The sequence below is a fragment of the Diadema antillarum genome, unplaced genomic scaffold (genome assembly GCF_040938485.1).
Source record: "Diadema antillarum isolate AM-2024a unplaced genomic scaffold, OU_Dant_1.0 seq00000764_RagTag, whole genome shotgun sequence".
Taxonomy (NCBI): Eukaryota; Metazoa; Echinodermata; class Echinoidea; order Diadematoida; family Diadematidae; genus Diadema; species Diadema antillarum.
The window spans coordinates 938,085-1,082,263 of NW_027271654.1; the positions used below are offsets into that span (position 1 = coordinate 938,085).

General features: G+C 37.6%; 5 protein-coding genes across 5 annotated transcripts; 3 read left to right on the forward strand and 2 right to left on the reverse strand.

Annotated features, from left to right (window-relative positions):
- Positions 1-9,322: 9,322 nt before the first annotated feature.
- LOC139738676 (dnaJ homolog subfamily B member 12-like) lies at positions 9,323-28,443 on the reverse strand. The gene is made up of 9 exons (XM_071649299.1): positions 28,309-28,443; positions 19,318-19,537; positions 17,993-18,138; positions 17,097-17,258; positions 14,768-14,883; positions 13,225-13,334; positions 12,271-12,322; positions 11,481-11,589; positions 9,323-10,235 (listed from the first exon to the last, which is right to left on the reverse strand). Exons 1-9 carry the CDS (start codon positions 28,439-28,441, stop codon positions 10,111-10,113), a joined length of 1,173 nt encoding a protein of 390 aa, XP_071505400.1. The 5' UTR covers positions 28,442-28,443; the 3' UTR covers positions 9,323-10,110.
- Positions 28,444-36,521: 8,078 nt separating this feature from the next.
- LOC139738691 (eukaryotic translation initiation factor 4E-1A-like) lies at positions 36,522-41,730 on the reverse strand. Its single transcript, XM_071649323.1, has 6 exons — positions 41,392-41,730; positions 40,794-40,857; positions 40,243-40,356; positions 39,236-39,375; positions 38,170-38,224; positions 36,522-37,402 (listed from the first exon to the last, which is right to left on the reverse strand). The coding sequence occupies exons 1-6, from the start codon at positions 41,478-41,480 to the stop codon at positions 37,343-37,345; spliced, it is 522 nt and encodes a 173-aa protein (XP_071505424.1). The 5' UTR covers positions 41,481-41,730; the 3' UTR covers positions 36,522-37,342.
- A 7,338-nt stretch (positions 41,731-49,068) lies between these two features.
- LOC139738692 (phenazine biosynthesis-like domain-containing protein) lies at positions 49,069-72,426 on the forward strand. The gene is made up of 9 exons (XM_071649324.1): positions 49,069-49,236; positions 52,898-52,997; positions 55,463-55,561; positions 56,396-56,505; positions 58,486-58,515; positions 61,668-61,759; positions 63,402-63,586; positions 63,892-63,954; positions 72,314-72,426. The coding sequence occupies exons 1-9, from the start codon at positions 49,135-49,137 to the stop codon at positions 72,424-72,426; spliced, it is 894 nt and encodes a 297-aa protein (XP_071505425.1). The 5' UTR covers positions 49,069-49,134.
- An 8,771-nt stretch (positions 72,427-81,197) lies between these two features.
- LOC139738666 (bifunctional 3'-5' exonuclease/ATP-dependent helicase WRN-like) lies at positions 81,198-113,113 on the forward strand. Its single transcript, XM_071649280.1, has 28 exons — positions 81,198-81,668; positions 82,089-82,215; positions 83,102-83,177; positions 84,102-84,169; positions 85,098-85,206; positions 85,764-85,838; positions 86,977-87,059; positions 90,350-90,456; positions 91,769-91,875; positions 92,643-92,723; positions 93,422-93,504; positions 94,041-94,132; positions 94,661-94,733; positions 95,857-95,965; positions 97,963-98,064; positions 99,255-99,335; positions 99,799-99,943; positions 101,494-101,549; positions 102,101-102,132; positions 104,374-104,522; positions 105,610-105,801; positions 106,766-106,878; positions 107,338-107,503; positions 108,435-108,554; positions 109,274-109,370; positions 110,099-110,164; positions 111,965-112,136; positions 112,647-113,113. The coding sequence occupies exons 1-28, from the start codon at positions 81,198-81,200 to the stop codon at positions 113,017-113,019; spliced, it is 3,525 nt and encodes a 1,174-aa protein (XP_071505381.1). The 3' UTR covers positions 113,020-113,113.
- A 6,754-nt stretch (positions 113,114-119,867) lies between these two features.
- On the forward strand, positions 119,868-133,064 carry LOC139738677 (PDZ and LIM domain protein 3-like). The gene is made up of 6 exons (XM_071649300.1): positions 119,868-120,187; positions 123,661-123,812; positions 125,973-126,048; positions 127,396-127,556; positions 128,311-128,597; positions 132,065-133,064. Exons 1-6 carry the CDS (start codon positions 120,089-120,091, stop codon positions 132,229-132,231), a joined length of 942 nt encoding a protein of 313 aa, XP_071505401.1. The 5' UTR covers positions 119,868-120,088; the 3' UTR covers positions 132,232-133,064.
- Positions 133,065-144,179: the final 11,115 nt, after the last annotated feature.

Below are 144,179 nucleotides of genomic sequence, written 5' to 3' on the forward strand. Positions count from 1 at the left end.
TCAAATAAACTTTGAATACTTATCAGTTATATGCTCTTTAATATTTCACAAAAAGCAGCTTCTAATTACCTCACAAAAAGTTAAACCTGAATCCCCCATCTCAACCAAAACTATATCATCCCTTTAAAGTGCTGTTTTCAAGGAGCAAGACAAATTTAACTCTTCAACCACTTCCTGCTACTCTTCCTCCTTTCATCTTTATTAACATACTCTAAAGCCAATATTCTTAAGTCATCATGCCAGCAATTACACAGCCATAGGATTATATACTTTGTGACGGCCCAGCTCAGAACCCACAAAAAGTCATAGATTATGATCCTTTGTAATAGAACAAAATATGTCATTTGGGTTGACCGACTCAAATACAGTACCTGTACTTCAAGCTTGTCTTATCTGAAAAAAGTAATCTTTTCTCTACCAACTGTCAAAATTTCAGTTTAAAACAGGCAGCATGGAAATCAAGACACAGTCAACCTTGCCTATAAAGTCGAATCTGTTTGGACTGAAAAAATAGCTTCGACTTAGAGAAAGTTCTACTTAGATGAGGGATTAACACCAATAGCATATAAAGAGAAGAGGACTTGAAAAGACCTTTGACTTAGACAATAATTCTACTTATGTGAGGTCGACTAAGCAAAGTTGACTGTATTAGAGTTCTTTCTGGACCATTTGTCATCGACACTTCTGCACAGCATGCCTGATTGACCTTTACCTTTAAATCTTTTTTTATCCCCTTTCTATGAACTGCACCTTGTAACTCTCTCTTATTTCAACCACTTTTTTGAATACATGTACTAGTAGTTTAAGATGGGCCAATTTTGACAAGTTATATATAATTTTAAAGCTAAGAGCTTACTCTTACTTACTATAAAGAAAAGTGGAAATTAATTCTGGCCTTCTTTAGTGGATTTTGAGGTGGGCAGTCACATTTATACTGTACATGCTCTCTTCGAATAAAACCACAAGGATACATGTATGGTCAAGATTCATCATAACCTGTGACAAAAGTCTTTTATTTGCAATATCGTGTATCATATTCACAAATATATATAACATATTTACACTAATCTTTACTCATATCCACTGAATCATAAATATCATCGTTGATGGTACAGGAGAACTATCTATGAGAGAAAGCATATATCACTGATTCACTCTTTAAAACATGAACATTCCACTCGCTCTCACATTTTCTTGATGTGAAAATTTGTAGGAAATAAGCTCCTACACACACATACACACACACTGGTAATTATATATTTGTCCCCAGCAAGAGTTGACATCACTTTTAATTGTGATCTACATCTATAGATGCAACATGGTAATCAAATACAGTACACAGGCTTACATTATTTTGGGGACAGTGTGCATTAACTTGCCCTTAATACCAACTCACGCAATGAACATTCAATGAATATGATATTCATTACAGTGGCAAAGAAACAAAAACACACCGAGTATCAAACTGCTGTGATACAACAGACATAGTTCAAAGAAAGTTTGAGCAGAATCAGACAAATATCAGGAGAATACAAGTGTCAGTATGCCATTTCATGTGTCACCGTGACAACTAAATAAAAAGCGGTCGCAGTCACACAACTGCGTGATGTACCCTTATTTCCTTCGGGCACAAAATATCAGTACAGTGTAGTGCCAAGTGGAAGTGTCATAGTTCCAGCAAATTATGCTCTTTTGTAAAACCAGAAATTTTCGCGTGCATGAAACTTTTCCGAATTTTGCAAGGTGCCAAGATTCACGAAAGTTTATGTCTACACAATGCATTGAATGCTAGCAAATGTAGTATACTTGTAATTTTTTCATGGTCAGCAATTTCTGAAAGTTTAATGCTGCAAAAAAGGACATCGGCTCCAATTTGCAAAAGTTTCATGATGCAAATATTTCTGGTTTTGCAGTACACTTCAGACAATGAGGTCCGAGTCTGAAGCCCTGCTGCGGCTCTTGCATCCTTGAGCAAAGGCACATACCACCCACTCAGGGTACTAAGAGGTAACCACAAGAAAAATGAACATTGATGGGATTGAATTTAGCATGTCAGAAGCCTGGATTGAAGACTCCCAAAGGAGTGGAGTGGCTTGTACTGTGAGGAAAGGTATAATTCCAGTGACCATGGTCATAACATGTTGAAAAAAAAGAGTTATGGGCACGACAACATGGTGGGAAAGTGCCATTGATATGCAAAACAGCTATTACCACTTTTACAATACTGTCCCCAGTGGAATATCTTATTGAACCAATGTTAGGCGACATTTGATTCTTGAAAGTCATCTGTGAGAGGATAGGACAGAAACTTCATCTAAATTCTTTAAAAAAAAAGGTGAGAACTTCACAATAAATTGATACAAAGGCATTATAGCCTGGCTATGACAACTGTGCCCTGATAAAGTATGTTCATCCTTGTGCTAGTATCACATCACACAAAATGCACAAAAATCTACACACCATGAAATACTTCACAGTTTCAGCAATTGTATGTACCATTTGACACTGTAAGATGGTTAACTATCAATACATCCAATCGATTATAACTTCTCCTATCTAAAATATCTTGCTAAGATGTTGGCTTCAAGTGTGATTGCTCTTATTTAAACATCTCACTTTATGTGGTAAACATCGGTACTGTACTCCTTTAATAAGTTCTAGTTCTAGTCCAATGGACCAGATTTGCTACTTGACAGACACAATATCACTACATGGTTCATCAGGTCAGGACAGCAAGATCAGGCACTGCAGAAACATGTAGGACTCTCAGGCGATGAACGAAAAATACTCATTAATTCATTTAAATTTTCAATGACCACATAATATTCAAAATAATATACATGTATGTGAGTGTGCACGCCCCCATTTCAGCTTATAGTACATATACACGTCCATCATTTCAAAACAGTGTAAAGAACCATTCATGAAAGTTTGTGAGGAAGGAGAGCCCAGTTCTAGGACTAACAATTGACTGCATGTACAGTTCATTTAAAAAAAAAAAAAAAAACTACAATGTACCACTAAATCCTGAAGTATACTTTTTGTCTTCTTCAGCAGTCACAGGTCCTTTGCTCTGACCAAGGTAAGTCATGTGCAAGTTCATCCAAATATTATTTTGACTATCCATTCTGTTTACATGGTAGGAAATCACAGATTTTGTGGCCCAGAATAATCATTCAATGGAAAACTGACCCCCAAAAAGGACAGATAATATGAATAGAAGTAGTGAAATGGGGCAATAAAAAAATGACAATAAAAAATTTGTAGGATACCAAACTAGTCCAATGACATTTTGAATACTCCTACTTTTTTAAGCATGTAACGGAGAGTCCTGTCTACACAGTTGTGTATCTAAAAATAGGCTTCTTAATCACAATAATGTCCTTTTGCACAGATATTTTCTACAGCATACACACAGATCAAATCCTGGCATTTTATGCAGGAATTTACTTGATCTGTCTTGGAGGGGTTTTCATGGTGGTGGTGGTGGGGGTGGGGGGAGGACAAGCTCATAGACTTTTCATGCAAAGTACATGAGCAGTATCAAAGTCACTTGACTAAACTGATTAGTTCGAGGATATGTCAGAAAGGCAGCCATGATCACTGCCATCATAATGATTAAAGACTGATAGCATTCTCAGTACACATATAGGTCTACATCCACTCAAACTTTCTTTGATCTGTAGCATATCGTCGCTGGGGTGACAAGACCTCGTATCTACAAAATGTCAAATGTTCAGGAGAGCCAAAAAACATGGCAGCCAAAGCACTATATCAAATGGGAGAGCCTTCCCTTTGACATGCCATTGTGGTTTCATTTTTGGGGTAAGATGGCTAGGATTTGGACAGGACATCCCTTAACTGATTATCCGACCATTAATCCAAAGTCATTTTCACCAAAATTGCAGATACAAGGTCTTGTCGCCCCAGCGACGATATGTAAATTCTCTCCTTCTAACATAATTCAACAGGAAAGCAATCCTTTTCTTAATAGGGTGATTCCATCCTCCACTTCCTCACACAAAATTTGGATTCAAGTATTCTCTCTTTGTGTGCAGTCTCCAGGCAAGCAGGAAACCTTGGTCACATTACTGCACATGAGGATTTCCCACACAGCAACGTGTTGCCATGGTAATTCTAATTGTCCTACAAAGCCTTTCATGGACCACTCTCACAGAGTGCACAGTTACATTTCCAGCCACACTCTTTTTTCCCTCCTGCAAGTTTTGATTGTCATAGCCACACCCTTCCCCCCCCCATCTTGATTCTTTTGTTTCCAGTACACCCTGCTCTCCCTACCGAAGTCTTTATTATTCTGTAGCAAAAAAAAAAAAAAAGCTGCTGAAAACTGCTTAACCAATAATAGCAAGCCAATGGAGTAAAATGGAGTCAAAAGGGGCCTTTACTATTCTGATACAACCCTGTTCCCCTCCCCATTCCCCATCTTCACTATTCTGGTATACCATGCTCTCCCTCCCCAAGCCCAAGAAGTCTTGATTCTTCTAGCCAAACGTTACTCCACCCCCCCCCCCCCCCCCCCTTGATTTTCTTCTCTTCATTTTGGTAAACCTCTTGCCAATAATCAACAAGGTGTTTTAATTCTCTCCACATACATACACTGTAGGTACACACACATATTTTCTGCAATATGAACAAACATTCTGATGTCTTGTGCATATCTTACTGTAATGCACATATTTTTGCAAAGACATAACCACAACTAGCATTGACATTTTACTTAGTACCTCTTCCCAAAACCCGACCCTTCCAACACTAACAAAATATATATATCATAAAGCAATCTTGTCATTTAACTCAATTCAAACTGAATATGAAACTATTTTCTCACCAGAATATGCATACAAACACTTAACCAATTGAGGATGGGCTGATTTTGCTACAACACGCATTTCCAATACACACTTGCCCAAGTATACTCGCCACTCGATCTCAACAGGTTACTGAAACACATTTCACCATGGGTCAACTGTAACTTGATTTGTTATCTGCTACTCGAGCACAATTTATATTGACAATATAGGTTCAGTTACTATTAGTTTGTGAGAGTATTGAAAAATAAAAGAACAATTTGAAGTTTCACAAGCCACAGCACAAAGGTTGTCAGGAGAAATTGAAAATTCTATTGCACAAAATTTTCACTTTCTGTACAAATCTTGTGATATGTGCTCCATTATGGAGTCCTACATACCTCCCTAGCGATACTAAGTATCATTTGATCTTATTAATATAATGTTAATCCTCGCATAACTGCAATTCGTAAAGGCAGACAAGATAAATAAGTTGAAACAAGTCATAAACAATGCCTAAAACAGCCGGCTGTTGTTGTTGTTTTTTTTTCATATCTTTTGCAGTCCGTCGTTCAAAATGTGCTTTATGGAGGGTATTGTCATATGCATTCTTTTTAAATCAGAACATGAATTTCAGAAAGAAAAAAATAATATAAAAAATTCATATTGTCAGACAAACTACACCATTAAGGTTGAAAAATCAGAATAAAAAGTGTGAAAATACACTTTTATTGAAAGATAATTTGTGCATGTCAGTGGCTATACCTTTCCATCCCTATGACATTTCAACATCGTGAACACATACAGTATATATATTTCTGCACATACATTCCCACATACAAATATCTATCATTGCACTTTCTTTGAAGAACCAAAATTCATATACACTACTTAAGAATTCTACCTTCAAATGTGTTATTGATGTACATATCTGTACTGCTCACATCAAATCATTTTTAATCTCCCTAATACCAAGAGTTTTCACTCACAAATAAATGGTGACTGTATCAGAACATCTTTTTCACCTTGATATTTAACAATGCATGTTCAATATGAAATCTAAAAGATGAGGTAACTCAACAAGACAAAAAAGGTATATCTTTGAATCTAACACACTCATACCAGAATATGTTACAATTGCAACCCCCCCCCCAAAAAAAAAAAAAAAAACTAGAAATGTCGCTACGGCGACTGATGCCTCCGCCATAATGCATGATTCTCCCAATAGGTGTATAGTACAATGTCTTCACAATGTGTGATGACAATTTCACATAACTGGCAAAATATCGAAATAACGGGTTTGTCAGAAATATCTTGAATGTTCACTTTCCACGAACTGCGTTTGCTATAATTGTCTATTAAAGAGTGCAGGTACACATATTTGGGGAATTGAATATTTTTACTTGACTTCTGACTGACCTTATTATAAGTTGTATGCATTGAGTATAATTTTCAAGGTATGAAGAAAGAGTGTAATTACAGTACAAAATATATCTTTTTTTTAAATTTAAATCTAACCTTTGACCCTTAACCTTTGACCTTTGACCTTCTGGCTGGAAATTTCCAAGACAATATCCATTAAGTAATACATGTACATATATCAAATTTTAAAACTAATAATGCAATCATTGCATATACTAGTATATGAGGGAAATAGTAACATTTTGAGGAGTTGACCTTGATCTTTGACCCCCTGACTATTGACCCATGACCCCTAAATTCCCTAGATAATCCCTGCCAGTCAATACATGCATATGTACCAAGTTCCATGAAGATACATTGAACCATTTGCGAGAAAAGTGATATTGCAACATTTTCACCTAACCTTTGACCTTTTGACCTTTGACCTTATGACATGAAACTCTCTCTGGAGAATCTTTATACAGTAGTACATGTCTACACTAAGTTTCAAGAAAATAACTGCGGGCATTGCATAGATATGGGGGAAATAGCAACATTTTTTGCATTTGACCTTGACCTTTTGACCTTTGACCTCTTGTCAATGTCACTAAAATCTACTCAACTAATTGTCCCATCATACATCATCCTTGGACCAAGTTTGGAGAAAGCTGCTTCATCCAGTTTTGAGTTATCACGTAAACAGATAAATTTTAGGATTTGACCTTGATCTTTGACCTTTGACCTCTGTCCGATTTCACTGAAAAACTAATCAAGTAATTGTCCCATCATACATCATCCTCCAACAAAGTTTGGTGAAATTTGCTCCATACAGTCTTGAGTTATCGCGTAAACGGATAAATTTCATGATTTGACCTTGACCTTTGACCTTTAGCCAATTTCACCTAAAATCTAATCAAATCATTGCCCCATCATACTTCATACTTGGACCAAGTTTGGTAAAATTCCAGTAAATATTACTCAAGTTATCGCGTAAACGAAAGCGGACAGACGTACGGACGGACGTACGGACGGACAACCCGAAAACATAATGCCTCCGGCACCACTACGTGGCGGAGGCATAAAAAAAAAGAGAAAACAAAAATAAGACAAGCCCAACATTCATATCATTATTTCATACAGTATGTCAAAAGAGCAAAGTGATCTTATTTTGCCTCAAGTGAATGGAAAACGCATACTTGAGTTACACTTTTTTAGCTGCTCTGCGACCTCACAAAATCAGCTGGTGCAATATGGATAAAAGATCCTCTATCTGTCAGTAATATTAGCTATAACAATGTAAATTTCCTAGAGCTAATGTAAAAACATGAATAGCTTTTTTTTTCTTTTCAGTGCATAGAGTCAGAGTGGTAATTGTAACAATTCTGCTATTACATGATCAAAATCTGGACTGAGAAATCTTTGTCACATCTTGCAATAGTACTACCAATGACACCCACTTTAGAAAATAAGTGGAAAGATATACATTGTATTGGGAATCTAGCACATCTATCTAGCATATCACAGGTAGATGCGCTACATCAATACACCAATGAATTATGTAACACTTCATGTCACACTGTTGGTGATTCAAACCAGGGCATCAATGAACATACAAAAATTAAGTCCAAGACCAAAGGCCTGAGGGAATGAGAGTTAAATTGTACAATCCCTTCCAATATATGTGCTCTGGCAACAAAATGACATAGACGGGTATTGACAGAATTAATTCTAGATAATTTGGTACCATGGTAGGTTCAACTGAAAGAAAAAAAAAATCTTTGCTTGAAGTTTGAGTAAGTGCAAGACATAACCAATGACTGACCAAGATCGACAGACAGAATTCTCAAGTTGTTGACAGTCGTTTAAATTCAGTGAAGTTAGCAAATGTTGCTTAGACAAGTCATGCAAAGACAGGATTGTACAGGCAAACTGCCTTGTTATCAACATTTCCGTAAATTTCCAAAGATGAGAAAATCTCTCTTTGGTTCCAAACCTTTCGTAGGATATTACCTACGTCAATCTAGTGGATTCAAGGATCTCTACACACTGTTGTTGTCTTTCACATCAGCATACATAGTTGGTGATTTACCTTGGAAAGTTGAGGAAATCACGAAGTTATGTTTCAGAGGAATAAGTCATAATGTCAAAATAAAAAGGCAGAGTAAACTAAATCAATAAATTACTCAGATGGTCCTACCATTTTTGTGAAGTAAAGCATGTAAGATGTTCAGTCCAACAATGTGAGAGTAATAACTATCAGATTTTTTCGAGATAATTCAACCTAAAATGCATCAAGTAATTTGGCCCTAATGTGCACTAACACTGCACCAACCGCGACTCTACGGAATTGTGGATTGATGGAATGGAACACAATGAATCTGAACAGGGAACATTTACTTCTATCACTCTCTCCCACAAAGTGTGTCCAATTCTAACTCAAAACTAGAGATGATAATATGAATCATAATAAGCCCCATATCTGATACAACTTAAAAGAGCCATTAAACACAGAATTGTAAAAGTAACTGCAAACTTGAGCACAAAAACTAGAAGTTATTTGTTTAAACTTCATGCCATGGAAAGGCAAAAAACAAAAAAGAGACCTCATGCTGTATTTTAAAGTCATGCATCGAGACACATATAATTTCAGAATACCAGGGATGGACTAACAGCGAGGCCAAAAAGCATTTAAATAGAACTGCTGTGAATTCTTTCATGCACTTTACAGATTTTCTCATTTGGTAAAAAACCATGGTCATTCTAAAGGGGAAAAAAATAATATTCTTTGTTAAATGAAGTGAAGATTGCCAATAATGATCACAAGTAGACAAAACAAAATATTGCAGATCATTCTCCATCAGGATCTACCTCTCATCATGAAAAGAATATCCATCTCAAAAGCAATAATGAATTTAGAAGTAAAGGGGAACCTCATTACAATGAGGATCTAAAAACCATGACATTTACCCTGTTATATCAGATTATTCATTATATCACTATCAGGGTATAAAATCAAAGAAACAAAATTGGGACATGCAAAATCACCTTGTCATGAAAGGGTTTTGTTATATCAGATCTCTGTGAGTTGCATTGTATGCAACGTGTGGCTACAGAATATTACTCTACAGATAGGCATTGTGTTCGAACAGATACGCATTGCAAAAGGTCTGCAACGGAAGTTACAACAAAATTTACAACAGAGTTAAGAGGGTGTTCAAAACACCACCCCTGGTTAAGTACCTCATCAATCAAACATAAGGGTAATAATCATAGTAAACCCTACTCACAAACAACCAAAGCTCCTACGATACGTGCATGAAAGTAAAGTAAGGTGAGGAAACCTGCCATCACCCTTGACAATATAGCTCATGATGCCTATAGTGATCAATGGAGTGGCACGGCCGTGAAGGTACTTCAATAAACCATAGAGAGTCGGTAGTCGGTCGACGACAGAGAATTTGTTGCTCCAGAAGTGGTTCTCATTAAGCCACAGAAACAACAGTGGTGTTGCTGACATTATTCAGAGTAGCAGATGAAGCAGTAACAAAGAGCAGACAATTTCATAAGCCCTTTGGAGTTTGGCAACATAAGTTTATATGGCAGTAATTGCCATTGGTAACAGGAGTAGAATTAATGGTATTGATAGAGTCACACTGGTAGTAGTCTAAATGATATGCAATAACTTCCAACACCAACTGCATTGTCAATTGTAACAGCCACGTAAGGTACCTTGAATTAAGATGTACAGATGTGAGCATCAATAAATTCCATTGATATGGCACACAGACTGGCACATGGCTCTCCATGTGTCGAAATAGGATTCGGTAATCAAGGGCCAATTCATTATGTAGTCATAACTGTTAGAAACACGTAGGCTCAGTCCATCAGAGTTAACCCACTATCAACCACCTGCGATCTTATCGTACATGGTATTGTACTTGTCACACGATGGCGTCTTCATTTTCTTTCCAGACTCGAACATCTTCCTGTCACCGAAGTACCTTGCTTGCTGAATCACTCTTTCCCCTATGAAACACAAAGTATAAAAGTGAGAGAGAGAGAGGGGGAAAAAGAATGATGATCTATTCTGCCAGTATTTGAAGACACTAGATTGATTCCTGTATTTCATTGACATTTTCATGACATCTTACAATCATTTTCGAAGAGCTGTGTGTAGGGAAGAGAAATGGAGCGGACACTCTGAGCAAACAGAATGGATAGACTGCACTAATCAAGAAGAGTGGGGAAGCTGCAGCACTTCAGCACAGAACTGAGGCGTGCTTGCTTAAAAATATCCTCCACTTCTTCACTGTCTTTAATCTGCTCTTGTGTACAAGTTGTCCACTTTAAGCTAAGTTTCCTAATTAATCAGTATAATTTGTCCATGATTTTTATTCCTGGGTTAAATAGCTACATGTATTGAAGAGATTCATCTTACGCTTGCAAAAGCCACAGGAAACTGCCCTTCATACAAGGAAATTTACCGATTTTAGGACAAATCGGTGAAGAACTGACTAACAGCTGTGGGAAAAACTTTAAAACTAATTTGACTGTTGCAAGTTTGCATATGCCTTTTATCAGTCAAAAGCCAGATAAGTCTAATAATAGGACTTTGCATCAATTCTCTGGGATGTGGTGTTTACTTATTTCAATTTTCATTTGTTTTTAATGCAAAGGGTATGTACAATCAAAGGATAAAAGCTCATAACAATATCCAGCTATTTATCAAGTATTTACATGATGAAATTTGGCAACAAACCATTATTGCAGAGCTACCAACTTTTGTAAAAGCCTTTCAGTACTTTGATGGCTGAGAATCAGTAATTTGCACCTTTTTTGAGTGAAAATCAGTAATCCTTAACAGTGCAATAGAATACATCACAGACAATGATTTCTAAAATCAGTAATTTGCTTGTAACCTTCAGTATTCTTTCCCAATTTCAGTAGAAATTACTGAAAATCAGTACTAGTTGGCAGCTCTGTTATTGTATGATTCCATTGAAATACATTTTGCATGGTCAAACATCCAAAAAGCGATGAGTACAAGTAGGTACCAGTGTGAGTAGGTATACAAGTATAACACTATAATACGATATCAATTATGTGAAATACTTTGTTACATTCCATTCAGTAAGTAAAATGTAGGGTCCATTTCTGACACAACCCTCAGTTTGGGAAAGATGGTTACTCACACAAGGGCTATTGTCAACACCAAGGGGTGAAGAAAGAGACTCATGGTATCTCTGCCTTCTGAGAGGTTCCCGTACTCACTTTTGTATTTTTCGTCGTAACAATTTCTCCTCAGCATCATGATGTATTCCTCGTCCACTTCTTTCTCCACCAAGTGTATTCTGCCGGAGTATTCTTTCTCAAATCCTCTCTGCAAGTGATTTAATAGACAGTGTTTACATGCAGAACGTCTTTTTCTTCAGTAGCACAATACTGCGAGCAGCAAGATTAAATGCTGCCACTACGTGATTATGCAAGATGACAAAATCTTTCTCAAGTTTACTCCATGGCTTTAGAAAAAAAGAGGATACGCCTAAACATCTGAAAATTAATACTAATGTTTTTAATCAGTCATGTTTCTGTGAAATATCCACACGAAAAAGGCATATAAGCAATCTGATTTTATTTTGTCACTTTAACTGCTTTCAAAGCCAAATGTTTTGAATAATCTTCATCACTTTCTTTAATCCTTCCTTCTTTTCCATCAATATCAACAGAAATTGGGGCACTGACACGCAAACTCAATTTGTATACCAGGTAATCAAGTTGTTCATATATACAGGACAATTCCCAACCAGTTAAGAAGTTAGTCTGAAAAGAAAAAGTAAAGTTTTATAAGCACAACAGTGAAAATTTGATGAAAAAATTGTTTAAGACACTGGCTTATGCTTTCAACATTCGGGCATGATCACAACCAATCAAAGTTGGACAAACGCACAAAGCTTCGCAACACCTCAGTAAGATTAATCAATGCACAACTTTCTCAAGTCTGTCCAAAACAAAAAAACCACAAAAATGTAAATGTGTACAGATTAATGAAAGATATACTGACCTTTACATAATACATGACATCATTGGGTGTTCTCCTCTCCTCCTTATATGCCCTAACCATTGCAAGGGAAGAAAGAAACAAAGACATAAATATAATGACTAGTATAAAGACTAGAATCAGGAGGTTCCTATCACCTCCCTCTGTTTCTTACTCTTTCCATCCCTATTTCCTCGTCCCTCTATTCCATGAGCATCATGTTGGACCCCCTTGTTTTATTGCATTAATGTCATGGTTCGTCAGTTACCAAATAGTCAACCTTTTAGCTTATTGTTGGCAACCGTTCTGTATGGTAATTTACAACACATGTAATTATGTCACAGATGTATGTGTAACGAAATTTGTTGAAACTGTAGGAAATAGCCATAGCACGTAGAACCATGCATACATATGTATATATTATATTTGATGATATTGCTCAAGAAAAAAAAAAAAAAGGAATTGTAAAGTGATGTGCCATACTGTACAGAGAATAAATCAAATCAAATCAAATCAAATGACATGACATGATTGGGATGAAAAAAACAATCTGACACACTTCACAGCGGCAAAAAAATCTGATAAAACACATAGTACATTTACTTTCTTTAATATTTACTTGTGATGATGCAAGAATACCTAGTTGCCCATTTCCTGGATTCATATTTCAGTCAGGACACATCAGTCTGTAAGGGCCAGGTAGAATTTTCTTTCTCATCATTACATCATATCCCATAGAGGATTAAGAACAGCAATCATTTAAGTTGCAGCATCACATCATTTTTAAGTGGGCGGGGGAGGGCAAAGAGACATGTAGATCACACTTTGTAGACAGAATACGATTGGATTATGTGTGTGAGAGAAAGAAATGCACAGGTACTGTTCATGCAGCTGACACATTTTAAAACTTGAGAAACCATTAAACAGTGCCTTCCTTAATCAAGATATCTCACACCTTGACAAAATAGCTTTTCTTACCCTTGTCTAGATAATCTGAAGATGGGGTCACCCACAAACATGCTGGAGAATAATGACATGACGACTAGCAAGAGAATCGGCAGCACCTGGATCAAGAATGTGTAGTTTGTCTGCAAAGATGAGAAAAATAATAAATAATAAATAAAATATATATATATATATATATATATATATATATATATATATATATATATATATATATATATATATTTATTATATATATAATTTATATATTTATATATTATATATAATATATATATATATATATATATATATATATATATACTCCTAGATGGGTCATTTGGAAGACATTTCCATTTGTTTTATATGCAAATTTTAAAATACATGTTCAATGGCAATTTACGCAATGGAGACACGAAAATTGTCTCCTTAATGACCAGTTGTCTCCCTAATGAAGACACTTCCCCCCAATATGTCTCCCTAAGGTGCCAACTAGGGATATATATATATATATATATATATATATATATATATATATATATAAACAAAAAAGTTCAAACAATAAAAGCTCTGGTTTCAGTACTGCAAAGTCACTTTTCATCAATATAAAAAAATTTATAGCAAATTCTTATTAAAGAAATTACATGCCATTGATCACCACCATAAGGCTCTATTCCTGTTGGTGTAAAAAGTCTTTGATTTTTATTTTTCTACAGTGTGCATTAGGGGCAGCACATTATATTACTCCTGTGTCTAGAATGCGATCCAAAACTATCTGTGATCAGAATGGTGCCTCATGAAATATTCGATTGATGTAAAGGTTTAAAGGGATCTTATACTTTTGGTTGAGACCTAATTTCAGATTTCTAACATTTTTTGGTAAGATAATGAGAAACATCCCATGAAATATGAAAGAGCATGTAATTCTATGAGGAATTCAACGTTTATTTGATGAAAATTGGTTTCGAAATGGCTGAGATATCCAAAACAGAGTGATTCTAATAAGTGTGGGACCCACACTTTATTACGATCGCTTTGTTTTACTTTGTTTTTGGATGTTTCAGTCACTCGAAACCCGATTTTCATCAAATAAACTTTGAATCCCTCTGAAAATGGTATGCTCTGTACTATTTCATAAGTGTTTTCTTGGCATCTCGCAAAGAGGTAAAAGCCTATTTCTCATCTCCACCAATACTGTACTATCCCTTTAAACCTGGCTGACCACAATAACAGGTTTTGTTGAATGATCTGCAGTAGCTGCATAACATAGATAATTCTCCATCTAGCTGTGTATCATTTGTACAGTAAGACTGTGTTGGGTATCATTCATTGTAAGTAATGTGCAATTGCTATTCAGACACTCTATTATTTCTTAAGTAGAAAAAAACACAACAACAGAAGGTTTATGAAAATGTGTACTCATGCGAAGCTCAAACAGAGAATTGATTGAATTCTACTGCTGTGACAACATACAACAAATCTTCCTTAAAACCTAGGTATGTTGTTAGCAATAACTGTGTATGCATCAAAGCAAACCACATATAAATGTAGTCCATGAGAGAGAAGAGACTATTTTGCATACCTCTCCTGCCCTTCTCTCACTGTGGGCATGATGAAAGGCTTGTCTCCTTCTGACATGACTCGAGGGAAATCCACCATTGAAGAACATGTTGAAAATATCTTCTGGGCTTATGTCATCTGCAACAGAAAAATACAAATGGGAGCATACTCAATATGATCCCTTTTCACCTAACAGTAAAAAAAAACTAGAAATGTCGCTATGGCGACTGGTATGCCTCCGCCATAATGCATCATGATTCTCCTAATAGGTCTAGATAGTACATGTGGACAATGTGTGATTACATTTTCACAAAATTTGCAAAATATTAAAATGACAAGTTTGTCACAAATGTGTTGAATGTTCACCTTCCTTGACCTAGATTTAATTAGATGAATAGAAGAGCATGTACACGTATTTGGGGATTTAAGGCCTTTAACTTGACTTTGACCCATTCATACGTTTATGCATTGAGTAATTTTCAAGGTATGGAGAAAAAGTTCAATTTCTGTATTGAATAGTAAATTGTTACCATTTTCATCTGGCCTTTGACCCTAAAATTCATAAGATAATCACTGTCAGGCAGAAGATGCATAAATATGTAGTACGTTTCAAGATAACTTGAGCCACTTCCGAGATATGGAGGAAAAACTTAGTTCAGCACTTTCACTTGATCTTTGACCTTTTGACCTTTGAGGCAAAAACAAAAGAAAAAAAAAACTTTCCAGAGAATCTCTATTGAGTATTAGGTTATACATGCATACACCAAGTGCAAAAAAAAAATCCTGCTGGCATTGCACAAACATGATGGAAATGGTAAAATTTTGAAGTGTTGCCCTTGACCTTTGACCCCTGACCTTTGACCCCATGAACCCTAAATTCTCTAGATAATCACTGCCAGTCAGTACATGTACATATATACTATGTTCCATGAAGATACCTTGAACAATTTCCAAGGTACAGAGAAAAAAGGTGAAGTTTTAGTATCTTTACTTGACCTTTTGACCTTTGACCTTTGACCTTTGACCTCATGACCCCAAACTTTCACCAGAGAATCTTAATTGGGTAATACATGTATACACTAAGTTTCAAGAAAATATCTTCAGGCATTGCATAGATATGGTGGAAATAGTGAAATTTTATGTATTCGACCTTGACCTTTTGACCTTTGACCTTGAGCATGTGCACCCAAAAGTTGATAGGCACAACTTAATCCCCTAATACACATACATGCCAAGTTTCATTAGGATACCTCAAAAGGTTTTGATAGTTACCCTGTCCACAAAAATTCATTACAGACGGACGGAAGGACGGACGGAAGGACGGACGGACAGACAACCCGAAAACATAAAGTGGACCACTTTCCGATGTGCTCCAAAAGCGTACCAAAGCGTACCAAAGGTTCGCTGTAAAGCATGCGCGTATCATGCGCATACGTCACAATGCAAAGACATCATTCTCTTTGTTCGGGACAGCTGTAAGTAGGTCAAGCGCAAGGTCAATGACATTCTTGCTGTAAACAAGCGTGACCTTTTCTAAAAATAACTCGTTGGGTACGCTTTCTCAACAGAGCGCTCGAACGCTCCAAAACTGGCACAGTTCGGTACGGTACGCTTTGGTTCAGTTTGCTTTGGTTCGCTTTAGAGCGCTCGAACGCACCCTAAGTGTGGTGTCAACAAGCAGTTACTGGCATAAGCATGATGTTTTTACTCTGAACACTTTTCTACATTCAGTTTGACAGCACTAACTACTATCAACCCTGTAATCAATATGTTTTGTTCCCCAATTGGCGTAGATGTCTGGCAACTATTTGCTCACAGAGATTACCTAATCCACCTAATCCCTATTGTGTTTACCATGGCCTCTTGCTGGACTTTGGTGCATTGCTTCATCTGAATGGGCTTGCTAACTGAGGTCAAGTTCGGAGGGATCACCAATGTAAGTGAATACTGATGACAGCTCATGGCAAGTTGCAGCTACATGTAAAGGCCTTGGCACATAAAGAGTTACCATTATTACTGAGGATAAAATGACACTACATGGCCGGTGGTCTCTTTGTCACTGACATTCAAAATATTGATGGAGTCATGCAGCAGCTTTGGAAACAAGACTGGCATATTCAGCATCTGCACAGGTAAAATCTTTGCATATTGTTTCACTGATAATATGAAAGAGATGAATTTACTGGACAGCTCTTTAATGCTTACCATACTGTTCACCTCTGCTTCAAATGCAGTCATTAACATTTATTGTGCATTGCACAGAGAAATAACTCCGGTGTATGATAGGTGATCTCAAAATGATGCCTTAACCAGTCAGAGAGTCAAAAGTCCTTTTTTTTTTTTTTACTCACCATCATCAAATCCCCTTGTCTCATAGTACCATCCATTGTTGTAGTAATGGTGCCTATGGGAATGTCTGTTCATCTGTCTTTCATTCTGGGACTCGTCTCCATACATGTCATATTTTTTCCTCTTCTCCTTGTCACTGAGTACAGCGAAGGCTTTTCCTATTGCTGTTTGCAGCAAAATATATCAGAGAAGGCGATCACAAAACACACGTTACACAAACCTTGGCTACATTGAAAACAGAAAGGCATTTGCTACAATTGTAAACAATTTGACTGACAGAGAAGCTTCAAACAAAAAAAGTTAGCTACGTAATAGCAAAACATCACATCTCACATATATGCAATAGAATACTCTTCAGCAAAAACCAGTCAAAACATGAAGTTTGCCTTGAACTAATCTTTTATTTGATACCATCATATTGTTATTATTAATTCAGTTGTAAAGAAAAGAATGTCAATATTACCAGGCTGCAGCATTAATTATGGAAATTATTTTCCTTTGAAAAAAAGTGTTTGAAAACTATGGTTTAATGCATAACAAAACTATAAGTTACAAAAATTGGTAATGACTATGATTATTGTATAAGATGAAATCCTGGTGACTTCTGATGAAGAACTTGATCCATTTATTCTTTAAGACTTCTGATGAAGAACTTGATCCATATTCTTTAACGATTTTATACAAATGGTGAGTTGAGGAAAAATGCTGAATCATCAGCTATGCTCTAATGAATAGTACTGTAAACATGTACCTTTCATAAAATGCTAACCTGAACTATACACATGCATGTACAGAATGTTAACCAAGGCATGAATAAAGAACAAACATAATTTTGCTACTCAGGATTACTCTTAAGATACACATGCTTGACAAGGAGCAAATGATTAGCTAAACTTGCCTTTGAATGCTTCTTCTGAGCCAGGGGCTTTGTTCTTATCGGGATGGAACTGCAGGGCAAGCTTCTTGTAGGCTTTCTTGACATCTGCCTCACTGCAATCCTTAGTGACCCCAAGAATTTCATAGAAATTCTTGCATTGCTGGATTCTGGAAGAAAGATCAAACAAATATAAAAACCTTTAAAAAAAAAACTTTGCACATGGAAATTACAAGAACTCGCTAAAAGATTATTGGCAACTAGAAATGACACTATGGCAACTAGTATGCCTCCACTGTATCACAATAGTCTCCCAATACTTGAGGGTCTACAGTACATCTCGACAATGTGAGACGACAGTTTCAAATGATTGGCAAGAAACTGAAATGGCATGTTTGAAAGTCTGAAAATGTGTGTAGTTGTTGCTGTAAATATAGTGTACATTCCTTGCACCAAATTTCATTTGAATGGCAAAACTGTTTCAAAGAGCTATTATTTGTGAATTGTAACAAGTATTGTGATTGAACTTGTTGTGCACTGCAAAGGCACAGTATTGTTGATATTTGACCTCATGACCATGTGACAATTTTCAGCAGAGAATTCTCAGCTGATCAAACTTGTGCTACACCTGCAAAAGCTTGTGCAATTTCACAGATACAATGTGGAAAAAAGCAAAATTGTAGCACTTTAATAGTCTTCACCCTTGACCTTTAATCTCATGTCCTCAAACATAATAAACTTTGTGACACTTTGTGGCGGATGCATAAAAACATTACCAGTTATTTTCATAACTGAAAAAAAACAACAACTATAGATCCATTTCGTATTCCCAATAAACTAGAAAAGAACTCAGAGAGTGCAGACCATCACCAAGCAGCTTATTTCCACCCTAGATGCATGCTGAAAATTGTCCTTATTTTCCAATGACAAAGAGGACTTTATCTGGGATGTGTCTCAGTCTACCTCATATGCAGGTTACTGCACGCTGCACCTTGAGCACGTGCTCAATACATATATGCACATCTTAATTATGTGCAACTTGAACTCCCTCATTTGTTGGCCCTATTTGCCATGATAATCCTTCAAAAAATAAAAAAATAAAAAATAAGTATCTCGGATCCAGACAGGTATCTGCATCACTTCCAAAATTTGATAATCTCTATCTTATGCCATTATCAACTTTTTCTATAAGTTTCATCCAAAGCAGTTCACAACTCTTTAGATTTTAGAGTGCCACAAACTTTACATGGTCTGTCTTCTTATCACAACCTCTACCACGATGAAGAAAGCTGAATTTGTATGTTACGCATCATTATATTAATCACTTTATGAGGCTGTACTGTACTTACTTTCTGACAGCGGCTTGCTGCTCTGGGGTGTAATCTTTATGGGCATCCCCATTTGAGCTGGTGCCTCTGGATGCTGCCTGCTGCCTTGAGGCAGAGTTTCTGCGCTGCCTCAGTGGGGAAGAATCAGCTGGTCTACTCTGCTCATTTGATGAACTGTGCTGAGATCCACTGTCACTGCTTTCACTGCTGTCACTGACATTTTGCATTCTTTCAATCAATTCTGCAACAGGGCCAAAAAAAAGAAAAAGAAAATTAGATTTTATCAATAGCAATAAAATAGTAGTAATTGGAAAGCATAGGCCAAAGCCAAAGCTATAGGGTCACCAATGCCACAGTACCCATGTGTACCGTACCTAATTTTAAAAAGGCTTATCTGGTACATCCTGGTAATGGTCCAGAATAAGCCACAATCTACCAGTAATCAAATGTTTCTTTTGCCACAACCTATTCTGAAAATCCATCAAAATCCATTACTGTAAAAGTGGAAATTTTTGCAGTGTTGAAATTTTCGTGCATTTTGCGCAATCAGAAATTAGCGTGAAAATAAAAGCATGCGAATATTTTTGCTTGCCATATGTTCCTGAAGTTGATGTCTTGATACCGCGGAATTAAAAACACGTGAAACTCTTCTTATCCGGCCGAGCGCGAAAAATTAGTCGCGTGAAAACATCCACTTTTACAGTACTTACTTTTGCAGTAATTTTGCTATAATATATGAGACAAATAAACAAAAACATAACCCATTTGCAAGCAGTAATGACATTGAATCAATCTGCCTTCAGAAGAGAGGACAGAGTGGTTTTACATGAACATGACTTTTGCAGACGGGTGGTCTTTGTAATAGGTTCAATTACATGCAAACTGCAACATAAGAAATTTAGGGTACACTGCATTACTTGATTGATCCTCATGTATTATTCAAAAGTGGTCTTACTTGTACATGCAAGTTTCACTGAATCAAAGAGTATGTATAGGTATGTGATAAATATGAATGAGGCTAAGTTTCTTCATGATCAGTCTACTAAAGGTCTCTCCATGCATTCATGTTCAATTCAAAAGAGTAACCAAGCAATACAGTCTCAACTCTCATCAAAATTCAATCTTGATTGTCTGCACGGCCAAGATTAAAGTCAAAAGGAACAGCCACAGTGCAATCTAAAAAGGTATTCCTATGGGATTCAAAGGGATACATCATAACACAAATTAAATGCATCACTCACAAGATAACATTCATGTATGTACATAAATTTTTTTTAAATTGATTATTATTTTTCCCTCTGGATTCTCTGAAGGATGTCACTGGGTAAAATTACCCATCAAAAAAAGTACAAATTCTGAAGTACAATGTAGCCGCTTTCTTTTTCTTTTCCTTCACCTCTCTTATTTGCTGTATTTACTAGGTTGGTATACCAGTGACACACTATGTACAATAGCTGAACATGAGCAGGAAAATTGTAAATTTCCTTGTATTTACAAATTTTGGTGTCACATTTTGGAAATTTTCCCCCATAGAACCACTACAACGCTTAGTAAGATAAGTCTGCAAAGTCCCACGCATATTGACTGAATGTCATTATTACGCAGAGATATACACGTCCGGTATTACCATGCTGTCCAGTGATTATAAACAAGTGCATATAGAAACAGCTGAAGTGCATGCATATTCTCTGAGAGGTGTACATGTACTACGAGGCCCTCGTATAGTACGTTCAGTAGCCAGCGGTGGCGCTTGCTTGTGACTCTGTGAGTTGTAATGTGTACTCACTGTACAGTCACAGACAGGACAGGATACAATGCGTATGGTAAAATGGTAATAGTACCGGGTAGCGCTGATGGTATTGCGCTGCCACCTCCATGCGCATGCTCAAGCAACTGCTGGCCGTCGATCATGAAATTAGAACAGACCAAACCATGGGGCCTAAGCAGAACATGGCAAGAAGTAAGCTCTTCTTCAAGAAAACTTACATGGTCCATGGAAACAGACAAAAGTTTGTGACAAGATTGAAAAAGCATGGATAAAAAACGAAAATGAAGTGGAAACCATTTTAAAAATAATGTTAAACAAAACAAAGGAACAATTTTCTGGGTTTTTTTTTTAATCTGGTCTAACAAGATAATTTACAAATTTAAGTAAAAAAGAAGATACAGATGAAGTAGAGCCTAGATTCCTTTGTAATTAGTTTTACGTAAGGTCAATTACCGCTTAGTCGCCACTTGCGTGTATTTCCTATGCACTCCCAGGTTGGTGAACTAATGATAGCCACTGTATTAGTTCGCCGCCCACAGCGCGCCAATGATTATTAGCGCATGTGTTATACACACACTTCAATGTCGGATGCATTGTGCATCATCGCGTTTGAAAAACTTGCTAATCTGCCACCTGAAATCCATTCGAAATCAAAAACATTCTCACATTAAAAATGGTTTTGTCACCTGTTACATATGGTAAAATACATTTGGATTACAATTATTTGTGTTTTTATGGAGGAAAAAGGTGGATTAGGAATGTCTTTTGAGAGCGATGAAAATTTGTTGCCCCAGTCCCAGCTGATCTCTGATCGCGGTGCGCGTTACATGCCATGTGAATGTCTGGTGACATGTAGAGCTCATGGGGGGAATGTTATTGCAGTCTGAGGCTGACGGCAATGACATTCCCCCCATGAGTTCTACCTGTGAATTCGCAGGTTTTGGGAGTCACATGCTCGTGGTCACATGACTGTGCCTGCATTACAATGACGTCATTTTCGATCGATTACGCATTTTTCACATATCGGCAATTTAAAAGAAACAACACCAGAATTTTCTATAAATTTCGGATCTAAGGCAACATTAGGCGCTCCTTCCGATACTGCCAATTTTGGAAACCTCTGATGACACGCCTGGCCGCAAGAGGCTGCAATCTGAACGCAACCTGCGAATTCGCAGGTTTTTAGAGCACAAAACCTCTAAAATAGCCTGCATATATGCAGGTAGGGCCTACCTACAATACACAGGAACCTGCGATTTTGTCTCTGCTCCCCTACTGTCCTGACTAGCTGCCATTGCTACCTGCTGGCTGGCTGGACTCACATGGGCAGAGACTAGACTCCAACTCTCCTGCTTTCGACAGATCTCCCGCCGAAAGCCCATTTTTGCACAATCTCCCGTTCTCCCGCTTGAGATTTAATTTCTCCCGCTTGAAATGATTTCTTACCTAATTTCATTGTATGCTGAAAAATTGAAAAAGCCTTAACGAGTTAGAATTAGATAGCGCGAGAGAGCATTTAACCGTTAGATTGTTAGTAGACCGTGAGAGACTTTGCGATGTGCGCTTCACGCGCACATCTACCACAACCAGTTGGAGTGGCCCGTTCGCTAGGGCTAGGGGTTTCAGGCGGGAGAATCTCCAGATCAGAAGGTGCTTGGCAAGTTGGGGTTGGAGTCTCTGCATTGGCATTGCATTGCTGCATCACATGCCCTACCGAGTAGTTTAGGGCCTACTAACCGCAGCAGCGACCCCATACGGACAAATACGTACCGTAAAGGGGTCGCACAGCAAACCTATCCTGTCACGGAAGCACCTGATATGGCTAAGCATTTACGTGACCAGAGACCAAAATAGAGGGTTTTATACCGAAATTAGTGGCCTTACTCTTAGATAAGATACTTACAATCACGGCAGGCGAAGTCGATTTACAATATGATCTGTTTTGAGAGCCCTGTGAAAGAGTTTATCCGAGGTTTTTATAGTCCTACCGCACTTCGTATTGTAGTATGACTTACACAGCGCATGCGCTAATATGGATAAAACGTAGCACATACTGTAATACGCAATGTATGCGTGTGGAAAAAAACCGGACGGCTCGCTGAGAACTGAAATGAATATTCATGAGACGTAACAAATAGAATGCATGCTGGGCGATGATTTACTATCGGGCCTACCGGCACTTATTTATTTCGTTTTTAAAGCGCATTTCGAATGTGTGGTTCATTATTTATTTGCAATAAAGGAAGTGCACACATAATGAACATCTGGAGATGTGAAGGATTAAGAAAATAATAGGTGATTTTCATGATAGAGGGTATGTTTTGTTTTGTTTTTTATTTTTTTTCCCCAGTCTGCAGAGGAAATGCCCCAGATGTCTCATCTATGTAGATCAAGTTTCCTTTCACACTGTACATTATAGTTTTATTAAATGTTGTACATTCACAATGGGCTCCACTCACAAGCTCTGCTTCTTGGGGACTCATATTCATTTTTGCTTCATGTTCATTTTCTACTGTGATTTGAATTGAATACACTTCTGTTACATACATGTTTTGTTTATTTCCAATAGTTGAGAATTGTTTGATTATTTATTGAGAGACCTTCCCCCCCCCCCCCCAAGACTTCTATCGCATGAGAGGAGATCCTTCCTGTCTTTCTTTTTCTGTCAGGCTTGTCACTTTCTGTTTGATTGTGTGTATGTGTGTGTGTGTGTCCGCGTGCGTGTGTGTTTCATAATTATTGTGTGTAACAAGTTGGAAGAATTGGAAGCTAAATTTCTATGTACTGTGACATACAGATAAATAAAATTGACTCTTGAGTATTCATTCATTTTCATTCATTCATTCATTCATTCATAGCAATGGGACAAGAAGTGTCTTCTGAAAATTTTTGAAATTTCAAATGTCATAACTTCCTTATTTTTTATCCGATTTTTATCATTCTTGCACTGTTCTGCTGGATTTTTTTTTATCATTGTGAAATTGATAAAATTTTAGATTGGCTTTCATCTTAAAGGCATAATGGATTGGTTAATGAAAAACTAGAAATTAACCCTTTCAGATCCATCCACATGGTCATTGGGATTGTATTCCATTGCTCCCCATGGCTTTTTTTTTTAAATGTTGTCTTGCTTGATCAATACTCTTTTAAGCCTTATACATACGTGTATGTACAATACTGCTGAAATGCATGCCGGTATTCCCCAACGCGTTTACATCGTTCGTTTGCTTGCGATCGGCGGTCATGCCATCAGACAAGGAGTATGTATTCGTAGAGGCGCACGCATTTCTGTGGTCATTTCACTCATGCCTTTTTTTAACCCATGATCCGATCCCGGCTTTGCAGCAGCCTGGCAGATGACATGATAGAACGAGTTTACTTGTGCAGATTTTTAGAAAAATTGAAAAAATTACAGCAGTATAAAGATCTGATTGCGTTTGTTTTCATTTCATTCCTTCAGAATGGTCTCATAATGAAGATAGGCACAAAAGGGATAACGAAATTTGTCCTGTTGTTTACCTTTCAAGAACGCATGCACAAAATGTGACGAGAAAAAAATAAAAAAAAAATCATAAAATCATCGCAGTCCCGTTGAAATTTGCGGAAACAGTAGGCGCGAAAAGGATCTTGAATTCGGTCCTGCATGCCATGTTGGTTATCAAAAACGCATGCACAAATGCGAAGAAATTATCGGGAAAAAAAACTATGTACTTTCAATCCTTCTTGTGCGTGCATCACAACAGATTACAGCCGAAAGAATTCACGAAATCATCGGAATCCTGCTGATATCTGAGGTATAGAAATAGGCGCAAAAAATCGTGATATTCGAATAGTGCGAAGAGATTATTGGGGGGAAAATAAAAGACACATTTTCAACCCCTTCTGGTGGTGCATCATAAAGATACAGCCGAATATCAAATGGCAATCCCGTTGAAATTTGAGGAAACGATAGGCGCAAGAAGGATATCGAATTCGGCCCTGAATACTGTCTTTCAAAAAACGCATGAATAATTCCGAAGAGATTTTCGGGAGAAAAATAAAGAATGTTTTTTCAACCCTTCTGGTGTGTGCATCACAAAAGATTAGAGCCGAAATAATTCATAAAATCACCGCGATGCCGTTAAAGTTTGAGGAGACAATATAGGCGCAAAACGAAACATAAATTCGGCCGTGAATACCTTCTAATCCGAGAGGACGCGCATTTACGAAATGTGGGAGAGAATATCGGTAAAAAGTATAAAAGGACACATTTTCAACCCCTTTTAGTGTGTGCAAAGTAAAAGATTACAGCCGTAGGAATTCATGAAATCGTCACAATCCCGCTGATATTAAATTGATAGGCGCAAACAGGATCATGAATTCGGCCGTGTTATGATCTTTCAAGAACGCATTTACGAAATTCGAAGATTTTATCGGGGAAAAATAAAGAACACATTTTCAACCCCTCTTGGCACGTGAATCATTAAGATTATAGCCGAATAATAATCCATGAAATCATGGCAATCCCGTTGAAATTTGAGGAAACAATAGGCGCAAAAAGGATCGTGAATTTGGCCCTGCATGCTGTGTATCTTTCAAAAACGCATACCGCATGCACAAATTCGGGAGAAAAATAAGACACATTTTAAACCTCTTTTGGCGCGTGCATTATAAAAATTACAGCCGAAATGATTCATGAAATCATCACAATCCCGTTGAAGTTTGAGGAGAACAAGAGGTGCAAAAAGAATCATGAATTCGGCCGTATCATTTCTTCTAATCCGAGAGGACGCATTTACGAAATGCGAAAAGATTACAGGAGCAAAATAAAGGGTGCATTGTCAACAATTCTGGTGTGTTCATCACAACAGATTACATCCGAACAGTGATCCGAAGTAAAGTTCATGAAATCGTCACAATCCCGCTGATATTTGAGTTAGAAATAAGCGCAAAAAGAATCGTGAATTTGACCCTGATGCCGTATGCTGCCGTATATACCTTTCAAGAGCGCATGCACAAATGCGAAAAGATTATCGGGAGAAAAATAAAGAACCCCTTCTGGCACGTGCATCAGAAAATACTATACAGCAAAAATAATTCATATAATCATTACAATCCAGCTGAGCACCAAAAATGTGAAAAGCGCAGAACTTAAGTAACGCGTGTTACTCTACGTGCGCCGATGTTGACAAAAAGTCACAAACGCATTTGATACAATCTGATTTTGTTCATAATCATTTAACACTTTGATTCACAAATATTCAATTCTTTTAAAATGGTTCTATACACGAAGAAGAGATAGGAGTACAAAGCATTACAAATTCGACCCTGCAGTGTACTTTCAAGAACGCCAAGATACGGGAAGAAATTTTCGGGGGAAAGTTAAAAACCGCATTTCAGTCCCTTCTTTTTTTCTTTTTTTTTACTTCCTTTTCGTATCAACAAATCAATTCACAAATGATTCCTTTTTGTTCCTTCTCAAGAAAATGATCCGTAAACAAGGCACTTGAGTTTACAAAATGTTTATTTGCAAAATGTATTTTTTTTGGGGGGAGGGGGGAGGTAATATTATTGTCGACAAAAACATGAAAATAAATTTGCAAGCCAGTTAATGCTTTTTCAGGTTGTTGTTGACCAGTAAATTTTCTGTTCCGACCAGTACAAAAATGGGGAGGAAAAATGGATATTTACTGATCCGACAGAGACAGGTTGGACCGGCAGAAAAAAAAAAAAAAAATGGGTTAGTGTGCAGCCCTGCTTTATCCAACTTCCAAGATTTGGTGATGAAACCAAAGCAAGCATGCACTCTTGCCAACTCAGTTGGCAACATTAGGAAGGTGTCATTCTGTTTCACTGCGTTCTTGATAATTTCTATTTGCTCCACTTTGAACTTAATTCTTTTTGCATCCTCCTCTACTTCACTTAGAGCATCTTTGAACTCCATGTAACCCCGGGACGCTCCGTATACAGTTACACACTGTGGGAGCGTCCTGAGTCAATAGAGTGCTATATCGGTAAGCTTGAAAAACATACACAGTCTGTCACAGATTTTCGCACCTCCGTAAGTTTCGAATATCACGAGGAAAAAACGTACTTTTATAGTATACATAAGATTCTTATCTAATTAATACCCTTCGTTCACCTTGTTCTTGTTCACACTGGTCCAATGATCTTGAAAAAACGTTTTTTTCACGGCCATATACGGGTCCGTAGTCCTAGCTCCCCGTCCCATTCACCATTTTCGAAATCAGTATGCAGTACACTGCGCACGTAAATATTCATGTGCTGGCGGAGTCGCAATGCGTTTAGCCTTCTGACAAGGCCTGCGCGCGCGCACCCACCCAGAAAGCAACGCAATATACAGCGAGAGGGTTTGCCAACAGTATGATAAGGCCTTGCCACAAAGCTACGCGACTTGACGGCCAGCGCATGCGCACAAATCTCAAATCCATTGACTGTATAAGATGTAGTTCTCCCGAGTTCCTCTCGACCGAGTCGCATTTAACTCATCAAACCGAGCAGAAAGGGACTATTGCCAGAACCAAAAGTTGAACGCAGTCAGTCTTCAACATTACATCTTCACCTGTAAGTCTTCATATTGCAGAATTTTTGCGATTGCATATTGATTTTTAGGCGCTATACTTCGCCTGTCATGATCATGTCTGCTACAATGCGCAGCCCCAACACTGCGTGTTGGGGCTGGTCGCAGTTAAACTCCATGATACCTATCGTATTGGTACGAACAAGTGTCCTTTATTAAATGAGACCGAGAACCAAATACGAGCAACATTGTACATATGGCAGATGACGTAAAATATGAATATTCATTTGCGCATGCGCAGATCAGTATATTTGCGTGATACGTTCAAAACGGCGAACGGACAGTATCTCGACTAGACGGTCTCAAAGATGACTATTTATCTTGTTTTCGGAGGTAATGGTGAGAAATACATAGTCGTTTCTATTGTTCAACAATAATGGTTTTATATCATGTGGCTTTTCGTTGCGAATCCAAGTGTCCTTTTGAGCGGTGAGTTGTTTACGTGTTGCAGTGCATTTGAGTGCTTCCTAAAAATTGCATGGGTTGCTTCGGGGCGCTGTTACTGTGTTACAGCGCCCCGCGACGGGGTTAAGGGCCTACTAAAAAAAGACGCAGTAACGTTACGTTAGATATCTATGTAAACGCAACGTTAGACTATGACATGGATTGGTAATGGTAGTTTAACGTTAGAAAGCTACTCACTGAGTATTCTGATGAAACTCACCTTCCACTTTCCGAGACGGATACAACTTATGAGCTTTCTGCAAGAATTTAATAGCCTTCTCTCGATCACCAGCAGCTGAGGCCTTCAGAGCTATTCTTACGCATTTCTCACTTTCATCTCTGTTTCCTTCCATTTTGGTGGGTCATCCAGCGATTTCTGCCTTTCTAGTTCGGCCACCGGGTTCACCTTTGACACACACGTAAATTATATATCGGCGAGATCGCTAGAGGGCGTCATTGTAATCATCGCGATCGCGACTGCATGCATGCGAGATGCATCGCTATTCATTTATTTTTTTTAATGATAATAACGATTAAAAAAAGAATACTACTAGTACTCGCAGTGGCGAATAAAGAGGGGGGCGCAACCGGCGCACGCCCCCCCCCTTATCTTTTGTTAAAAACAAAAGAAAGAAAAAGAAAAAAATGAAATGAAACCCGGAAGTGGCACCAGAAATATTAGTTGCGCCCCTCCCCCCCCCCCCCCTTTACAGAATTCCTGGATCCGCTCCCAACTCAGTACAGTAACTATGGGCAGCTGACTAAAAAATAGTGCTATTCATTGAGGGTCGCAGCCCAGAAGTGAATTTTACTTTTTGAGGCGTTGAGGCCCAAATTTTTTACCAGAAATTCAAAATCAGCAGAGTATATTTCTTTTATATTTTGGATCAAAAATTCAAATAAAAGAAGGGGTAAAATGAGCTAGGTGAAAAGTCATATGGTAGATGCGAGGTTGTGGGCAGTTTCTCCACTGACCGCAAGAGTAGGGCGTGATGTCACAATCAGCTTTAGTCAATGTTTCACAAACTAAGTGACCCTACAAAGTGGCATGTGATGTCAGAATTGCTTTATGACATCATTTCACAAAATAGTGTACTATTTGGCAAATGTCATTAAAAGTGACCTATTTTCCAATTAGTATACAGAGCTGCTAAGTCTCCCTGATTCTGCAGGAGTCTCCCTAAAAATGTCAAAATCTGTTCATGTCTGAATAAGAGAACATACAAATCTCCCTGATTTGGGAATTATATTTGCTCATTGAAATGCATGTAACACACAGATATCTTCCCGATTGCTGTGAGGAATCTCCCCGATTTGGATGTGGGAATGTTGGCAGACCTGAGTATACCATGGAGTGTCAAGCAGGCCAACATTCTGAAATGGTCAGGGGAAAAAAAAATACACAATCCTGTGAAACTCTTTGAACCATCGCTAGAGGATAAATTCTTGATCCCAAATATAAAATGTTATTTTCTGTATATGACGTGACTCTAATTTATGGCAAAAAAGTACATAATTTTATGTCACAAAAACTGTATGTCAGGATCAGAGTTGATACTTTTGCTTGCTGTTAAAGTTGCTAATAGTGCCCTACTTGCAAATCTGTCAAAAATGAAAAACTGCAAAATATATGGCATAAAATATGTGACTGAATTTTGCACCTATATGCATGTATGTGTACGAGTGGGTGTTTTTCTTTTCTTTCTTTCTTTTTTTTTTTTTTGGCTTACCAAACAGTATGAAGGTATTCACTTTTATTGACAGAATCATTTACATGGTCTCAAAACAATTGACCAAATTAAGTCACTATAATACTCTGTTCATAAAACATTAAAGAAAACTGAAAGATGAGATGATTGATACATAGATATATTCAAAGTGACCAATACACCCTAAAATTATGCATCTCAAATGTAAAGAATGTAGAATATTTCTGTGCATGAGCTTGGGTGTCTCGGTAATTGGTGCATAACAATTTGTGGCAATGATAGCTGCACCATGACAGTCAACAAACTGAGGCACGCCAAACACATCACTGAGGAAAACTGAGCTGCCATCAATTTTCAATAAACACTGACATTTGAAAAAGGAGCGAAATCAAGATCAAACAACAGACAATCATACAGTCGATATCACATCACTACATTTCCATCCCAGTAATAAAGCACATATTCACATGTACATATGTATATTCATTTTCCGCAAGTGGAAACATCTTACATTTAATATACTTAATTTTTTTTTTGCTCGTTTCCTGTTTAAAATATAAAATACAATAACATTCACTAATGGCTCAAAGTCGTGCCAATGTGAAATACAAGTTGATGTAATCCAAGCCTACATAATCATTTGTACATTATGTACATATTGTCATCTATTAGTTCTTCCCCTAATAGGTAGAAAGGTGAAATCGCAGAACTAAGCCGCTAACTAAAATCAATCAGAGCATATAGATAGTATGTATTAAATCTTACTAAACATGGGAGAAATATATCACAATTCTGCTCAAACTGCTGTGATGAAAAGCAAAAAAAAAAAAAACCTACCATGTTATTCTCATGCAATCATGTATTTGCAGATTGAATCTTGTATCATTTCTTTGAATGCATGCAAACTCAAGAAATCATCTTGCAGACTATAAATGCTAATTGGTACCAAAACACCAAAAAACACAGTGAAGATCTAAAAGAAGTGTAACACTATAACAAACTCTCCTGGCTCCATTCAAAATGGAAGCTTAATCTCATCAGATCTCACTAAGATCTGGATATCCCATTTTCAAAAGGTACAATGTCAAGTCTACTTACACACAAAATGTCACTTTAGATGGAACAAATCACTTTGTACATACTTTACAGAAGGTTTTCCAAATAAATGAAACATAAAATTTCAAAGGAAATATACTCAATCTGTAAAAGCATGCAGTGAATCGCATAGACAAAATAACAAAATAGGTACATCATATTCATATTCGACACAACAGCAAAACAGGAACACTGTATTCATCTCCTATTTTGGACAAGTCAATTCTGTTTTGTTTGTTTTATCTTTTTAACTTCACTTGTCCTTCACACATAACCATTGTTGCCCATCTCACACAACTCAAAATACACTGAAATGTGTGGCGTTACACGTGAGGAAGAAAAAAAGAGACTTCATGCTCAGCACGTAAATATCTAGCTGCTTTCTACCATTTTTTTGAAACCACAGCAATGCGACTGCAGCATGCAGTTGGCTGGGACACCTCCAGCTCTCTCTTCAAACACTATTACATGAAATAAAGTTCATGGATCTTCATTTCCACTTCAATGACATTCATTTGTCGTCTTGACACCTGACTGCAAGGATTAATCTCTAAACCCTCTCTGCACAAAGGAATATCTTCCCATATATTACCATTCACTACACTAAATAATATCACTGGACTTTTCTTAATGAAAGTTGTGTCTGGAAAAGCAAATTTTCAGCTAAATTTGATTATACTCACCGATCAACCCATTACTTTAGACAACTGTTCATTCTTTTGTCCTTTCTGCCATGTAATATTACTAATGACCATTCATTGCTAATATCATGACTGGAAATTATTATTTATTTACTTTTTCTTCTTTAGTGTACCCAAGAGCACGGATATTTGACCTACCATCTCATTACATCTATACATTAATACTTATTTCTCACCTTCCCGCACTAGTATATCACTGCTGAACATTTCTAGCTGTAACAGTACAGTGACTATTAACCTAGAGCTTTGACCTGTTATGACAAAATATATATCTTTTACTTCCACCCTGTCCACCAAATCATATAACCACTGGACATTTCTAGATGTAGTTCTGGCTGGAAATCACTCTTCTTTTTTGATTAGCAAAATTACAATCTCGTTTGATCTTGACATTTCATCACAATTACTTTCAGAGAATAATTGTCTAGTTCTTCTCCTCCAACTGAATACTACTAATACTACTACTACTACTGAAAATGTCAATGTAGCTAAAGTATGGTGACCTTTGACCTCATGTAGCAAGGGCCAGGTATCAAGAAAATCTATTGAACTTTTTTCCTTTGAATAATAATAACATGCACTTAGAAAGAAAGAGAGCTGAAATAAATTTCTCTGTGATGACTAGAAAAAAAAAAATTAAGAAGCAGACAAAGATATGCCATTATCTTTGTTCTAATCTATTTAGACAGTTTGACTGTAAGAGCACAGCACTGATAAATAACATGGCAATCATTTCTCTGCAAATATACTATGAACACTGAGACAATGTACATATCCAACGCATGTTCTTGGAGACAGAAAACACTACAAAGACATACTGGTACAGAGTCTTGACTCTGATAACAATCAGTGCAGCATGTCATACCTCCAGCTCGAAAAAGTGAATTATGCATACACAGGGAGTACAGCTAGAACTGGCAGGAAAAATGACACTTTCAGCGCTATGTAGGCATGTAATTCAATCAATACATAACAACTTTTGGAGGGGATGTTGGTAGTAACCCCTTGAAATCAAAATACTTTACACTTCACATGCCCTATCTTTTCAAAATCTTATCACTGCTACGGGATCAATACGGCAAGGAAAACAAAAGCAGATATGTAATGAGATACACAGCGTACATAACCTCCCAATTTATCCATTCCATTTAACTGGCATGCACAACAGGAACAGCTATTGAAGATGAATTCAGCTGTTAAAAAAACAAACAGACAAACAAACAAAATCAGGCTGCATGAAACAGTATTCCAAGCCTTTAAGAAGAGAACCATTAACAAGGTCAATGAATGATTCTGTGACAGAAAGCAGCAGCAACAAGTAAATCATAGAGAACATAGTTGCATTGAACAGGAACCCCTCGCTATAGCTGATATCTTGTTATATAAGTTGGCATTTAAAAAATGACATAAAGACACTAATTTGTACATGTGGGACTGAAGATCATGTTTCAATTAATACTGGTAACCTGACAATATGTGTGAGAGAATTACTCACCAATATGTGTAAAAAATGTTTTTCGCCCATGAAATATGATTTAAAAAGTGTGTTTCTTCATGAATGTTCAAATTTGTAAATGTACAGTTTAAATGCAGTCATTATCGAGATGATCATCTCATGATCGTCTGAGAATTGGTATGTAAAGTGATGGTTCTGTCAAGCATGTGTTGTGTGTGGAAGATTCAAACATGTTATACATAATGCTGTGTGACACATTTTGTTTTTATGTACATTATGAGTGTATGTGTGGAGATTGTGAATTCTCTAGCAGAAAGCCAATCACAACATCAGATTGCAAATGTTTCCTCGTAATATACAATATCTTGTCATAGCAGTGTTTGTTAAATCAGGTTTCCCCTGTATTGATCTCAGGCCTTCATGTTCCTCTTCACACACAAATTGCTGCGACACAATCTTTCAACTAGAAATGACCGCCATCTCCCACTTTTGTCCCATAGGTCTGTCGTACATTTCGTGTCGGGGGGCAAAAACATCAAATTAGAGAATTTTAACACAGAACTGCAAATGAGAGAATTTCTAAAATGTACCAAAAATCTGAAGTATATAATTTTAAAGAATTCGCTGACAGAGATATTACATAAGCAAATCCTTTCTTCTTGGTACACCAGGACCCCGTTTTCAGTGCAGGGCTGGGCCAAGCCAGGGCCGAGCCCAGGCTGAGCCCGGCCTCAATTTCGGTACTCCGCCTCGCAGTTCTGTCTGTTTACACTGGAGGGCTCAGCCCGGGCTTTTAATTCAAACCTTCAATACTTTGTCGTAGTGGCGCTCTGTTTGTAAACAAACGACTATTATTGGGAGCGCGCCGGTCGCAGTTTGGTACGCATTTGGCCCAGTTTGTGTTTACAGTGAGAAAAGGCCGGGCCGAGCCTGGGCCAAGCCATGGCTGAGACTACCTCCAGAGCTTGGCCAAATGCGCTGCCGATTTGGTACCGCATTTGGCCTTATGTGCGTTTACAGTTAAATGAAGGCCAGGCTCGGCGGCGGCCGAGTCCGGCCCTTTCACTCACTGTTAACGGGGTCTTAGCTGAATATTAATTTTACATTAGAAGTCCTGTAGGTACATCCAACTAGCCCTAGACTTATCAGGTTCAAAGCAACATAACGCATTGGGAACAGGACACGCAAATCACAGAAAACCACAATTTTGTGGTCGATAAATTGTTGGCAAAAGTTATTCCACTGATAAAGGCTTGGATAAACTTCCAGATATATTAATCAGTAAAGGATTTTTAGAAAGATAAGACTTAAAAACAAAATTACATTAAAATTTGTGTATACAAACCATCTGAAGCTTTGGATAATGGGATCAAACAACAAACAATTTCATCAGCTTGCTCAACTCTGCTGCAGTCATCACATACTGACGTTACATCTCAGAAATATATTTTCAAGTTGAAACTGTAAATACAAATACAGAGACTCCAACTCTCCCGTTTTCGACGGGAGATCTCCCTCCGAAAACCCATTTTTGCAAAATCTCCCGTTCTCCCGTTTGAGATTTAATTTCTCCCGCCTTGGCTCGATGTCTCCCGTTGGAAAGGATTTCTCACTTGTATTGCTATCGTATGTTGCAAAAATAAGCCTTAGATAGCACCAGAGAGCATCTGTAACCCTAGGAACTTCGCGCTTCGCACACATAAACTTGGAGTCTCCCGTTTGCTAGGGGTTTCAGGTGGGAGAATCTCCAGATCAGAAGGTTGGAGTCTCTGCAAATAATGTGGATGGATGTTAAACGAACTATTCAATGCAAATGCATGTTGACTCATATCGATATGATATCAATTCATAATACCCTGATCATCATGTGGCCAAAAGAATATCTGAATATGTGTCGTACATTTTATATTACTATTCCTACTATTTTTCTTAAGATAACCTGGATATTCCCACAAAAACCTTCAAAACCAATATTCTGCCAGTGACATCATTTGTCAATCATTGCCAAAGTACTAACATAGTTAATAAAAGGCATTGGAATGCACCGTCCCCTAGATCAACATAACTTAATACACGTTTCCCTGCAATATCTTTTGTTAATCTGTACGTTATGCTCGGTCTGGGGAAGGGTGCATTCCAATGTCCTTTGTCTTGTGATAATCAGTGTATATCATAATCACCATTACTGTATCTATCAATAACAGGCTACTTCATTCTTTATGAAATGAACTGCAAGAAATTACAATATGAATTCTACATTACAAAGAAATCGCTTTTACTGTAATTATTCTTAATTATATCGTTATCAGCATCAATGTACCAATTATTAAAGTATATACTTTCATGAAAAGGTCTATAATAAAGATGTGTCCTTAACAAGGAATTTCATACTTGCTGGCAGACCAGAAAAAAAAGTGTAACAGATCAGTTAAGATATTTTTCACACTGGGCAAACATTAGGAAATGATATCAACGATGTGAGCATGTTATTACATAAGGGAGTATCTGATGACCTAAAAAGTGCAAATTTGGCGACAATGCATCTTATGTTGCATATACTTTGCAACACTCATCCTTTCCTCTGTTATATGAAATGCCAAAATTTCCCCCTTTTAGTTTGCTGGGGGAAAAAAGATACTTTGGAGAATCCTCTGAAGACTGATCCAGGATGTTCAATCATTACACATGCTTTTTTTGTTTTTTGACACAGAAAATCAAATCCATCACACATTATTAAAAAAAAAAAAAATAAAAAATAGGTTGTTTGTGCGTATGCTTACAAATGTGGACTTCTCACTGCAATGTTATGGTTATGAAACCAGTAGAATACAATGTCCTGTAATGCACATTATTGCATAACTTTCTGGATTCTTAACCTGTTACAACATTTCTTCAAACTTGTCAAAATTCCATATAAGTGTTTCTTTGATCTTCAAATCAAGGTTGGTGATGAAAGGTATGATTTGATGTGTGTGCTGCACAAAGGTGTGATTTGAAATGTGTGCTGCACAATGCCTTATCAAGAGCATGAAAATTATCATAAGAACAGGAAAACCACTTTTTAAACTAGATTCAGTGGAGGTTGTGGTTTCTGAAACTAAACATTCTTTGGAAATGCTTGCCAATTTATTTTGTGACTGAAAAGCTCCTGCACAGCAGCCCTAGTTTTGCATCTTTTTCTAACATCTTCAGATAAATTCCTGGATTAACGCATTAACATTCATACCAAAGAGTTATTATGATAAAGTGTACAGGGTGTGTATTTATCCAAAACTGTAAAGGAATACACAAATTCACAAAACTGAAGTAAAACTTGAAAGTTCATTGATTTCACAAATGTTGCATAATTTTCAACATTCGTGGGTATCTTTCATCCCGAAACCAATGATGATAAAGTAGCAATTCCTTGCTATTTCCATAATAAAGTAAAGAGGGAAACTAAACACATGAGCTAATACATTATGTACAGACACAAAATAATCAATCTTGCCACTTGAAGCACATAAAGATATGTTTACAGTACAACACTTGTGATGTATAAAGACATGAACAAGTTGTCCTATGTGAAGATGGCCAATAGACTTGGGAATATGCACTGATTTTAAATACAATGCACATTTGGTAAAATAAAGTGAACATGGGAGTATCAAAAGGAAATCCTATCACTCTCCTCCCCTCCCCCTAAAAATACACAAAAGCATATTTTTCTGACAAATGTCTTGCCAAAATTTTATTGAACTTGTTCTTATTTAGAATGTGGGACTGGGATTTCTTCTTTGGAATCATAATGATATAATTTACTCTACAATACTGTCATCGTAAGAAACATGCTGTCCTTACTAAACACACTTAAATTTTCATCCTTATGAATCACTGTATCATTTATACTCTAATGATGAGAGTCCACTCTCGAGTTGTTGACAACACAGTTGATACCCAATCTCTAACAGGCAACAAGCATGTCTCAGCAACCACTTCATTTGCATGTGAATGCATACACAAAATACATCCTTTCCCCTGCCCATTTGGGGACGGCCTATGTGTGTTACTTGCCACTTTTTAAGATCACTTCACTGATCAAACGGCTGCATCCCGGCACTCAAAATAAGAGACTGCACTCCACGGTCGCTCCAGCCAGATCGTGTTCTCAAGGAATTCATGGTAATCTAGCAGGAGCGCTTTGGCAAATCTGCTGAGAGCACTGGAGAGAAAGTGGAGTCCAAGATGACTGGAAGGAAGAGAGAGAAGGGAGAAAGGGACAGACGCCTTGGCCCACAGGGATGGGGGCAAGTATCATACGGTGTGGAGGCTCTTTGCCATGGACCCCGTCTTTGTCATTGTGTCCTTGTGTGCCTGGGAGAGGGAATGCGGACAGTGAACAGAATAAAAGATATGTAATGATAATCAACAATAATAGAGATCATTCACATAATTTTTTTATCCAGCGGAAGAAAAGAATGAAAGAAGTTGTCATGAAGATTACTATTAAACATTCAGGAACAAAATTCATTCCACTTCACACCTTTCTTATTGCTATTATTATTATCACTATTATCATTAAATGAATGTAAGCTTCAACACAGAGAAAATACATATTCGGATAAACCAGTAGTTTTCTTGCAATGTGCATTTGGCATTACATGGCATGTTGTGAATCAGCAATAAAAAAATTAAAAAAATCTAGTCATTAGGGATGTCCAACCTTCCTTACCTCTGGGTGGCACAGACAACAGCTGAATTTAGGTGACACAAGATATGCAGAATGCATGTAGGAATTTCTGTCTCTGTCCTTGTAAAAATATTGACAGCTCTTTTTTTTAAGCATCTTGTTTCACAATGAGAGTAGAACAGGGTGCTCTTAAACAAAACAAAAAATCCTGTTTACAATGAACTGCTCTCTCTTCAATCTTTTGAGATAGTGCAGATATTTCCCACTGCTATCATTACATGGCAGAGAGGACTTAACCTTTACTCGTAATAGGTCAGATGTGGCTCAAAATGCTGTTCAAAGCAGCACTTCAAGCATTTCGAGTCTCCATGGAAACAGGGCAGGGGATCAAGAACAGCCTAAAAATATTATTTACTCTTTTACTTTACCATTGTGTACACCCTAAACTTACCTCAAAGACCACTGGGTACTTGGGCGGTAGACCTAATCGTTCTTTGAACTTGCGACTGGCAAAGAAAATTGGAATATAACACAGGAAACCATGTGTAAATCATGTGTTACAATGTCTTTAGGAAGTTTTCAAAAATAGGCAATTATCATATCCAAAAAAAAAACCAGGCAACTCCCTAGAAGTCCCATTATAACACTATACATGGAAACAGCAGTTTTCTTTCATTATATCGAAATTTTGTTATAACCAAAGGGAATTTTGCCCCACAGACTTTAATGATGATGATTTTTGGACCTCAATTTTTGCTTCGCTGTAAGGAAATTTCTTTATAACCATGTTCGTTGTAACAGAAGCGTCCTGTAGATCCTTCACACTGAATGCTGAATAGTGGTCATTCTTCTCTTCTTTCCAGGCCTTGTTCTCAGCACAACAATCTATTTAGCAAAATCTAATGGAGGAGTCATTGTTGCTGTCTTCTCAAAACGACATGGTCACACTACATTCCCTTTCCTCTACAAGATAAACATGGTAATCCAGCTGCATTTTGACAAAAGTACCCAGTAAAGGTTTGGTTTTCATGCACAACATGGAAATAATAACAACAGTTTCAATATTCACTTTATTCCCAGGGGTACTGATGCCAGCACAGTGAGAAACTGTGATCTCAGATTTTTGAAACACTACAAAGAAAGATGGATATTGACCATTTAGTGCATCAATTTTCCTTGAAATATGATTATGAAGCAGCAGCCAGAAAGAGAGTGAAAAATATAGGGATCCTGTTTTCTCCCTGCAAACCTCAAAGAAACAGAAGCACTGAGCCATTTTATTTAAGGCATCATGGTTTCCATTGCGTTGACATTTATCTAGACAATACAAAGAATATCCTAGGGACACCAGCTGTTCTTATCATAAGTATTCATCAATAGAGCCAACTAGGGTAGTTCACACAGTGGATAGTCAGCCAAAAGTGACCAGTGTTTCTCTGAACATAACCCATGTTTACAGAGGAAGCTTTCACGAGGAAATATTCCTGACTACTGCTGCATTGCATTGAATTACTCACCCTATATTTAATATCGAGTCCTCTTTCCTCCTGTCGCCTGTCCACATTGCAATCTTGTTCCCCTTATTCCTGATGTTGACCACAGCACCATTGACCAAGTCGGAGTCATCATCAAAACTCTCTCCAACCATCAGAAGCATCTACAGAAGGTAATGTCATGTGACACTGTCAAGTTGACGTCTGATTCATTTGACATATCAGGAATCACCAACACGTCTTTTGACGAGTACTTCCGACAGCAAAGGAACAAAAGCATTGCCACCTTGTGGTATTGTAAAAGTGGAAATTTTCGCGCATTTCACGCAATCAGAAGCAGGCATGAAAAGTAAAAGCATGTGAGTATATTTGCATGCCATATGTTCCAGTAGTTAATGTCCTGATTCCGTGGAATAAAAAAAAAAAACATGCAAATTTCATCTTACCCAGCCGAGCAAGAAAAATTACTCCCGCGAAAATATCCACTTTTACAGTACTTGGCAGCAAAGACTCACTGGAGCTCTGAACACAATGATAAGTCCTAAGTGCATTATGCCCACAGTCAACCTACACATTGATTTCTACATTTATAGGAACATTGCCATGCTGATAAACACAAGAATGATGCAAGTAAGCCTAGTTATTTCTGGTTCTGAACTTGGAATATTTTCAGCAACATATTCTACATTCTTGTGTTTTGCAGTTAAGAACCAAAATGATTTAACGACCGTATGAAGTCTGCAGTTAACCTAAACGATTGATTCATCATTCCCTTGAAGAGTTCTACCATCTACTCTATAGCTATACACAAAGAAATGCTATTCCTACCTGTACACCTCAATGCTCTGACTGCATTTCGGGGGGAGGGGGGGGGGGTTGCTCTTTTCATTACACTTTTAAATATCCAGCAAAACACTGCTCAGCTTTATACACATTTGTGTTACATTCTGCTTTTTGCACATTGTTGCACAATCAGTGATGCCATAATTGAGGGGGTCCTAAAGCAAATTAGAATGAAACTGCACACTCACTGTTTCTAGCCAACATCTGTCAATGTCTTGAGGTTTTGAACGCTTGTCAAATCCAATCAGCCACCTGCCACCATCTATATTCTTGTCATCTTCCCACATTGGCTTCACACCATCCTGCGCAGGGAAACAAGCGAAGAAATGTCGGTTCAGCACCATCTCACAAAAGAAATGGCAGCAAGCACATGTTTCATACCTGACCTTCAGACAAGCAATGGAAACATGTTTGCATAAATAATAATATGTATTCATCCTCACTGAAATGTCATGTGTTTCTCTTGCCGCACAAGATCAAACATTCTTTCATTCGTAGATCGCCGAGGCTCATCAACAGATCACTGAATACATATCAGAAGCCATTAAAATCATTACATAATTGAGGCTCAAACTGTCCAGTGTTCTCCACAGTCTACTCAAACTGGAAGACTCCTCACTTCTTTTGTGTTCAGGTGCTCTGGTGCTCTGGTGCTCAGAATGGACAGTGTTTTTTTTTTTTTTTTTTTTTTTTTTTTGTCTAAACAGTAACAGGACCATGACAACAAAATGGACATTACCTTGAATAATGAGTAATCACACCCTGATGCCAGTCTGCTTGCTACTTGTATGTGATTATATAATCTGTTGGTTGAGAGAGAGAGAAAGGGGTGCAAAAAAAGACATAAGTGGAAGAGGTAACAGAAATTGCTTCAAATCAGATAGCCCAGATGGAATGCATATTTTTTTTCAATGTTTAATTTGCTATCATTATCTTTGTGATTTAAACCTAACAGTTGCTTCCACTTTTATGAGCTTCAGACAGTCAAAAAGCAAACCAGCTGCATACCATGACTTATTATTGCAGAGGGGAAAAAAAAGATGATGCATAGTACTAGTAAAAGTCGATCTAGAACAGAAGGAGATCAAAATCAGTTCCTGACATATGATTTGATGCACAACTTGAACACAGACCAAATTGCAAAACCCTTGTTCTTTGGAGCACAGAAGGGTGTAAATGTCATGACCTTTGTAACTTCATCACTGTACTGTAGTGGAATGTAGACTTGCTTAAAAATAGGCTCAATAAAGGTCAAACTAGTAAATGCAAATTGTGTTTATAAGTCACATAACATGTTGAAAGAAACTTGACAAATGAATGCAAGGAGATTGACTCACGCCCAGAAGTCTTCTACTGTGTCGAAGGCAGTGATTATTCTGAGGTTATCCGTCCATGCCTTTGATTTGTCATTCTTGAAGAACCACATGGACCACCTGTTCTGCAGTGGATGTTTGATGAGACTCTCTGGACTCAGCAGGCTCACGGCAGACTCATCTCCAGCGGCTTGCTTTGTATCGGTGGTAGTGTCCTACAGATGCATACAGAAGAAATTCACAAATAAAGAGAACAAAATCTGTGAATTTTCACATCCCTATATACACTGGAGTCAATCTCATTTTACCCCATTCTTTTTGTCAATTACTTTTAATACACAGTCACCTTTGGCAAATAACCAATGTCACTGAAATAATACACTGTTTGAAATGATTCTTAGTTACATACACTTCTCATACCTGCACACTGGTAGTGGAGCACCTTATATGCACTTCTTTTTATTGTGTATCGCCGTGAGTGGTGCAAGTGGTGAAATTCCTCACCAAAACTAAATCACTCCTGATACACAGTGCAGGGGCTGGATCATTTTTCCCCTTCCACATATTCATTGCTTCCTTTGCAGCTTCCAAGGCATAAACACCGATCATTCCACCCAAATCACAAATAAATCTTTTTTTTTCTTCCCTTACACATGAAAGAATGAGTTATGTACAGACATACTTCTAGTACAAGCACATTAGTAGTATAGCATCGTCACCTGTGCCTTTCTGAACCAATTCTACAGGCAGTGGCACATGCATTGACAATTTTTTCACCAAAAGATAAATCACACCTAGTACCCTGTGTGAAAGCCGAGTCATTATTTCCTTCTGTTAATCCACCCTTTCCTTCCTGGTTTCAAATCCATCAGCCATGATAAACCAACTCATGCCATTAATCATAATATATTTCATCAACTATTTTCAGTTTTCCGAACATGTTGTATGAGTAAAAGTTACACACATAGAAATACTTCCGGTACCAGTATATCAGTAGTATGGCACTGTATCCTATGCTTACTGCTGGAGAGGCATCGTCGGCATTGGCGCAAGAGAGGAAATTCCTGGTCAAAATGAAATGACCCCTGGCACATGGCACCGAGGCCAAGTCAACATTTTCTTCAAGAAATTAATCCCTCACCTCTAGTTTCTTAGCTATTTGCGATGATCAAACCATCAAAACCAGCCCATTATTTTTTTTTTCATGATTTGTTAGTTGCATAACTTCATGTGTCAGAAAATGAGCTACCAGTAAAGAAACATTGAAACACTTTCTGCTTCTATTACAATAGTAAAATAGCATTGCATCAAATGCCTAACTTCCTCTAAATCTTACTCTCATACAATTCTTGGTGGCAAAGGCAATACAATTTCTAACAGAGAAACTACTAATATTTGGCACCAAACACAGAGGTCATGTGTTTTATTTTGTTTTGTTGGTTTTTTTTTCCCCTCAGTCATCCATCACCTGTGGTGTTTGAACCCTTATCCATGATAAATCAACCATAACCACAATGTTTTCTGCAGTTGGGTACCAAGGTAGTTATTTTTCTCATCATGCATGACAAATGACAGCTATGCATTACAGATACACCAAGGCTGCACACTAACCCATTTTCTTCTACTGGTCCCACCCATCTTTTTGACCAGTAGGTACCAAGCTTTTCCATTTTAACTGGTCCATTCCTGAAAAAGTTACAGGTCCGACAGTGATTTCTCCTGGTCCTGGACCATCGGACCAGTGCCAGTGTGATTAAACACTTTGTACCGGTAAACCAGTATTTAATATGGAACCATACTCTGTTTTCCTTCTTATCAGGTACTTCCAGCTGTGAGCAGAGCAATGAAATTCCTGTCCAACATTACACTTGCATGACGCATAGCATAGAAGACAGGTCATTTTCTGCTACAAATTCATTCACCACCTGAAGATTCTTAGCCTTTGCCCTTTATCTGACATCAATCTACCCAAACTCCACACTAAACTCTCATACACAAGAAGAAGAAAGATCCATGAAAACTACAAACTTAACATTCATTTTCAAGTTTTGTATTTGATTTTTCAAACAGGTGTCAAATTAAAGTTACCAGTACATAGAGAAACACTTCTGCAGAGCTACCAAGTCTCACGCATTCTGAGTGAGACTCAAGCATTTAGGGGCCATCTCACGATCTCACGCATGGCACCCATTTTTCTCACGCATTAGACAAAGTCTGCAACTTGGGCCTATAATAATGGGCACAGCCCAAAGGATTAAATTGATAGTTGCAGTTGAAGGTATATTTCCCTTTTGTCTTTCAAAATAAGCAAAAATAGTTGCTACGGTATGCACCTGATCGCACCATAAGAGCTAAAAATTGAAAAAGCTCCCTACTGTGGGAGGGGTAAAAAACCCATCCCACCCTCGCTCGCGCGCACATTCGCGCGCCGTGATGCCTAGTCATGAAAATCTCACTCATGAAAAATTTTTGAACTTGGCATCCCTGACTTCTGGTAACTGTGCATGGGTTATATAGAACTGTACATCATGCCAATCTCAGGCCACTGGCATTGGTGAGAGACTGCTACAGCGTTTTCAAACCATCTGATTCTGATTATATAGGTGGGAGACTGCATCACAATTCTCATGCTGTGGACATGATACTTTGTAGGTCAGTACCTATTGATGAAGGCATCCAAGTGTGCTATTGTTACTTGCTTGACAATTTTCTTCATCAAATAACTGAACAATTACAGAGAAATTTCTGGTAAACATCATTTCTGGTAAACATATACTTAAGCAAACTGCCCATGATTCAACCAAAGCACCATCCAAAATTCTACCGGCATCGCAGGTACATGTAGAAACCTAACTGCTAGATCCTATGTATGCATTTTTGCCCGAGGTCGACTATTGTCATGGGAAGTCTAACCTTTGAACTTGTCCTTGGTTCAAGTTTTCTACTTTAGCTGTATACCTCCAGGGAATAATTTTCTTGGCATCGCATCGCAATTTGCTATGCATTTTTTTTTTTATATGACTGCTAATGCTATACAAAATTTCTTGTGCGTAAGCCGTAGCAAGTTTTTTACATAGGACTGGTAGAGAACTTTGTTTAAAGTATTTTCCCACAATTGATCAAAACTCCTCCTAGATCAAATCTGAGAAGTAAAATCATTCCCTGTTCTTCCATAAAATACAGTACAGTCTACAGTACAGAGCTTGACGGACATCAAAATGCTCCAGGGCCATCCCAGCCAGGTTGTATCTGAGTTAAGAAGGGTGGGAGATTCATTGAATCTACAATAAACCCAATCTTGAATCAATTCATGAACTCGGTTTATAAGAGTAACTAGTTAGAATAGATATTGTCAAAACACCCCCAAAACTGGCCCAGTATGGCCTAGTCACTGCACAGACACAGCCACACTGCACAACGCACACAATCACATTCACAAGACACACAACACAGGCTCTTGACTAGGTTGGCCTACTTGTACTTGCTCTTGCTGACAGGATATTTACTTGGTCAACATGGTACACGTAGTAACTTTTAAACCAAGCTTTGCTGCTCAGTTTATTTTAGTACTAGGTTCTAGAGTAAATATGATCTTTAAAAACTGATATCAAATTACGAGTTTACGCAGCTGTAGTTTGCAACAGTTTTGTACATGCACCATGTATTTTGTACCACCGTATGGCCGTGGACCTCGCCGCCCGACCGACCTGACTCTCGTATCCCATCCGCAGAAACAACGTGTGTGCAAATCTGTCGGCACGCTTCATTCACTGTCATACACAGTCACACGGATTATGCACACGTTTTTTGCACCGGTACAGCAGTCTGCAGAGGAAATTGTTATAAAATGTCAAAAACACCACAGTTTAAAGCAAAAACTTGTGTCAAAGAAACGATAACACTGAGTAGTGCATTAATACCATCAATACAACTTTGCATGATAAGAAACGCACGAATCCGCAAAATTATTACCTCTTCATGCTTTACTACTTCGGCGGAAGCCATTTTTCGAGAAGTTCCCAGCAGCTCTTTAGCGCAATGTGTCACGTGGTACGCAATCAGGTGGATCGATCTATTCGGGTGCTTGATGATGAAAATTATCACTTTTGGGTTTCATAACCCTGCGCTATTAATTTCCTGAGGCAGCTTTAGGTTCACCGATTTTGACAAGTTTGTAAATATTATCTTTAATATATGAACTGCACAGTTCATGTAAGATATTTTTAATAGACATTATTTACCATTTGCAGATGAGACAGAAACCCAGCTTTAGCTCTTAAGTGTGAGTTAGGGCATGGAGGTAGAACGGTTTCTACCTCCATGGTTAGGGATAAACAATAGATGTGATGAAAATACCACAAAAAATGTAAACAATATTTATAATAATATTGTTTCAAGAATAAACCGTCTACAGTTATGGTTTATTGAGAAATAAAGTGATATCTCCTTAAAGGTAGGGGATACCTTTTACAGACCTCCCAAAATGCAGCAAAACATTAAATATGAACCTCAGGGGACTTGTTTAGGCCACTGCTGAGAAATTTGGAAGTCAACAGTTATCTACAATTTGAATAATGCACAAAACTCAACTACTCAGTAGTTCTGTGTGTCAGCCACACTTAAGCCTTTTTGTTGCAGTCTTCTGTATTTTTTATCTATAAACACAAATCTAAAAGTATAAGAGCTGATGTAATAACATATAGAGTGTGTGGCAAAAATGTATATAGAAATATTTGTAAGTTTTGATGAACTTTCTTCACAAAATATACATGATGGACACACATGCAGTGCATGGGTCTGCAAAGGTAGCCTAGTAATGTACTGGAATTTACGGTGAGCCCCGAAAAAAATTCAATTCAAAATCTAACGGTCAAAAAAGTGTACTAAATGTTACCTTCCACTTTCAATACTTTATGGGAGTTTCTAAAATGATACTCTCTTCAACATACCACTGTATTTATACAACTCTTCATTTAAGGCATGCAAATGGGATTCCCTACCTTTAATAGGCCTTATTTCGAAATTGTTATATGGTAGGATCGATGTTTTGTGATACAACTATATACACATATTATGCATCGAATGTGATAGCTCCAACATTTTTTTTTTTACTCACTGCACCCAATGGTAAACAGTACCTTTAAAAGTTATAAACTGTTTTGATTTTTGTTTTCAATCACACAACTGCTCTGATTTATACGTCAACGAAAAGGAAGTGGTACATGTGTAATAGTTTGGTTTCCACTTTCCCATGTTTGTTCAATTATCCTATCTATTCTGGATTTAATACTAATACCTAAAACTGCTTATTGCAAATTAAAGCAATATATGGAAAATGAAGGGTAAGGAACAAAATTAGGCTTACAACTGGTGTCAAGCACAAAGCTTGTATTTGGTTCAAGGACTATTTGAAAGTAGAATTCTAAGACCATGAAATGGACACTTTTACTGGGACACGATCTCATATCTACTGATTAATTGAAAATAGAAAGTCAAAGAAGACAATACATGTACTTTGATGAAAACTAGAATTAAAAGAGTATGAGAACACATTTGAGGCATGGTGGAGACAGGTTTTACATCAGGAGGTAGAAAAATAAAATCTTTCTGCCTCTCTCGTGGCAGCATGCGAGGACGGTCCTTGATGGTAGTAACATCAGCTGAGCCGCATAAGCTAGCTCTGTAGTTTTATTTACTTACAAATTATAGGCCTACTTTATTTCTTTCTCTATTTCTTCCTTCCTTTCTTTCTTTCTTCAGTTCTGTCTTTCCTTTTCATAAAATAGCTTTATATTTTTACATACTTATCTAGGCCTATACAAAAACACTTCTTTCACTATTTCTTTCTTCTGTCTTTCCTTGAAGTTGGACTGGTTAGCAATTTCCTCTGCTCTTGACATTAATACCGTAAGTTTTCATGCACGTGGGTGGTTTGAATATTTCTTTATCCCTCCATCTCTCTCTAAGCTCTCCCACCCCACCCATGGCCATGACCCCTTTTTTTCTTTTTTTTTTCTTTCTGCACCTCTATCCTTTTTAGTCTCCCCCCCCCCCTCTCTCTCTCTCTGGTTCTCATTCTGCGATTAGTTTTCTTTCTTTATAGATTTATTTGGCATATTATGTCATATCACATTAACTCTCCATGTGTTCCACGTCTATTTCCTGTCTATCCTGAAAATAGGTAAATGTGTGAATTTGTGTATACTATTTCGACTTATTAGGCCTATCTGGCACAGACATTATAAAGGTTACACATACGGACCTATATGAGGAACTAATTGCAAGCTTTCAATGAATGCGTAGTGGTGTTGCTGTTGTTTTTGATGACGTTCCAAGTTTTTATTCAATAGGATTCTTTCTTCCCAATCTCTCCCGATTCTCCTCATCGGTCCTCTATCTCTCCACTATCATTATCCTCCTCCTCCGAAAATGTTCCTCCTTCTCTTCTTCCAACTCCTCCTTTCATCACTTTCTCGTCGCTTTTAACGCTCTACACTTCTAATAAGGCTAATAGTCTCTGTTGGTTTGATCTTGAATGTACCGATTGATCTAGGCTTTTTGTTCTTAGTTGTCTCGTCTCTTTACTTGTATTTCATGCTTCTTCCCTTTCCCCTTTTCCACTTCTTTTTTCATCCTGCACACTTGTAGTTAAGTTTTCACCTTTTTTTTTCTTCCTGTGAGGTGCCCACGTTGTACAAGCATAGTCTTTTGAGTGGGTACCTCCACTTTTTTTTTTTTGCAGAATGTATAAATATGTCTGTATGAAAAATGCCTAAATTTGTAATGATTATTGACAAATGCTATCCTTTGCTATCTATGTATCATTCCTTCACACGTACATATGTCGAATCTATATTTTTTGTACATTCTGTTGAAAGAAGTGAAAATAAAACCTTTGAATTGAATTGAATTGAATCATCTGCTCTTCTGTCCTCTTCTCAGTTTCCCTGGCTCCTCCATGCACCTCCTCTTACTTTCAAATTTGAGTGTTCCCTCCCCCCCCCCCCCTCCTAGCTCCATTTCATTCCTCCGACTAGTTCCTCCTCCTCCTTTCTAATAATTCTCATCCCCTCCCTCGTCATACCTCACCATCCTTTCTTTCCTCCTCATCCTTCTCCCATCCTCCTTTAATTACCTCTTAATTCTTCCCCTCACCCCCCTCCGTTTTTCTTCCTCCTTCTCTCCCTCCTCCTCGATCCTTCCCTCACCCCCCACTCCCATCGTTTATTGCATAACGATCGTCCCTTCTCCCGTTTCCCTCCCATCCTCCTCTTGAGAACCGTATACTGTAAAAGTGAATATTTTCGCGTGACTAATTTTTCGCGCTTGGCCGGGTCGGAAGAGTTTCGCGTGTTTTTAATTCCGCGGAATCAAGACATCACGCACAGGCACATATGGCAAGCAAAAATATTGGCGTGCTTTTATTTTCGCGCTAGTTTCTGGTTGCGCGAAATGCGCGAAAATGTGAACACCGCGAAAATTTCCACTTTTACAGATACGGCTCTGCTCCTCTCCTTCGCCTTTCTATCAAAGTGCTGTGCTGCCCTCACTTGCCCACAAACAGCAGACGTGTGATGATCCAGGTGAAAGCAAAGTGCACGTGCTGCTGTTGTCACTGCTTATTGCAATTGTACACACATCCCAGTGCATGTAACGCTAGTGGTAGAACTACGGCAAGTGATCCGATCCGCGTCGCTATTCTGATACTTCCAGCATTTCGCGTTTTCGTTTGCCTTGAGAGCTGTAGATTTTCTCTTTTATACAAAAATGGCAGGTAAAACGGTACCTCTGTACACTGTGGACGCATTTGCAAGAGCACCATTCACTGGAAACCCTGCAGCAGTTTGTCCTGTGCCCAGCGCAGCTGAGGTAGGTAAAGCTGTACGTCGCCCCCAGCGATAACGGCGTAGCCCAATGCCCGTGTCTCGCTGCAAGCAGCCACCGTCACGGCTATTGGCTTTTTGTTTGCTGTCTGTCGTCATTTACTTAAAAGACGGATTTAAATGTACATGGAGGCTTAATTAATGGTGGCAACTGATGTCAAGTCACTGTCATCATGCCACATGAGGAGTTCATGGAACAATCTGATTTGCATTTGAACGTGCATACAATGAACAATCTCTGCCTGACTCTGCTCGATCTGTCAGTGTTTTAACTTTTAGTATTACTTTACAGTTACACTGTACTTGTCATATGTGTACATTTATTGCCCTTCGGTTTCTTTGATTGTGAATAAAATTGTACCACCCCTTTAACCACTTTCTTTTTCCAATTAATTGTCAGTACTAATTGCTATATGACCAGTATGCCATTAAGTGAATGGTATTATCCGTGGTTTGAAGGGGCACTTGGTTGTATGTTTGATTTTACTCTTCACTTCTTTTTCTATATGATTGTGTAGAACATTTAGAGGGTCTAAATGCACATTTTTATAGTATACATCTATATTCATGATGTTTAAATGCACGCAACAAGTATTTTTTTCCCTCGAAGGCAAAATTAAGGGAGGTTGGTATTACACAGGTATCACATTTTGTTTCTTTTGAATTCATATTGCATAAAAGAAGAGCTATAACGTTATTAGTGTCTACACAGTTGTGTAGTGCTCTCAAATTGCAAGATCAAAATGTTTTTAATGTGGCTGTTACACAAATTAAGATGATACCAACATTTTAGTAGATAGTGCCTAATTAACTTAACATGTGACCATGCATCACAAAATCAACAAAAAGTCACACTCCTTGATTTTATGTGAAGACTCAAAAAAAAAAAAAAGATGAAACGGGTCAACCAAGTCAATTTTGAGTTTTCCATATTTTCTGAAAGAGCTATTCTTCTACATTATTCTTGAGTTTGGGATCATGAAATAAATGAGAAAGTGAGTTTCCAGCAGTTTTTCTACAACCATCCATATATTAGATATATATTGAAACAAGATATATATATATATATATATATATATATACATACATGTATCAATACTTGAGAAAGGGCGGCGAGACGCTCGAAAATTTGTGTGAAGAAATAAACCGTTGGTGAATACAGCATGAACTTTGTTGCAGCTTTGTTACTTATCTTTTTATCTTGCCAACACGTGGACTACCTTATCAACATATATATATATATATATATATATATAATTATATATATTATATATATGTATATATACAATGTATATGAAATGAATGGGAAAGTGGGTTTTCAGCAGTTTTTCTACAACCATCCATATATTTTATATATATATATATATATATATATATATACAATGTATATATATATATATATATATATATGTATTTTTTTTTTTTAGTAGAGTAGTGTCAGATATGTCTTAGAGGCCCCTTTTCATTTCTTGAAAATCCTTTGCGAACTCTTCACTTTCAGCTCTAATACAGTACTCTCCGCATAATCGGGTGGGCTAGGGCAGAGCGTTTCTTGCCCGATTAAGCGGAGTACCCGATTAACAGAAGAACACGTCTCATTTATAATATTGACACACACAATGTGTATGTACATGCATTGTACACTGCACCAAACACCTACACTGTAATCACATGCTTAACATGCGTGCTTGCACGGTCCATTATACAAACCGTACAATTGATCAGTCATGAGCAATGATTTACACTCTGTTATGGACAAATATGTCTTCAGAAAACTTTGTCGTTTGACTAGAGACTGCTCGCTACCACATAGACTTTTTCCAAAAGGAACACGTCTATTTGCGTGCACTAGTCACGTAGAACGTCGGGTTACTTTTCAAGAAGTGACTGGGGAAAAACAAAATTATTTAGCTGGTGCATGGCCTGAATTTCTTTGCAAACTTCCGTATTGTGAATGCTGTTGCGGAGCAAGGGAGGAGCGCAAGTGTGTTCAACTCCCGTCTGTCTATTCAATTGTGAGTGCCAGCTACATGTGCAATGTTCGTTTACGTGTGGCAAGTCGGTACTGTATGATACATGACTCTTATTCCGATTTCATGTTTAATCACTCCCCAAATGATCGGTCTTCTTTGCAAATTAAGCAGAGACTGCAATTAGCCGAGGAAAATTTGACATTCTTGTTTTATTAAAGTCTTATATTTGCGATAAAATGTGGATAGAAATTAGACTAGAAGAAATTATTTACCCATTTATGCAGAGAGGCAACCCGATTATCAGGTAATTTTAACGTGCATTGGAACTGATTTTTACATTACTACCCAATTAAACGGAGTACCCGTTTAAGCGATACCCGATTACGCGGAGAGTGCTGTAATAACTTTTGAAAGTATAATGCTACTGCTTTGAAAGTTGACATTAATATGGACAGAATGTGGTAATAGAGCATGTTAGATTTCAGCTTTTTAAAATCTGTTGTTGCTACAGAGGTTCATATCTTGTTGGTTTTTTTTTTGTCACATTCATTGCACAGGTAGCATGGCTTCAGTATTAAGATTAAGTGCTTGAATATAGACCCTGCACTTCAGAGCCTCTTTTCTTAGTTCACACTTTTCCAGAGTGTGTGCTTTCTTTAGAATATTTTGATAGGTTAGGAGGGTCCACTAGAATTGAGTTATACATCATTTTAAAGCTTAGAGTCTGCTCTTGTAGAATCTGCCTATAAAGGAGATAAATGTGGCAGGCAGAGGGTTAAGTATTGAGCGGGACAGATAATCTGTGACCCTGCACCACAAAACCAACAAAAAGCCGTCAGACATGGATTTTTATTTAAAGGGGAAATCCAGTCCAAATATGAGTTAGTCTGATAAGAAAGAGTAAAATCTTACGAGTTCAAGGTTAAAAATTTGACTGAAATTGGGTGAAAAATAATGGTTTTGTGGTGCAAGGTCACATATTACCTGTCCTGCTCAATACTTAACCCTCTACCTGCCACATTTATCTCCTGTCCGTATGTGTGTGTGAAAGTAGTGCACATTTGACCCAATGGCACAGAAGTGGTTAATAGTGTGATCCCTTTTTAGTAACGTTCAGGAAGTGGTGTTGGAGTGGTAGGTGAAGCATGTAGTCGCTAGGAGTGGCATGAAATGCAGAAATGGTGTGCCAGACAAAGCACTAATCAATATACAGAGGCTTAGTCTATAGAAATAGTTCAAGTGTAAACCACGCCATTGACATTACACTCGTGTACCAGGTGCTCAGTAATTAAGCCTTCTAACAGTCTACAGGCGGTTTCATAATTGTAATGAAGTGTAAAGTAACCTCGTGGAAGTTGGCTGTTTGTTTTGCATTGATTAATGGTTAACTTACACTGAGCACTCTTATTTAAACAACCCATTTTGCACTACAAAATTGTAGAACTCTTCTCTAATTTGGTATTTCACAACCAATCAGACACCAGTTTTAAGATTTTAAAAAGATTTTTAAAATTGATAGAAAACAATAATGCATTGCACATATTTGCATTCTTTATTGAACCATAAAGCTGAGAATGTTAAGATACTCTATGGAGTAAATTATGCTAAATATGCCACTGACATGCTACCAAATCTCTTTTTCTTTCTTGCTTCCCCTTGATTGATGCACCAAAGGATTTTTCAGATGATGTCAAACTGAAGATCGCCATGGAAATGAATCTTTCGGAAACTGCATATGTTCATCCAGCAAATTCTGCTGAAACTCTTCAAAGTGGTAAACTTGATTACATTATCAATGTAAACAAAATGTATATCCTTGTAAGAGTTCAAAGTAGATTATATGAATAACAATTCATACTCTAATTATTAAAGCTTACCAACATACTGATTTCACATATGGCCTTAATTCCTAACTACAATCATACATGAAATAACACATGATTTGAAGTGGAAGATTGTTACCACACTTTAAAAAATGTGAGCTGCAACAGTAATTTTCTTACACTTTATTTTCTTTTGTTCACATAGCCTGGAGTTGCTGACATTATGTAATTTATTTGTTTTCTACTGTAAAAGCTCTATTATTTTTGCGAGGCATTGCAAATCACTGTTGGGCTGTGAATTTAACAACACATGAAAATATTGACATGTATGATAAAGTGGCATGCAGCTAAGATAGCCTCTGCGTGAAATTGCAAAATAACATCTTGTAAAAATGACTGTGACCTCATTTGTGAAAATAAGAGCTTTTACAGTACTAAAGGGAGGTGTGGAGTTTAATACATCAGATCTATGTGCAATTAACATCAATAGCATGTGATGCATACATACATGTATATGCCACCTTACAAACTTATCTTTAATCCCAAGTCTGTGAATTAATATTGTTATGAATGTTTTTTTAGATTCAACTTTTCTATACTGCAATATGTTATGCATTATGTTATGGTTGATGATGAGCAGCTATTTTTTTATAGAGAGAGAGAGACAGACAGACAGATGGACAGATAGATAGATAGATAGATAGATAGAGAGAGAGAGAGAGAGAGAGAGAGAGAGAGAGAGAGAGAATATTCCTAATATATTCAATGATCCTGACATTGATATTCAGGTGTTATTATCAGAGAGTACAAACATGAGAGTAATAAAATTTGTGGTCTATCCTTGCAGACAAACATTCTGAAGAAAATTGTTTTCATGAATGCTGATAAAGTCACTATCATTAATGCTTTTAACCTTGATAATATTATTCCATGATGAAGTAGCATCTACACTCCCATTTTAAATCTATATTTTGTCATTCAGATCAAATATGTTGTAGTTCTGCTTTCGATCACCATGAGTCTTCAAAAACTGTAGAGTGTGTAGCAAGCCAGATGGTTAATAAATATCCTGTTGCACACCCTTTGACAAACAGCAGTCGAAGTGAGTGTGTCTAAAGATAACAAGTAAAGGACTTGACCTTTGAATTTGTCAGAGAAAGATGTACATCACACTTGAGAAAACAATGCTTCTGGTTAAACTCAGCAATATGACATGTAGATGGTACTTTCTGAGTCAAAACAATGTTGGGATACTATATTCAGTCTACAATATAATTGTTCCTGAAATATCCAGGGATTTGGAGGGTGGACAGTAAGTCATCAGGGCCAGAGCCCTTTACCAGGCAAACCTTCAAGGACAAATGTCGTGGATGTATATGTGTGTGTGTGTGTGTGTGTCTGTCTGTGTGTGTCTGTGTGTGTGTATATGTGTGTGATACACAAAGTTTTCTTCTTGGATATGACTTCATGTGTCTACAAGTATCTAGTGCATTACAGGAAATACTTAGTGCTACTTTATCACTGAAGGAAGCACACTTCATGTCCATTTCCATCATGTGTAGAGGTAAAAGCATCAACTGCGCATATTTGAATAGATGAAAAATGGTATGTGTTTTTGTGTGTGCAGACAGTATTCAATGACATACAAATCTTTTGGACCAAAGGTGTAATGAACTGAACTAAATATCCTTTTTTGAATGCACCCAATGTGAGCAAGTGAATTTGCAGCAGGATAAAAGACACACCCCTCTCCCTTTTCCTCCATCTCCTCTTCCTACTCCTCCTCCTCCTAATCCAACTCCCACTCTTCTGCCTCTCCTTCCTCCTCCTTCACTTCCTCTTTCTCATCCCTCTCCTCTAGCTCCTCACCCCCCCCTTTCGTATCTTTCCCCTCCTTTTTCAACAAATTCAGCTCTCTACTTAACAAGTGTCAACTATCATTAACCATGGAACTCCCATATCTGAGAAATGATGAAATACGGACGAGTCCCTTACAAACATCCAGTTGTGAATGATTAACTATAATGTAAAGGAAACTCATCCTATCTCATCCTTTCCTATTCATAACATCTTCCCCAGTAGTGATGAAGTGTGAAACCATTGCTTCAAAAAGCTGAAGGGGACTGAAATTACAATGAATATCCTATAAGATTATTTGCCTTCTCTTGGAAAACAAAATATGTTTCCCATTTATGTCAGTCAGTCCCCTAAGGGTAACATGTTGACAGAAAGCTCATTTTGAATCTGTTGATAGCTCTCACTTGATTCATTAACTTTTCGAGCTAAATTATGGCCTATTTATTTGCTTATTGTAGATGGACATACAGTATGAGTCACAATTGCTTGTCATGAGTACCTCTTGCTTCAGTTATTGCACCCACCTTTTTCCCCCTTCTGTGTGTCCTTGTTCATACAGCCCAAGAGTTCAACCTCCGGTGGTTCACCCCAATAAATGAAGTCAATCTCTGTGGTCATGCAACCATGGCAACTGCAACAGTCATCTTCAGAGCTTTAGGTCAGTAACCATGTGTGTGTCATGAACCTAAGGGATACCTGGTATTCTTTTAATCTTGCCAACCCAGCTGGCACTAAGCAACCTCCTCACATGTCCTGAGTGCATTGCAAGCTCCTTCCAGCTTTTCCTTCCTAACAGTGAAAAGTTCACCTCCTGAAATTGGGTTTATAGGCCAGATGAACTGATAGGTACTCTACACCTGTAAAAGCATAGCTTTACCTGGTAAACTTTGTGCAGATTTAAGACCTGCAAAATTTGAAGCAAATATTACATAAAAGTCTAAAAGGCCCTTTGAAGAGACAGTTCACTTTTACTGCAGTTTGATTCTTTGGGAGTCAGGAGATACTTATTTTTCCAATGTTAATTTCTTTGTCTTTGTTTGTTTGCTGTTGTTGTTGTATACAGAGACATAAGGACAGTTGTCATGAATGTGTGCTTGACAAGTTCAATATATACTAGTATTAGGTATCTTTTCATTGCATTTTATCATTTCTTTTGTTGTGTGTAGACACCTCTTGTATCAAAACAAGACCGCATGGCATACCTTGCTCTTAAGATTTTACGCTATCAAATAATGCATGAAAAGGATGATACCATGAAAGTAGATGAATTATTCGATGAAACGGTAAATGCAAATTGCATCCCCAACTATCAATTACTAGACACCGTGTGGTATGCCAAAAGAGCTGACTGTAATTGAATTTTTCATATGACATTAAAGAGGTATTTTTCCTCTGTAAAATTGTTCTGAAAAGATAAGATCAGGATGCACAGTTAATTTAACAGTAATGTTCATGAATGTTGAACATATATGTCTGCATCTCATCCCTGTAGGAAACAACAACACGGAGCTGAAGTTTAACACATTGAGTGGTCAGCTGAAAGCCAAGAGAGATGGAAAACTGATAGCACTTGACCTTCCTGTTAACCCCTGCACTACTGAGGTATGTTAAGCATATAATCAACGTTGGTGAAGATGATGGGACAAACTGTCACTTCCGAGGCGATCTGAGTGTAGCTATCTTTCCGAAGCGCAGCTGAGGAAAGATAGCGTACACATTAAGATCGCCGAGGAAGTGATAGTCTGTCTCATTGCCTGAAACCAAAAGTTGATTATTTAATTGCTTTATATTCCACATCTATATTCCCATTGAATTCCACATCTGAAATCATTTTCACTGTCGGGAACAAGATGGGAGGGGGTGGCAAACAACACAGCTAGATCTAGTTAGACTAGACTCCTAAGTACATAAAACACTAAAACTGCAGATCTAACGTTAGGTCTAGTGAGAATCAGAGAGTCTAGACCTATCCTTGGTAGGTATAGGTATCCTTAGGGCATAGGCTACGTTCACTTACCAATCATGCTGTTGCTAAAAACGCTGAACATTTCTGAAACATGAGCAAAGCAACTAGACTACGTACACGCACAGTATGGTAACGTACAAGTCAACTTAGACGTAGGCTGGCGATTACAACAAATTTGTAATTACCATGCACCGCGACAGCATCATATTGTCTCACTGACTCTAAAAGTGTGTTGCACTGTGGTCTATCACTATGATAGACCACAGTGCAACGCACTTTTATTTCACGCGTACTCAAGACTGTAAGTAATATCAGGCATTAGGACTGTGTGAACTAAGAGATCAACAAAACAAAAATGACTAACACCATAGAGTGTAACAAACTTTTCTTCTCGGGTGATGTGATGGGCAGAAATATGCTTTATCACGTGATCAGCTCTTGACCAATCCTATAGCAAGATTCTTAGTATGTGGAATATAATTAACATTTACTGGATATTATGTCTTCCATGTACACATCTGGCTGTAGATGTCTTGAGAGATTTGAAATAATTTTATAGCATGATGACATGTATGATATTTTTGCCAATGTTTATGTGAGAATTTAACTTGTAGTCTTTAGATTTACCTTCTGTCCTTATGCCTCTCTTGCAATCTTGTAGTTTGAAGCCTGGGGGGTGTTTCATCAATTTAGTCAGTGCTGACAAGTTGGCAGTCTCTGACAATTTCAGTAAAATCCTTGGTTTTGATTGGCTGAGAAACTTTGGTCACTGACTGTTACTATGGTAATTGTCAGAGACTGACAACTTGTCAGGGCTGACAACTTTCTTGAAACGGTCCCCAGATGGATGATATGATAGTTTTCAATTCTTCAAAGAACAGTGAATAGTATGTTGAAGGACAAGTTTATCCAAATATGTGTGGATTGTGAATGCAGCAATATACCACATCAGGGAAATTTGAGGAAAATCAGACAATCCTTTCAAAAGTGATGAATTTTTAAAGTTTCTATACAGCCATGGCTGGATGAGAAGGTTACTACAGTTTGTAATGTCATGTATGTGCCATGATACATAGAAAATATGAAGAAAATTCTACAAAATTTCATATTTAATGAAAAGTGTGCATTCCCTCAAATTGTTATTGACACAGGATAAGGGTAAAATTGTTCTCCCTGCTCTCTGAAAGAGGTATAAGTTGAGCACTCTGTGATTTTGCCAGAAATATGAAAATATTTGAATTCTACTTATATTTCTTTTGTCCTGCAGTGATGTACAAACTGTTGTAGTCTTCTCATCCAGCCATGACAGCACTAAAACTTTAAAAATTCACACAACTTTTGAACAGATTGTTTGATTTTCCTCCAACTTTTACTGATGTGTTCTAATATTGCTGCATTCATTCAACCCACACATATATTTGGGTTAATTTTCCATTAAACTGAGATGGGTTTTAAACTCTTCTGAAATGACTTCTATTTGTTGACATGCGAGTTTATTTTAAATGATAAAATGGTGACTGATATTGTTCAGCATTGAGAAACTTCTTTCTTTTGCGTATAAAATTGTTCTTTGAATTGCCACACCAGTTTTTTTCTCCTTGTCTTATTATACACAGATTCCAGAGGGACTAGATGGTCTTATTAAGGTAAATAAATTGCTGTGTTTCTGGTTCCTTTATATCTCCTTGAAAGCCAGTAGCTGCCTCTTATAAAGCAGATTGTAATCAGTAAAAGAAAAGTACTTAATGGTAATAAGATGGATGGTATAGTTTTATATGAGATGGGGTTTCAAGTTTCGAACTTTTTGTGAGATAATGAAAACCTCTTATGAAATACTAGGGAGCATACAATTCTAAGAGGAGAATTCAAAGTTTGTTTTTCATGAAAATTAATTTTGAAATGGCTGAGATATCCTAAAACAAAGGTGTCCTAATATAAGGTGGGACCCACCATTGTTTTACTTTGCATTTTCTAAGCCTGATTTTCATTAAAAAAACAACAACTGTGAATTCTACTTAGAATTGTGTGCTCTTTGATATTTCATAAGTGGTTTTCTTATTACCTCGAAAATGGTTGAAATCTGAATCCACCATTTCAGCCAAAACCATACCATCCCTTTAACTTTTATTGTGCTGTGTTTGCCAATTGGCACAAATGTCTGGAATCTAATTGTGAATTTGACAGAAATCACATATTTCCCTCTAATCCTGATTTTGACACCATGACCTTCCTGTTGAAATGAGATTTGAGTGGGCTTGATAACTTTACAGCCTGGTTAAGTTAAAGGGATAGTACAGTATTGGTGGAGATGAAAATTGGGCTTTAACTTTTTTGCGAGATACCAAGAAAGCACTTATGAAGTAGTATAGAGCATACCATTTTAAGAGGAATTCAAAGGGTTTTGTTATAACAATGGAGTTTGGAATAGCTGAAACATCCAAAAACAAAGTAAAACAAAACGATCGTAATAAAATGTGGGTCCCACACTTTATTAGGATCGCCCTGTTTTGGATATCTCGGCCATTTCAAAACCAATTTTCATCAAATAAACATTGAATCCCTCTTGGAATTACATGCTCTTTCATATTCATATTTCATGAGAGGTTTCTCACTATCTCACCAAAAATGCTGAAAACCTGAAGTTAAGTCTCAACCAAAACTATACGATCCCTTTAAGGGAAAGTGCTGACTGCAGGTGAAAAGTTTGACAAGTTAAGCTAAATGCTTCAGCACATAAAGGGTTAAAGCTGTGATTGATGATCTCATTTTAAAGTGTTTCAAAATACACTATTGTGCATATGATTACGTTTGGGTTTTTTTATCAGTTATCCTGATTTTTTAGTGATGAAGAAGGGAATGTTACTTTGTTTAGGTTTTATTGTAGAATATATTTGTTCCCTTTTTTTTTTTCATTTTTTAGCCCTATAAAGGTATTGTACTCTTTTGTTTTGCCTGGAAAGCATCCCCATTTATCTTTTGTTATGTTTCTTTTTTGTTGTTTTGTTTGTTTGTTGTTGGTCTTTCTTTTTTGTTTAATGTGATAGATGCTTTTACTCTGGATATTTTTAGAGGAAATTCACTGTTCTAGCCAGGCAAAGTAGAATGCATTGTTTCATCTTGTGTTAGATAATGCCATTTGTCTGAAAGAAATGTACATGAAAATTTATGATTTCCAGTGCTGTACATGGTGCTCTGTGAATGTGTGTATATGTGCCTTAAGATTTGTGTTAGATGGTGGCTGAGGAAGCTCTGAAATGCTTCCTTAGTAATAATGTATGATTAATACACATTTTTTTTTTCATGCCTGTGCTTAGTATTTTCTGTCATTGTGTGTAGACGCCCCCATGTCCAGTTGTATTGTAGTCAATGTTTTCCAGATTGCTTTCATCTTGTCTGCCAAACTATATTCTACAATATGTACGCTAGTTATGCTGTACAGTATGATATCATGCTTCATAGATTTTTTTTTTCACCATCTGCCTGCCTACGTTTTGTTTTAAATTCCAAGGAAGTCACAAATGACCTGCCAGTCCAAGAAATCCAGTATTCACCCGGGACCAAGAAATTACAGATAAGACTAAGGGATCTCACGAGCAGGTGAACCTTCACAGACCATAGAATATACCTCTGCCCACCGGCTACCCAGTTTGTGTGTCCAGACTATCACCAGCTGTGTTTTTCATGCACACTCTTTGGTACTGGTGCATACTGACACTGACTATTTCCTTGTGAAGCACATGTATTTCTATGAAAGACTGCCTCTACAAATAAAAGCATAATAATACACTAAAAGCTCAAGTAGGTTGCCTCTTTTGAAAGCAACAAGGGAACATAATGATGCTCAAGACACGCAAGGCTGTTTTTGTTTGTTTTTTTTATAGTTTTTTTAACCTGTTGAGGATGGGCTGACTTTGCTACAACATACATTTCCCATAGACCCTTGCCTGAGTACACTTGAGACTCGTCCTCAACTTGGGTTAATGGTAATATGTCGTTAGACTCGTGATAAGGGAGGTCATAGACACACATGTTAGTGTTAATATGTTTTAACGGTTGAATGCAGTATACGGTGGCAAACTCCTGTGATTAGCTGTGCTGAGTGAAGAGAGAGCAAATAAAGATTATCATATTTAATTTGGTACCATGAGTCGTAGATGTATTATCACAGGTGCTTAGGTAGATGGTGGAATACAAGGTGTTGCACACATGCATATTTAGATGCAATTTCATTGCAGTGATTGCACAAAAAATGAAATGTCTATTTTAGCTGAAAAGTACCAAGACAAAATTGATTATGTGGGCTATGTATCATACACATGTTTTCCTAATTTTGCATCAAACAGATCAGAATTGCCGTAATCCAGTTTCTTGAATAACAAGTCAGCACTACTTTTCTCGACTGAATGCATTGAACATAGTTTAGGAGAAGGGAGATTGAAAGCATACCAGTATTCTTTAATCATACTAAAAGTCTTACCTTGCTCTTTCAGTTTCATAAACTCTCATCCTGTTGTTTGTTTGTTTTTTCATTCTTTCTTGTCTTCATCAAATAACATTTCTTCTAATTCTCCACAAAAGATGCAGCTTGTTTCATCCATTAACTTACATTTACTCACAAACAACTACCACATTTTGAAAGTATTTGGATTATGGTGTTGTACCATTCATCTGCTTTGCCATCAACATGCCTTGGCTTTCAGACCTTGCTTTAAATTGCATAAAATTATGAGGTTAAGATTAAGATTACAGCTTTCAGTTTCTGCTCACATTTGATATTTATTTAACGTGTATCGATTAGGAGTGCCTTGGTGATATCAAACCAGCCGACATTCAGCGTGCCCCGGGTGCTAATGTAGAACTCGTCTTAAGACTTCCAGATGAGGGTGGAAGGTACGCTTATCAGCTGTTAAAATCCATGTATTTTACAATATGTATGAAAAATAAAAAGAAAGAAGATATCTTCCTAAAAATCTTAATCTGCATGGTTGTGTTTTACATATCACTGACATTCGCTGGCTTTGTTTCCTTACCTGTTGTTAGTATAGGAATGATTAGTGCAGATAGACAAGCACCATTTTGTGCCTTTCCCCTTCTCTTAATGAAATACTGGGATACCACTAGTTCATCCTCAAATGTCAAAGAGAAACATACTGTAGATCTGGAAAAATGTGCACCCATGTGCAGTGCATAGAAAGCAAATGAAAAACATAAATGATTATGATATAAGGATTGGATTTGAAGGGCTGTACTATTACAATGTAGTTGTTTATGTGTACACAGCTTGTGTTGAATCTTACAGGCTCTCTATGTGCCAATACTATCAGTAATGATAGATATGGCGCATTTTGTACTTTATTATTATTAAAGCAAACCAAATCATAATCAAATCACTGAAGTGTCTGACAACAGTGTCACCATTCATAAAGATTAACAAAAAGTTTTCTTGAGCCATCTCAGCAAAATACACATACACGCTAGTATTCCATTCTATTACAAAACAGTAGGTACATGTGTATAATGACAACGTTAATTAGATGCAGTTGCAGAGAATATGTCAAATTGTTTCTGTCACATACAGGATGATAGCAAAATAATGTGACAGGTAGACGTCAGCCACTATGAATTTTTGCTTTTCTTCTCTCTCGTGAATCCTCATTACTGTGCAGTGATATCTACTTCTCTTCCCCCCCCCCCCCACCACTCCCCTACAGTCAGATTCAAGTACAGTTGATGATACCAATTGAAGACTAAGAATAAGGGGTTGAATGCATTATTATGCCTCCATCACAAAGTGTGGCTGGAGGCGTTACGTCTTTCGGTTTCGTCCATCCATCCTTCCATCTGTCCGTTTGTCAATCTGTCTGTCCTTCCGTCCATAATCAGTATTGTGGACAGCGTAACTAAAAAACATTTGAGGTATCCTAATGAAACTTACAAATTGTAGCATGTATATGAGTGAGTGGACGAAGTTGTGCCTATCAACTTTTGGGTACACATGCTCAAGGTCAAGGTCAAATTCTCAAAATTTAACTATTTCCCCCATATCTGTGCAATGCCAGAAGATATTTCATTTGCATGTATTACCCAGTTCAGTTTCTCTAGATAAAGTTTTGGGTCATGAGTTCAAAGGTCAAATGAAAATGTTAAATTCCACTTTCTTTCTTTTTTATCGGAAAGGGTTCAAGGTATTCTTGTGGAACTTATGCATGTACTGACTGGCAGTGATTATCTTAGGGATTTTTTGGTCAATGGTCAAAGGTCAAGGTCAAGGTCAGGTGATAATGCTAAAATTTTACGTTTTAATACTGAAATAACACTTTGTCTCCGTATCTGATAAATTCCTTAATGCATGAACTTAGGGCCAAAGGTCAAGTAATAATCTTCAAATTTCCCCAAAACAACACTCTTAGACAAAAAAGCCATTCATCCAATCAGACCTAGTTGTTTCATTTGTTAAATCATTAATTGATTTGATTAGCAGGAGGTTTGGCATAAACAATTGAAAGAGAGTACATCTTTTCTTTTTCTGTAGAGCCTCATTAGAGGGTCTTGCACCAGACATCAGTAAGTTTATGGGACACCACAACACTGGAGAGGTCAAAGGGGTCATCGTCACGGTGAAGGCCAACGGGGAGGTCAACGAAGATGGAACACCCTATGACTTCTTTTCACGATACTTTGCCCCATGGAATGGCATTGACGAAGATCCTGTCACAGGTGAAACTTTTGTTACTCAATAAAACAAAGTTGATATTTCTTCCAAATGTGCAAACTCACGGAACAGCCAAGTGAATTAGCTCACATGAGGCATTGTGTGGTGTCAATTGAGGCCTTATTGTTAGATGATACAACTGTAGATTACATGTTACATGTCCAAGACAGTATCTTACGTTTTACATGATGTCATACAAATTTTGTGAACACAGATATTATACAAGGATATTTCCAACAGGGTCGTGGAGCTAAGTGCAATGTTTATTTCTTTTTACTATTTACTTGCATTTTAATACTATCTGCAACAGGTGCAATCCACACAGTGCTCTGTGACTACTGGTCTAAGGTGCTAGGCAAGCAGGAGATGTTCGGTGAGTATATTTTGTATGCTGGTGTGCAGAATTCATTCAAGGAGTGTCAGCCAGTTCAACACTCTATACTTACCCTTTTTTTATACAGTGACCTCCACGTAAGTAAATGACACATATGTTGAACTGGCTGTTTCAATTCACATTCATAGCCTTACACTTGTTGTATTCTGCACACGCTGCATGCAAATTGGCTGAGTTGTTGCTTATCCCTCGTCAGTCCCATCAAGATCGACTTAACACAGAGCTGACTGTATACATGCATGTGAATATAGATATCGTCGCTGGGGCGACAAGACCTCATATCTACAAAATGTCAAATGTTCAGGAGAGTCAAAAAACATGGTGGCTAAAGCACTATAGCGAATGGGAGAGCCTTTCTTTTGACATGCTGTGGTGGCTTCATTTTTGGGGTAAGACAGTTAGGTTTAGGACAGGACATCACTAAACAAATTATCTGACCATTAATCCAAAAAAGACATTTTCACCAAAATTTCAGATACAAGGTCTTGTCACCCCAGCGACGATATGCATCATGCAAATATTTGGCAGGACAGTTTTTATAACCCTTCTATTCTCAACTCAGTGTATATTCTTTCATTTGTCAACACATTTTCTACAACCCTTTTATTCCCAGCTCTGTGTAAACCCTTTCATTTGGAAGGTCAGTTTCTATAACCCTTTTATTCCCAGGTCTGTGTAAACCCTTTCATTTGCCAGGACAGTTTCTATAACCCTTTTATTCCCAGCTCAGTGTCCCTTTCATTTGGCAGGTCAGTTTCTATAACCCTTTTATTCCAAGTTCTGGAAAGACCCTTACACTTGGCATGACAGTTTCTCTAACCCTTCTATTCCCAGCTGCTTTGTAGGCCCTTTCATTTTGTAGGACAGTTTCTATAACCCTTTTATTCCCGTCTACTTTCCGGACCGTTTCATTTCGCAGGACAATTTCTATAACCCTTTTATTCCCAGCTCAGAGTAGACCCTTTCATTTGGGAGGACAGTTTCTATAACCCTTTTATTCCCAGCTCAGTGTAGACCCTTTCATTTGGCAGGAAAGTTTTATAACTCTTTTATTCCCAGCTCAGTGTAGACCCTTTCATTTAGCAGGACAGTTTCTATAACCCGTTTATTCCCAGCTCAGTGTAGACCCTTTGATTTGGCAGGACAGTTTCTATAACCCTTTTATTCTCAGCTCAGTGTAGACCCTTTCGTTTGGCAGGACAGTTTCTTTATCCCTTTTATTCCCAGCTACTTGGTAGACTCTTTCATTTGGCATGACACTTTCTATAACCCTTTTATTCCCAGCTACTTTGTAGACCCTTTCATTTGGCAGGACAGTTTCTATAACTCTTTTCTTCCAAGCTCAGTGTAGACCCTTTCATTTGGCAGGACACTTTTTGTAACCCTTTTGTTCCCAGCTCAGTGCAGACCCTGTCATTTGGTAGGACAATTTCTATAACCCTTTTATTCCCAGATCAGTGTTAGAGCCTTTAATTTGGCAGGACAGTTTCTATAACCCGTTTAATCACAGCTACTTTGTACACATTTGCTAGGACAGTTTCTATAACCCTTTTATTCCCAGCTCAGTGTAAGCCCTTTCATTTGGCAGGACAGTTTCTATAAACCTTTTATTCCCAGCTCAGTGTAGACCCTTTCATTTGGCAGGACAGTTTATATAACCCTTTTAATCTCAGCTACTTTGTAACCCTTTCATTTCGTATTACAGTTTCTATACCCCTTTTATTCCCAGCTACTTTGTACACCCTTTTATTTGCCAGGACAGTTTCTATAACCCTTTTATTCCCAGCTCAGTGTAGACCCTTTCATTTGGCATAACAGTTTTTTAACCCTTTTATTTTCAGCTCAGTGTAGACCCTTTCATTTGGCAGGACAGTTTATATAACCCTTTTAATCTCAGCTACTTTGTAACCCTTTCATTTCGTATTACAGTTTCTATACCCCTTTTATTCCCAGCTACTTTGTACACCCTTTTATTTGGCAGGACAGTTTCTATAACCCTTTTATTCTCAGCTCAGTTTAGACCCTTTCATTTGGCATAACAGTTTTTTAACCCTTTTATTTCCAGCTCAGTGTAGACCCTTTCATTTGGCAGGACAGTTTCTTTATCCCTTTTATTCCCAGCTACTTGGTAGACCCTTTCATTTGGCATGACACTTTCTATAACCCTTTTATTCCCAGCTACTTTGTAGACCCTTTCATTTGGCAGGACAGTTTCTATAACCCTTTTATTCTCAGCTCAGTGTAGACCCTTTCATTTGGCAGGACAGTTTCTATAACCCTTTTCTTTCAAGCTCAGTGTAGACCCTTTCATTTGGCAGGACAGTTTCTATAACCCTTTTATTCTCAGCTCAGTGTAGACCCTTTCATTTGGCAGGACACTTTTTATAACCCTTTTGTTCCCAGCTCAGTGCAGACCCTTTCATTTGGTAGGACAATTTCTATAACCCTTTTATTCCCAGCTCAGTGTAGAGCCTTTAATTTGGCAGGACAGTTTCTATAACCCGTTTAATCACAGCTACTTTGTACACCCTTTCATTTGCTAGGACAGTTTCTATAACCCTTTTATTCCCAGCTCAGTGTAGGCCCTTTCATTTGGCAGGACAGTTTCTATAAACCTTTTATTCCCAGCTCAGTGTAGACCCTTTCATTTGGCATAACAGTTTTTTAACCCTTTTATTTCCAGCTCAGTGTAGACCCTTTCATTTGGCAGGACAATCCTTTATTCCCAGCTCAGTGTAGACCCTTTCATTTCGCAGGACAGTTTCTATAACCCTTTTATTCCCAGCTCAGTGTAGACCCTTTCATTTGGCAGGACACTTCCTTAACCCTTTTATTCCCATCTACTTTGTACACCCTTTCATTTGGCAGGACAGTTTTATAACCCTTTTATTCCCAGCTCAGTGTAGACCCTTTCATTTGGGAGGACAGTTTCTATAACCCTTTTATTCCCAGCTCAGTGTAGACCCTTTCATTTGGCAGGAAAGTTTTATAACTCTTTTATTCCCAGCTCAGTGTAGACCCTTTCATTTAGCAGGACAGTTTCTATAACCTGTTTATTCCCAGCTCAGTGTAGACCCTTTGATTTGGCAGGACAGTTTCTATAACCCTTTTATTCTCAGCTCAGTGTAGACCCTTTCATTTGGCAGGACAGTTTCTTTATCCCTTTTATTCCCAGCTACTTGGTAGACCCTTTCATTTGGCATGACACTTTCTATAACCCTTTTATTCCCAGCTACTTTGTAGACCCTTTCATTTGGCAGGACAGTTTCTATAACCCTTTTCTTCCAAGCTCAGTGTAGACCCTTTCATTTGGCAGGACAGTTTCTATAACCCTTTTATTCTCAGCTCATTGTAGACCCTTTCATTTGGCAGGACACTTTTTGTAACCCTTTTGTTCCCAGCTCAGTGCAGACCCTGTCATTTGGTAGGACAATTTCTATAACCCTTTTATTCCCAGATCAGTGTAGAGCCTTTAATTTGGCAGGACAGTTTCTATAACCCGTTTAATCACAGCTACTTTGTACACCCTTTCATTTGCTAGGACAGTTTCTATAACCCTTTTATTCCCAGCTCAGTGTAAGCCCTTTCATTTGGCAGGACAGTTTCTATAAACCTTTTATTCCCAGCTCAGTGTAGACCCTTTCATTTGGCAGGACAGTTTCTATAACCCTTTTAATCTCAGCTACTTTGTAACCCTTTCATTTCATATTACAGTTTCTATACCCCTTTTATTCCCAGCTACTTTGTACACCCTTTTATTTGCCAGGACAGTTTCTATAACCCTTTTATTCCCAGATCAGTGTAGAGCCTTTAATTTGGCAGGACAGTTTCTATAACCCGTTTAATCACAGCTACTTTGTACACCCTTTCATTTGCTAGGACAGTTTCTATAACCCTTTTATTCCCAGCTTAGTGTAAGCCCTTTCATTTGGCAGGACAGTTTCTATAAACCTTTTATTCCCAGCTCAGTGTAGACCCTTTCATTTGGCAGGACAGTTTCTATAACCCTTTTAATCTCAGCTACTTTGTAACCCTTTCATTTCATATTACAGTTTCTATACCCCTTTTATTCCCAGCTACTTTGTACACCCTTTTATTTGCCAGGACAGTTTCTATAACCCTTTTATTCCCAGCTAAGTGTAGACCCTTTCATTTGGCATAACAGTTTTTTAACCCTTTTATTTCCAGCTCAGTGTAGACCCTTTCATTTGGTAGGACAATCCTTTATTCCCAGCTCAGTGTAGACCCTTTCATTTGGCAGGACAGTTTCTATAACCCGTTTATTCCCAGCTCAGTGTAGACCCTTTGATTTGGCAGGACAGTTTCTATAACCCTTTTATTCTCAGCTCAGTGTAGACCCTTTCATTTGGCATAACAGTTTTTTAACCCTTTTATTTCCAGCTCAGTGTAGACCCTTTCATTTGGCAGGTCAGTTTCTTTATCCCTTTTATTCCCAGCTACTTGGTAGACCCTTTCATTTGGCATGACACTTTCTATAACCCTTTAATTCCCAGCTACTTTGTAGACCCTTTCATTTGGCAGGACAGTTTCTATAACCCTTTTATTCTCAGCTCAGTGTAGACCCTTTCATTTGGCAGGACAGTTTCTATAACCCTTTTCTTTCAAGCTCAGTGTAGACCCTTTCATTTGGCAGGACAGTTTCTATAACCCTTTTATTCTCAGCTCAGTGTAGACCCTTTCATTTGGCAGGACACTTTTTATAACCCTTTTGTTCCCAGCTCAGTGCAGACCCTTTCATTTGGTAGGACAATTTCTATAACCCTTTTATTCCCAGCTCAGTGTAGAGCCTTTAATTTGGCAGGACAGTTTCTATAACCCGTTTAATCACAGCTACTTTGTACACCCTTTCATTTGCTAGGACAGTTTCTATAACCCTTTTATTCCCAGCTCAGTGTAAGCCCTTTCATTTGGCAGGACAGTTTCTATAAACCTTTTATTCCCAGCTCAGTGTAGACCCTTTCATTTGGCAGGACAGTTTCTATAACCCTTTTAATCTCAGCTACTTTGTAACCCTTTCATTTCATATTACAGTTTCTATACCCCTTTTATTCCCATCTACTTTGTACACCCTTTCATTTGGCAGGACAGTTTTATAACCCTTTTATTCCCAGCTCAGTGTAGACCCTTTCATTTGGCAGGAGAGTTTCTTTATCCCTTTCATTCCCAGCTACTTGGTAGACCCTTACATTTTGCAGGACCTTTTCTATAACCCTTTTATTCCCAGCTACTTTGTTCACCCTTTCATCTGAAAGGACATTTTCTATAACCCTTTTATTCTCAGCTCAGTGTAGACCCTTTCATTTGATAGGACAATTTTTATAACCCTTTTATTCCCAGCTCATTGTAAACCCTTTCATTTGGCAGGACAGTTTCTATAGCTCTTTTATTTCCTGCTCAGTGTAGACCCTTTCATTTGGCAGGACAGTTTCTATAACCCTTTTATTCCCAGCTCAGTGTAGACCCTTTCATATGGCAGGACAGTTTCTATAACCCTTTTATTCCCAGCTACTTGGTAGACCCTTTCATTTGGCAGGACAGTTTCTATAACCGTTTTATTCCCAGCTCAGTGTAGTTCCTTTCATTTGGTAGGACAGTTTCCATAACTCTCAAATTCCCAGCTCTGTGTAGACCCTTTCACTTGACAATACATTTTCTATAGCCCTTTTATTCCCAGCTCTGTGTGAACCCTTTTCTTTTGCAGAACAGTTATTATTACCCTTTTGTTCTCAACTCAGTGTACACCCTTCATTTGCCAATACATTTTCTCATGGTTTTTCCCCAGTTCTCTGTTCTTGAGTAACCCTTTATATCCCCCTGCATTCATGAAGTGTATAAGGGGGTATGTAGGAATCAGCGTGTGGTCAGGCCGTCATGCAGTTGAAGGTCCATTGCAAATCTTATGTCGCGAACTCCTATAGTTTTGGTGCAATTACGATGAAATTTGGGGTATATGATGACATTGAGGTGTAGATGTGCAAGACATGTTTTTTGTGTGTTTGATGGAGAAAGCATTGCCATGGTAACCAAAATATTCCCAAAACTTTTTTGAGTGAACTACTTCCACAGTCTTAGAGCAATTTATTTCAAATTTAGCATGTATAATGATCTATAGGTGTAGTTATGCAGCACGCAGTTTTAGTTTGTACCTGATAAGGCGTTGCCATGGTAACGGCATACTGAGTATTTCCTTGAAAATCATGTGGAGTGAACTACATCCACAATTTTGAAGCAATTGAACTCAAATTTGGTATACAAAATGATGACATTGAGGTGTAGATGTGCTGGACATGTTTTTATGCCTCCGCCACGAAGTGGTGCCGGAGGCATTATGTTTTCGGGTTGTCCGTCCGTCCGTCCTTCCGTCCGTCCGTAATGAATTTTGTGGACAGGGTAACTATCAAAACCTTTTGAGGTATCCTAACGAAACTTGGCATGTAAGTGTATTAGGGGGTGAAGTTGTGCCTATCAACTTTTGGGTGCACATGCTCTAGGTCAAAGGTCAAAGGTCAAGGTCAAATACATAAAATTTTACTATTTTCACCATATCTATGCAATGCCTGAAGATATTTTCTTGAAACTTAGTGTATACATGTATTACCCAATTAAGATTCTCTGGTGAAAGTTTTGGTCATGAGGTCAAAGGTCAAAGGTCAAAAGGTCAAGTAAAATATTAAAACTTCACCTTTTTTCTCTGAACCTTGGAAATTGTTCAAGGTATTTTGATGGAACATAGTATATACATATTTATACATGACTGGCAGTGATTATCTAGAGAATTTAGGGTTCATGGGGTCAAAGGTCAAGGGCTACACTTCAAAATACTACTATTTCCCTCATGTTTATGCAATGCCAGCAGGATTATTTTTTTACACTTGGTGTATGCATGTATAACCTAATAGAGATTCTCTGAAAAATTTTTCTTTTCTTTTCTTTTTGCCTCAAAGGTCAAAAAGTCAAAGATCAAGTGAAAGCGCCGAACTAATTTTTTTCTCCATATCTCGGAAGTGGCTCAAGTTATCTTGAAACGTATTACATATTTATGCATGATCTGCCTAACAGTGATTATCTTATGAATTTTGGGGTCAAAGTCCAGATGAAAATGGTAACAATTTACTGTTCAATACAGAAATTGCACTTTTTCTCCATACCTTGAAAATTACTCAATGCATAAACATATGAATGGGTCAAAGTCAAGTTAAAGTCCTTAAATCCCAAATACATGCTCTCCTATTCATCCAATTAAACCTAGGTCATGGAAGGTGAACATTCAACGCATTTGTGACAAACTTGTCATTTTAATATTTTGCCAATTTTGTGAAAATGTAATCACACATTGTCCACATATACTATCTAGACCTATTAGGAGAATCATGCATTATGGCGGAGGCATACCAGTTGCCATAGCGACATTTCTAGTTTACGTTTGTCGGAGAAAGTATTGCCATGGTAATCAACATTTTTCCCAAAACCTTGCGGAGTGAGCTACTTCCACAGTATTTAAGCGATTTATTTCAAAAGTGGTGGTATGCATAATGATTTATAGGTGTAGTTATGCGAGACATTTTTTGCATTTGTACCCGCCAAGGTGTTGCCATGGTAACGGTTAATTTTCTTGAAAATCTTTTGGAATGAACCTCCTCCACAGTTTTGAAGCAATTGAACTCAAATTTGGTACAATGGTGGTTTTGCTGTCAAAATCAAGTTTTTAGGTTATTTAAAAGCTAATATATTTAAGAAAACCTGTTATATATTGCAGCCATTTTGGAAAAATCCAAGATGGCGGCCATATAGGTATCGGGGCAAGTGGAAACATTGTTTTCCTGATTTTTTATACCATAAGCTTTCCAAAAATGTTTAATTTTGATACTCTCCAAAAATATCCAGCAAAATTACATAAGGAACCTGACTACTCTTGCAGTGTGGCATAGCCACAGCTTTGTGTACACTCAAAAGGTTTGTTTTTTCTTTCTGAAATTTTGAGATTGCTGAGTGAACAGATCACAAATTGTAGTACTCAGTGTTGAATCCAAGCATCACATACTTCACACTAGGTCCTGCTTGCTATCCATAAGAAAGACAACTCATAGAAACAAATTCTTTGTGGGAGAAAGTCTTGGAACCCAATCCAACAGAAGAATTTCAATTGATTGTGGTGTATGTTGTACTTATTCATGGTGCTACATGTGTCATGTGTTGGTTTGGATTGTTCCTGCTTTTTGTTTTTATCCTGCTTTGTATTTCTTTTGTGATTGTATGGATGCATTTGAGCAGAGCAAAATCAACCTAATCTTGCTTAATTTCCATCATTCATTTGCAGCCCACCAATGCTCCAAAAGAGGTGGCGATGTCAGGGTCAGGCTCCAAGGGGGCGGCAGAGTGGAGCTAGCTGGGCAGGCAAGCATCGTATTGGAGGGCAAGATTAACATCTGAAATGTGGAAAGCCTGAGTAACAGTTGAGGAAGACAATTATTTCTGTGGAAAGGGAAAAAATAGTATGATCTTACAATTCTTTTTCTTACACACACAAAAACAGACACCAAAGAAATATTTCCCAGTGCATGTATGTGAGTTAAATTTCTCAGGCTGTGCGAAAATATTTGATGTTACAGTTACAGTGTTTTATGGGTCAAGTAGCAGTCTGGAATTTTGTTGAGTGTAGCCTTCGCAGTTTCCTGTCTTCTGTAAGGTCAACCAGTGTGGGGTTGGACATGTGAAACTGTACAACTGAAATATGCTGCTGTCATTTCATGACCCATCAAATCTTTCTTCATCTATAGACTCACCATGCAAAGTAGTGCCAGTTTTTGCCAGAAGCATTTTAAATGGGATTACTTATAGCAATTTTACTGTAGTTCTATGGTTTTGATGACAATCAATTGTTTCCCCCGAAGATATGATTGTTACATTGTGGAAGGGGTTATTTTGTTTTCTACTCATTGTTAAAATTGCTTACTTCCTTTCATCTTGTGATTACATTGATATCGCTATTTACATGCATAAGGAAGATAATCTTTTTTTCATCATAACCAATTGCAATTGCCAAATTGTTGGGACAATTAGGCTAATTCTATTAATCCTTTTGGTTACCAATGGAGAGCAGTCATTAACAAGATTGGAACAAAAAATAAAACTCCAGAGTGCACATGGTTTATTGTGTTTGTTGTGTGGATTTATATGCTCTTTAACATGCTGAGGACTGATTTTTGTTCTCTTTTATGACTGAAATAATCATACAGATTTTTCCTCATTTAGTTTACTCTCTTGAAGATGTAGTTTTACGTAATCTTTGATGTCTTGTAGGTACTGACCTTCAAATGTGCTTGAATTTCAAAATGGCATCATTGTTGCAACGAAGTATACTGATATACTTAAAGCTTTGAAATGTATATGCCTCTGCCCTGATGGGTGCTGGAGCCACTGCCAAATTCCTGTGTATTGAAATGCATTGTTGAGAATCAGCTTGATGTAAGTAAAAGTCTACTTTACTGTAGGAACATTTCTCAAACTCTGCTAAATAAGGAACGAAGCTTCTTACAATGATAAAAGAATTTGTTAGTGCTCGAATGTTTTCCCTTCATGCATCTTTGATTAACATGTGTGTCTGTGGTATGTGTCAGTTGGTGTATCGAGCTAATAATTGGAAGATATAAGCATGATTTTTTTTTTTTAGGGGGGGGGGATACAAGAGGATTTTAGCCATAAAACAATTTTTTTTTTTTTTTTTAACCCACCAGTGGGGTGCCATGTGTAGTGACAGTCTCCAGTCAAGCCTGTGGTAGTGTGGGGAATCATGGATGGCAAGATTTGTGTGCTGCAATTCGAAAACCAGGAATAGCATCCATCAATCCATCAATATGTGCATCAAAGCGTGTTGTCATGAATATCAATCATGTAGTTTTGACCTGTTTGTGATTCTAGCCTTGAATCTGTGTCAAGAATGTGAGATACTTTGCCTGTAACAATTGTGAATCACTTCACAATGTACCATGAAGAAATAAAGATGTTTCTTCTTCCCTTTCAGGTATGAATTTATGTCCATAGTCTCCCTTCTCAATGTGGAAAAAAGAGAATGTGATGAATAGCGAACACTTTTTTTCACGCTTTCCCATAGTACATGTATAGCTGGGCAGGTTTCAGCATACAGTGGGTGTACATAAAAGTGAGGGATTCTAGGATGTTAAATCCTTAACCCGTTGAGGACGAGTCCCGAGTATACTCGGGCAGGTGTCTATGGGAAATGCGTGTTGTAGCAAAATCAAACCGTCCTCAACGGGTTAAAAGACCTAAATGAATTGAGAAAGACAACATCGATGGTTAACAGCTCTGCGCAATATAGCTGTATCCTCTTTATGAGGTAGATGTTTGAGTGATTCACTCAGCTGTAATGAGTGTGTGAAATCACCAAAACCAACAAATTATCAACACAAAAATACACATTATACAACTGTACTACAGTGCACTCCTGTCTTAACAAAATTCTGGTTATGATGAAGTAAAAATTCAGGCCGCTGCCTTATCTACTCTTTTATTGTTTATTTGTTCGGTTATAACAAAATTTAGATATAACAAAAGAAAACTGCCAGTCCCGAGGACTTTGTTATACAGTAATGGGAGTCTACTGTACATCCTTGTGATGGGTTTCAGTATTGTTTAAGGATACAAATCAGGTGTATCATTCCATTCAACAATGCACAGAGTAAAAGTGTGTATTATGAATGTGTGTGTGTGTGTGTGTGTGAGATATAGTAAGTACACTAAAAGTGTGTTTCAAATTAGCGTTTGTAGTGTAAAAAAGACCAGAGAGCAAGGTTCCTGGAACTGACAACATTCTGCTGAAAGTTGCTTGATCAGTGATGGACTCACACAGTCACCCTAGGGAAATAAGTGAGACTATTGCCAAATTTGATAAAACTTTGAGTCTATAATCAGCAACAGGAGTTTTTGGCAGACCGTGTAATTGTAGAGGTTGACAAGTTTGCATGACAAATGATCGGGTCAAGAATTCTCCCTCTTGCCATCTCAAGGAGAATCCACTTTTCACTGTCTCTTGAAGCAGCAAAATGGGAAATGTGCTTATATAGTCTAAGGAAAATTATAAATTCATTACTTGTATATACATGTACAAATGTGTGTGAGTGAATATATATATATATATATATATATATGTATATATTTATTTATTTATATATTGATATGTGTGTATGTTTATGTATATATATACACGCTGTATATATATATATATATATATATAATTATAAATATATAATTACACCACTGCTATATATATATATATATATATATATATATATATATATAATCTTATTTGATGAATCCTCAATTCTGATTGGTCCAAGGTGCAGAAAATAGTTTTTGCTATGCTGCCCAGCATGTCATCTGCATCAGCTGTGCATTATTACTCATTGTGAATTGTGTGATTTATCTGTGCTTGCCTATATTGTGAAAGGCTACTTTATGTAATTCTGTTTTCTCTGACTGGTAGCATGACAACTTCATTTCAACGCCTCAATTTAGCATAAATAACTTAAAACGAAGTGGGTATAGTGTGGCATTTAAAACAAATATTAACTGCTTTCTTTCCAGTCATGTTTAAAACTATTTGCCCTTGGTGATTTCTCAACAGCTCTATATGCTCCTCAACTTCATCTTGGGGCATAGCACTGCTGAGAAATCCCCCTGGGCAAGCAGTTTTAACCAGGTCCCTCAACAGTTGTCAATATTTGTGTAATAAATAAATGAATAAACATATATATATATATATATATATATATATATATATATATATGCATAAGATAGTAGTATTCCACTGGTCCAGACGTAGCTTCTGCTTTCTCTTTCCTTAATTTGCCAACGTAGTTCTCAAGCTCTCGGCTGTATAGGCCTTTATCAGGATCTATTAATATGATTCGCGACGCAGAGAGATACTTGTGTAATTGTTTAGATCCTGATGAAGGCCTTTATGGCCGAAAACGTGAAGACTAAATATGTGGGTATGAATTGTGATTCTGGTTCATGGAAAAGATGTGAAAGTCGTCAATATTCCATCACGAAAATCGTGTTTGGAATTATAATGCGATTTTACACCATGCAAAAAGATATATGTATATATATGTGTATATATATATATATATATGTATATATATATATATATATGTATATTTATTTATATTTATATTTATATATATTGTAGAGGGGTAAATTTGAAGTCTATTTTCAAAAATTGAAGTGAATAATTTACATGATGACATATTTCAAAATTCAATATTTTCAAGACTTTGTGAATGTGAAGTATTATTTTTGGCCAAAATTTCATCTTCAGAGGACAGAATTCAGAGTGACTTACAAAAATGTCCAGTGATAAGATCAACTCTCTCCTCTACTAGTAGTTGAAATATATAATTCAGAGATTTTATATGGTTGCAAGGAGTATATAGAACAAGCAGATTAATTACAAAATTCATGAAACAGTTTGCATATTTATAATATGCTCTCGATAACAACAATTTACTGTCTGGGATATAGATACAAGATCAGTTCATACAAAGAATAGTGCAAAAACAAGCCCAAGTACAGGGCATCTGAGAACACAAATGGAGAAAAAAAAAAGATCACGAACAGATGAAACTTTGTATCTACAGTACATTATATACCAATATTACATACATGTATTTGTGATTCCTCAAAACGATATTTCCAAAATGCGTAAAAAATAGCATATTAGTTGACAAATTCAAATGTGTGTTCTGTGCACTTGGGGTCTATCAATAGAAGATTTTATTAGCAGCGGACATGTCTGTTCTTGATCATAACCGCAGCTGGTTCTGCGTGTGATTGCATGCAGGCAGGCTGCTCTGCAGCTCAGCGCACCATGCCATGAAGCTGTATCACTAGAGTCTAGATCTACTGCATGCACAACTTACCAGCGAGGAACGAACTCGGTATTGTCGGTGGATCTGAGACCGCGCGCGACCGACCGACTGCCGGCGGCAATCGCGATCGAGGATCTCCGTTTGACTTTTCGCGCGAAGGAGAGAAGTCGACGAGTCAACTTTGATTTCCTAATGTGTCAGAATTTAATCCGATTCAAGAAGACATTCCTGTGTACGTGGTAAGTAGTGTAGAACCTTACTCACTTTTTCTATGTAATGAAACTATATTTTATCAGTTTACCTCATCTTAATTTTCGGTTTGCTGCAAGGTAAATGAAGTCTCAGTCCCATTCTATATATTTTCATGTATGGGAATTTTTGCGCAACACTGAAACGAACGACTTTAATTTTGCTTCACCTTTTTTAATACCTTTGCCGAAGATACTGGAAGATTGCTGTGTAGTGTAGCAGCAGTCGAGCTTCCAGGTCTATCCTCTTGTGATTAATCTCTATCATCAGCCCCACGTATTGGTGGATGGGATGGTTTTCTTGTCCAGTTCAAAAGAAGGCAAGCGAAGGCAGACAGGCTGTTTTAGTGTTTGTCAATTGTTATGATCTAAAATTTTACTGCTGTACTGCTCATCACACGTCTGTTGATTATTGGGAATATTTTGGGGGACAGGAATCGTTAAGGTCTTCCCAGTGCCAATCAAGCCTAGTCTTAACACACTGGATATTCTGCTGTCTATATACCATAGTTATGGGTAAACTCGGTCTAGCGGGTAAAGTCGGCATCCAGCGCGCACAGTACAACTACTTGTACTGTGCGCGCTGACAGCCGACTTTATCCGCTAGGACGAGTTTACCCATAACTACGGTATGTCGACTGTCTGAGTTACAATTGTCACTTTATAGGTTAGCCAGTCCGTGTATGGATGAATATGACTTCAGACAGAATCAGATGTCGAACGTATATGTGACCGTGCACCTCAAAACGAACATAAAGTCGCACACACTGATTTTGCGTGAGGACTGAAAATAGGTGAAATGGGTCAACCGAGCCGATCTTGACTTTTTCATATTTTCTGAAAGAACGGGTCTTCTTTTACATTATGCTAAAATTTGGTATCATAAAACGGGCAGGAACATGTGTTTTTTAAGCAGTTTATCTCGAACATTTTTGGTAGAATAGTGTGATTAGGTGTGTCTTTAGAATCCCTTTTTCATTTCTAAAAAACCTTGTCCACACTCTTCACTTTCAACTCTAATAACTTTTGAAAGGATAGTGCTACTGCTTTGAAAGTTGGCATTAATTATGGACAGAATGTGTTAATGAGGCATGCTTAATTTCAGTTTAATCAGATAATCCCTTCATTGTTGTTACTCTGGTGGTTTACTTCCTGTTGTTTGTCCCATTCATGGCACAGCCAGCACGGTTTGGTAAAGATTAAGCGCTTGAATAGACACTGCACTTCAGAGCCTCTTTTCTCAGTTCACACTTTTCCTGAGTTTGTGCTTTCTTTCCAATATTTAGATAGGTTAGGAGGGTCCATTTGATTTGAGTTATACATCATTTTAAAGCTTAAAGGCACTCAATCGTGGCAAGTGGTTTGTGCGGCACGGAGACAAACGCAACACGCTGCCTCCCCCATTCTGTATCAAATGTAGTGACCCTGAATGAGAATAGCGTTGGCTCAATGGGTCAGCAAACAACACGCTAGGCTACAAGAGAGCTCTCTGTGCTAATCTCCTAACCCAAAATGGCTGTCCGAGCGAGCCACGAGAGCTTCCGAATGAACGCACACTCTCAGTGCGCATGCGCATGAAGAGAGAGGCCAAAAGAGCCACGCGTCTTGTGGCCTCTCTCCTCCAATCACCGCAGCTCACGATGACAATATTTGTGTACAATGCGTACACACACTCACGCACACACACACACACTCGTCTTCTGGCCTCTCTCCTCCAATTACCGCAGTTCGCAGTGACAATGTTTGTGTATGATGCGTACATACACATGCACACACACACACGTGTCTCAGTGGCAGCATTGTCCCACACGTTTATGGATATAGCACCAAGTCTGGCATTGCGCAATTGCATGCACAAACTTCGGTCGTTCGGAGTTTATGTACCATTAGGGAGGACGATCGGCTGCCTTAAAAGTCTGCGCTTTCAGAATGTGGTCTTAACTAAAAATTCATGTCTGGCGACTTTTTGTTTGTTTTGAGGTGCAGGGTCACATATATTAACGATACCAAACATGATATGTTTATTTTTTTTTTCAGGATAAAAACTGTAATTTCCTTAAAAGTGCTGGTTAAATACAGAATCTCCCTACTCTGTTGCACACACTTAACTTGAGACTAAGTTGAGTTGACTTGGGACTTTTTGGGTTAAAGAAAAAAAGGAAGAGGTGATGTTTGTCAGGTTATTCAAGGTTTTAATCTAAAAAACAAAATTGAAATAGGAGAAGAGTTTCTAACAATGTTAACATGTTATATTTAAGCAGGGCTCAACATGACCGCACCAGCGACCGACCTCAACACATATGCCCCGGGGTTAGATAGTCTCAACACTACCTATAATACCTTTTTTGTCCAGTGGTCTGTTCTGGCCACTGAAACAGTTTGAATTTGAAGTTTTGGTGGCTGGAAAAAGATAATGGTAGATATGTATTAAAGTAACTAGCTACCCATAATTTGACCATAACGCCTAACGGCATCCAAAATTTGACCACGTGGTGACACTTGTACATTAAAGACCTCCGCTTTTGCATGCAGTCAAATTTTGGCACGGGAGGTCAAAACTTGATGCAGGTTTTTTAGTGGCCTGAAATAAAAGCAAAAGTAGAAATCCATTTTGAATTTTAGTTTGCCCGATCAGGCCTTCAAGGCAAAAGATAGACCTAAATTTGGTGGCCCAACACCAATTTTAGCAGCCCCAGGCTGCCACTAATGTTGAGCCTTGCTAAGGTTCATTTTTCCAAAGGTTTGTTGTCCTGAAAGACACAAACTCTCTATAGAAACCTGAATGCACTAATTCATTAAGAGATTCGTTAATCAGAACATTTGATTGTGGCGTTAACATTTAGAGGGTTCATTATTCTGAAGGTTTTCTAATCCAAAAATTAAATAAGTTTCATTATTTCGAAGGTTCGTTAATCTGAAAACAAAATGAGGTGAATATTCTGAAAATGAAATATGTACAATATTCTTTTTTCAGAAGGTATGATGATTATTTCTTAATTTGTGTTCAGATTGACAAACCTTTGCTTCGAACCCTGTACAAACCATATTTCACATTTGGAATTATGAACTTTAGGAAAAGTAAACCTGATGAATAACATAATTTCATTTTTGGATTGACCAACCTTCGAAATAACTAACTGTAAGCCAAAAAATGGGTATTGACAGGTCAGTGTTCAAGTATAGAACAGGGGATTTACCCAATTTTGAATGAGTAATGTGATGTGTACAGTAGTGCCAAGTTATGGATTAGTGTATTATAGTGACTGAATTTTGAACAGTTTAATTGATTTCATTTTCAAATAGCAGAGCTTGGGTTCACTGACTTTACCATCTTTAGAGTACTGTATGCACTGAATATTTTGCAGGGTTTTTATTTTTGCAAATTTTACATGTCAGGTGCTATTTGCAAATATAAAGACACGCAAAAATATTGACTCCGATCCCGATTATGAATGTGTCGTGCAGTCATACATTTTTCCCTCTTATTGGACTCCAAAATCACAAATTTAACCACTCGTGAAATCGTTGGTAAGTCCCAATTCATGAAAAATTAGTATCGACTCACTAAATATGTTGCATATACAGCATTACCCTTCTGGGTTACCTCCGGGGTGTGGGGTTTATCCACCTGTCTCGTTGGTGGCATGGATAGTCTAAATATTAATGCCCCTGAAAATGGTACGTCGAGATCTGGATCATGGAATGTTCACTTAAATTCATTCAGCTCATTTAGCTGTCCATGTTGAATTTATGCCCTCCCTCCTATTAAAGTCCCAGACCAGTAATTTGTTCTGTCTATGCTATTCATTTTAAAAGCAATGTTTAGATTTGAAATTTTTGGTGATCTTCACTTCAGTTATACTGGAATTTATAAAATTGTTGTGGAGCAGTCAGTCAAAACTTGGGAAAGCAGTTCCTATACCTCAGAATATTGTCAAATCTTTAATGCTCTCACTTTCTGCCTACACAGATCCTCGTCAATCTACAACAGAATAGTGTCATTCTAACGTGCAATCCCTGTGTTGGCTCTGGGCGTCCATGCAGCGTGCCATGAACTGATATAAGGATGACTCAAGATGTGAAAATGGCTGCAGGCGGGCTTGTCAACCAGTTGTCATCTTTACAACGACTCACACACACAACACTAGAGACTGTGGACTACCAGAGTAATGTTTTGGGAATTTCTGCTGATTGTCTCGGCAAAGGGTCTGAGCTGGCCAAAGCTGCGCTGACTGCCATCAGGAACCTACAAGCACTCCTGAACGAAAATGAACGGCACGCTCACAACCAAAGCCTGGAAGCCATTGAGTCTCTGGACATGAACGAAGATGAAATTGATGAGGAGATAGTGGATAAATCTCCAGATGATGGTGGAGAAGAGAGGGAAGAGGAGGAGGATTCAAGGACAAGAACAGATGCGATGGGTGGGAGAGATGTGAATGAAGAGGGTGCCAAGAACTTGCCAAGACATGACACCTCAGAAGACATGTTTGATGAGTTTGAAGATGAAGAAGATATGGACCCAAGCATGCTAGAAGTAAGATTTAATCCCAATTAATTCTTTTATGTTCTGAATATTTAATAGGTATGTTATTATCCGGGAATAAAGTGTTTATTGGTTTTAAAAATTAAAAATAAAAAATAAAATGTCCATGTAATTCCACTATCAATAGTCAACAAAGTAAATTGTAAATAAAAACACAAGAAAAGAGATGAAAGGAAACTTTTTAGTCCAAATTCTTGTGAACATCGTCTCTCGTGATAAATCCTATCAGTGAGCATCAATGCTGTGCATTCTATTCTTCCCATTGAGCTAGGAAGATTATATCTTACTCATTTTCTCCGTCTCGGTAATCATGACAAAATTAGGAGAGCCATGTGGCTAACAAACGGGTAAGTTTTTGTTTAATTAGTCTATTGACTCATAAAATGTCTGTCATTGTTGTCCACCTTTCAGGAAATTGATGCTTTATGTGATGCAGCTGCTAACAAGTCCAACGATGATTTCGAAGTTGAAGAGAAACCAGACACTTCATCATTAGCGAATTCCCAAGTCACCAGCAACAAAGATGATGACGAAATTGGTAAGGGTTTTAGTTACAGGTTGTCCTCAGTCCCACTGTGTGTAAATCCTCATGGGACCAGCAATTGGCTGACTGCAGATATGGTTTATCATCACTTCAGATCAGTTCCTCTTAATATTGTATTGCCTTTAAAGCAAAATTTGACCTTCAGAGAAAACAGAGATTGTTTGGTTTTAGGGGGAATTCACCCCAATGTATTATGTGCATGCAATGAATGCAGAAATATCGATAGTACACATCAGTGAACTTTGAAGAAAATCAGAAAAGTCATTCAAAAGTTATAAATTTTTAAAAATTTTGGTTAAATTCATGCAGTACCATCATTACTGGACAAGAAAATTACAGCAATTTAATATGTCAGAGTAGGTCAACAATACTGTACATTAAACCAGAAATTTCTATTTCGCAAATTTCGCAAGAGCCATGATTCGTGAAATTAAAATTTACGCAAAAGTTCTTGTCTATGCTGTATGAATTGAATGCCAGTGGCAATTCGCAAGAATGCTGTGCTATGAAATAGGTCGCCTGCTCCAGTTTGCATAAATATGGTGCAAATATTCCTGGTTTTACACTATTACAAATATACAAAAAGAGTGTAACATATTTTCATATTTTTATGGCAATAAAAGAGCACTTGACTTATAACTTTAACAATACATGGGATATGTTAGTACCCCTATGATATGTCAGTAAAAACAAGGTGAAGGAATTTCTACTTCTTATAAAAAATGAAAGTTTGTGAAATTCTCTTTATTTTGTAATTCACTATACATTTTCATGTATAGAACAATATGTTAAAAGTTGCAGGCATTTATTCTTTTCTCCTTTTTTTTTTTTTTTTTGGTGGGTTTTCTCTTTTTTGTTATTCATCTTTTTCACTAATTAGATCCATCAGTGCCCCCTCCAGAAGCCAAACACATCGATGTCCTGAAGAAGTCATTTGGTCATTCAGCTTTTAGGCCGTGAGTAAACCATATTTGATAATCTGAAGCATACAGATACACCCCAAAAATATCGACAATAGAGTGTTAGTGATGCATGTCGGTGTTTCACATGTGTTAGTACTTATTTAATATACTTGTTTTGTAAAAAGACATGGATGGATAGTTACATAGATAGATAGATAGATAGATAGATGGATAAATCAATGCAAACATATTTGTATATTATATATAAACATATCTTGTTTGATGCATATATTCAGTACATTTTCGCTTGTTTTCAGCTGGGGCTGCCGTGCGTCTTATTTTTTTAGTTGCCTTTTGGACTTGTTCAGCTGTCAAATAAAATTTCACAGTTCATATTATAGACATCATGATGAACTTATGCCATTAATTTGTTTTTAAATAAACAAAGAAATGGGTGTGACCTTAGACCTACCGAAATCCATGATATGACAAAAAGCTATCAATATTTGCTATTTCATTGCTGAAAAAATATAATCAGTCCACCATTGGAATTAGGTATAATAACGGTGACACAATAATTACTTATTTTGTGTATATAATGCTTTTAATGATGTAGGTTTGGATTCAAAGTTTATTTCAGAAGTTTTACAATACCATTACTTGCTTTCATACTCCTTGCTAGTCCACTGCCTGGACTGTCTTTGTATTATGGTGCATATCATACATTGCAAATGCATATGCATTACTGTTGCTGAGGGCATGCAGTATAAGTTGGACCTCTGAGACTTTCTCCCGGGCAGTGCGATTTGTGGGGATATATCACATTGCATGGGCTATAGCACAATCAGTGGGTCTCGCGTTCAGTGGGAGTTGCAGCCAACAAAAAGCGGCCAAAATTTTGACTAATCATTTAACAATTGTCGGAGTATTCTTGTTGCGATCTTGCTGCAATCATTTTTTTCCCCCTTTTTCTTTCAGGATGCAGTGGAAGATCATCCACTCCATTCTACAGGAAAGAAGGGATCAGTGTGTTGTCATGGCAACAGGTCAGTAACAATGAATGTCAGGTATTTATGATTGTGTTAATTATGTGTTGCTGAGTGCATAGCATAAAGGGATTCTTAGCTGTTGTGTTGTGCTTGAACTGATTTTATGTGGTATCAAAGGAAGCATTTAATCCTCTACGGACCACCATCTGAGAAAGCTGATGTGATTGTATGCAAACAGATTGCCGTTAGTACTGACAGTGTTAAATGCTTATGAGCAAGCTACCATGGGAGTGACAGTCCTAAATCTGCTCCAAAAGATCAGGCAGTGAGGATAAAGGTGCCTTGTCTCGGGTCAAAAACCTCTGCTGTCAGGTGGACTTGATCCAGGGACCTCACAATGGAGTGTCTGTGATTTTATCCACTGAGCCATAAAGGTTTTTCACGGTCATCCACTCTCATTTCCCCACAGAATGAGATAAAGACCATGATGTGTGTTCTACCCCTTTCATCATTTATTGTTAAGTAAGAATCCAGGCTTTCCCATGTGTAGTTTTAAGATGAAAATTTCATATTCGAAATTTTCATTGTCTCTTTCACTGTACTTTGATCATTTTCAGGTAATAACCTACAAACTCCTGCATATTTAGCATTTTGTCGCTGGGGCAACAAGACCTCATATCTTAAAAATATCAAATGTTCAGGAGAGAAAAAAAAACATGACAGCCAAAGTACCATATCAGATGGGATAGCCTTTCCTTTGACATGCCTAGGTGGCTTCTCTTTTGGGGTAAGACAGCTAGGATTTGGACAGGGCATCACTTGAACGAATTATTTGACCATTAATCCAAAAAGAAGTAAATTTCACAAAAATTTGAGATACTGAGAGTGAGTACAAGGTCTTGTCACCCCAGCAATGATTTGTAAATCTGCCAATTTTATCCTTTGCTTCTTTCAATACCTCATCCACCACATTTCTTCATCCCAGGGTATGGCAAGAGTTTGTGCTACCAGTATCCCGCTGTGTTTACCGGTGGTGTCAGTGTGGTCATCTCACCTCTGATATCACTCATGGAGGACCAGGTCCAAGCTCTCAAGTGAGTGGAAAGTGCAATCTATCTGGTATCAATCCCAAAACAGTGCCATATTTTCTTGTAGTAAATCGCCGTAGCTAGTACAAACTTGCATTGTAGAGGCATGACAGAATTTAATTTATGTCATCACTATGAAAACCATCTTAAGATAGCAAAATTTTATTTCAAAAGAAACATGTCTTGTGGCAAAAAAAAAAGAAGAAAAATTGTTCTTTTCCTACATGTTTCTTATATGTATATGTGATATATATATCAATACTGCAGTTTACATACATGTAGCTGTGTAACAAGTTTCCTGTTCATTACTCTTACAGTTATGATTCATCCAGATATAATGTGAATTTAAACAAAATGCTCTCATAGCTCTATATTTTTGTCCATATGGTACAAACAAACATAAATGTAGCAGATACTCAATCTAGTGCCCAAGATGTAAGTAATTAATGAGGGTTAGCATGTTTACTAAAAGTACATGAAAGAACGCCAACAGTGTTGTGAAGATTGAATATCATGGTCACATAATATGAATGCTACTGTTATTTGTTGTGTCCTGTTTACAGAATATCAAACATCAAGGCATGCTATCTGGGGTCTGCTCAGAAAGATACAATTACTGTCAAGCGACGGATGATGCAGTAAGTCCACATCAGACAAGTCTTGTGAGAAAAAATTTGGCCTCTCTTCACGATGTGTAAAGACCTACCATAAGATGAATATTGTCATTGCTGCAGTGACAATGTAATTTTGCTTTGTTAACTATGTGAACATTGCATTGCCACTGAATAATCTGTAATTTAATTGTTCCATTATTTTCTGAAAGATTTTTTTCTTGATGGTTTTTTACTCTCTTGTACTGCATCTTTGCTAAGTTTGTGCTTTACTATAATAGATGTTGCCTATGCATCAGATGTCCAAAAAAAAAAAAAGAAAAAAAAAAAAGATTGATGTTAGTCTTTTACCATTCATTTTCATTATGTGAGATTTTATATGCAGGTAGAAATTATATGCCAAGATTGCTGTGCACGAATTAGTTTGTACTACAGCTCTGATCTTGGTACACGTCTTGCATGTATGACATTGTAGGGCATAGAATGGGGTCATAAAAGAGTGGGACACTGGGGATGACCTTTCTATCACAGGAAGGAATAGGAAAACGATCTTGTGTCCTGAAAAGTAAACATTAAAGGGGTAAAACATAGTTCTCAGAAGGGCTCAAAATTCATCCCCCACCATTCAGAATTTTTGTTTGCAATATATGGAAAGGGTCTACCAAGAAAACTCTCAGGCTGATGTGATTTGCCATGATACTGAGTATTTTCAGATCAAAATCGTAAAATATTTTTGAACGTAGTTCATGACTTCTATTCCTGAAGCACCCTCTCTGTTCATTAGTGGGTAGGTAGAGCATTGTGTGATTTTTTCAATCATGCCCTAGCAGTAGTATTTCCCAACAAGCTGCATGCAACTCACTGCGGAATTCGTGCAGAAGATGTATGGATACTGCTATGGATCAATTTGTAATTGATTATAAAACATTCCTTAGCAACCACAATGGAATTTGCTCTGAGATTACTATACTGTCAGCATACCTTTTTGGCTAATATTTTGCATTGTCATTGCTATACATCGGAAATTTTGCTATCACAGCTTTATTTCACACATTTACTATGCATATGTGTGCATTTTACAGCAAAAGTCAACATTTTCTGCAGGCATATGAGAACAATGTTTTTACCTTTAAATGAGATATTTGTCTTCATCTTTGTTACGCAGAGGAGAATACCGGGTGGTGTACATGACACCAGAGTTTGTATCTGTGGCATCAGACCTTCTTGAGGATCTCCAGAGGAAAGTGGGTAAGGAGTTTGAGATGCAGGAATGAAACTTCAGGAGTATAACTGTGCACTCCCGATTTGACGAACACGACTACGATGAAAATTCAGATACAACAAAATAAAAATCCATTTCTTAAAATCATCGCCTATATATATCTTTGGATACTTTGTTCGGCTGCAACGAAATTTCAATATAATGAAAGAAAAGTGCTGTTCCCAAGGACTTTGTTATAATGAGAGTCGCCTATAGTACATGTAGTCACTGTCTCTGTTGCCAGTGGGACAATATCATCTGGCAAAGTTATATTTAGAACCTGATACTCATTCTGTGGCATAGTGCTCTCCGCTTAATCGGGAGGGGTCGGGATGCAGGTTTTTCCTGCTAAAGTGGTTCCCAGTTAATTTGGGTGAGCACTGTATTAAAGACCTAATAAAATGCTTGCAAAATGTTTTAATATGCAAAAGAAATGTAAAATATATGTCATGATTATCAATGTAAATATGTTGTCAGTGTCGTTCCGGTTTTTATCGCTTCTAGAAACTCCCCCAAATATCACATTTTTGGAGGACCCCGTTGCAGCTTTTGCGAAAAAGATAGTCACGTGACCAACACCCCTGGACCGATTGATGACGTATAAGCACGGAGTTGTGCTCAGTTAGCAGACGCCGCTCAGCACAAGCACTCAGATTACTAGCTTGGTACACGCGCGTACACGATAGCTAGCCCGGCCAGGCCCGGGCCCCGCGGGATGTGCGCTCCCGGTCGACCCACTGACTGTCGACATGTACGCATTTAACCACGTACATTATCACTAAGTTAGCTTGCACAGATACCTGGTACCTAGAGCATACTGTCTTCCCCTATATGGGTAAACTTCGACATTGATGATGATGATGAAGACTGCAGCTCTGACGATAGCGGAGAAGAAGAGGAGGCACCGTGAAGTTGAAGGGGAAGATGGGGAGGGAGAGGCAGCCGATGAACCAGAACGTTATCGTGGGGCTGCACCTTACCGATATGAACCAGCTGCATCTCCCCCGCCCCCCGCTGCCAGTGCAAGAGCGTATATGAACATGGCACCAAGCCCGAGAATAGACCTCACGGAAACGATCGCCTGGGAAATACAGAGTGTTATGTCTGGTATGCCCCCATATAGTTTAACGTTAGAAAGGATATACTGTATTCTACTTGATTGACATTGTAAGTTGTAACTGTTTGTCTAGTAAGTAGATTAGAAGAACAGGCCCAGCTCGCTCACAAAGTGAGCTGCTACTCCGGCCGCAGCAAGCAAGCGGGAGCGTCCCGGCCGTGGCCTGGCCCGTCGGCCGGCGCTTACAAGTTAAACTACCAGTAGTAGTCTAGTAGTAGATCTAGTAGCAGTCTACTAGTACTAGTACTACTACTACTACTAGTAGTACTATTACCACTACGGCACTAGGTCTAGTAGACTAGTAAGTAGTAATAGCAGAATCTTTGGTAGTAGTACAGAGGCTACACTCTAACGCCTAACGGTTAGGGGGATATGTTGTTACAGGGTGGGTCGTGGCTCAAAAAAAAAAAAAAAAGAAAAGAAAAAAAAAGGCCTAACCAGTTTCCCATAGTCAGTTTCTGCAACATTTTTTATTAGTAATTTAAATGCGCCATTTTCTAAGAAAAACGATACCAAGAATTATCGTCAATTTTGGTCGAGTAGTTTTTGTTTTATGCTAAAAATCATACTGTGGAAGGAAGCCCAAACGCCGTGCTTATCTACCGATGAATGCCACGGTGGGGCTGGATTCACGAGTAGGTCTAGGCCTATAAAGCAGGCGAGTCGCCGTAGTATTAGTACAGACACGCAGTGGTGGTGGGGCTATCGTGAAATAAGCCCCACCGCAGTGCGCGTGCACCGTACCCGTGCGTTTAAATAGCAAGCAAGGGTAGGTCCTTCTAGGGTTTGGGGTTAGGTAGGGTTGTATTTATGATTAAATTGGCCGTTAAATTAGTCGAGGGCCATATGAAGTCATTTCCGCCGCATTCACGAGTATTCACTGTGGAAGGCAGCCCCACCGCCGTGCTTACCTACCGAGATGAACGCCACACGGTGGGGCTGAAACAGGCGAGTCGCCGTAGTATTACTATTAGTACAGACACGCAGTGGTGGGGCCTATTTCACGAGTTTGCCGAAAATAATGGATATCCAAGCGTACCACAGTTGTAATCTGTATTATTGGCAGTATTAAATCCGATACAGTTCATTAAATATTCTTTTGTCTAAAGGCTTAGCCAATGACAATAGTGCAGCGCAGCACCTGCTATGCGCTCGCTAGCTCGCTCCCCCGCCAGCGCTAGCCAGTGCAGCCGACGGCCGGCTGTCGCTGCGCTGCGCTAGCATAGCCTTGCCAGCTCGCTGGCTACGGCTCTAGACTGGTCGTGAACGACTCCGTTCTTAGACGTCATCACAATTTAGAAGTGATAGTGCGCCGCATGCGGCGAAAGTATAGCAAGTTTTCCAAAACCGAGGAAATTGCATCCATTATGTTAACAAATATAGAACAAAATTCAGAACAGTAAAAAACCCCGCACAACCATAGAATTACTTAGAATTTAACATTTAATATTATTACATCATTGAGAAAAAAATGCCTAAACCATTTTATTAGGTCTTTAACAGATGGAAAGTGCTCTGCGAGCTGTTTAGTGTTATACGTTTCAATGATATTGATGTGAATTCATGAAGTGACATAGCCAATCATATGCAATGTCTGCTGTGTCAAATAAGCAAGTGTCCGTGCATTTTGTGTGAAAGAAAGAGAGTAATTTGATTTCATCTTGTAGTCCTTTTAATCAAATGTGTTGCCAGTTTCAGATGAATCACTGGCTTCAAAATATGTCTCTTATCTCATTTCTGTACATTTCTATACATTGCAACATTGTGTCTCAAACTTTTGCTCTTGCTCAGAATCTAATATAGAATAGTAATTGTTGCATTGAGAATAATTATGCACCTTCGCTTGTCTGCTCTATGTTAAAATCTCATTTTCACAAGATTTTGAAGATTGCTGTTATACACTGAGAATATCCCCAATGGTTCATCTGAATTTACAGCTTGCACATCAGATGTGACCTGGGCCCCATTTCATAGAAAAGTACTACGATAGCAACACCTGCTGGAATTGCAATTGTCATGGTAACAACAAGAATCCAGCTTCCTGATTGGCTGTTGCCATGGCAAGTTGCTATTCCAGCAAGAGTTGCCATCCTAACAGCTTTTATGAAACGAGGGCCCAGATTTTATGACCATGGCAATTGTTCGACTGATTTACCACAGGCATCACACTGGTAGCCATTGACGAGGCTCACTGTGTGTCACAGTGGGGTCATGACTTCAGGTCAGCGTACAGAACTCTGGGCAACCTGAAAGATGTGCTTCCACAGGTCAGTTAGCCATGACACCTTGTATGTTTGACCTCTGAGGTGACCAAGGCCCCATTTCATAAAGAGTTCATGATAGCAACTCTTGTCGGAATAGCAATTGTCATAGTAATGACAATAATTCAGCTTCCTGATTGGCTGTTGCTATGGAAAATTGCCATTCCAGCAAGAGTTGCTATCTTAACCCGTTGAGGACGAGTCCCGAGTATACTCGGGCAAGCGTCTATGGGAAATGCGTGTTGTAGCAAAATCAAACCGTCCTCAACAAGTTAACATCTTTTATGAAATGGAACCAAGGTCAATCATGTCATTGGCATTCACTTTATAATCAACCTAAAAAGAAAAGGAAGGATAATCAATTTGACAAACTTATTCAGAGGAATGAGAGCAGCAAAGTAATGTGAAGGCCCTTGCAATACATTAGGAATTTGTAATTGTATTGTATTGTATTGTATTTATCTGTAATCATTGGAAGTTTAGTCTCAAAACATCTTTGCAACATTGTTGCTATTGGTAGCCATTATTGTTGTGTTTCTCCATGGTGTAGCAATTTTACATCTTTCAGTGTGAAAAGATTAACAAAACATAGTATACATGAGACCCAGAAATCAGTTGGAGGTGTGATGCTCCATTTCACTTGATCATCACATGTTTCACAGACTGTAACAGTTAAAATAATATGTACAGCATGGTGTTAATCTAAAACCACCACTGTAAGGGTTTTTGACGGAGAAAAAGTGCTACTTTAAATATAGCATCTTTATAGTACTTTTTTTTTCATCCATAAAGAGCATGCATAAATGTCTGCTTTAAAGCATCTAGAGACCTCCTATGTTGAGTTTGTGTTAGACAGTGCAAATATCTTTTATAAAATGGGTTCAAGATGATTGTAGCTAATCAGAAGTGCTGACATGAGTCACTTGTGCTCTTTATTTCCTTACTATACACAAGTGTGCAAAAAATGCACAGCAATAAAGCACAACTGCACACACACGCAGATGTCACAATGTACATAGTTTTGCAGTCAATCAGTCACAAGTGTGTGTCCACTCACTTATTTACTATAATTTCTAAGATTGTGCTCAGTACGTTCACAACATTTCTTCAGACCTCTTGGTTTTTGAGCAAGTTCTTCATGTAACTGACTGGTATTCACCCATAAAGATGAATGAAACATAATTCATAGAATCATTTTATAAAACAAATATTGCACAGAGTTAAGTTCATGACATCAATGGAGATACAACACACTCTCATCTGTGCATTTTTTATGAATTGTTTGAAAATGATTGCAGTGGTTTTCTGTTCTCTACAGGTACCATTTCTTGCTCTCACTGCCACGGCAACACCAGTGGTGCAGAGAGACATCTGCAAATCTCTTCGGCTGAGAAAACCTCTTGTTACCTGTACCAGCTTTGACCGGTACGCATCATATTCAGTGTAGTGGATCCTACAATGTATTGTGAGGGGTAATTTAATATGGAATTAAGACTATGGTAAGGTGACATTGAAAGACATGTATGGTGTGTAGGTCTATGCAGGGGTTAGTTAGTTTCTGAAATAGTAAAAAAAAATCTGTATGTATGCCTGAAATGTATGTATTTACAGTCAACCTCAGTGGAGTTGACCTTACACACATATACAAATATTTGCTGAGTCCAAAAAAAAAAAAATTGTACCCTTGATGGATATTAACAAGTGTTGATTCTATTGTGTGTTAAACTTGAAGTTCTTGTATGTCTAAAGACTTTCTCCAGTCCCCTTGGATTCAACTTGCCCTACCAACTTGTAATTGTAATGATTTGGGGGGGGGGGGGGGGGGGGGGGTTGTATATTTTGTATTTGAGTATTTGAAGTTTATTTGTTCTATGTAATTTCATTGTACATTTTGTTTTGCTGTTCATGACATTGTATGTATACATGTACATGTATATGCAAGATATTCTTTGCTACCGTAAAAGACCATGACTTGAGGCAAATTTATACAAAAATTTCCTCATGCTTCTGCAATGACAGTGTGATCCTACCTGTACAACACAGTTATGATTAATTCTTGCAGCTCTCTTACCATGGAAACTACCTTAATTGTTTGTTTTCTTTATTACTAATCTCTTTTTGCTTGTCAAAATTGCTGACTGTTTGAGAGAAAGACATGCCAACTTGAAGTTTCGCATCTCCTTCCCTTACAGACCAAATCTGTTCTTGGAGGTCCAACTCAAAACCGGTGATGTGCAGAGTGACCTCTCAAAGATGCTGTGTGAAACCAAGAAGTGAGTTGTTGTGGATTTTATTTTCAATGTGATGTACTCAGCAGAAGGTACTGCAGGATGCATTTCAGTAAAGATAAGACACAACAGGGCCCTGTTTGCGTAGCAAGTGAAGTTTTTGAGATCAAACTTAAAATTCACATGTTACTTGCCCTTCAACCAGTCAGAAGCTTACATGCAGGAGTTCCAGTTCAGTTTAATGTCTGATTTCAAAAATAACTTCTTGTATGCAACTTCGCTCTGACATAATATAACTATATGCAAGCAATGTATCATTGAAATAATGATTCACACTCTTTTTAAAAAGAGTTTGAAAATGTTGAAATATATTAAAAGAATAGTCTAAAGTTTTGCTTTGAGACAAGAACAAAAAGGTAAGATGATCACAACAAATGTATTTACTGTGACATAACAATGTTTATATTTTGATACCCCAATCCATGAGAGAAGTCATCATTTTTAATGACAGTGAAGTCCAAGTAACAATAGCTGCCTTTTATCTTGAACATGCATTGATATGTCTGATTTAGATGTATCCAGTAGGTATGAATGCTTGTTAAACACTACAGGCTGTAGCTAGTAGGACTAACACCGTAGAATTTACTTCAGCGATTTTTTTTTCCTGATACATGTCATATTTCTTCTGTGTGGGCTGGAAGTATTGCTTTGAGTGATGAGTACTCTACTATGTTTCTCTTCAGGTTTCACTGTGAATTTGACGGTCCTACCATCATTTACTGTCCCACGAAGAAGGCAACAGAAAGTGTTGGCAATAGCCTCAAAAGTAAGATAGCTTGTTCTCACAGCTTCACCCTTGTCTTCCTTGCTTTTGTTTTTCTTTTGCCTCTTACATAATTGCCAGCAGGTTATCGTCATGATTCTCATAACTTGAGTTCAGAGGGCTTGGATGGCCCTGGAAATGATAGTATGCATCATGATTGTTGTAGAAGCTTTCTTTTCCAACCAGTGTCTCATTGATTGAAGCTTTATTAGGACCTGCAGAATGACACACTCTGAATACCTACTGGATACACTGATTTCAGAGGCTAGCATATTCATAGTGAAAGGAGCAAAAGTAAAGTAAACAATTGTACAGAGGAGTTTCATAGCACTCTCAGGTTACAATGCAATCACAGAAATAAGCTATCCAAATCAGCTACTGGATTATTTCAGATTAGCTTTTGTTTCACAATTTTGTATTGAATGTTCGCTTACATGTATATCATGAGCTTTTTTGGTAACAAATGCACATTAAAAGAAATGTTTTTGAGTGTAGTGTGTCACTAGTTTCATCAGAATTTTTTGTTTCTATGGTGACAGGTCTTGGGGTGAAGGCAGATATATACCATGCTGGAATGGACTCAGAAAGGAGAAAGATCAACCATCACAAGTTTGTGAGGGACGAATTACAGGTGATTCCTCTTGAATCATGGGTTGTTTTTTTATTTCATGGCTTCACTTTGTTTTCCAATTCTAGGAAATCTTTCGTAAAACATAAAATATTCAAATCTATCCGTAAACATTCATTATTTGCACACACTTTCCTTCATGTTTCTGTAGGGTTCAACACCAATTTTTAGTAACAAAAGACAATTTGACATGCAGATCATGTGACTAATGATAGCTCTGATCATCATCAATACATTGCATTGTGGAAATAATCCTGTTTTTCTTAGCCCTCCCAGCCAATAATCTTAGCCCTACCAGCCAATAAATACCTTTATTATCAGCATAATAGCAATGGAAAAGGATACCAAACTTTTGTTTGATTTTTCTTTGAAATTATTAATAGATGTCACTAATGATATCATTATACATTTGGATTAGTTGTTTTCATTCTGTGCAAATTTGTCCAGTGTTTGATGGACATTCCAAAGCAGCTAGCTATGGTGCAGAATATCACAAAGTGACTACCTGTATTATCTCTTCCTGCTTTGCAGTGCATAGTGGCGACCGTTGCGTTTGGCATGGGAATAGACAAGCCTGATGTGAGAAATGTCATCCATTACGGAGGTGAGGATGTTGACAGAATTCTTGATATCATTATTGGATGACAGCTGTCTCTTGGCAAACACAGGTAGCCAGACTATTATGTAGGGTCTTAGATGCTAATAATGGGGATTATTCCAGTGTGGCATCAAAGAATTATGTAAAACATAGGTCCTGGGGGGTGTTTCATCAACATTTGTCAGTGCTGACAGCTGTCAGCGCTGACAATTTCAGCAAAATCCTTGGTTTTGATTGGCTGAGATGCTCTGGTCACTGACTGTTACTATGGTGATTCAAGTTGTCAGCGCTGACAAACGTTGATGAAACACCCCCCTGAAAGCAAGAGAATATTAAGCAGAGAAGTGAAGGTTTAGGTGTACATTCTCTTCAATTTTTCTTCCTCTACAGCTGAAATTTATAAGATCGCAACTGCTGATCTATAATTGTAGAGGGAGACAAATTGAAGAAAATTCACACATCAACAGGTCCTGTTGCATAAACTATGGTAACTTTGCAATCATAGTAACTCTGCAATCAGTGGTAACTACCATAGCAACACTATCCTGTAGCCAATCAAAGCCAAGAAATCGCTGATGGGTACCATTGATTACAGAGTTACCATATAGTTTTCTGTATCGGGACCCGGGTGTTCATGAGTACAAGGTGTGCACAAGAAACTGGACATTTGGCAAGATGTGAAGCTTCTATTCAGAAAAGTGCACTTGTGTCTTCACATCAAGGAACGTGGTGTTTAGTTTCAGATGACAATTTCAGTTTCCTTTTTTTTTTTCAAGTTTTCTTTCTTTTCATGGGAAGGAATGTGTTGTAAAGCAGTTATTCCTCTTATCTGTAATATTGTACTTAATTTGTAACTCATTTTCATAATTTCACATTTGCATTTACAAATTAGAGATTTCATAATTGGACCACTATCTTTACATGACATTGGGGTAGGATGAGCTGCAAAATAGAAATGAACTGTGCTCTGCACCAGCATGTAAGGCTTGTGCTGATAAACTGTATCTTTGTCATTAGTGTGAATTTACCTTCAAGTGATGGGTATTAAGTATTTGCTATGTAGATATATGGATTCAAAAAAAAAACAAAAAAAACTTGTCATTAATTTCTCCCAACTTGATGTTTGTAGCTCCAAAAGATATCGAGTCATACTACCAGGAGATTGGGAGAGCTGGTCGGGATGGTTTGCCTAGCAACTGCTTTGCCTTCTATAGCAGGGGAGACTTTGCTCTCAACAGGTAAGCCCATGCACACTGATACTTTATCATTTCCAGATGTTTAATGATATGTTTGAAATCTGACACTAGTGCTCACTTTGCTGGATGTTTTCACCCATTGCTTTATGGGAAGCAGATGAATCTTGACTGCAGGCAACAAAGATCACTAAGGAGCCCTGCGTTTATCAACTTTTCCTTTGTAGGTATTATTGTATGGGCCAATAATGTAATACCTAACAATTACTCACCGAGTGGCTAACGGGACTTGAAGCTGAAGGCACCACCAGCAGGAGTGGTAGACGACCGTATCAGTAGTGGAATGCACTAGGGCACCAGAAGAGGTGAACAGTGTCCTTGTGGGTTGTATTGCACTTCCCGAAATAATATGGACTAACTCCGAATGCACTTAGGGTGTCTGAAGACGACAGTGTCCCATAGAAATATGTACAAAAGATCCAGCGGCAGCGTGGAGTATCCTCCGAGTGCCGCGGCTAGCACAAGCGAGGGTAGAGTCGATCCACCGCTGGAGCGCTGGATAGAAGAACTGCACGGTCCCTGGTTGTGGTAGAGTCTGCACACCACGGACAGCACGCTAGCAGGACCGAAGCAGCAATGTGATGGGACGCAGATCGCGTTGAATGCAGCGATGTAACGAGGCGCCGATCGCGTTCAGATCGCGTTGAATGCAGCGATGTAACGAGGCGCCGATCGCGTTGAATGTAGCGATGTAAAGATCCCCAGGTTGGAGTGTAGCCTGAAGAAAGGGCGAGCCGCGATGTGAAAAGCAGCGAATGCCGCGAAGTACGAAATCCGGGAAAGTGTACGTATCCGTATCGAGTATAATCCGTATGAAGTGACAGTCCACGGCGCGAGGTATCGTCAGCGAGAGACGACATGGGAAGTACATACGGACGTAGTATGCGGACGTGAGTGACTCCAACGATTAGGACGTGCTCTCGGGATGAAAGCTAATCGTGAAGTGAGGAAGCGTGGAAAATGAAACAGCGTGGTCGGAGAAGACATGTCACGGACAGGAGCTTTGAGAGTGGTAATTGGCTGGTGAAGATGCACAACTCGCCACTAATTGGTAGCTTGTTTCCGTTACGGCAAAACAAGGGGTGTGTTTATGAAAATCCGACTACTGTTGGAATGTGAAATACGCGTACCTCGGCACGATGACAAAGGCGGAGAATGTAGTGCGCACCTGTCTCGTGCCGGCGCACAAAGAAAGTTCGCGTGGATGTTGACAGAATGCTGGGTTGTCAGACAGCATAATTGACGGCAGCCAGACAGTAAAAATACAGAGATATTGGAAACCGCTACACCTTGTTTGAAACGTGTTTCAATACCCAATATCAAAACGCATTTACAAATGCCTTTCGGATAACGTTTCTCTTGTTGTTTCTATCAACTCCGCTGAGAGTCGATTGGGAGGCCTTGTCGCTGCGCAGCTCCATTGCACAGTTTGACCCGTGGAGTGGAGATATGTAGTTGGCAGTGGTTGGTGTGGGCAGGTCTGAGCTATAAACACGTTTCAAAACGACTTTGCATTTATCAACTCTACTGAAATGCGTTTCTGACTCATTTGCGATCACACTGTAATTGGTGTTTCAGAAACACGTTTTTAACCCCGTAATCAAACAGCTTTGCATTTATCAACTGCCCCCAACTCCCTGAAAGTTGTTTGGAAACCTTAATTCTGCACCAGAAGTGAGTTGATAAATGCACCCTATATCACAAAGATCTGCAGTGGTATCACCACTCCTCCATTGAAATTTAGTGAAAAGGGGTAATATTGGCATGTTCTAAAGATGACAGTCTCTTTTGTTGTTGAAATCTAATTCCTTTCACAATCAGATTTATGTAGTTTTCTGCATTGTAAATGATCTGAATAGAGTAGAATACTTTGAACATCAAATTAAAGACAGGTGCTGGCAAAAGATCATGTACTTTACCATTAAGATTTACTCTGTATTTTCTCTATAGAGTGTCTGATAAATCTTTGTTTTCCATTTTAGATTCTTCCTCAAAGACATCAAGAGTGCAGAATTCCAGGAACACAAGGCAAAGATGATCGGCAAGATTGAAGACTACCTCCTCACTACTGAGTGTCGTAGAAAGTATGCCAATAATCTTGAACATTAATATAGTAGTTTTGATAGGATGCATAATTTTGTTCCATTTACTTATCAAGATGTCATCATTTGTAGTATTCACTTCTTCATTTCTTCTTTTTTTTTAGACTGTGGCCTGTGAACTGTGGAAGTTAAGGTTTTCATTTGTTTTGAGAATATATCTAATATTCATGTTTTTCACTCCCAGTTTGTAAGACAGAGGAAAACAAGCACATCTCTGAGTTTTATAACTCCATTGGTAAAGATATGTGAACACATTGGCCCGAATTCACGAAGGTGGTCTAAATTTAAACCATGGTTTATGTATATTTCTTCCGCGTATTTATGATTGACAGATTGCGTACGCTGACAGGCATCCAGTAAAAAAACGTGCATTGATGCGCGCAAGTATTGGTACGCCTATTAAACGCTTATTTTAGACCATGGTCTAAATTTGTACCATGGTTTAAGTTTAAACCACCTTCGTGAATTCGGGCCATTGTGTACAAGCTGCAAATCATGACCACCAAATTTTGTATTTCAATTAGTTATATCAGTCAGATAATAATAATAATAATGATGATGATGATGATACTACTACTACTACTACTACTACTACTACTAATAATAATAATAATAATAATAATAATAATAATAATAATAATAATAATAATAATGATAATGATAATGATAATGATAATGATAATAATAATAACAATAATAATAATAATAAATAATGAATTATTAATGTGATCTCTTAGGAAAATTCAGCTTTGACACTTTTTTTTTCAGTGTGTTCACTTGTCTAACAAACATCTGTATTATCTATCAAACTCATTCACAGCTTATTAGTGACATCAGCACAAATAGTGGTGGTATTGATTCTGTAGATCATCTTAGTCTAGAAAGGAACAAACTTTTGATTCGTATTTTCCAGTTTAAGTCATTTTATATTTTTTATGAAGTCAAATCAAGGAATTGCTCTTGTAGATATCATTCAATTGTGCTGCTTTCAATTTAAATGTGTATTAAGCATTCACTGTGTTTTTATTATCATTAAATACTTCTAATGCAATATTGTTATGTGGCTATGATATAGTTAATTCATTATGTATGAATAGACAGTCTGAATCCTTCTTTATTTATCATTGTTGAGATTTTGCTGTAATTTTTTGTTCTTTTTGTCTTTATTTCAGAGCTGTTTTGGCACATTTCCAAGGTAGTGCCAAAAGTGTCTTAACAGGAAGTAGGGATTGCTGTGACAACTGCAGAACAAAGTAAGTCCAGAATTGCACTTGAAGGAACATTTATAACTTACCTGAAACTGCTGAAATTGTAGAATTCTAAAAACAGTTTTACTGTGAAATTCCTAGCATTTTTTTTTTGTGTCAATGCCTACACACATCTGTTATGAGAACTATGTAAACAAGATCGTAAATTTTATTGCACAACAACCTTTAAGTATAGCCCTGTTTCATGTCAAATATTATGTAAATGAATACCATGCATTTCATTTGTATATGAACAATCCTTTCAAAATGAACTGCTTTAGACAGTAAAATTATATATTCATAAAATTTCATCTTGGAAGGCACGGAAAATTCTTACTGTAAGTACGTTTTGAATGTATACTCTGCCATGGAAGATAATCAGCAATTAAAGTAAATTTGACAGTTCTAGGGATAGTCTAAGCCATGTGAATACCACTTTCCATCAACTCTTCTGTTGTGTCTGCTCTAGGCTGGAGAGGAAAGGGCGTCCAGGTGAAGAGGATGAGCGAAGTGAGAAAGACTTCTCCAAAGAACTCCTCCTTTTACTGTCGGCCATTGATGCCTTGGGAGGCCGCTTTGGCCTGGCTGTCCCTGTCATGTTCTTGCGAGGATCGGTGAGTGTTTGGTGAATTTCATTCGCACTTTTATCCACACGCACTTGAGGAAAGACATACTCCTCTCCGCATAGACACAAGTACGCACACATGCACACTGATGCGTACACACAAGCACATAAACATTCACGTGATAGGGAACACCATCATCACTTCATTTATTGTCACTTAATAAACATGCATACATAAAGATGTGACAATGATTTGACAAGTATAACATGACAATATGACAAAACGAGCAAACAGGCAAACAAACAACCAAAATTATAAAGAGAACAAAACAAAGAGTGTCTGAATATGCAGGACTTGACACTAACTTTCTTTTCTGGTGGCCCATTCGGGTCTCAAAATGCTTTGAGTTTAAAAATGTGGTGGCTGGAAATGAAAGGAGAAAAAAATTCAGTTGGAATATTAGGTGCCTGATCAAGCCACTGGAAGATAGCCTTTTTGGAAGTTTTGTGGCCAGACATCAATTTTTGGTGGCTCCAGGCCACTGGGCCAATGCTAATGTCGAGCTGTGGGATTATGCAACTGATAGAGCTCGTTTGGAGATGGGAGAATATTAAAGGACAAGTTCACCTTCACATACATGTGGATTGAGTGAATGCAGCAATATTAGTAGAGCACATCAGTGAAAGTTTGGGGAAAATCGGACAATCTGTTCAAAAGTTACGAATATTTTAAGAATCTGCGCAGTCACTGCTGGAAGAGAAGACTACTATAGTGTATGATGTCACATGCGTACAACCATATAAAGAAAATAAAAAGAATTTCACAAAACTTTACTTTTTGAATAAAGTGCACATTTCTTTGACTTGTTACTGACATATGTTATGGGTAATATTATTCCCTCTGCCTTCTGAAAGAGAAAAGTTGAGTGTTCTTTCGTTATGCGAGAAAAATGGAAATGTGTTGAATTTTCTTTATTCTTTCTTTATATCGTTGTACACATGTGACATCACAAGCTATAGTAGTCTTCTCATCCAGTCGTGACTGAGCAGAAACTTCAAAAATTCATAACTTTTGAACGGACTGTCCTATTTTCCTCAAACTCTCGCTGATGTGCTCTACTAATATTGCTGCATTCACTAAACCCTCATGTCTATGAAGGTGAACTTGTCCTTTAAGCGCAGGGTTGGTAAGTTTTGAATGCATGTGAGTCACTGGTAGCTCTCAAGAACAGGACCATACCAGCTATCACTGGATTTTGGATATTGGATCTTTCTGCTTCTTTTAAGCAGCTTCACTCAAACGCACACATATCTTTGTTGTGACAGAAAGATGACTGTGGAATTGAAATCCCCTTTATGATACATTCATTTGAAAAACTCTTGATTCTATATTCCTTGTGCACAAGAGATGTGAAATGCTGTTTCCTACAAATGTCACATATTGACCAGGAACATGACATTCTTTTTTTTTTGTAAAGAGTTTTGCAACATGTACTGTTGTAGTTTTCATTGGCAGTATGATTAAAACAAAAAAGCTTTTGCTAAAAGCTGTGGACAGAGAAGAGACTCCTGTTTTGCTTGTGTGCTTTTTTCCAACAGTCAAATCAACGTCTCCCCAGACGCTATGCCAGCCACAAAGATTTTGGGAAAGGAAAGTGAGTAATCTTATGTTACTTTCTATTCTTCACTTTGTATGCTAAACTATGTCATGAGAAAGCTGCTATGAACAGGTGCTATTTCATACAAGAGCACTGTCAGAACAAACTTATTTCTAACACTGACATCTGAGTGCGTTTCACAATAGGCTCACATACTATTGATACATTTTAGTTTATTCCAACATTGAAAATTTTCTGTGCACTTTATCAAGTTCAAAGTGAATATCCAAATGTGTCAGTGTTTCAATGCTGTTACAGATATGTACATCCAGACCTGCTCAGACTTGTCTATAATGGCCATTTTTTCTGTCTCCCTTTAGGAGCTGATATAGACAGGTTTCACTGTATATTACTGTACTGTCAATAGAGGGAGTACTATGTATATGTTTAAATACAATAATATGCTAAGAATTCCTCCTCTTGAATTGCCATGTCATTGCAGAGTCGGTGGTAATGTGGGTGTCTTCCATCCCTCTCTAGCTGAAAAAAAAAAACAATGGTGTGGACTCTCTCACATTCATGAACTGATTTTTCTTTCCTTCTCACAGGGACAAATCAGAGAAGTGGTGGAAAGCTTTCGGTAAGTCTTTAATCCCCACCGAACCCTATTCTGTGTGCTGGGAAACATAATGTCATAATGTCACGGGCCTCAGATTAATGTCAAATTATCCTGCTGGAAACAAGTGTTGTTGTTTTTTTTTCACCTTGTGATTTTCGGCATCACTTGTCATTGTATATGCGTAAATTTCTTTCTTGGTTTGAAACAAATAGATTAGGATGAAAAAAAGAGCAAATTCATTTTGGAAACTTCTTGGGAATACGATGCATCTGCAAATGAGTCTCAAGCGTTCTCATACCTTTAACGATGATACTGAGCACTCTTTACCTGTAGCTTGATTTTGACTTTTATTCTTTCAAGAAACATTCAGCCCTTGTTTTTAGAAGACTGGTAGCACCTAAATTGTAAATAAAATTTCTGTGCCAACAAGTGAAATCTGAACATCTGATACAGAGAAACAATTCGGTCGTAATATCAATGTGAATTAAAGTATTACAATGCAGTACAGTACTCTCCGCATAATCGGGTAGGCTCGGTCAGAGCGTTTCTTACCCAATTAAGCGGAGTACCCGATTAACAGAAGAACACGTCTCATTCACAATTGACAGACACAATGTGTATTTACATGCATTGTACACTGCACCAAACACCTACACTGTATGCTTAAAGGACAAGTTCACCTTCATAAACATAAGGATTGAGAGAATGTAGCAATATTAGTAGAACACATCATTGAAAGTTTGAGGAAAATCGGACAATCCGTTCAAAAGTTATGAATTTTTGAAGTTTTAGTGCAGTAACCGCTGGATGAGAAGACTACTGCAGTGTATGAATAACTTAGATGTCACATGCGTACAACAATATAAGGAAAATATAAAGAGAATTTCACAAAATTTCATCTTTTGAAAAAAGTACACATTCCCTTGACTCGTTACCGACATATGTTATGGGTAATATTATTTCCCCTGCCTTTAGAAAGAGGCAAGTCAAGTGGTCTTTTATTATGCGAAAAAAGTGAAAATGTGTTGAATTTTCTTTACATTTTCTTTATACTGTTGTACGCATATGACTCACAAGCTGTAGTAGTCTCCTCATCCAGCGGTTCCAACACAAAAATTTTAAAAATTCATAACTTTTGCATCGATTGTCCAATTTTCCTCAAACTTTCACTGATGTGTTCTACTTATATTGCTGCATTTTCTCAATCCTTATGTTTATGAAGGTGAACCTGTCCTTTAACACGCGTGCTTGCACGGCACATTATACATACCTTACACTTGCTCAGTCACGAGCAATAATTTGCACTCTTTTTATGGACAAATATTTTTTCAGAAAACTCTGTGGTTTGACTGTAGACTCCTCGCTAACACGCAGGCGTTTTCTAAAATGAACATGTATCTTTGCGTGCATTAGTCACGTAGAACGTCTGGTTACTTTTCGAGAAATGACTCTGGGGAAAAGCAAAATTATGGAGCTGGTGCATGGCCTGATTTTCGTTACAAACTTCTCGTATTGTGAATGTTGTTGCGGAGCAAGGGAGGAGCGCATGTGTGTTCAACTCCTGTTTGTCTATGCAATTGTGAGTGCCAGCTACATGTGTAATGTTCGTTTTCATGTGGCAAGTCGGTACGTGTACATGTGACTTCATGTTTAATCACTCTCCAAATGATCGGTCTTCTTTGCAAATTAAACAGAGAACGCGATTAGCCGTGGAAAATTTGACATGCATGATTTCTTACAGTGTTATATCTGCGATAAAATATGGGTAGAAATTAGATTTGAAGAAAATTATTTACCCATTTATGCGGAGAGGCAACCAGATCATCAGGTAACTTTAATGTGCATTGGAACTGACTCTGACATTACTACCCAATTAAACAGAGTACCCGTTTAAGCGATACCCGATTACGCGGAGAGAACTGTATTATCTTTAGGCCATCTATTACCAGGTCTTGAGACCAGAAAACCCTGATGGTACTACTGTCAAGAAGACAGTGTCATTGATATCAATCTGTTAGTGGAACCATTTCTTAGCTTTCTGTTTGTAAAATAAAAAAAAAACTACAGTGCACTCTTGTTACAGCAAACATGATTATGACGAAATTCTTGTTGCAATGAAGTTAAAGTTCAGATCCCCAAATTATCATCTGTATATCTTTATTAAATTGTTTGGCTATAACAAAGTTTCAATATAGCAACAAAAAAAAAACTGCCGGTCCCGAGGACTTTGTTTTAATGGGAGTTGCCTGTACTGTCCTTCAGCCCACCAGGTTGTGATCAAAGGCTTGCTGGCAGAGAGGCAGGTGATAGGAGGGTTTGGACAGACAGTGGAACTCTCCAGGGAGGGGACACGATGGTTGGTAGCTGCTGAGGAAGGGAGAAACTCGCCCTTTGTGATCACGCCCAACCAGGTATAGAAATAACTCTCACCCACATTTACTCCCTACTTTTTAGGCTTCAAAATAGTTTCTCTGTGAAGGAAAATTTGTTCTAAGTGTATAGAAAAATTGTTATGATAGTGATACAAATTGAAGCAACGGATCTCAAAAGTTTGAGTAAATTCTGTTGAACATTAAGAAAGTTCAGCAGGTTGAATTAAATGTTGGCAAATTATCTTGCTATTTGTCCAACATCAGTATGAAACAAGCTATCTTTATGTTCACTGAGGCATAACTCTTTTGAAACATTTTAGAGCTTTTCACAGAAAGATCAAAATATGATTATTGTGGCAACTCTCATTGACTTGGATGATAATGTGTGACAATAACCTCAATATATCTTCTCCATAGTCATGAGGAGATTTTCTATTAGGGAAAAAAAAAATATTGGTATTTCACACACAAAATTCATTATGCAGCATCAATTCAGTCATGTGACTGGGGTAGTCAATATCAGAAGATGTCATTGTGAGACTATTAACCCGTTGAGGACTAGTCCCGAGTATACTCGGGCAAGGGTCTATGGGAAATGCGTGTTGTAGCAAAATCAGCCCGTCCTTAACGGGTTAATATATGTTTTTGTTTGAGATGTGATGAGGGAAATGTCATGCATAACCAACGTACAAATGTGCATGTCCGTGTCTTATATTATGATGTCATAAAGCAAAGATCATATTTTGAATTCTCGTCTTTATAACTTGTCTTATTTTGTGTGTGTTACTCATCAATTTATAGTATAGGGTTAAAGATCTCAGTTTTGTTCATGATATCAGTAGACATATAAGTATTTTAGCAAAACTTTATGTTGCTACTCACATTAAACAGTGACAATATTAGAGGAGGTTTAGGGGAAGTTGCAATGTGACTGACCAGTTTGTTAGTACCCTCCATGGGTGTCTTGGTGTCTTTTCATATGTGATGATATTAATATTGCACATGTGTTCTCTAAGTACAATGTATGTCACAACTACCTTTCTAACTCCTCCCTGAATAGTTGCAGTCTGAAAATGGCTTGATGTGATGGTGTAATTCATGACATTATTCATCTTCACCCCCAAAGGAGCTGCAGGCAGCCACCACAGAGAGAGTGGTGAAACCCACAATCCTACCACAGATCGTACCCCAGATCCTACCCAGGGTGAAGGTGGCTGGCTGGAACCAAGCAGCCCAGACCGGTGCTGGGACGAGGGCTGGTGGGGAGGATGTCGTTGCTACGCAGCAACCGATGGACCCCAAGGAGCAAGAGATGCAGGTGAGTGGTATTTTAACCCTTTGAGTGCCAAGTGGCACAGGAAAACCCCATAGACTTGTACACACTGTCCAGAGTCCCTGGCACCAAAGGGGTTAAGAAAGAGGGTATCGGGAGGGAGACAGACAAATGCAAAGACTCTTGTATCAGTAAAGCTGATGCAATGTGGACGTGAGATAGGTCAGATGGAGATGAAATCCCAGAGTCATTCACATTTCAGGATCAGTTTCATTTATCAGGGTTAGAAAAATAGTGACATACTGTAAAAACTTTTAGTTTGGAGTACAGGTATTTTCGCGAATGAGGTCACTGACTTTTTTTGCATGATGTTGTTAAGTTTGCAGCCTAAGAGTGATGTGCGGAAGTCACAAAGATTAAACCCTCCCGAAAATAACATCTTTTTCAGAAGACAATACAGGCAAGGATTTCAATTTGGAAGATATTAAAGCTGGCAGTCAAGAGATTGATGATAAATGTTTCAAACTTTTAGTGCTCTTTTAGTTTGATGTTGGAAAAGCCATGGACATTTCTTGGAAATTCAAACGTGATATACATTTATAGCAGCATGTCATTTTCAAGGAGATAAAGGAGATGGAGATGGCTATGCTAGCATAAGAACTTTCACACTTCAGCAAGTTTCTCTAAGCAAGGTTTCCTGAGATACATGCTTATCAGCACCACTACCATCAAAGTGATTATACCATAATAAAGCTGATTGAACCACAAGTAAACTACACATGCATTTGCTTACACTTGTTTGCTGTATATTTAGCATCTTTCTTTATCATCTATCAATTCCCATTTAGTTGATGTGTTACTGGCATCATTTCATGTGAATTTAGCACTGCAGAAGATCATCTGTAAATTGGTAGTCTTTTCATGATTGTTTCAATATGAATTTGGCATTCTGCTGTGTCACCTCCCAATGTTTATCTTCTTTGCCTTTGAACCACTCAAACACCGGCAGGGTAAGCTGTACTCTGAGCTGATGAAGCGCCGTAACCAGCTGGCATCGGAGCTAGGAGCAGCACCTTACATGGTCGCCAACAATAAGAACCTCTTGGATCTGGCAGTAATCAGGTAATCATGGTGAATCTCAAATATATAGCAGCTTCAAAACCTGTGTTTGGTGTGTTTCTTTCCTCCCCTCCCCACCCCCCCCCCCCCCCCCCCCCCCCGAGATAGTTAGCAAATTATAAAGGATAAAGTGTGAAAATGTGAGAATCTTTTCACCTGTTGTCTTTTCCCATCTGTGAATGAGATACTTGACATCCCTAATAAGAAAATAAAGAGGAATCCTCAATGAATCAACTCAGAGGCCATTTCCATATCAAAAGCCCCTATGAAAAAATAGAATGAAATAAGGCCACTTCAAGCAAGAAGACGTTCAATTTTGGGAAAGAAATGTGATGATTTGCAGTGCAGCAGTGCATTAGGTGAAACAAAGATGAGAGCTAAAATGAAAATCAAATGTAATCACATGTAATGAGAAGACGAATGGAACTGAAACTGAAATGATGGTACATTTGATTCTGACAGACCGGCAAGCATGAAGGCCATGCTGAGGATTGACGGCTTTGCCCAGGCCAGGGTGGAAAAGTTTGGGGCGAAATTCATCGCAGCCATCCAGGAGTTCTGCTCAGAAAACAATGTTAGGATGGACAACTTCCCAGCATCCACCCCGTCTAGCATCAGTGACAGAGTGGTAAGAGACTGTCAGGCTCCTAGAAGCACTTTGTGTCATGGACTCCAAGCTCGTTATTCATTGATAGTTGTGTTTGCTTTTTGAAGGAACACTACGTTGTACTGTGAAAGTAGACATTTTTGGGGTGTGGAAATTCTTGTGCATTTCACCTGACCGGAAACCAGTGTGAAAATAAAAACATGCAACTATTTTTTGCTCATCATGTATTCCATTAATGAATGTCTTGTTTCCGTGGAATTAAACACTCATGAAATTCATCTTACGCTGCCAAGCGTGTAAATTACTGTCACGAAAATATCCACTTTAACCATATTCTTACCTGTATTTGACCAGCAAATAAGTAGCTAAGATCATGCAGTGAGATTAGAAAGGATCCCCCCAAGAAAAAATTAAACAAAACAAAAATTAACTGCTTGCATGGAAAAGTTGTCTAATTCAGTCACATATTGTTCCTCTTCTTTTCTTCCTTGCTACAAGATTTATCTATGCTATTAAGAAGAAAGCTTTTAATCCCGTTGCTGTAAGTTTGTAGTTCAGGCCAGTAAAATGCTAAATTCAACTGGTGCTTTTCATGTACAGTTTTGCCTTTCCTCGTAGGAATGTTTACTTCACCTATATCAGGCTTGTTTTATTCATTCAGTATTTTTCAACACATTTTGTGGGGACATACATGTGTTTATTTGACTTGTGAGCATTTAGGTCCAAGTTTTGCTTTTCTCTGTGAAATTTGGTTTACAAACTATTAGTTCAAGAAAAGTAGAATCAGGCTTGTTTTATTCATTCATTGTTTTCAAACACACTTGTGTGGGAACATATGATTTTTCACCTATCAGCATTTAGGTCCAAGTTATGCTTTTCTCTGTGGGATTTACTGTATGCACCAAATATTTTGCTATGGATATTGCATATGCAGTATTTTATCATCCAACAGGAATCTTCAACGAGTAATGGATCTGTTGGCTGTTCGTTCCAACGCAGTGCCAATGTTGGCAAGATAACAGAGACTGTGAGAGAGAGTTACAATCTCTTCCATGAGCAAGGAATGACACTCGTGAGTATGTTGTTTGGTTTGCCTTTTACGTCTTCGTGCAAAGTCAGTGCAGTAGATCTGAATATAAGTTGTTATTTGCAAGAGAAGTATCTGTATACGTGTTCCACAAGAATGGAGCAGACGTAAGTTATTGTCCACATTGTGTTCATACGTACATGTATGTGTCCGTTTGACTATTTTTCTGTTTCAGTCTTCCCATGTGTTCTGTACACAGTGAAATTTGCTGCATCATTTCAGTGACCACAACTGGCAATTTTGCCTTTCAATAGATCATGCCCTGCTGCTTCTCCGCTGATAGAATAAGCCAGAATAATCTTATCTATCTCCTCTTTTGCAGGCTTAGCCTTTGCGTTCTTTATCTTCCTTTGTCTCCCACCTTCGTTGGTTTATTTTTTTCTATCAAAAGTCTTCCAGAGCCAAGATATCAATTCTAGATGAGCAGGTTGTACATCAAAAGGATATTAATGACATTTGCTTGCCTTTTAGAGTGTATTCTACTCTGTCTTTTCATCTGAGTTAGTCAATGACCTGTGCTCAACCAATAATTGAAATCTCACACTCTACCTCATCCCTTCAATTAAATCACTCAACATCATTCCAAGTCGATCGTTCTTGTAACAAACTCCCAAGATAGAGGCATTACTCTTTAGTGGTACTGCTACTCCCAATGCTTATCTTGATTGTTGAGTTGAGTTGTTCTTTTTTGATAATGTCTCTAGGAACAAGTGGCCAATGCCCGAGGACTCAAAGTGTCTACAGTTGGGAGCCATCTTGCAGCAGCCATCCAAGCTGGATATCCTGTCAACTTTGCAAGAGGTTTGTCCCACCCTATTGGTGCCCATGTAAACGCTGGGTTTTTTGCTTGTTGTTGTTTGGTTGTTGTTGTTTATTTTGTTTGTTTGGGGTGGGTTGTTTTTGTTTTTTTTTTCTTTTTTTTTCTTTTTTTTTTCTTTTTTGCATCAGTCAGCTGTAGATATGTTTCATGTTTCACAGTTTTGTAGGATCTGCAGAAAGACTTTAAGAAATGTCGCTCTGCTGTGGCAAGTTTTAATTTCTGTGGAAGAAACATGCCAGAACGTTTGTAACAAAGAACAATGTGTGGTGCTGCCTATTGTAGTCAAATGATTTGATGATGTGACAGTTTTACTTTGTCTTTACATCATGTTTTTGCTTTGCAAAAGCCACCACTCTTTTCGTAGCTCTGTTTCCATTACTGAGGAAGTTGAAGGAAATAGCATATTGTTTAATGTAGTTTGCAGCCAATATTTGTCTTGTTTGTTGTGCTCCTTGTCAGGGACCGAAATTTGCAATGTAAGTTGCATGTCTGTGTTGAAAAATTACAGATTGATAAAAGGGAGAATGCTTTGAGAAAAAAAAAAAATTAAATTTAATAACACCTTCTGATAATGAATGTTGTTTCAGAGAGGTACGAGTACTTGCATGAATGAAAAACTAAAAAAGCGTTTTGCTGTAGAACATTGCTGCCATGATTCTCGCGTTGACATTAAGAGGAAGTTTTGTCACTCTTCATCCTCTGAATGCAGCCGGCATCTCCCCAGCCATGCAGAAAGAAATTGAGTCCGTCATCAGAGCCCCGCCAATTAACTCCGGTGAGTTGGTAGCTTGCCTTGATTTAATCCATAGAGGGCAGCATTCTGTTTGGAGGCTGACCTCTTGGTAGTCTCCCTTTTTTCTGTTGAGCTGGGGGGCATTTCGTGAAGCATTTTGTCCGACAGAGTTGTCGGACAAAAATTGCTCTCAGCCAATCAGATGCAAGGATTTCAGCAGCTTGTAACAGTTTGTCAGAAAAATATGCGACCAAACTGCTCCATGAAATGCCCCCCTGTTTTACTTTATAGAGATATTGCTACATGAGGAAAGCAAGATAAGCGCATTTAAATCTTCAAGAAAATGTCATCTTTTGGAGTGTGAATAGATCTGTTAAGGACAAGTATGTTGTTGTTTTTTATGCCTCCGCAACGAAGTGGCCGGAGGCATTATGTTTTCGGGTCGTCCGTCCGTCCGTCCGTCCGTCCGTCCGTACGTCCGTACGTCCGTCCGTCCCGTTTTGTTTTTGTCGATATCTCAAGAACCGTGTGGTGGTTTTACATCAAACTTGGTATGAGGGTATATCCTTGGGGGATAATACTTTGTGTGGATTTTAGGGTCACAGGGTCAAAGGTCAAAGGTCACAGGTTATTTTGTGAAAAAAAATTGAAATTTCATGTTTTTCTCCATATCTCGCAAATGGTTCAAGGTATCTTCATGGAACTTAGTATATATGCTTGTACTGATGGGCAGTGATTATATAGGGAAGTTGGGGTCGTGGGTCAAAGGTCAGGGGGTCAAAGGTCAAGGTCAACTCCTCAAAATATCACTACTTTCCTTAGAATGCAATATGCCTGAAGGTTTTTTTTTTTTTAAACTTGATGTATGGCATGTATTACCCATTATATATTTTTGGGGAAGTTTCTTGCCAAAAGGTCAAAGGTCAAAGGTCAAGTGAAAGTGCTAAATTGCACTTTTTCCTCCATATCTCGAAAGTAACTCCAGGTATCATCATGAAACTGACATATTTATGCATGTTCAACCTAACAGTGATTCTCTTTGGAACTGTGAGGTCAAAGGTCAAAGGCCAGGTTTAGATAATGCTATTTTCCCATTTGATACTGAAATTATACTTTTCCTCAATACCTTGAAAATTACTCAATGCATAAACTTATAAAAGGGTCAAAAGTCAAGTAAAAATCATCAGTTCCCCAAATACCTGCACTCTGACATTTTAATCATTCATCCAATTGAACCTAGTTCTAGGAAAGTGAACATTCAGCACATTTGTGTCAAACCTGTCCTTTTAATATTTTGCCAGTTGTGTGGAACTGTCATCACACATTGTCAAGACATTGTACTATAGACCTATTAGGAGAACCATGCATTATGGCGGAGGCATATCAGTAGCTGTAGCGATATGTCTAGTTTCTTTCATGGAAGTTATGATGATGTTCAACCTTGTAATTTTATTAAGCATTGCAAAATTTTTTAAGGAGATATTGAAATTATGAATATAATATTGATGGCAATGATTATAACAATGATAATAGCAGTGGTAATTGTGATTAAAATCAATAATGTTAATAGTGGTAGTGATGATGATGATAATATAAGTAATAAAAATGATAATGTTAATGATAATAATGATGATGATTATATCACTAGTAAAGAGAGCAGTATGATAAAAAATAACAGTTTGAAGAGAAATCTTGTTATTAGTGTATGATTTAGTGCTGAATTTTAGTCACCACAACACTTGAAATAAGAATGGCAGAATGTGATATGCAAAGATTTTATACCAGATTTATATTTTTCACCCCAGCTACTAACATTTTTCATCTCCCTGAAATTCCTCCCAGATATCAGTAAACTGAACCCTATCAAGGAACTGCTACCGCAGTATGACTACCACCATATCAAGCTTGTCATCGCCATACTCCAGATGCAGTATGGGATGCCTGTCAAGGTGCCTGTTGCCGATGGCAACACATCATCCTCTCCACCATCATCATCATCATATTCACAGGTGCAGTCATCTGTACTAACCACACAGCTGAAGACTTTTTGCTTTAAATACTGTATATGCCGAATATTTCGTGAGGTTTCCATTTTCGCGAATTTCGCGAGTGAGGTGCTGTTCGAGAATTTAAAGACACGCGTAAATATTGACTATGATCCTGATATGAATGTGACGTACACGTATGCATTTTTCAGTTCAGTACTGTATTTCACAATCGCGAATTTAACCACTCGCGAAATCTTTGTGAAGTCCTGATTTGCAAAAATTTAGACTCGCTAAATATATGGTGTATACAGTGGTCTACCATGATTTAATTAAGATCCATTACTACTTTTAGAATGCTTTAAACCAGTGCCGTGTCACTGTTTTTCTATTTTCCTTTTTTATATAGCTCAATAAAATGGTCTACACTTTTTGTAGTTGGGATGTAAGAGGCATGTCAACCAGTATTAATGGCGATATTTGAATATTTTCCTCCATTCAATCAATCAGTCTCAAGCCAACGTCAGTCACAGTCACAGTCCGAGATCGTGGCCTCCTGCTGGCTCTGCACCGTCATCGTCATCATCTTCATCTTCATCATCTTCGTCGTTGTCCTCATCTAGCTCAAAACCGAGCCAGCTCCTCAAGCAGCAGAGCATTCCCACCTACACCTCACAGACCAGGCCCACCGAGATCAAACGCAGCCGCACGATGCCAGAGCTCACCGGCGCCGACCTGCCGCCCAAGGGGGCGCTCTCCCCCGCGAGCAACAGGCAGGAGCATTCCAGCTCAAAGCGCAAGCTGCCGTCGTGGATGGGAGGATCAGCCATCAAGAAAGGGAGGAACGACGGAGGGAGCCCCCACGAGGCCCATAAGAGAAAATTCAAAGGGAACTCGTTATTTAGAAAATGAAATGTGCAGTGGATAAGAGATGTGGAAATGCAACAATGGTGAACTATGCATGAACATTTGAAGAGGTAGCTATTTTATTTCTTATGATTTCATTTCAAGAGCAACCGTTCGTACCATGGCAATTATACTGTAAGTCACTGCATGACATTCATGACCAGTGGAGGTCTTTTATTTGTCAGTTCTACATTTTGTCATATGAATGGTACCTTGGAGGAAGTGTTGATCGTTGCCACTATCAATCATGTGTAATGAACTTTGGGTTATAACCTTAGAGTAATTCATGTTGGTAGGAAACAGTTTTATTCTGTTTGACGAGAGACCTCACTGACCTATGTTCATGTTTCACTTTTGTGTCTCAAATGTAGACACTTTTTCGACATACCTCAGTGATATGTCATAGTTTCAGTTGCATCAAGTTTCAGTGACACTCTACTTACCAGTGATAATTCATCAAATCTAAAGCACAAGTGATTATGATGATGATTATAATGTGACAGAGACCATAATATGTCCTTGAAATGCACGGTAATAGTGATGTTTTTCCCCTGACATCATTACTGTGGTAACCACAGCCATGAAAGTGGTGCTGCTTTGTCTTTCCCTTCTTCGTTTCACTTTTTGCCCTTTTCTTTTGTTTGTCTGTTTGTTTAGTTGTTGTTGTTTAGGTTTGTGTTGTGCTCTCATCAGATTTTTTTTTTTTTTTTTTTTTTTTTTTTTTTTTTTTACAAAGGTGCTATTTACAAGCAACTTATGACAAATCTTGGAGTCTGAAATGCATTCGTGAGATGGGAAATTGACTGTAATTATGTCACATTTGGTATTAGATGAGGAAAGAAAAGTAAGGTTTGATTCTGAAAGTGTCAAAGATTGGGGGATAAGTGGTTCGATACCAACTCTATTCTAACAAAACCTCTGTACATCTGTACGTCTATATGCCCATACAATGAGTTTCAACTTCCCAAGCCCATTCCATTCACAGTCTGTCTCTTCCTCTCCAAACTAGATAGTTATGTTTTTCAGACAAAATCCACTTGGGGGGGGGGGGGGTGCTGAGATCTCGGCCATCGATCGCACAGTCGGCATGAAAACTTGCACATGAGTTACATTTTGCATAATCTCCCAAACTATGAACAAAAAGGAAATTTAGATTTTCATTTATGAATTCTTTTAGTTTTAACCATTGTTTTAGGGTTAACCATACCACAGACCCTCTTTGAGATTACTGCATGATAAAAGGGATTAAGTAATTCCAGGTTTTGAGGTTTCATTGACAGTTAGTTTTGAATGTTGTGCAGATAAGGAAGGCAAGCATGCTGGTGGGATGATGTGATGGCCCAGACATAAAGTGTAGATTGAGTTCTAGTTATATTACCTCGCAGAGAAAACAGTTAAATATGAATATAACTGGCCCTATCCACCATCTGTCCTCCTGTGCTATACAGTAATCTTGTCTTGCAATGGCCAGTAGTAATCCTGTCAGTGCATGGTACACTGAAGGTGGCATGCGTAACCAACCCCTTATGTGTTCATACTCTGAGCTCTAACTTAGCTAGTGTAATTTTTTTCAAATTAATGATTGTTGTAATGAAGCGAGAATGTTTGATTTTAATAAATATGCAGTGCCTACTCCTGTAACGAATCAGATTTGTCTGTAGCTAACAGATGGAAGCTCAGTAGACTAGTGGAAATGATGCCTATCTAGCAATCAGGAGGTTGTTGGTTCGAATCCCACCTGAATGAGTACAGTACAGTGAACACCCGTTATAACAAAGTCCTCGGGACCAGCACTTTTCTTTCGTTATACCTAAATTTCGTTACAACCGAACAAATAAACAATAAAAATACTTAGATTGGATAATGTTGCAGCCCTAATTTTTGCTTCGTTGTAACCGGAATTTCGTTATAACCGTGTTCGTTATAACAGGAGTGCACTGTATACATGTGTGCTCATGATTTTTTATCACGGCTGCTGCTCCAACATGAATAATTGGTGTTTAGTTTAATTTCATTCGTCTGCAGTTAGTGTGAGAACATTTGTGTCACTTGGATTAGAATGCCATTAGCTCCAAAAAGGTTGATATCTTAACAGCTACCCTTTAGTCCTGAAACCAAATTGGTTGGTGAATGGGGATTATTTAATCTTCTTAATCCAAGTTGCATCACAATGGCCTTGCATGACTTGCTTTGATCCCAAGTTGGTTTTAGGCCTGTTGGTTGGCAGCACACCAAATGCGTTCCTTCTTGGATGAGTGTTACTCCCGAAAAGGACCACTTATTCTCCCAGGACCGTTTCAAGACCACATGGGTACTCGTTCATTAAAGAATTTATTTGGTCTATAGAAGACCAGCAGAGTGCGAACATTTCATAATGCAAACCTTAACCCCTTGAGGACGAGTCCCAAGTATACTCAGGCATGTCTATGGGAAATGCGTGTTATAGCAAAATCAGTCCATCCTCAACGGGTTAAAAAAAAACACACACACACATCAAAATATGATTGTTTAATTTATCATTATCATCATCATCATCATCATCTTCATTATCATCAGTATCATCATCTTCATCTTCTTCGTCATAGAAACCATTTCCATGCAATTCTCATCCACAGTGCTGTACCAAGAGCTTTACCAATGATTTACTATCTACTCCTGATATGAAGTCCTGGTAGAACAATGAAAAGCTGGTAAAGTAGGTACTTGGAGACATCCTAATGATGGGATGATTTGTGTGTCTAAGATTGATGAAATAAGGTTTTTCTGTCCGTTTGTCTGTCCATCTATCTGTCTTTCCAAAGACCATACTTAGTATGCCTTTTTGTTGTTGTTGTTGAATATATACAGAATTTATGTTGTCAGTTGTAAAGATGATTTTGTTGACTTGTAAATGTACTTGTTCTCTGTTGTTAGTTACATGTGACGCACATTCTGATGTTATTATTGAGCCAAAGGCTGTGATAGATTGTATTGATATGGGTAATTTGTATAGTGGACTCCCGTTATAACGAAGTCCTCGAGACTGGCAGTTTTCTCTCATTATATCAAATTTTCGTTATAACCGAACAAATAAACAATAAAAATACATAGAGCTGATAATGTTGCAGCCTGAATTTTTACTTTGTTGTAACCCAAATTTTGTTATAACCGTGTTTGTTATAACAGGAGTGCACTGTACTTCTAGTATCAGGTATGTTGTCATGTGTAATATAGACATTCAAAATGATGAGAACCAGTACATAATTTGTCGTACGATTTTATTCCATTGCCAAGATTGAAAAGTGCCCTATACATGCACCAGTCCTTTCCTAGTATGCACACTCATTTTGATAACATGTTCTGTCTACTGTCTTTGTACCATGAATGTAGTGTGTATACTATATCAAGAGCATCTCTAGGTAATGTGAATATGATATATTTGTGTGTAGTTGTACCAACAACCAACTGTTAAAAGATGTTCATATACCAATAAATGATTTATTAGTGACACAAATACAGGAACAAGAATTGTCTGGGTGCTACATCTTTTCATGTGAGCTGAAAAGCTGTCTTACATCAAATATATGTGTGAAAAAAAAGAAAATATTAAGTTGAGCAGTTAATAGCATGAAGATGTATGCACAGTGTGTGTGTATATATATATATATATACTGTATACGCTGTTATTTTCGCGAATGACAAAGTCATAGACATTTTCGCAAGATGTTGTTTTCGCGAATTGACGCCGACGCTTACGTTAATGCATTTTAACAATGCGCATGGAGGCATTTTCACGTGTTGTGAAATTCGCGATCCAACTGATTCGCGAAATTCGCGAAAATTAAACCCTTGCAAAAATAACAGCTTATACAGTATATATATATATATATATATATATATATATATATATATACACTGTACATACATAAATATACATACACAGTGTAAGTAATTTTGACGGGAAGGAGGATCCTGCAGACATAGCGGTAGTTCACTTTCAATACCCTTGATGTCAAGCTTTCAACCTTTTGATGGGTCTTCTGTTTTTGCTTGACCGTTATTTTGTCCAAGTTTTGTTGCAATTTATTGCTTTTTGTTATGTTGAATTTCAAAAGCCCAGAAGACCCATTAAAAGGTCGTAAGCTTGGTATTTAAAGCATTCAAAGTGAACTAATGTTACGTCCACCAGCTCCTCCTTCCCATTACAATTTGATTATACAGTGCCCATCATGTGCATGCCGAAGGCAACTTTATGCTCTCTCTCTCTCTCTCTCTCTCTCTCTCCCTCTGTCTATCTATCTCCCTCTGAAGAGTTTAAATGCAAAAAAAAAAAAGGATATATTTATTGTAATATATTGAAGCTGCTGAAAATATCTTCAAACTTATTTCTTGGTATGCAATGAGTGCAGTCTAATTGAAAAGATTTGATATTTCACCATTTTATGATGACCATACCTAATCAACTTTGAAAACTGCAGGTTCATCTGTATTTATTGCAACTCTGAGTTTCATGCAACCTCCATGAGGTGCAATCATCAGACAATTATCACTTCCCAGAAATAATACCATTGAACAATGCATTGGATTGAATTGACGGCTTTAAAATGTGTGATACCATAACAAGCTTGTTATGGTGTCACGCACTTTAAAATGCATCAACTCAATCCAATGTATTGTGCATTGTTCAATGGTATTATTTGTGGGAGTTTATAATTGCCTGATATTCAATACGTAATAATGAATATTATTCAGTGCGATCTGGTCACTATGGTCCTAGCGCGTATAACTCGTTATGGTATCACACGTTTTAAAGCCGTCAATTCAATCCAATGCATTGTTCAATGGTATTATTTCTGGGAAGTAATAATTCAGAGTTGCAATGAATACAGATGAACCTGCAGTCAACCGCGCGAACTTGTTCCAATACTTCTGTCTAAAGCTCTTCCTTTGAGGATATCGAGCACTCTTCATAGAAGGATAGAATCACCAAGTGTATGTACAGCTGTATCTCTCTCTCTCTCTCTCTCTCTCTCTTATATATATATATATATATGTGATATATACAAATGAAATTATTCTGTTGCATTGACATTTCATTACTTCTGGGCATAAAAACGAAAACAATAAAATGCAAAGAAATGTAAAACTTTCTGGCAAGAGATATTGCCTTGTTTTGACAAGAGTTTGTTATATGATTGTATCAATACTCTTTACAAGAGTCCATTGCAACAATGATATTTTTGTAACTGCTATAGTATAAATGTTGCTTACGTATTTTTCACTTTATTTAGGTGAAGCATAGGAGCCGTAAAACATTTTGTAAGGTGTGGACATGGGTTAATGCTTTGGAATGTGTCAACTGTAATGTTGTAAAACTCATAAGTATTTTCTATATCTAAAATTAAGATAGGAGGTTTTGAATATAATATGCTACTAAAGATATTGCTGGTCTTGTTACCTCAGAGACGTGTTGTATGTGCATAATTATATGTACTCATTTACCTTTCCAGCTTTTTGTATACTATTCTCCATGAAGTTTGATGTTTTCATAATTTTGTGCTGCTCATACAGATTAATCAAAATGGACACATTCCTAAAGGCCTGATGAGAACTCAAACAGGGTTTTTTGTTGTTGTAATCATTGAATGTTTTGATACTCATCAACATGGGCGTATATTCAAATTGCATCAAATTCTTCCAGTTTGAAAACGATAAAATCAGTTGCTATTATTTTCAAGTCTCACATTATGGCCAAATTATACAAATAGTGCTCTTTTTAAGTCCTGTATAAAGTCCTCTTCTCTTTTTTTTTTTCCTGCCTCGCTGTTGGTCACTTTGTGATCTTGTCCACATCAATTTCTCCTTTTCTATGTATTGTTCGGCCCGCATATTGCAGTCACATCACACACAAGCCCCATAAGTATGAAGCGGTGTAGTAATCCTATGAGGCACCAAAATGGTAGTTCCATGTATCATAGCTCAAGGCATTGACTCGAGTCATTGAGTGTAAGCACACTGTGCATCACTCCACAGCACACTATTCACCAACATAATATCCCGCGCCACGGGTTTGCTCCGATGTCCGCACTCTCGAGTCGTCTGCTGCATACCTTGCATTCATGGCATTCATTTATGGTCAAAATGGGTTGGCGGGCTGCTTGGCTTTCGGGAAGGCCCTAGATAGCTGCGTTAGGCCGGACTGCTATACACCGGCTAACATCGCGATGGCGGACTTGCACAGGGATCGATTGTGAATACAAGTCATACTGTCTAAGATCATGAGGTTACTAACCTTGGTCCTAGACTACCATGAAATTAATCAAATTGTCTGTCCTACTGTGATGAAAAGCTCAATGAAACAGACTAGATACTGACTCATCCAGCTGCCGCTATTACAAACGAACCAGTCTTCCTTTCAATCAATTTTATGAGAATTATATTTCACTTTCAAAGAAGACTGGATATGTTTCTTAGAAGTCCTCAGTTAAATTGTATTTTTGACAAGTCAATATCATTCTGTAATACTAGCTCTCATCGGGTAAATCGGGTACAATCTTTATTACGTCCTCATAAGATTTTAACGTAGTTTCTATGTATTCGTAAACGCGCTTGAGAACGTCGGTAATAAAACATCCCTTTTCAATCGTGTTCCAATAGTTTCGATCATCCATGTATCAAAATATACAGCAGTTCCTCCCAAATCCGATGAAATTATTAACTGTGATAGCTAAGAACTACATGAGTTGCTAAGCAACGTCAGTACCCCATCCTTCCTTCCCTCCCTGGCACGTGTGTGACACGGGGGTTATACTAACTGTCTTGTGCGATGGAAGATAACGCCGAGCCCGTGCAAATCGGGCGCTGCCCCACCCCCTACCATTTTGACCAGATAGATCTCTATCGATACCCAGAGCTCCCACACGACCCCTACTGTCTTTCTGGTGTCTTCTCCTGTGTCCGACTTCGTGCTATTGGTGGTATAACGCTCTACGGCCGACTCGCAGGCCCGTGGTAGGCGTCCTGTGTGGTGAGGGGGAGCTCCTAGTAATCATCAAATTTTGTATTTTTCTTTAATTTTTAAAATACATATTAAAGAATGACCCAAATGATGGATGTCACTATCCCAGGGCCAGGCCCGTGGGGATTCAGGCTCGCCGGTGGAAAGGATTTTAATACACCTATTCATATATCAAAGGTAAGTCAAACCTGAATGTATCTCTTCTTTTTTTTTTCATCTAACATCCAAGGGTGGTTAGTGGGTATAGCTTGCTATCTGTGGTATTCGGGGATGACGACCAATGTATAGATGCCTGGACACTTCGCCGTTTCGTAGAAGTTCGTGCATCAAAATTGCGGAAAAGAAAATAATAGCAAGAAGCATTTTGAGGCATGCAATGACGTTCCACCATGCGTGTGTGACGTTGAGACTTTTGAACTGTTTTGTAGATCGCGAATAGGTTTTTCGCTACAGTTTTTAACATGCTTCTAGAAACCCGTTCCACAGCTAGTAGTGCCTCCCCCGTGTAGATAGAATGACGATGGCCGACTGGTTTGAAGCACGAATGTATCGCGCAGTTGATAGCTATAGGCTCTGTAGGGTATTGACCTACATCTACCAGAGAAAAGTCAGTTGCATAAAGTCTTCTTGGCCAACAAACAACTCTTAAATTCAAAGCAGTAATGTCTTCAACGCATAGATCTATCTTCTGAAGATGAAAACGTCGTATGTACTCTCTACCTGAAATGGATTCGTAAACATGCTCGTGATGACAATTTTATTGTCGACACGTAAAATGCGAACAAGTTAGCCCAACATTAGATTTGATAGATATCGTCAAGTGATTACATTCTGCAGAAATGTTTCCCTTGATTTCTTAATGTTTTGTAAGTTTATCCAAATATCCTTCGAAAGCAATTCCCATCCTTACGTCATGAGTAGTTACCGTCAAAAGTATGGGAAATTTCCCTGAGAACGGCGGCTTTACTCGCTGTGAATATGAGAGGGCAATTTGCGTAGTGTTTCCCTTTAATCGGATGTGACGATGCGCTAACGAGATAGATAAGCAAACGCAACTTGTTTACCAGGACCACACTTCTTGTCAACTGCTTCGAGTGGCCGATAAGTGACCGTAAAGCAACGTAGAGCAAACACAAAGTTTTGCATTCGTGTTTATGGATTGCTTTATAATCCCCACGTCAAACAATGGGATTTACGACACATTGCGTACCACAAAGCCCCGTCAGTATAATAGTGCTAAAATACATCAGAATAGGCTTACATATTTGGGTCGTCTTCTTGTTATTTTGTTATTGTTGTTGTTGTTGTTGTTGTTAAGACTGTGCCGTGTAGACCAACTCAATCCGCTTCTTCCAATGCCTTTTCTCTTTTGTTGCCTGGTTTTATTTTTTTAAATGTTTATTATGCTGATTTTTTTTAACTATACACCCGAGTCGCTGTGAAAACGCGACGTTTTTACTGCGACTGGGCTGTGCATAGTTAATTGCAGTCATGTCCGTTATATTTAAGTAGAATTTTGACATGATTATGCTTATCATATTCACTTTGTTTTATCAAAACTTGATCTTTTCATTTATACTTTTTCTTCTACTTTTCTTTCAATATTCTCTTCTCTGTAGGCTCTTCTTTCGTTTCCCCCTCGTTTTCCTGCTCCACGTAGTCTTCTTGTCTTCGTTCTCTCTTTTCTTTTGGCTTCCTCTCCTCTCTTTTTGCCTTTCTTCTTTGCTCTTTTTGTTTCTCATCTGTTTTCCTCCTCTTTCTCCTTCTCTTTTCCCACGTGTCTTGTCGTACCTCTATTCCTTTTGCCAATTATTCTTACTCCTTCTTTTCTTTCTTTCTTTCTTTCTTTCTTTTTTTTTTCTTACTTTCTGGTCTACTTCTGCTGCTGCTTGCATTGTTCAGTGTGTAGTTTGACCACTGAGCCCTGCAGAAGCCCACAATAGGCCTGCATGTTCCATCTCTCATGCATTCATGCATAAGTGCTGAACTATGCCCTCTGAAACTGAGGATACGAAACTACATTAGAGCCTAAATGAAATAAGGACAGATTAGAATGCTGCTGTCATTTTAAAATATTACAGTATATCCTCATTGAAACTTAACGTTTGGAAATAGCAGGAAACGATATACCGTAGGTCCTTTTCCGCAATGACTTCCAAATAGCATTCAACAATTTCCGTCGGCAGAAATGGTAGCATGCGGATGTTTTGTATAAAACGGCAGGGACTCCCCCGTTCTGTTGCGCCAACATGGACCACTGCGTTGCTTTCACAAGCCTGCCTTCACCCAGCTACGACGAGTTGTAAACTATGCTCCCATATATGGTTTTGCCATCAAGTTCTCGACCAATGGCTGAGGTTAATACACCAATGTTATACTGCGTCCTTAAAATGCTGTAGTATAGGCAAGGGTCATGTTGTACGTCAACAAGACGCATACTAGCATGCGTTACTCCACGTCTGCACTCCTTATACACATACTCTTGTAAGCCGTGTCAGATTTGCTGCCACATACACACACAAAAGTAATAAGTTATAAGTAATAATGATACTACTTCTATTCCTCCTCCTCCTCCTACTACTACTACTGCTACTACTACTCATGATAATAATAATAATAATAATAATAATTATAATGATAATAATAATAATGATAATAATAATAACAATAATAATAATAATGATAATGATAATATAACGAATGAAGGATTGCCATGTACAAATACAATGTTCCTTCACCCTTTCGCGTTCTCTTACATCAGATGAAATAAAGAAGTCAACATAAATTAACTCGGCTATCACGTCCCTGTTTCTTTAAAGGAAGAGAAAAACATTAATGTAGCCCTAAAATCCTAAAACTTTGTTGTTGGTTTCTTTTTCTCATTCTAGATTTATGTGATGAAATCTGTGTCATTTTCTTAGTCTAACTTAACTCCATTTATCAAGGCCAATTCTAACGTGGGGATGTGGAATTGCGCTTTAATCACGTAGATTGATGAGTAGGGCAAAGTGTGAAAAGAACTATGTCTGAAAGATATCATCTCTCTTCCTCATCACGTGAAATGTAACCCGGAGTAGGAATACCCTGGGATTTGGAGATATGTTTGTCTACCGGTCTCTCGCTGGCCAGCACACTTGTCCATAGATACACCGTGAATATATAGGGACATGGGTTTACATTCCACAGTACTCGAGGAATGTGGCATGGCTTGCAGCGAAGAGATGAAGACGATTGAAGAGATTCAACTAACTCAATCAAAAATTTTCCCTTCATGTGATTCGACTGCATCTGATGATGGAATGTTTGTTTTAAATCGTATATGACGACAATGTATACATAAGAGCCATTTTTACGCTTTTTAGTATGTTTATTTGTCTTGTATTGGTATCTTCTTTCTTCTCCTTTTGTTGTTGTTGTTGTTGTTGTTGTTGTTGTTGTTGTAGATCTCCGATCCTCTGAAATGGGATGATAAAGATTTTAAGTGACCACTATGATATATCTTGCTCGAAGAGAACGCGACTGTTATACTGCTAAAGTCAAGAAAGACATAAAAAGATGATCTGAATGATATTTGCCGTTGTAATATAGATACGAATTCTATTGCGTATACTTTGTGACCGTGTCTCTGAATTTTGTTCTCATCTATGCAGACGACGCCTAACGGTAAAGCTGCCCATGCCGGGCTCCAGCTCCGTGACGTCGTCGCCGCCATCAACGGCGCGATCACGTCGAGCCTGACGCACTTTGAGGCCCAAGACTTGATCAAAGCGATCAGTGGCGACCTCCACCTCAAAATCAGACGGTAACGATACGGCGAGAGAGAGAGAGAGAGAGAGTAATCGATTGCAGCTATCGATCACCATGATAAATTCCTATTATACACTATAGCGTTTGTGTAGTATAGTTTTTGTGTGTGTCAATGTTTTCGTATCTAACGCCGATAGTCTTACTCCTTGTCAGTTCTGTTGGGATGGATAGGGCTAGTTCTTAGAGGAAAATGGAAAAGGGAACGTAATGTGCTTTGAATGATGACATTTTAATCATCAAGCTTAAGAATCCGAGATAGTAACTTTTAGTGTCGAGAGTATTTTCTCTTTACCGTTATCCCTATCCCTTTAACGATGATAATGATACAAAAAAATATAGGTTTTCCCATTCATTTTCAAACTTTTTTCATTCAATTTCACAAATTTTTATTTCAATTTCGTCGCAGGATGTTGGGAATAGGCCAATCTTGCTTTCAAATTCGTCTTTCGTCGTTCATTTTCAAAGAAAGTCCATTCAATTTAGTCATTTGGCATACATTTTCGTCATTTACAGTTCAAATTCGTCAGTCTCACTCGCAGCACTCAAAACAGCAGGATCGATTTCGTCTTTTGTCGATTATTTTCGTTACGTTTTCATTCATATTCGTCTCATATCTCTATCCGGTGTGATTTTCCAGGCATTCATGTATTTCTTTTTTTTTTCTATAACCGTTCACATTTTACATTCAGGAGCTAACATACATTGTGTAAGTGCCCCCACACACACACACACAGAACCACAGATACAGACACACACACAAGCAATCCGAGTACACACTGATACAAACAGACGTACTGTCTCGCAAACGAAAACACTGACAAACGATTTCTAGGCAAAGATGATTTAAAGACAAAATTTAAGTGTAGAATTGTCGCCTGTTTAATGTCAAAGAATGGATAACATAATTATGTTTGCTGCTTTCCAGGGTACAAAATTTAAAGTTTGCTTCATGCATTATGATGCGAAAACCTGAACATTACGAGTTAAAGTTAAAAATGTGACACTGACATACTAATGTGTAACGATACAATTTATGAGAGAAAGTAAAAATATGTCGGCTTAAAGTTGGTTCACCATCAAAATAAAGAATCGACAACATCTGACTAATTTGAATGAAAAATTCATGAAATTGTGTGAACAAAGACGAATTTGATCTTCACATTCTGCGATCCGTCATCGGGAGGGACGAATTTGAATGACAATCGACGATTCTGAATGCTATGTCTTCGAAAATGTTCGACGAAAAACGAATTACAATGACAATTGACGAAATTGAAGTTAGGATTTGCGTTCCACGTGCTTCTCGGGACGAAATTGAATAATAAATCTTTGAAATTGAATGACAAAAGTGCGAAAATGGATGGGAAAACCTATATATATTAGTATCAGTATTGTTACAATGGTAATGATAACTATTTTACAACAGTCTTGATAATGATGAGAAAAGTAAGTGATTATGTAAAAAGCTTTAAGAGAAAAGGATAAGGCCTCCTTAAGTGTGATCCTCTCCCCCTCAAAGAAAATATATAGGCCTATAAATAAATATAAATATATATATATATATATATATATATATATAAAATATATATATATATATATATGAGATTAAAACCTAAAATGGCATTAAAACGCTATATCCTGGCGAGGAAATTAAGCGCATGTTTTAGAAGCAAGACACCAAACATGTACATATATAAAAAAAAAATATATATATATATATATATATATTTCCTTGGGGTGTAATATAATATGCGACGTTAAACATCCTATACCAATATTCAAATAAAAAAAAAAAGATAAAGGGCAACGTTTTAGGCACATGAATACTCCAGGTGCCATTGTGGAATGTAAACAAAATCACATATTTCTTCTCTTTGTACAATTTTTTGGCCGCCGTTGTAAAAACTTCGTGTATGGATCGGAATGCCTATTCTGTAATATATAAATGGCAGTAATCATCTTTCCAGACATTATTCAGTCATCATCTCAATTCACTTCTCTTCCTTTGAATTCAACACGGAAAATCATTCTTTTTCATTGTTTTCAATCAAAAATAAACAATTTCACGAATTGAAATACACAGTGTTGTTATACTAATCTGTAATCGCCCTTTTCCCCCTTGTTCTGTCTGACTATAAATTCTTATTTCTTTCAGAGGTGGTTGGGTAGATTCGCCGACCAAGGCGAGTGCAGCATCATATGACTTCCCGTCTGCTCCTCCATCAGCTCCGGTGGGTAAATTACTTCCAAATCTTATCGAGAGTTTTGATGCATGAAACTCATCCCATCATGATAATGGGAATAAAGTAAAAAGTACGTGCATGTTATATATAACTTAGAAACTTCACAGTTTATCTATTTCATATGTGGAGAATTGTTCTACACAGTTTAAGACCTGCATCAGTCCGTCGGTTTGTCGTTCGTGAGATATAGTCGAGAGGGTAAAATTTTCCACTTCAGTAGGCCTATATATCAAAAAAAGAGATCGTTCTGTGATTCTACTTTGTTTTCCAATTTGAGTATATAGCCTACGCTAATAAGAAACTGAGATATTTTCGATGACAAGATAGGCCCCTACTGCTTTCTGACAGTTATCTTGCCCTTTCATTGTCAGTCTTTCATCCATTCGTTTAGTAGAAAATGAATACTGGAATCAAGCCAGTTTGTTTGAGCATTACAATACAGGACAATGTACAGTGTGTTCGTTTTTATTTCCCCGACAGTAGAGCTCGTCCTCGTGCACGTATACATTTTCCCTGCCAGCATTATGTGCCAGATACCTATAGATGCCTATGACGTCGCTGTATAAAGGGCTATCGATATCGGCAGTAAAGACGATAGCTCTACACCCGTAAATGCCACGTGGTTGCCTTTCAAGAGGCGACTGGTTCACAGAGTGACACGTTTCCTCTATAACTCAGAGGAGACGTGGATCAAGCCTGCAGGGCCTACAGGGCTACACACACCACCCCAATGTTTACACGTTGCATGCCACCATCTCTACTCAGATATAATTATCAGCAACAGTCCGGCTCACTTGTTAATGGATCTAGCTCATTGATTTAACCCTTTGCTCACGGAAACCGGTTGTAGGCCTCTACTATGACTCTAATCTATAATATGGGATTACCATATCTCTAAAGGTGGACGGAACTCTACGAATGTTTCAAGAATTGATTTAGTTCAAGTTTATAATCTTCAACTCTCATCTTAGCCACGACATGCACTTCCCTCGATTAACATTGAACAGGTTGAGGTTTGAGTGTAGCCGATACCACTGTTTTATATGATGATTTACTCATGTCAGTATATAATTTGATTTTTTTTTTACTCATTCATAACATGTGACAAAGCAAACACAAAGTATCATTCGCCAATGGGCACCACCTGTACCTAATTTAGAAAAAGGTATTCTCGTTCTCTTTTGAACGCACCATGAATTTGATCCTTGAAGGAATACTATAGTACTCTAAAAATGTCACATGTTGTATACTTGTCCTTATTCATTATCATGTTGATTCGTACCTGAGTTTTCTAAGACCCTAACTGTGCGTTGGCTACAACAATTTGATTAACAGATACGTCGCATGGAACCGGAAGCCGTAGTACCACCATCACCATCAGCTCAGATCGTCCATAAGCAGTTCAACTCGCCTGTTGGCCTCTACTCGGCCGACAACATCGCCGACGCCTTCAAGGGCCAGGTTGAAGGAATGGGAATTAAGGCTGGGGGCATGAAGTAAGGATTCATCTAGACAGCAATGGGTGAATCGTGTGAGGGAGGGGCAAAACTGGATGTATGAATGGTTGTTATAACTGATTGCACCTCTGTGTCTCCCAACCCTAAACACAAGGGCATAACGGGCGAGATTAGGTCCTATACTAACACCAACGTCATCCAGCGTTCCGGTCACGTTGGTTTGGTGGAATCCACATCTATATACTGAAGATGAAAAACCAAACAACACAATGAAAAAACAACACACACACAAACAAAACAACATGCACAAACACCTTTTGAATACTCGGTTATAGCTAAACGTATTCTTTGTGTAGTTTGATAGAGGTTGTCCTATTCACATTAGTTATGATTATTCATAATGATATTACCAGCTGCACCTTCAATTTACAACTCTCGAACATTTCAATGTACTTGATGCAACATACTTTTTCAGTTCATGTTGGAAAAGGAGAAATATCGCAAAAAAATATATATATATTATGCAAGCTACTTAGAGAGTTATGAGACTTATATCATTACTTCATCTGAATGGTATATCATGTGTCTGACGGATGTAACTTTCTAGTAAACAATTATGTGAAACGTACTTAGCCTTTCATATTGATTTCCCCCTTTTTGTCTTATTTTTCTAAAGCTTCCACATTCTGTCTGTAACAGTTTACTTATGAGTCAACTTACTATAAACATTGAATAGATTTTCACTTTTATTAACGGTTGTCTTCATTGTCTTGTGACTGCGTTTGACTCCCAGGTACTCTCCGGGAGGTTCCATGCCCTCTACACCGTTTGGCTCTGGATCCGTCCTCCACGCGAAACCTAAGCAGGCGCCCATGGCTCAGTGCTACACCCCTCCGGCCCGCGCGCATCCAGCTTCCTACGGCCCACCACACCCCGTCAATAGGCCCCCTTCTCAGCCTTTCAACCGCCCCCCTCCACAGCCGGTCAACCGCCCCGTCTCCAGCGGCTCATACCATCCCTCAAACCAGTCGAGATCGTTCAAGATGTTGGAGGATATGACCCAGGAGGAGGAGGCAAGAGGTATTGCGACAATTATTATTATTTAACCAGTTGAGGACGGGCTGATTTTGCTACAACTCGCATTTCCCATATAGATACCTGCCCGAGTATACTCAGGACTTGTCCTCCACGGGTTAAAGTGTTTGTTTGTTTTTTATCGAAAAGAAATGATGAAATCACAACAATAAAATGAATGATGATTAACCAAAATGGACGAAAAAAGTCAAATTGATAATGATGATAATAATGATACTGATACAATAATGATAGTGATGATGATAATGATAACAAAAATAATAATGATAATGAAATTTGTTAATGATAATGAAAACAAAAAACAAAATCCGTTCTGAAGTAGACCTATCCTATAGGCCAGGGTTTATTGCTGCTTTGTCTAAAACTAAAATCAGATGGTCTACTTCCCGATTCGTCTAACATCAATACGGCTAAACTCATTTGGTCTTAATATATCAACTTCGTCTAATGCACGTTTGGTCTAATCCTCACTTGACCTATACAAAATGTCCATTTTGGCTAATTATCTTTTCGTCTAATGACTAGATGGTCTAATTGCAATTTTGTGTCCTTAGATGTTTTTATTTTGAATATTTTGTCTAGAAGACTGGATATTAGATAAAACGGGCATAGCGATGGACCAACTGGTGATGAGCGGTTACTCTCTAAAAAAAAATCAAGTGAAAATATTCACTCTTGAAGGAGTGAATACAAAAAGAGTGAATTTTGAGTGAAAATGTTCATTTTCACTTGTTTAAGAGTGACCTCAGGGATCACTCCAAAATCTTCGAGTGATCCCTGAGGTCACTCTAAAATCAGTGAAAATAAACATTTTCACTAAAAATTCACTCCAATTTCACTCTAAATTCACTTTTTAATTAATTTTGTGTATTCACTCCTTCACGAGTGAATATTTTCACTCGATTTTTTTTTGAGAGTAAGTGGCAATTGTGCTAAATGGTCATTAGACGAACTGATTGTTGACGAAACGGGATTGAGACTAAATAGCTATTAGATAAAGTGGGAGTAGACCAAGTGATAGATCATCATAGGCTAGTCGTTGTTCTCCAATACACTAAATACAGAACAGGACTATCACGTGGGAGTTACACAGGACACACAATAGACGAACAAAATAACAAGGTATAGCGTGATCTTAAAGTTAGCGATACGCAGTTCACGGAGGTTTTCACCGACAAATTTGCTATCAGCCAATCAGACGCAAGGATTTCAGTAGCTTTTAACAGTTGTCAGTGTAAATCACTGACAAAAACTTTCATGAAACGGTCCCACAGATCAGTGATTTCCATCCACTGAAAAATCGCCCAATTTCCCATTATAGAAGCCTTTGTTACGTCATAAACCTTCAGATACGCGGCGCGCCTCGCCCCAGCAGAAACCAGAGCACGCACTTCAGTGCGTGCATGTGAACTCCCAAGTTCATTGACCCTGCCTGGCAAAATATCGAAAATCCTTCATAAAATCCATAAAAATTCCCGGATCACTACCAAAATTTAATCATCTGTTCCTTTATTCTCAACCTTTCCTGCAAGTTTTATCCAAATCCATGCAAAACTTTTTGAGTTATTCTGCACACGGATAAACAAACGAACTACCCAACAAACTAACAAACAAACCAACGGTAACGAAAACATAAACTCCTCGCTTGGCGTAGGTAATAACAAGACTGTCGGCTGAGAGTTACATAATAATGTACAACATAATATCACATAGCTACCGTCATGTTTTGATTTTCCATATTCATGATTTAGCATAAATTGATTTTGGCGCATGGGGGTTATATGCACAATGACACAAAAAGTAATAACTAACTTCACATCAAATTGAACCTCTTTTCTAATACGATTCAGTTGATGGTGAAATAATTCACAATGGGATCTTTCCATTCTAATCCAATAGCTTTGCAAAAATTTATAGTCGAATTTCACTTGGGTGGGCCGGGGAATCTAACACACTAAACTATATGTCTGTGTGCTGTTATGTCTTCGACATTAAGTAACGGAGGCTCTGCTCTTTGACGTGTTTTTAATTCCATAATGAAGCATACATTCAAATTTGATGAATATACCAGCGTAGCAGGATAGAAACGATAGAAATGCCTGCTAATAGCCGTAAATAAGGTTGTTATTTTTTTCCCTCAAGCCCGTAAGATGATAAGATATTAACTAAACACACAATAACACAAAACATTATACAAATCATATTAATTAGGAGAATACATACTAAAATATAGGGAAATAATAGATGCGAGTGAAAATACAATATCAGATGGAGGGAGAGTACTTTTTTGAAGTTATAGTGACTATAATCATTTACACAAAAAAAATGTAAATGACGTTTTCCAAACGGATAGCATTGAGTGCCAAAAAGACCAACATTCTGAAATAGTTGAAAAATCACATTAGGACCCAAAACTCTTTTAACAAGCCATTATGAAGAGGATCAATTTTTGATCAAAAGTATGATTTCAACTGTTTCAGGATATCGGCCTGTGTGACATTCCGTGGTATATGTTATTTGGAAAATGTCGTCACTTTTTATGAATACATTTCCAAAAAGTACACCATTTTTGTGAAAATGTGTCACGAAGCAAGTGTGATCGCGCACTGTTTCGCACCGTTATTTTTGTGATGCCACAAAGCCATTATTGTGACGCCACAAAGCCATTATTGTGGCGTCACAGAGCAATTCTGACATCTCGCACTGCTTTGTACGGTCACTCTCCACATCGCACCCATCGGCTTCTCGCCTCATTTTTGCCTTTCTTCTTTTTTTTTTTGAATCTCAAATACAACACAAATATACTCTGCCCACCTTCGAGTTTCTTGTCAAAACTGTGAGCTTCAGTGCCTCTAGAAATATCATTCACTTCGGGGTTGCGTCCCCCAGTGAACAGTACTATTTTGGAATCACCTTTCAGTGGCGGATCCAGAGGGGGTGCACCGGGCGCGCCTCCCCTCTTCATTTTTTGTTAAAACAAAAGAAATAAAAAGAAAAAATGGAGGGGGGCGAGTGCACCCCCTTTACTTTTGTAAAGGCGCCTCCCCTTTACGGAATTCCTGGATCCTCCCTTGCCTATGCACATAGTTTTAACTAAACTCACTAAAGACAAAGTATATTTGGATGTAAATTACAGCATATCTATATTATAGAAGTCTACATGGATAGAATCTCAAATAGTGCATTACGATATTATACTGTCATTGTTGTCAACAATACATTGTAGTCGACTTGGCGTAATGGAGACTGGGAACATGTTGAAGATCGAAGTGTTTCTTTCAATATTCAGTCAATCCGTCAGTCAATCAATTTATTATAACATATCAGATTATCATTTGAATTGATATCCAAGGGTGATCTTAGTTAGTCTTTGTCTGGCTGTTTTCTCATCGTATAGATGAAGATACCTAACAACACCTAAATGTTTGTTTGTTTTTTCATTGTTTATTTAGCCTATTCAAATATGCAACAGTCCCATCCGTCGCCGGCTTCTCAGTACAAGTCTCCCATCGACCAGTTCGAGGCGTACGACAGCAAGCCACGCGGCACCCAGTCTCGATCGTTCAGAATGCTACAGCGATTTACGGCTGATGAGGAGGCCATGATGGACGAAATGTAGAATCGACACCGCACACCTCGATCCCGATAGCCTGGTTTTGTTTTTGTTTTTTCATTTGTTTTCTTCCTTTTCTGTTGGTCATTTCTGTCAAAACATGGATCATTATTTATATTATGATAGGTCAATCCTGAATCATGTTACCACAGACCTACTCACGTTTTCGTAGGGTTATCATGTCCAATGTAAAGAATCTGCATCAACAGTCGTTTTCTAAACAAAATCCCTATATGGCATTTGAAGTATTTCAGAGAGACACACAAGTATAGCACTGATCGAGTGAATTAACATATTTTGTGACTGATACTGATCTATATCAACAATAAGCGACAGGAAGCAAAGTTGTGATGAAAGTCTTATCTTCTTTGAAGTAATTTGCATGATTATTGTGGGAGGACGTTTGCAATGTCCTCGATGATGACCTTCAAATATACAAGTTTGAGACACTCAGTATTTTATTTTGATGGCACTTCCATCTCAAAAACATGCATGTGTGCTGTTGTGATCATTTTTATCTGTCAGATTTGATAAATATCATGATGTTGTATTTAAATTTATTCTTACCTCCTTTCATATGTTACATCCTTTCATTTCGTGTTGTTTCCGTGTTGTATTCATACCGCGTAGAGTAAAGCTTAATTGATGTGTCCTCTCCTCTCTTGTTATGATTGATCAATATCTAATCATCACATTATTTATGTTATTTTGAAGTATACGTTGTTATATAGATTACAATTACGTTGCACATCTTGACAGTCTCATAACGTCCAGTATCGTGGCACCTTTGATATAAAAGTTCATAATATTTGGCAAAAAGTATTGGGATGATGATCACACACACACACACACACACACATCAGCTGCTTATCAATATACAGATGAGATTTAAGTTAAACTAAAACGACTTGCCAGAGCAGTTTCCCAATTCTGATTTCCTTTTTCTAAAGATGGTGAAAACGATTTTGTCAAAGTTTAGGTCTTGACCGAATTGTTACAACGCTCCTAGCAGTTTCATTATGCAGCAAACTTCCTTTTGTATTTCGCTAAAGTAATGAGTGAAAGATGTTTTTTTATGATTCTTTTGTGTGCTTTTTTTTTCTCAAAATTAAAGGCACCATTCTTCGTGTCATTGCCCACGAATAGTATGTTGTGCAACACGATGAAGGGAACAAAATATTGTCAGAAAAAGAAAATGTCGCGTGAACTTTGCCAAAAGTTGCAGTTTCAAGCGTGACGCAGTCGTCGCTTGTAGGTTGTGGATGTAAAGGCAGATTGTCTCGATAAGTTGTTTGACACCAGAGTGTAGATGAGAACAAGAACATCGCAGGCACCTGAACAAAGCTGAAAATTATATCATCATACAGTACAGACAAGGTAAACCCGAGATTTAGGACTAGATAAGTGATAATAAAATAATCGGACCTCTTCAGTTGAAGATGGTGGTACTCATATCGACCGATCTGTGTTTGTTATCTGGACAAACAATGTGTTATATTGGACATCCCGTTTCATGTGTGCGAGACGACAGCAGAGTTATTAGTGTTTTGTTTAAAAGATATAGTTTTATAGTTTATTCATTTCACTCAGTTAATGCTTGGCAGGTGATATCAGTATTTTCTCAAGTTCATCATCCATCATTTGATTGTCTTAATCACTACCATCATGTAGGATATCTTCATGTTATTGATGAACTATTAGCAAAGAAGGTACAGCGGAGTGTTAGAACTATGCAAATAATCGATAGAGCATACTATTCATGAGCAGATACTGATCATGTGTTTTGACACACGGTTGAGTTGTGTGAACTATTTCTTTCATTGTATTTGTGTGCTCTTAATGTCGCTAAATACAGTTAATGTGTCACAATATCATGTTCAAGGAACAATTGTATCATCTTACCAGGAAAATACTTGAATGTCACTGACATGTTACTCACGATACAAAAATGACATAAGTTTGAAGATTGAGATTCTTGTCATGACGAGAACAGATGATCATCGCTTCTTTGCTATCGGTTCACGTAATCAATGAACTATTTTGTTCGAAATTAATGATGATGCAAAGATAACCAGTGTTTTGTTGTCCTTGTTGTTTTGACAAATCTTGACAAAATAAATTGTTGTATGGGTGCTGAAATCAATGGTTTGTGTTGTCTAATGCAGTCTAATTTATTGCGATTTTGTCTTCTAGTTATATATTAGTTGAGTGTGAAATCGAATTAGCGTATACGTATATATAGATATCAGCGTGTGTTTTGATGTTGACTCGTGTGTGTGTGTGTGTGTGTGTGTGTGTGCATATTATGTATTTCATAATATTCATGTGACAATGATCGTACTGAACTTATCTATCGACATATTCATAATTATAATGATAACAATAACAATACTGATAATAATAATAATAATAATAATAATAATAATAATTATAATAATCACTGTCATATACACTGTAATACCATATCTTTCATGTTTACACCGCTGACAATGATTATTACCGATAATCTATATGAAGATGCTGTGATTTTGATCTGCTGTAATTTTGTCATTGACAATAGCAATCAAAGGTTTAATGAATCATATAACAGCCAAACGGAATTATTCAAGTTAAATCAAGCTAGCCTGGCTAACGTTTGTACAAACACACTGTGCGATGACGCGAGTCTAATGACATAAATCTGCTGCTAGCCCAACATATTTTGCATATTTTGTAGATCTAAAAATGACACAAAATAACAACGGAAAGTTTTGATCGTTATGGGAAAATTGAAGAGTAAGTTGAGTTTATAACAAAATGCGAAGGTCACGAAAATGTTATTTCTTATAACAAAGTCTTTCGTTTTAACAATACTGTCACGTCAGTAGTTATAACATATAATATATGGCTAAATGCATATACATTGTACACCCTACGGGAATCGGGGCATTTTTTACCTGCTTTGATCATAAAAAATAAGTAATCTTTACCATACAGCAATCATTCAATCGTCTAATTATATTGATTGATGGATTGATAGATGGATGGATGGATGGATGGATGGATTGATAGATAGATTGATTGATTGATTGATTGATTGATTGATTGATTGATAATACATAATTGATTAATTGTCATTGATTGATTGATTGATTGATTGATTTGTTTACAACAAAAGAAACAAACATAACCGAATTACACTTACTGTTACAATGCAAAGACGTTTTGTTTTTTCATGACATAAAACAAGGTATAGTCAAAACGTATGACACTATTATACAGCAAGTGATAAGAACAAAAGTGGGGGCCTAAATTAAATGCACAGCACGTACTACCTAACCCCCCCCCCCCCCGAAAATTTGACGCATGACAAACCATACCAAAATGATTTAAACCAAAAGTTGAAGATGAGGCTCCGCTTATGAGAATTAAGGTAAAGGAAGAGAGAGAGTTAAGTTTTGTTGAACGAGTGGCTCGTGCAATTGATGACCACTCTCATTTGATTAGCATTTTCTTGGACTTCTCCAAGGCCTTCGATACAATTAATCATGATACATGTATAATGCTTTACAAGTTATCACATTATGGAATACGTGGGAAGGCCTTGGAGTGGTTCAAGAGTTATTTATCCAATAGAAGACAGTTTGTTACAATCAAAAATGATAACTCGGTGATCAGAGAAGTTATGTGGGGTTCCTCAGGGAAGTCTGTTAGGGCCATTGTTATTCATTATTTATATCAATGATTTTTGTCAAGTATCTGAAGCTCTTTCTTTTATTCATTTTGCTGACGATACTAATGTATTTCTAGTTCATAGTGATATTGATGTTCTTGTACGAAAAGTTAATAGCGAGTTGAAGAAAGTAACAAATTGGGTCAGAGCTAATAAACTCTCCTTGAATGTTCAGAAAACGAAATATATGCTTTTTAGTAATACTGTTGGCACTTTAAGTACTGACATAGTTTTGGATGACACTCCTTTGGAAAGAATTTCACATTTTAAATTCCTTGGGGTTATTTTAGATGAGTAACTTTCTTGGAAATTGCATATCGATTATATTTGTAATATAATTTCAAGTAATATAGGCGTTATCAATAGACTAAAATTGTGTTTACCTAAAAAATCGTTACTTTTTTTTTTCAATTCAATTCGTTTATTTCCATTTCAATCACAATAAAACAACATGAAGCATTCGGTGTTACAGATGAACATAAACAACAATGACATGTAAAAGAAACCACAACAACATCAGAATTACAGTCATGAATTCCAGAATACAAAAGGCAACAAGTAAAATGGAAAATGGTGTACACATAAAAAGCCAATAAGGCCTGTAGGCGCGCATACACCGTTGTTACAAATCGTGTAGAATTGGAATCAAAGTTGTTTTCAAAAACCATAAATCAGTTTTATACAGAAGATACACAAACGAACATCAGACACAAAAAAACAACAAAAAACGAAATGAACGTAGAAAGAATTGTTAGATACATCAATGCTATCTTAATAAAAATATAAAAGATGCCTTTTATACTGCTTCTTGAATAAATTATTATGTTGCTTATTATAATTATCTGGGTTAATAATTGCATTCCAAAAAACTGGTCCTGTATGACGAAGAGTTTGTTTTAATTTCGTACTACGACATTTCCATTGATGAACTTTATTGCAGCTCCGTGTGTTATGAGTGTGTATATTTGAATTTAATGTAAACATATTAATGATGTAAGGAGAGAGTGTATCTGTGTGGAAGCGTTGCATGAAAGAAATTATTTGAAGTTTATTTATATCGTGCAGCTTAAGTGTATTCAATCGTTTAAATAACTGAGAAGTGTGAGCTAAATATGGAGATTTTGTAACATTACGAATTGCTTTCTTTTGTAATTTGAATAACTTATCAAGTCTGGAATTAAAAGTGTTTCCCCATACGACATTACAATACAACAAATGAGGCAATATAAAAGAATTGTAAAGAGAAAATAAAACAAAAGATGGCAATTCAAACTTCAAACGATTTAAAACACCTACAAACTGCGCAACTTTTCTGCATACATTTTCTATGTGTTCACGCCAGTCAATATTTTCATCCAGAATAATACCTAAAAACTGAACTGATTTACATCGAGTTATTGGCTTTCCATATATTTTTATGTCATTTGTGAATTGCACATTTCCCTTCTTCTTATGAAATAACATATAATTAGTTTTATCTACATTTAATGACAGTTTGTTGCACTGAAACCATTTCACAATTTTAAACACATTTTTATTTACAATATCATATAAAATATCTATATTACTATGTGAAGCAAGAATAGTGGTGTCATCAGCATACAAAATGAAATCAAAATCAGGGCAAGAATTAACAATATCATTGATATAAAGCAAAAAAAGCAAAGGACCTAAAATCGACCCCTGTGGGACCCCGGTGCAAATCGTTTTAAAATCAGAAGAAACAGAATCAAAGACAGTATATTGCATTCTACCAGAGAGATAAGACTTAAACCACTTCAAACAAATACCTCTGATACCATAATACTCTAATTTCTTTAATAAAATAAAATGGGAAAGAGAATCGAAAGCCTTTGAAAGATCCATAAATATTCCTATTACATTTTTATTAACATTTATTTCATTGATTATTCGGTCTTGTATTTCAGTAATAGCCATTTCAGTTGAAAAACATTTTCGGAAACCATACTGACTCGGATATAAAACATTTTTGGACAATAAAAACTTATAAAATCTATTATACATTACTCTTTCGAGGATTTTAGAAAAATAAGGTAGAATTGAAATGGGTCGATAATTACTAAAAACTTGAGAGTCACCTTTTTTAAAAACAGGAATCACTTTGGCTATTTTCAACTTATCAGGTACAATACCGTTAGAAAAAGACAAATTCAAAACATAAATTAATGGTTCAATTATTGCATCGATTACCCCTTTAACTACTTCACCATCAATATCATCAAATCCTGAACTTTTCCCGGATCTTATTTCTGCACATATATCCAGGATTTCCTTTTTTGTTACAGGTTTCAAAAACAAACTTTCATTTATGGGTGTATTCATATATTCAGAGAAAGCATATTCATTTTCAGAAAAATTCTCATTCATTTTCAAACCAATATCAACAAAATATTCATTAAAATTATTTGCTATAATATCAGGTTCGTATATAGTATTATCATCTATCTTAAATGAATTACATAAAGTTTGCTTACCCTGTTTACGTCCAAGTACATCATTTATTAACGACCATGTCTTTTTTAAGTTATTCTTTACATATGAAAACTTTTTATGATAATAAGATCTTTTCGCTCGACGTAAACACGAGTTCAATTCATTACGACATTTTTGATACATTACTTTGTTTTTTTTTTCAGACGGATTTTTCATATATCCTTTAAAAAGCTTATTTTTCTTTCGTATATCTTTCAAAATAGCAAATGTAACCCATGGTTTCTTTATAATACATTTCCGTTTACTTTTTTTCACCTTAGGAATACATTTGTCATACTCCGCACAGAAAAATTCAAGAAAAACATTATATGCATCATTTGCATCACTTTCACTGTATACAAATGACCAATCAGTCGACTGTAAAATATTATTAAATTTCAAAATATTAATTGGGTTGATCTCTCGAAATATGAACAAGTTTACTTTTTCAGTGTCTTTACCATGTGAGGGATATATTATGCTATAAATTGGAAAATGATCTGTCATATCAGTCAAAAAAATTCCAAAATGAATAAATTTATTTACAACATTTGTCATTATATTATCTATAAGAGAAGCAGAGTTTCCTTGAATACGGGTAGGCTTATCTACTAATGGATACACACCGGCTGAAAACAACAAATTAACAAAATCACTTACATAAGAAATATTATACGCATTAAGTATGTTGATATTGAAATCTCCCATAATAAATACAGATTTATCTTTAATAAATTCATGATTTAAAAATGTTTCAAAATAAGCAATAAATGATTGCACATTACATTTCGGCTGACGGTACAAAACTTGAACAATATTATGCTTACAAATTCCAGATAATAATTCAATACAAAGAGATTCAAGTCCTTCACATTCTTGCATTGGTTTACAGACTCTATATTTCAAATCTTTCCTGATGAACATTGCAACGCCCCCTCCTCTACCTGAAGACCTGTCAGAATGTATAAAATCATACCCGTCAATATCAAAAGAAAGCGGCAAGCCAGGAGATATCCATGTTTCAGATATGCCTATTATAGAAAAAGAAAAATCAAGGCACGCAAGAAAACCGCAAACTTTATCAAAGTTGCGTAATAAACTTCGTGCATTTATATGTATAAAACTTAAATTTACATCTACTTTATTTACTTTAACATTAAATTCAGCATCAGTTACATAATCTACACTTCTTACATCATGAATCAAATTATCATCACCATCATATAAGTTAAACTGAAATCTGCTTCCCAGATTGAGATAATCCGTTTCCTTTTCTGCGTGCTTATCGAAATTTACAAACTCCTCATCGCTGACGCCAAAAAATGGTAAATTATTAAATGAATTATCATTTTCTACATAACCAGTACTTGTTTCGTCAGAGCCAAAAAAATCAGATTGTAATGTACTTACTGAGTGTGACATACAGAAACAATACCTCAAAACGTTATAACAAACAACATCAATATATCAAAATTGTAATCACTGAAACAGAGCAAAAAGACAACAGAGCATGTACATATAAATGTGAAAAAATAATCATCAAATTGTCACAATGTAGTTTAGCAAAACAAAGAGAAAGCTATCAAAAATTGACCAATGACAAATCGCAATATATCACTTGGCATGTACTTTTTTTTAGTGTAATTCATAATTTGACCAATTCGTCCCTGCCCCTAATCACCTTCTTCACTGACTTCCCATTTGTGGCGGGCAAGAGTACGACAATGCGCCCGTCTGAGGCCCAAGCCTCCTTCACTTTCGTGTGTTTTTTCGCGTCCCACAGTAGCTGCTGGTTCTGTGCCGTGAGTGCCTCGTCGATCCCCATGCCTGTGCCCGCAATAACTTATGTTATACTCCTCATTGATATTGCCTTACCTTAATTATGGACTTTTAGTCTGGGGCAACACGCACCAAAATCTGTTGGATAGACTGTTCCTTTTGCGAAAGAAAGCTCTTCGTGTCATCTGTTATTCTCCCATACGTTCTCATACAGATGCACTGTTTGCCTCTAATAAGTTGTTAAAATGTAGAGATTTGTTTTTATTCAATTTAGGTCAATTTATGTATATGTACAACAATAACCTTCTTCCTGATGTTTTCCATTCCATGTTCCTAAAAAATCAGTCATTTCATGAATATCCAACTCGACGCTCTAACGAATATCATTTACCTCTTTTCCGTACGATTTTAGCAAAGAACACATTTGTTTATACTGGCCCGAGCTATTGGAATTCCATGCATCCTGATATTAAAAATGCCCCCTCAATATACCCATTCAAGAGAAAATTGAAAGTTTCTTTATTGCAACCTTATTCTACTGAATAGAATTAACCAGCTGTTATAACTTCTTTTCTAAGAACCTACGTTTTCACATATTGATTGCCAAGTATACTTTAACTCTTGTATACTATATTCATATAATGCTACGATATTTCTCCGATCATATGTCTATTGCCCTGTTCTTTCTCGCGTCACCTTTTCTCACTTTCTCGACATACTTCTTACGAGATTGCTGTCTCTGTAGAACGTTTTTGTCTGTTCTGTTCTTTTCTATTATGTTAGCTTTGCCTCATTTCGTCTCGTCTCATAGTCAACTCTCCATTGTATTGTTACTCCTACTCCAGTCTCATTTCATGTTTATTTGTTTGTATATCTGTCTGCTTTTGTTGATCTATCTTTCTAGTGGGCTTCCAGACTATTACTTTTTTTCTCAACTGATGTTTTTCCTCTGAGGGGCCCACAATCTACAAGCTTTGTCTTCTCAGTGGGTCCCTCCATTTTTCGAATTTTGCATACTGTATAATTACTTCTAATCACTTGAGTTATATGATAGTGTATAATTATCATAAGGTGGTACAATCATTGTATACATTCTTTCAGGTTATACTTTACGCACCTTAATTTCTGTTATCAAAAAAGTGATGTTCATATCTTTTTGTCGAAAAATGAAAAAAAAAACATTGAATTGAATTGAATTGAGAGTATCACCCAAGAAATAGAGGGAGGAGATACAGGGCAGGCGCAATGAGGGGGGGGGGGGGGCGCCCCGCACCTCCCTCCTTTTTCTTTTTCATATGAAATAGGGTCTTACCACCTGGCCCCTCCCACTTTTTTTTGAAAGAAAATATAGTTTTTTTTTTGTTGTTTATCTTTGCTTGTCACAGTAGCCGATGTTGTTAGAGGAATGACATCAAAAACTGCGAAGCTTGTCAACCGATTTTGGTAGGGAAATGACATCCAAAAGAGTTAAGACTTTTCGTTTGTTTGTTTGTTTGTTTGTTTGTTTGTTTGTTTGTTTGTTTGTCAGCCAGATAACCCCTGAAGTGTCACCAGAAAAACATTAAGCCTTTCTTCTTCTTGTTCTTCTTTGTTGAAAGGGGGGGGGGGGAGTGGAGGAGCTTGTAAGCCGGTTAATCCCGGAAGAGGTACCAGAACACCCCCTTTTTTCAGAAACCCATAAAATGGGTCCCCTCACTTTTAAAAAAGTAGCACCTGCCCTGTGTTAAAGACAAGTTGAGAGGAGAGGGAAAAGAAGAGACGGAGAGTAGATGAGATCGAACATGATGATATATAATTTCTAAAAGAATACTCTTGTTGTAATTTATTCCTAACTTGCCTCCTAAAGGTAACCAGACTAAGGTGATTCAACTTGGGTTTATAGATTCCCCACTTTTGTGTCCACTGAATCCCACAGTTTAGACAGGACAACAAACTGGGACGATGATCTCTTCAGTCTTGTCAGTTAGGATTCTATTTTGTCTTAAGATATTATAACTGATATTTTGATGCAAACAGTTATTAAATTGACAAGAAAAATCAATTATTTTTCTATTTCAAACCAGCCGGATTCCCCACCCCACCCCCTACCCCCCCCCCCCCCCAAAAAAAACAAGGAAATTAGACACAGTGGAAATTACAATCTCAACATCAATTGTGTAGCCATCATGTAATGAGGATATACAAACACATAAAAGGTTGAAAAATAATGAGCACCAGGGGTTGATGGAATCCAACCAGAAACTATTGAAAAACAAACAAACAAACTTGTATGACGAAGTATCCCAATAAGAACTTTGTAAAATCTGTAACTTGATATGGTACAAAGAAAAAGAAAGTTCCAACAGAAAGACACACAGGACCAATTGTGAGACTTCCAAAGACGGGAGACTAAAACAAACTGTTCAAAATGGAGAAAAGTATACTGCAACAAGAGTGGTTGTAGCAAATATCAACCTTGCAAGGACAAAGGAGGTGGACAACAATCTGAGGGGACAACAATTGGGATTCAGAAAAGGCAGATCATGCACATCAGATGCCATACACTCCTTGAAAAGACTCATTGAATCAATTACAACAGACATTTCCAAATCATGTTAATTAATTTTCAGAAACTATTTGACAATATCACTAGAGAGATAATGTAGAAACTGGTAAGGCAGTAATGAATTCCAAACAACGTACAAGTATAGTTGTGAACACGATGCGAGTTTTTGTTTGTTTGTTTGTTTGTTGTAGGAAGACTTTCAGTGTCGAATTCTCTTAAACGACGAGATCTCAGACCAGTTTGAAGTTAATATTGCATGGAATTAAACAGGGAGGTCATGTCACGCTTCTTCTTTCTCCTGATTATTGATTTTGGAAGGACGATATTGAGAAATAAGGGTGTGGAATTTACTTAAAAATCCATGAAGGTTTGACCTTGATTTCGTGGATGGCATTGCTTTATTCGATAGAGACGCTCTCAATCTTCAAAGACGTACGGATGCAACAAAAGAAGTAATGGGTAAAATGGGACTAAGGTTCAATGAAGACAATTGCAGAGTTATGAGTAATGTATTAGACAGAGAGGGTGAAAAATCCGTAAATGGAGAAAACATTTCTATGTATAACAGATGGAGAAATTCAGATATTATACCTTGGGAAGCAACATTAGCAAAAACGGCAAGAGCTCTGGGAAAATAAGCGGATCGGGTTTGAAAGGCAATTTTAACACTTGGCAATTTTATTTTGTAAAATATGGTAGAGAAACTACATCAAGTTATAAACAAAACGTAAAATGTTTGAAGCAGTTAGCAGTTATCTTTAGTTATACATCTGCGACATTGCAAATGACGGCTAAGGGTGAATAAAGGTCAATGTTTTTTGTTTTTTTTTACCATAACAACATGTTATAATCTATTATGTGCCTAAGAAGAATTTTCAGGGATAACGTCATGGAGAGACCATGTTACTTAATGAAGAAGTCATAATTATAACATCTCGATACGGCAAAGAATCAAGACTGGAAGTAAACGCATGATTATTTGGTTTAGTCGCACGGGCCAAGATGGACGACAACACTAATCCATAAAATAGCACTTGAGTGAAAGCAATTAGATAGAGGGAGAAAAAAAAAAGGAAGACCATTCACAACACGGAGAAGAGCAACAGATACTAGTACTAATATGACGTGAAAGATAGAAACTATGGGAACATGCAAAGACCCGGACCCAAGACAAAAAGCAGTGGAGAAAAAAAAAAAAAAAGTTGTGGATCGATGTCTTCCAGAGGATGGAACGACCTAAGATCTCAGATAAAGACTTTTTGCATATATATTATAAATCTAATCTGGATAAAATAAACCACCACCACCACCACCACCACCAAAAACAACAACAACAACAACAACACCAGCAGCATCAGCAACAACGACAACAACAATTACTAGAAACAAATGAAGTGCAGTGCATTCTTTATACGTTTGTTTGCT

What these genes read in the sequence shown, in the direction of transcription:
- LOC139738676 (XM_071649299.1), bottom strand. Translation starts at nt 28,441, where the DNA reads ATGGAAGGAAACAGAGATGAAAGTGAGAAATGCGTAAGAATAGCTCTG. An exon ending in TTCAGATTATCTAGACAAGG is followed by an intron (nt 12,323 to 13,224) that starts GTAAGAAAAGCT and finishes TGCAATGGTTAG; the next exon opens with GGCATATAAGGAGGAGAGGA. An exon ending in ATGTCATGTATTATGTAAAG is followed by an intron (nt 11,590 to 12,270) that starts GTCAGTATATCT and finishes AATCACTTGCAG; the next exon opens with AGAGGATTTGAGAAAGAATA.
- LOC139738691 (XM_071649323.1), bottom strand. Translation starts at nt 41,480, where the DNA reads ATGTGGTTCTTCAAGAATGACAAATCAAAGGCATGGACGGATAACCTC. An exon ending in GTGATTACTCATTATTCAAG is followed by an intron (nt 40,357 to 40,793) that starts GTAATGTCCATT and finishes TTCCCTGCGCAG; the next exon opens with GATGGTGTGAAGCCAATGTG. An exon ending in ACAGATGTTGGCTAGAAACA is followed by an intron (nt 39,376 to 40,242) that starts GTGAGTGTGCAG and finishes TACCTTCTGTAG; the next exon opens with ATGCTTCTGATGGTTGGAGA.
- LOC139738692 (XM_071649324.1), top strand. Translation starts at nt 49,135, where the DNA reads ATGGCAGGTAAAACGGTACCTCTGTACACTGTGGACGCATTTGCAAGA. An exon ending in CTGTGCCCAGCGCAGCTGAG is followed by an intron (nt 49,237 to 52,897) that starts GTAGGTAAAGCT and finishes GATGCACCAAAG; the next exon opens with GATTTTTCAGATGATGTCAA. An exon ending in AGTCATCTTCAGAGCTTTAG is followed by an intron (nt 55,562 to 56,395) that starts GTCAGTAACCAT and finishes TCATCCCTGTAG; the next exon opens with GAAACAACAACACGGAGCTG.
- LOC139738666 (XM_071649280.1), top strand. Translation starts at nt 81,198, where the DNA reads ATGACTCAAGATGTGAAAATGGCTGCAGGCGGGCTTGTCAACCAGTTG. An exon ending in GTCAAGCGACGGATGATGCA is followed by an intron (nt 85,839 to 86,976) that starts GTAAGTCCACAT and finishes TTTGTTACGCAG; the next exon opens with AGGAGAATACCGGGTGGTGT. An exon ending in AAATGTCATCCATTACGGAG is followed by an intron (nt 94,734 to 95,856) that starts GTGAGGATGTTG and finishes TGATGTTTGTAG; the next exon opens with CTCCAAAAGATATCGAGTCA.
- LOC139738677 (XM_071649300.1), top strand. Translation starts at nt 120,089, where the DNA reads ATGACCCAAATGATGGATGTCACTATCCCAGGGCCAGGCCCGTGGGGA. An exon ending in CTGCTCCTCCATCAGCTCCG is followed by an intron (nt 126,049 to 127,395) that starts GTGGGTAAATTA and finishes TTTGATTAACAG; the next exon opens with ATACGTCGCATGGAACCGGA. An exon ending in CCAGGAGGAGGAGGCAAGAG is followed by an intron (nt 128,598 to 132,064) that starts GTATTGCGACAA and finishes TTGTTTATTTAG; the next exon opens with CCTATTCAAATATGCAACAG.